Consider the following 121,927-nt stretch of genomic DNA (forward strand, 5'->3'; position numbering starts at 1 on the left):
TACCCCGGGAAACTCAACTTAAGTCAAGGTGCACTGAAATTATACTGCCTGTACAACAATTCTCGATACCGCAACTCAGCCGGCAAGGATTTCCTCCCCAGGCACGTCCCGTTCGCTATCTGCCCTAGCCTGGTCTACTGGTCGATGGCCATCACGGGTGGCGTTATAACCAGCAGGGCAGAGAAGTTCGACGAAAAATACGGCCTCTACAAACTTCGGGAGATCAGTATGAATCAGCTGACCAACGTAACAGACGGTAAGCCTACAAATATCTTCATGACCCTCGGAGGATACCCCGAAGACAGCGGGCATTTCCATCTCCTAGCCGCCAACCACACCGTAAGGCACCGTCTGGTCCGCGAAGTGTACGTGAAAAGCTTGAAATACAAGCTCAATGGTACCAACCTGCACTGGGTGAGCGGAAGCAAGTCCTGCGAGAGCGGCCTCGACGAGCAGCGATGGAGGACTCTGTATCTCTTCCTGGATGACGTCTTCGCCTTGGTGAGCCTGAATTACTTTCCAGGCGAGTTTCTCATGACTTTAATGATCGACCCGCAAGATTTTTCAAACACCGCCGCAATTCAGCGCCTGAAAAAGAAGGCAAATCTAACTTTTCTAAACACTCACCTAATAACAGCGGAGAAAAACACCCTCAAGGCTTACTGTGAAACCGCGAGCATCATCGCTGACATTGTGAAGAATATTACGGATAACCAACCAGCTGAAAACAAAGTGTGCACGAGCGCTACGGTGTCTGTGCCCGCGTGGACATCAGAGTCTGAGGCGAAGCCTGTTGCAGCGCAGTCGATCTCCAAAAGGGAAGGCAGGCTGGCAATGTACGAATTGTGCAATGGTACAGGGTGCAAAGTGGAAAATTTAGGATACCCGTACTGCCACGTTTGCAAGACGAAGCTCGGCGCTGACGACGTGCTCTGTGCTTCGGACAATAAGGACGCTGCACTAAAAAAATACCACGCTGTGGATGAACTGTGCATACTCCTGCACGACATGGACTTCGACAACTTTTTCAAGCAGTGTGTCCCCAAAATCCCGGATCTGTTCTTGAGAACGAAATCTTACATGCACTGATGAATACCGAGAATTTCAATGCGACGGATTTTTTACCTGTCTAGTATAAAGGCCCAGAGTCATTTTTTTTTCGGGGGGGGGGGGGGGGGGTATCAAATATCAAGCGCGAAAGAACTACGGTGAGCTCTTAACGCGTGTTACATGTCTGTATACGCGCGGTGCGACGCATCAGTGATAATCTCATTCCTCGTTCCGAATATGTATCTCGTTCATCGAGGAACAGACCGACTGTGCTTCCTCGGGAGCTGAGAAGTGTTAGATGCTTTTTTTTTTACCGCTCGGCGCTTACGTGTCATGTGACTGAACCTTAAAATCTAATTTGGGGCCGAAGTTACGAGCATGTGCATGTGTTCGGTGAGCTTCTATTCCAGGATTGCTACCATTTGCACAGCCCGCGCACGAATCCTAACCAGCGGGAGATGATCTTCCGGAAGCGGCATTTTAGAAAGCCTGTAAACGGATATGTTTTGGAAACGTGGGGCATCCGACGAAAGGTATGTTGGACTCGCAAAAATATTTAAAAATAAAATGACCCAGCCCGTGCCAGTGCGCGTTCTCGAGGAGCAGACGGGTGAACTTCGACGTCTTTAATCTCGTAAGGTTCTGCGATAAAACGTTTCTTCTTATTGCGCCTCCAGGCGCACTTTCTCTAAAAAAAAAAAAAAAAAACAGGAAACAGGTGAGCACGATACGCGCTGCGGGTCGCAAAAGCAGGAAAGGAGAAAAAAAGACCCCCTTTCTTACCTCTAGAAGGAATGCAACGTTACCGATAATAAAATGCAGGTTTCATTTTAAGGTAATAGTGCTACACATGCAGAAACGCAACGGTTATTCATATGGCACCACTGAACCTCGTATCATTTTGAGCGAGCGTTGTTTGTTTCTTTACTCTCACTATCGATGCCGTTCGCGTCCAATGAAACACTAACATGATAACTGAAGCGAGAGCGCAATAAGAACAATGATTGCTGCTGGAAAGAAATACACACTCTAAACACGGCTATGCCTGTACGGGAGTGGAACAGGAGCAAGCTGTCCTCTAGTGCACTGCTCTTCTAAAAGGTACGGCGCTAGAGGACAGCTCCCTTCCTTTTCACTCCTTTCTGTACAGAGTGCAGGCGGAGTGCATTACGGTTTGGTTTGGTTTATTGGGGTTTAACGTCCCAAAGCGACCAAGGCTATGAGGGACGCCGTAGTGGAGGGCTCCGGAAATTTCGACCACCAGGGGTTCTTTAACGTTCCCTGACATCGCATAGCACACGGGCCTCTAGAATTTCGCCTTCAAGAAATCCAGCCGCCGCGGCCAGGATCGAACCTGCGTCTTTCGAGTCAGCAGCCGAACGCCGTAACCACTGAGCCACTTCCAGCGTTTTTGGAGTAAGTGGCTCAGTGGCAAAAACACAACAAGCGACTACGCAAAAAGATCGCTGAAATCGAGAGGCGAATCGAGGAACATACACTTACTCTCCAAACACAACAATGGAACCAAATATGTGAAAGCGTCAATGGACAGCTCGGAAATAAGAAGACATGGCATCTTCTAAGACACCTGCTCGACCCAGAACAAACACGTCCCGTGCAACAAAGTCAACTGTACAGACTCATACATAAATATGAGGGTACAACTGAAGACCTAATCAAAGAGCTAGCAGAACGTTATCTAAACACGGATGATGGTACCACACAACCAGACTACCGGGGGACTCCTAATCCAAATTTAGACGCAGACATCACAGACGCAGAGGTCTGGTACGCAATTGGAAAATTGCGGTCAACATCTGCGGCAGGACCAGACAAAGTAACAAATAAGACTCTCAGGAACTTAGACGCAACGTCGATCGCGGCGGTTACAGACCTTATGAACAAATACTGGCATGCAGGCAACATACCACCAGAGTGGAAACACGCAAAAATCACTTTTATTCCTAAAGCGGGTAAGAAACTCAGCACTGAGAATCTCCGCCCAATTTCATTAACATCATGCCTAGGCAAACTCATGGAGCATATCATCCTCAATAGGCTCCAAAACTATGCGGAGGACATGAACCTCCTACCTGAAACAATGTTAGGATTCAGGGCCCAACTATCTACCCAGGACATACTCTTGCAGCTTAACAAGGACATAATTGAAGCTGACGAGGGAACAGGAACGAAAGCAATATTGGGTTTAGACCTTGTTAAAGCTTTCGACAACGTCACCCACAAAGCCATTTTGACAAGCTTGTCAGAAATCAACCCCGGAGAAAGGACGTACAACTACATCCGATCCTTCCTCACTAACAGAACAGCAGTGATAACGGTCGGAACAATAGAGTCTGCCCCAATCACACTAGGAAGTAAAGGAACGCCACAGGGCTCCGTCCTGTCCCCTTTCCTTTTTAACCTCTCCCTCATCAAAATTCCCCCCAAACTGGCACAAATACCAGACCTACATCACACGTTCTATGCAGATGACATCACACTTTGGGTAACCAAAGGATGCGAAGGCTACATAGAAGACACACTCCAAGCAGCAGTGGACATCATTGAGGCATGCGCATGGGAATCCGGCCTCACTTGTTCTGAGCAAAAATCTGAACTCTTCGTGATCCGTCGTAAACAAAGAGGTAGGCGTACCACGACATCCCCCCCCGCAAATAAACGTCTATGTTAATGGACGATCTGTCAAAGAGGTACAGACCATGAGAATACTGGGGTTGTATTTACAAACAAATGGAAAGAATACTGACACACTCACTAAGCTAAAACGCACGGTAGAAGCGACGGCGCGATTAATCCGCCGCATAGCTAACCGCAGACAAGGGGTGAGGGAAAGAGATTTATGCCGCCTAGTGCAGGCCTTTGCGCTAAGCAGGATACTCTATGCCGCCCCTTATCTCAAATTTTCGAAAGCAGAAAAGGACAAATTGGATAGCATGATACGGCAGGCCTATAAGGCTGCGTTAGGACTCCCACTAAATGCCTCAACCGAAAGGCTTATGAGGTTAGGAATACATAACACCTACAATGAACTGAAAGAAGCCCATTTAATGGCTCAAACAGCGCGATTAGCCAATTCCAGAACTGGCAGGAGTATTCTTACCAGGCTCGGAATTAACTTTCAACCTACGAATAACGATGCTAAAGTAGACTTACCCCGCGACTATAGGACGGCCCTACTAATCAAACCACTCCCCAAAAACATGCATCCCTTACACCATGAGGGTAGAAGACAAGCACGCGCCAAAGCCTTACATAAGAAATACAGACAGTGCGCTGCAACACTTTATGTAGATGCGGCAGAATACAAAAATACCAATGCCTTTGCAATTGTGGTTGTGAACGAGAATGGTGACCACATCGTCTCGGCGACAATCAAAACGAAATCCTCTGAAACGGCAGAAGAGGCGGCTATAGCCCTCGCCCTAGCACATACCCAAGGGAGCATCATCCTCAGCGATTCCAAAATGGGTATCAATAATTTCGCTAAAGGGCGAATTACAAACACCTCCCTTAGAATCCTTAACGCAACCAAATTCTCACCAAATTATTCCGAATTGACATGGGTCCCAGCCCATTCGGGGAATCCGGGGAACGAGGCAGCCCACAATAAAGCCCGAGGTTTCGTCGACCGGGCAGTGGATGAGTCTGGCTCCCTGAATTTCACGAAGGACTCAATGATCACATATCATGATCTCACCAATCATTTTAAATTAGAGAGGAGAATTTTCCCCCCTCCAGACAAAAGACTTACTAAAGAACAAGAGGTTACGTGGCGTCGTCTACAGACGAGATCGATACGCACCCCATCACTCCTCGCGCACATTTATCCAGATCTTTACAACCCAAACTGCAAACACTGTGGCCAACGTGCTACCTACGATCACATCCTGTGGGACTGCAAAATAGAGCCACCTCCGGGTGATCTAGTTACAGCTCCTTCTCTCGAGCGGTGGGAGACCGTGCTGGCTAGCTCTGACCCCAGAACGCAATTTTTAGCGGTGGAGTGGGCTGACAAAGTCGTCGAGGGCTATGTACTCTCGACCACTTAACGCGACCTCTTGCCAAGCTCTTCCCGGCGAATAAAATGTTTTACAATCAATCACTGAGCCACCGCGGCGGGGCAGGAGTGCATTACATTTGAAAATAAGCTGAGTTAGCTTTCAGTCACAAGGCATCATTGTTTTGCTGCTCGCGTTTCGCCTGACGCTGGTTGTGCATCATGCATGCGTGCTATGCGGTGGCCAACCGCCGAACGAAAAAATTTGAGGAGACACTTGAGCTCCGCCTTAAGGGTGTGACACGCTAGCGCAATGAGTTCCCATATATGGAGAATTGGTCATTGTCTACAGCCATCCCTTATAAAAATGGTCTATAGACTTTCTATAGACTTTTTATAGACTCTATAGCCATCCTATAGACTTTTCCTTTTGTCTATAGACAGTCTATAGAAAATCTATGGACTAAAGTCTATAGCTGCTTCAATTTCCTTTTGTCTATAGACGGTCTATAGACTCTCTATAGACTAAGGTCTATAGCCGCCTCAATTTCCTTTTGTCTATAGACTGTCTATAGACCCTCTATAGACTAAGGTCTATAGCTGCCTCAATTTCCTTTTGTCTATAGACTGTCTATAGACTCTCTATAGACTAAGGTCTATAGCTGCCTCAATTTCCTTTTGTCTATAGACTCTATAGACCCTCTATAGACTGAGGTCTATAGCTGCCTCAATTTCCTTTTGTCTATAGACTGTCTATAGACTCTCTATAGACTAAGGTCTATAGCTGCCTCACTTTCCTTTTGTCTATAGACTATCTATAGACACTCTATAGATTAAGGTCTATAGCTGGCTCAATTTCCTTTTGTCTATAGACTGTCTATATACACTTTATAGACTAAAGTCTATAGCTGGCTCAATTTCCTTTTGTCTATAGACGGTCTATAGACTCTCTCTAGCCTAAGGTCTATAGCCGCCTCAATTTCCTTTTGTCTATAGACTGTCTATAGACTACAGTCTATAATTGCTTCAATTTCCTTTCGTCTATAGATGGTCTATAGACTCGCTATAGACTAAGGTCTATAGCTGCCTTAATTTCCTTTTGCCTATAGACTCTCTATAGACTAAAGTCTATAACTGCTTCAGTTTCCTTTCGTCTATAGACGGTCTGTAGACTCGCTATAGACTAAGGTCTATAGCTGCCTCAATTTTCTTTTGTCTATAGACTCTCTAGAGACTAAAGTCTATAACTGCTTCAATTTCCTTTCGTCTACAGACGGTCTATAGGCTAAGGTCTATAGCTTCCACAATACTTTTTCGTCTATAGACGGTCTATACACTCTCTATAGACCAAGGTCTATAGCTGCCTCAATTTCTTTTCGTCTATAGACGGTCTATAGACTATCTATAGACTACGGTCTATATCTGCTTCAATTTCCTTTCGTCTATAGACGGTCTATAGACTGTCTATAGTCTACGGTCTATAGCTGCTTCAATTTCCTTTCGTCTATAGACGGTCTATAGATTGTCTATAGACTACGGTCTATAGCTGCTTCAATTTCCTTTTGTCTGTAGACGGACTATAGACTCTCTATAGACTACAGTCTACAACTACCTCAATTTCCTTTCGTCTATAGACTGTACACTATAGATAGTCTACTGCCTATAGACCAGTCTATAACAATCGTAATTTTAGCTAACAATGTTCGATACACTGACTTTCGACCAAGTCCAGAACAATGTCAATTTCTTTTTGCACTACATGTTGAGGGGACCTGCATCTAGTGACCGCAACTATGTCGGGAGTCCCCCACCTCCTTCGCTATTACGAAAATTAAAAAGTATTGCGTAAGGCCATTACAACACCCTCCTGTATATTGTTTTCAGGAGCCTTGACAAGCTCCTTTTCGTTATACCGAGACGTATATTGTCAATACAATTAGATATTTAATGCTAACAAGTAAGCCGAGGAAGTAAGGGCGCCCGCAAACTGTACTAAATCGAACGAATACGCTGTCCCTTAAAGGAATCGCTCTACACAATTCCATTCCATCTTTCGATCGTTACTGTCCAACGCGCTGAAATCAGAAACGTTTCATCAACGGTTCTACATTTCTCTTTAAAACGTCCTGGAAATAAAGGGGAAATACGGGTGTGAGAATTCAAGGAAGCGCCCATCCCTTAGAAACATCTTAGATTAATCTCAAAGAGCCTGGTCCTCTGTGCGATTAACATCTGCCATTTCTACCTTTGCAGTTTGCATTCACGTGAATAAGTGCGGCGACGCAACAATCACAAAGCCAGTATTTTTTCATTCCTACCCTTGCACCTGTTGCTTCGGAGCCGATGACACGCTGATGTGGCGCATATCAGTTTTCTAAACACAAACACACGCAAAAAAGACGTTATGCTATGCAACCTTATAATTATTATTTGAGAATTGTGCCACATACTATTCGGTGGGAGATGCGGCGCGTATACCGACAAGAAGTTAGATTTCGGTTCTGTTTTCACGAAAACAATAAGATTTTTAGAGGGTAAGCGAAGAATTTAAGCTTACAAACCTTCTGTGGTCTTGGATATCAGATCAAGCTGCACACGGCAAGAGTGCGAGCGATAAAGATACGACCGTGAAATGGGTTTCTGTTTCACGTTTACCCATTTTACTGCCAGACGGCGGAAAATCATTCGAGCTGCAAACAACCCTGTGCGTGGCTGCATCAATGGCGTTAGCGTGTTTTTCGCGGATTACGTTTTCTTCAAAATCCAGCTTCATCGTCCGCTTACGGTAAGTCTACACGTTTATATTTTATTCATTTGGTCTCCTAAACCACTCTAAGCAGAGCTGTGTGTGCAGAACAGATTATGTGCGCAGTTACAAACGTCCTATCTTCGTTTCTAAGGCGGAAGCCATCGGGTTCTCGACTAATGCCGCTTATCTCTGTCCCGCTGTCTTTACTAACGCGCGGAAAGGCAGTCTGTGCGATGCCCTTGATGATAAGCCGCTCCTCGCGAGCTGTCTACTAGATTTTTCGTGTTTCAAGAGATGCGCGGCCAGAAATGTCGTTTAGCCTTTGAATGACGGCCGAAATGGAACTGTGTGTTAGCGCCGTGTGAGCTCAATTTACTTTGCACCTCCGAAACGTACTTTCATACAGTCTCGTTCAGTGGTGGATTACATTTATTTTCTTATCTTTGTGTTATCGCCTTTCTGGACCATGGAGTGCTGTTCTTTTTGAGGTGTGCATTGCTTGCTACGTATGGACGCTCGCTCGGTGCGCGTCGTGGACGCCGACGTTTCAGCAAAAGGTGTCTTGTAACGCTATAGATTGGAGCGCGAGACGTTTGTCAAAGTTGTATTCAAGCGGCGCTGGAGGAATGCTTGTAGTGTGATGGGTGAATAACATTTGTTGCCGGCGCGAATGGCCGGCGTGCTCAGACACCGCGATGAACCCACGAGCTCCATCCCATCTCCCCTTCGTTGCACACGTATGGATTCGTCCGTGTCTGTCATCAGAGCCGTTGGCCGCCGCCGCTGGCTTGCGGGCACTTCATTTTGAAAGCTGGGTAAAGGTCGGCTCGACAAGAGGTGGCTTACATTTCGTTCCGAGTGGTTCGTTCATGAATCCCGCTCACGCGTGCACAGATTTCTAGAATACCATTTGCGCGAGAGGCAAAGTATGTGTTTCTAATTTCAGACTGCTACGTTACGAAAGCGCCGATGTGATTCGCCGCTTGTTTGCGCCTAAAATTAAATTAAGCTCTCGTGTCATTATAGCTGCGCCTGTTGAAGGTGTTAATTGTTTCATTGAAATACTTCCTACTTTGAGCACGTTCAATGCTTTCGCTGATTTTTCTAGCAGCGTTGGGTTAGGCTGCCTCCATGCAAGAAACACACCTCTTTACTGCGCTGTTGGAGCTGCACTTGAAGGAAAAACTAAGTGAATTTCAGGCGGTATTATCGTGACAGTAATTTGCTGTCTCAACCTCGCGACTGCTTTTGAAACGGCGCAGCTGCAGCCTCTGTGTGCTGTATTAGTTTTCTGAATAATGAGCGCGGCATGGAAGCGCTGCAACCCCTTGTTTCTAAGAGCGCGCGCTGATGTATGATATGCTGTTCCGTGTTTGTGCTTCAAGTTATAGGCGCAAATCTGTGGTGAACTGGTTGCTTCTGCCTGCTGGTTTTGTATAGCTTGTGCCCGTTTGAGTATCGGCTTACGTACACTCGGCCAAATCTTTAACTGGCTTAGGTGTTGCATCGCTAAATGCACCTTGTAAAAAGGTGCCTTTTGGCTACACTGCTGGCATATTCATGTTGTAATTTGACGCGTGAGATGGCATTTCATAGTTTCTTTTTGTTCATATAATGTTTGAGTGGAGTACTTGCATGTTTAGATCAAAGTTATCAGAAATGTTCATCGTCTGCCGCTACGAAGAGCCGAAACAAGCGGAATACGCAGCAATGGTTCTGGTGGCGCATTTGCACTAATCTAGGTTTGTCCGCCATGAGAGGAGTGGTACTTTACCCAGAGGATGAGGCCATGTGGACCAGATCCATTGCTGCGTATGCCGCTTGTTTAAGCTGTTCGTAGTGGCAGACGAATGTTTCTGATAACGTTGATCTAAACACGCAAGTACTGCACTCAAACATTATATGAACAAAAAGGAACCACGAAATGACATTTCACTCGCTAAATTACAGCATGAATATGCCAGCAGTGTAGCCGAAAGGCACCTTTTTTACAAGGTGCATTTAGCGATGCAACACCGGAGCCAGTTAAAAATTTGGCCGGGTGTACCAGGCTTAATTCACGCAGGGTATCCTGAAGCGCTTCTTCTATAGCGGTTATAAGAATAAATGCTGCAATATTCTCCTTTTTGGATCACTGTGTAAGGTGCACTGAATCTGTATTTTATGGAGGTGGCATTCTTAACAGCTCCAATGCAGATATGTGGCACAATTGTTCGAAGTCTTCTGTTACAAATAGTGTAAAAGGATTGCCATAAAGAGATCAGTATTGGCTGTAACAGTATTGCCATACAGAAATCAGTATCACTAGTGGATTCAGAGTAGAGTGCTCCAGGGATTAGGGGTCTTTGTTACAATGTTTTATGACGACACTTATAATCTGTCGTGTATTTACTGAAATGATTGAGCCGGCGTGATAGCTCAGTGGCTATCATGTTCGTATGGCGACCTGAAAGGTGCAGGTTCGTTTCCGGCCTAGGCGGTCGCATTTTAATAGAGGCAAAATGCTAAAGGCCTGTATACTCTGCACAGGTGACCGAAATTATTCCCCAGCCTTTCACTTCAGCGTCTCGTAGCCTGTGTCGCCTTGGGTCTTTGAACCCCATAAAACCAAACCAAAAGATCAAGATTGCCTTTCTAGAATGGCATAGCCAGGATATGCCTTGCATTGTAAAGCACATGTGTAGAGATGGAATGACATTTTTTTTTTCAGTTCCTCTTATATTATTTTTTTCCTTTGTGCTGTACAGGTGAACATGCCCGGATGATTTACTGCAGACAACAGGCCACAAGAATGCTTCTGAGGAAACTAGCCGGACTGTTACTTTCAACTTTTATGTTACTGTGGTGCATTCTTATGGTGCATGTATTGCACATTCCCAGCCTGGATAGCTTGGAAATAAAGTAAATTTGTAAGTATATTGATTGTTTCATGTGTGAACTCTGTCTGGTGACCTTTTCAATGCTTGTAGACAGTCTATAGGCAGTCTATAGATAATGGTCTACTAACAGTTTAGTAGACAGAGGTCTATAGACTGTCTATAGACAAAGGTCTATAGCACTGCCAGGCCACACACCTATGGAATGTCTATAGACAGTCTATAGACATATGTCTACTGGACCAGTAGACTTTTGTCTGTAGACTGTCTATAGACAGTAATCTACAGGAAGTCTATGGCCATAAGTCTATAGGTCGTCTATAGACGGTCTATAGACAGCTCTATAGGAAATGTATGACCATAAGTCTATAGATCGTCTATAGACTGTCTATAGACCTGTGTCTATAGACTTCCTATAGACCTATAGACTTTCAGTAGACATTTGTCTATAGACTGTCTATAGACAAAAGTCTACTAAAAGTGTATGGCCATAAATCTATAGACTGTCTATAGACCAGTCTAAAGGATTTGTCTATAGACAGTCTATAGACTTCGTGGTTCGTCGTGGTTGGGGTGTCCATCGAGAGCCGAGACAGTTATTGCGCCATTTCCTTTCCAAAAAAACCACTAGTTTCTGTCGGGACAGTTGTACCCGGGTTCGGTCCCGGCCGCGGCAGCAGCCCTTCGATCCCTTATAAAAATGGTCTATAGACTTTCTATAGACTTTTTATAGACTCTATAGCCATCCTATAGACTTTTCCTTTTGTCTATAGACAGTCTATAGAAAATCTATGGACTAAAGTCTATAGCTGCTTCTATTTACTTTTGTCTATAGACGGTCTATAGACACTCTATAGACTAAGGTCTATAGCCGCCTCAATTTCCTTTCGTCTATAGACTGTCTATAGACCCTCTATAGACTAAGGTCTATAGCTGCCTCAATTTCCTTTCGTCTATAGACTGTCTATAGACTCTCTATAGACTAAGGTCTATAGCTGCCTGATTTCCTTTTGTCTATAGACTGTCTATAGACACTTTATAGACCAAAGTCTATAGCTGGCTCAAATTGCCTTTTGACTATAGACTGTCTATAGACACTTTATAGACTAAAGTCTATAGCTGGCTCAATTTCCTTTTGTCTATAGACGGTCTATAGACTGTCTATAGTCTAAGGTCTATAGCCGCCTCAATTTCCTTTTGTCTATAGACTGTCTATAGACTGTCTATAGACTAAAGTCTATAATTGCTTCAATTTCCTTTCGTCTATAGACGGTCTATAGACTCGCTATAGACTAAAGTCTACAGCTTCCTCAATTTACTTTTGTCTATAGACTAAAGTCTATAACTGCTTCAGTTTCCTTTCGTCTATAGACGGTCTATAGACTAAGGTCTATAGCTGCCACAATATCCTTTCGTCTACAGAAGGTCTGTAGACTCTCTATAGACCAAGGTCTATAGCTGTCTCAACTATCTTTTCGTCTATAGACGATCTATAGACTCTCTATAGACTACGGTCTATAGCTGCTTCAATTTCCTTTCGTCTATAGAGGTCTATAGACTCTCTATAGACTACGGTCTATAGCTGCTTCAATTTCCTTTTGTCTATAGACGGTCTATAGACTCTCTATAGACTACAGTCTACAACTACCTCAATTTCCTTTCGTCTATAGACTGTACACTATAGATAGTCTACTGCCTATAGACCAGTCTATAACAATCGTAATTTTATCTAACAATGTTCGATACACTGACTTTCGACTAAGTCCAGAACAATGTCAATTTCTTTTTGCACTACATGTTGAGGGGACCTGCATTTAGTGACCGCAACTATGTCGGGAGTCCCCCACCTCCTTCGCTATTACGGAAATTAAAAAGTATTGCGTAAGGCCATTACACACCCTCCTGTATAATGTTTTCAGGAGCCTTGACAAGCTCCTTTTCGTTATACCGTGACGTATATTGTCAATACAACTAGATATTTAATGCTAACAAGTAAGCCGAGGAAAGGCAGCCGTTCTTGAAGGGCGCCCGCAAACTGTAGTACATCGAACGAATACGCTGCCCCTTAAAGGAATCGCTCTACACAATTCCATTCCATCTTTCGATCGTTACTGTCCAACGCGCTGAAATCAGAAACATTTCATCAACGGTTCTACATTTCTCTTTAAAACGTCCTGAAAATAAAGGGGGAAATACGGGTGTGAGAATGCAAGGAAGCGCCCATCCCTTAGAAACATCTTAGATTAATCTCAAAGAGCCTGGTCCTCTCTGCGATTAACATCTGCCATTTCTACGTTTGCAGTTTGCATTCACGTGAATAAGTGCGGGGACGCAACGATCACAAAGCCAGTATTTTTTCGTTCCTACCCTTGCACCTGTTGCTTCGGAGCCGATGACACGCTGATGTGGCACATATCAGTTTTCTAAACACGAACACACGCAAAAAAGACGTTATGCTATGCAACCTTATAATTATTATTTGAGAATTGTTCCACATACTATTCGGTGGGAGATGCGGCGCGTATACCGACAAGAAGTTAGATTTCGGTTCTGTTTTCACGAAAACAATAAGATTATTAGAGGGTAAGCGAAGAATTTAAGCTCATAAACCAATTGCCTTCTGTGGTCTTGGATATCAGATCAAGCTGCACACGGCAAGAGTGCGAGCGATAAAGATACGACCGTGAAATGGGTTTCTGTTTCACGTTTTACCCATTTTACTGCGAGACGGCGGAAAATCATTCGGGCTGCAAACAACCCTGTGCGTGGCTGCATGAATGGCGTTGGCGTGTTTCTCGCGGATTATGTTTTCTTCAAAATCCAGCTTCATCGTCCGCTTACGGTAAGTCTACACGTTTATATTTTATTCATTTGGTCTCCTAAACCACTCTAAGCAGCTGTGTGTGCAGAACAGATTATGTGCGCAGTTACAAACGTACTATCTTCGTTTCTAAGGCGGAAGCCATCGGGTTCTCGACTAATGCCGCTTATCTGTCCCGCTGTCTTTACTAACGCGCGGAAAGGCAGTCTGTGCGATGCCCTTGATGATAAGCCGCTCCTCGCAAGCTGTCTACTAGATTTTTCGTGTTTCAAGGCAGATGCGCGGCCAGAAATGTCGTTTAGCCTGTGAATGACGGCCGAAATGGAACTGTGTGTTAGTTATCGCCGTGTGAGCTCAATTTACTTTGCACCTCCGAAACGTACTTACATACAGTCTCGTTCAGTGGTGGATTGCATTTATTTTCATATCTTCGTGTTATCGCCTGTCTGGACCATGGAGTGCCGTTCTTTTTGAGGTGTGCATTGCTTGCTACGTATGGACGCTCGCTCGGTGCGCGTCGTGGACGCCGACGTTTCAGCAAAGGTGTCTTGTAACGCGCTATAGACTGAAGCGCGAGACATTTGTCAAAGTTGTATTCAAGCGGCGCTGGAGGAATGCTTGTAGTGTGATGGGTGAATAACATTCGTTTCCGGCGCGAATGGCCGGCGTGCTCAAACACCGCGAAGAACCCACGAGCTCCATCCCTTCGCCCCTTCGTTGCACACGTATGGATTCGTCCGTGTCTGTCATCAGAGCCGTTGGCCGCCGCCGCTGGCTTGCGGGCACTTCATTTTGAAAGCTGGGTAAAGGTCGGCTCGGCAAGAGGTGGCTTACATTTCATTCCGAGTGGTTCGTTCATGAATCCCGCTCACGCGTGCACAGATTTCTAGAATACCATTTGCGCGAGAGGCAAAGTATGTGTTTCTGATTTCAGACTGCTACGTTACGAAAGCGCCGATGTGACTCGCCGTTTATTTGCGCCTAAAATTAAATTAAGCTCTCGTGTTATTATAGCTGCGCCTGTTGAAGGCATTAATTGTTGCATTGAAATACCTCCTACTTTGAGCACGTTCAATGCTTTCGCTGATTTTTCTAGCCGCGTTGGGTTAGGCTGCCTCCATGCAAGAAACACACCTCTTTACTGCGCTGTTGGAGCTGCACTTGAAGGAAAAACTAAGTGAATTTCAGACGGTATTTTATCGTGACAGTAATTTGCTGTCTCAACCTCGCGACTGCTTTTGAAACGGCGCAGCTGCAGCCTCTGTGTGCTGTATTGGTTTTCTGAATAATGAGCTCGGCATGGAAGCGCTGCAACCCGCTTGTTTCTAAGAGCGCGCGCAGATGTATGAGTATGCTGTTCCGTCTTTGTGCTTCAAGTTATAGGCGCAAATCTGTGGTTAACTGGTTGCTTCTGCCTGCTGGTTTTGTATAGCTTGTGCCCGTTTGAGTATCAGCTTACGTACACTCGGCCAAATCTTTAACTGGCTTAGGTGTTGCATCGCTAAATGCACCTTGTAAAAAGGTGCCTTTTGGCTACACTGCTGGCATATTCATGTTGTAATTTGACGCGTGAGATGGCATTTCATAGTTTCTTTTTGTTAATATAATGTTTGAGTGGAGTACTTGCATGTTTAGATCAAAGTTATCAGCAATATTCATCGTCTGCCGCTACGAAGAGCCGAAACAAGCGGAATACGCAGCAATGGTTCTGGTGGCGCATTTTCACTAATATGGGTAAACGACTTGTCCGCCATGAAAGGTGTGGTACTTTACCCAGAGCATGAGGCCATATGGACCAGATCCATTGCTGCGTATGCCGCTTGTTTCAGCTGTTCGTAGTGGCAGACGAATGTTTCTGATAACGTTGATCTAAACACGCAAGTACTGCACTCAAACATTATATGAACAAAAAGGAACCACGAAATGACATTTCAATCGTTAAATTACAGCATGAATATGCCAGCAGTGTAGCCGAAAGGCACCTTTTTTACAAGGTGCATTTAGCGATGCAACACCGGAGCCAGTTAAAAATTTGGCCGGGTGTACCAGGCTTAATTCACGCAGGGTATTCTGAAGCGCTTCTTCTGTAGCGGTTATAAGAATAAATGCTGCAATATTCTTATTTTTGGATCCCTGTGTAAGGTGCACTGAATCTGTATTTTATGGAGGTGGCATTCTTAACAGCTCCTTGCGAGTCAATGCAGATATGTGCCACAATTGTTCGAAGTCTTCTGTTACAAATAGTGTAAAAGGATTGCCATAAAGAGATCAGTATTGGCTGTAACAGTATTTCCATACAGAAATCAGTATTTGACTAACATGGAAAATTGGGCGTGTTGGTACATGTCTTGAACAAATAAATAGCAGCGCAAGGAGACGAGGACTAGACGAGACAACAAGGACGGCGCTGTAATCAGTATCAGTACTGGATTCAGAGTAGAGTGCTCCAGGGATTAGGGGTCTTTGTTACAATGTTTTATGACGACACTTATAATCTGTCGTGTATTTACTGAAATGATTGAGCCGGCGTGATAGCTCAGTGGCTATCATGTTCGTATGGCGACCTGAAAGATGCAGGTTCGATTCCGGCCTAGGCGGTCGCATTAGAGGCAAAATGCTAAAGGCCTGTGTACACTGCACAGGTGACCGTAATTATTCCCTAGCCTTTCACTTCAGCGTCTCGTAGCCTGTGTCGCCTTATGGGTGTTTGAACCCCCAAAAAACCAAACCAAAAGATCAAGATTGCCTTTCTAGAATGGCATAGCCAGGATATGCCTTGCATTGTAAATAGAGATGTGAAGGCCTGAAAAAAACACTGCAATTTTGGAAAAAACCGGTTTTTTTCGTTTTTTTCAGAGAGGAAAAAATGGAAAGAAACATCGAAAATTTCAATTTTCAATTTCAAAATGCAATTTGAAGGTTTTATGGTAGCTTGCTTTCAGTTTACGTTTTTGTTTTTGCTTTGAAAACCATTACAGCATGCATCGTTAAAAGATTGGAGAGCAGTCGTCATCGCCGGTGCCAGCTAGTGCTTTTAAAACGTTCGTGCTGCGTGTACGCGGGTTGAAGGCCAGGCCACATATAAGCTCCAGGCTTGACTTAAAGACACACTAATAGTTTGAAAAAAATGGCTGCAAATTCTACAGCGCTACACACACGGCATAAATAACATACGCTGCTGTGCACGTAAGCGATTTTAGCCAAATACAAGCCTAGCTTCTTGATTTCCAATGTAGCAGACTACAGGCCATCACAGGAATTAGGTCCAAGACAGGGGTCTTCAGCGAAGCACGTGGCCCCATCTACCTGGTGGCAAGACCATCTACCTGGTGGCAAGACCAGCCGCTAACTCGTCTGGCTTGCCGACTGCTGCAGATACCACCATCATCCGCCAGCTGCGAACTAAACAGGTCCCGTTTCGGAAACGTCCATACAAGGATTCGCAACAGGCTTTCAGGGGAACGCGTTCGAAAGCTTGTGTATGTGCAGTCGAACCTAGCTGTGGACACAGCTTCAATCAATGCTGCTGCGCGTAGTGCCGCATCCAGCGACAGTGACTCTGAGTCTGATATGGAGTGACTTATAGATCAGTTTTCATCAAGTTTTCATATTTGTGGAACAAGAAGTTCCTTCCACAAATATGATATTTATATTTCCATATTCGCCTGAAGTGCAAATCATTATTTATCTTCTCGGTGCAATAGAACAAGAAGTTTGTTTTACAATATGGCATCTATAACTACATATTCGACTGAACTTCGGAGCATTATTATTGATCGTCGTGCTGTTGCAAATAAATCTGTTTTTGTCATGTTTTGCAAAATTTCCAATTTTTCATGAAAAAAACCCTGAAAAAAACACGGTTTTTTTCATGCCATTCAAAATTTCTTGAAATTTTACATCTCTAATTGTAAAGCACATGTGTAGAGATGGAATGGGAATTTTTCAGTTCCTCTTATATTATTTTTTTCCTTTGTGCTGTACAGGTGATCATGCCCGGATGATTTACTGCAGACAACGGGCCACAAGAATGCTTCTGAGGAAACTAGCCGGACTGTTACTTTCAACTTTTATGTAACTGTGGTGCATTCTTATGGTGCATGTATTGCATATTCCCAGCCTGGACAGCTTGGAAATAAACTAAATTTGTAAGTATATTGATTGTTTCATGTGTGAACTCTGTCTGGTGACCTTTTTCAGTGATCGTAGACAGTCTATAGGCAGTCTATAGATAATGGTCTACTAATAGTTTAGTTGACAGAGGTCTATAGACTGTCTATAGACAAAGGTCTATAGCACTGCTATGCCACACACCTATGGAATGTCTATAGAGAGTCTATAGACATATGTCTACTGGACCAGTAGACTTGTCTGTAGACTGTCTATAGACTAATCTACAGGAAGTCTATGGCCATAAGTCTATAGGTCGTCTATAGTCCGTCTATAGACAAGTGTCTATAGACGGTCTATAGACAGCTCTATAGGAAATGTATGACCATAAGTCTATAGATCGTCTATAGCCTGTCTATAGACCTGTGTCTATAGACTTCCTATAGACCTATAGACTTTCAGTAGACATTTGTCTATAGACTGTCTATAGACAAAAGTCTACTAAAAGTGTATGGCCATAAATCTATAGACTGTCTATAGACCAGTCTAAAGGATTTGTCTATAGACAGTTTATAGACTTCATAGACTGAAGTCTATAGACAGTCTATGGACTATCTATAGAAATTTTTATAAGGGATGGAGGAGAAATACAAAAGGCGCCCGTGTGCTGTGTGATGTCTGTCAGTGCTGGAGAGTGGGCGAAAAAAATGTGAATGAAAATTGCTTCTTGAGGAAAGGAAATGTTGCAGTAACTGTCTCACATATCTCGGTGCAGACCCGAACTGCGCCATGAGAGAAGGGATAAAGGAGGGAGCGGAGGCCTCCGTCATAATGTAGGGGATCTTTAACGTGTACCGACATCGCACAGAACTCGGGCGCCTTTTGCGTTTCGCCTCCATCGAAACACAGCCGCCGCGGTCGGGTAGTGGTCGAAGTTGATGATGATGTCCTCAGGCATAACGGTCGAAGTTATTCCGGAGCTTGACCCGAAAGACGCGGGTTCGATCCCGGCCGCGGCGGCTGAATTTCGATGAAGGCGAAATTCTAGAGGCCCGTGTGCTGTGCGATGCCAGTGCACGTTAAAGAACCCCAGGTGGTCGAAATTTCCGGAGCCCTTCACTACGGCGTCCCTCATAGCCTGAGTTGCTTCGGGACGTTAAACCCCAATAAACCAATAAACCAGTTATTCCGGAGCTACTGCACTTCTTTCTTCCTTTTTTTTCTTTCACCCCCTCCTCCAACCTTTCTACCACGGAGCTGATGTGTCCACAGAGTATTGAGATAGTTACTGCGTCTTTCCTTTCCTCAAAATCAATTTTTCATTTCCATTTCTATTAGCCCACGATTATCGTCACCTCTGTGGCGTCCTTCCCTTCTTCCATTTTCCTGTTTTAATCAAAGCCAGCCCAGCCGCGTCCGACTGGCCGAAGCCGCCGCCGAAAGTCAAGACCTTTCGGCCGTCGTCTAGGCGGGTAGCCCTCTGGCTACCCTCTTTCTGTTGGACAATAAAAGTTTTCCTATCCTATCCTATCCTATCCTATCCTATCCTATCCTATCCTATCCTATCCTATCCTATCCGCGTTCGAGATCGAGGAAGTAAAGAACGCCCTGCACGGCCAGCACGCTCCACGAGAGACCGGTCAGAAGAACAGCTCGTGACCGCACTGCCAGAACGTTGCACACGATGGCCGAAGACCACGACGAAGACGAGCGACCTGGCCAGGCGGCGACGGAGGAGCAGGGCGCCAACGAAGCTCCCGACGAAGAGCACGCCAAACGGGACGGCTCTGACAGCGACGAGACGGCGGAACAGGAGCCAGAGCCTCCGTACTACAGCCCGGGCTGCCCGTCCACCACCGAAGAAGAGGAGGCAGCAGCCGCCGCCGCCGCCGCTGGGCCGGAAGAGGAAGGCGACACGTGGGCCAACCGCGTCTTCCTAGCATGGGTCCTCTGCGGCGTCGGCGCGGCCATCATTGTCATACCACTGGCGTTCATTCTGCTGCCGCTGCTCTTCCCCATCGAGGAGGGCAAAGCCGCCGACCGTGCCGTCCCGCCATCTTCGGACGAGAACAACGGTGGTGGTGGGCCGCCTGGGGGCCCGATTATTATTAATCCTTCCTGCACGAAGACCAGCCCCAAAATTTCCGGAGACGTCTCGGGTCTCAAGGACGTTGACTACCCCGGGAAACTCAACTTAAGTCAAGGTGCACTGAAATTATACTGCCTGTACAACAATTCTCGATACCGCAACTCAGCCGGCAAGGATTTCCTCCCCAGGCACGTCCCGTTCGCTATCTGCCCTAGCCTGGTCTACTGGTCGATGGCCATCACGGGTGGCGTTATAACCAGCAGGGCAGAGAAGTTCGACGAAAAATACGGCCTCTACAAACTTCGGGAGATCAGTATGAATCAGCTGACCAACGTAACAGACGGTAAGCCTACAAATATCTTCATGACCCTCGGAGGATACCCCGAAGACAGCGGGCATTTCCATCTCCTAGCCGCCAACCACACCGTAAGGCACCGTCTGGTCCGCGAAGTGTACGTGAAAAGCTTGAAATACAAGCTCAATGGTACCAACCTGCACTGGGTGAGCGGAAGCAAGTCCTGCGAGAGCGGCCTCGACGAGCAGCGATGGAGGACTCTGTATCTCTTCCTGGATGACGTCTTCGCCTTGGTGAGCCTGAATTACTTTCCAGACGAGTTTCTCATGACTTTAATGATCGACCCGCAAGATTTTTCAAACACCGCCGCAATTCAGCGCCTGAAAAAGAAGGTGTTGTGTCCCCTTATTGCTTTTGTGTGTGTGCGCCCCCTCCTAACCCCCCCCACGGTGCGCCCCCGCACCCTCCTCCTGTTCTGGGAAGCCACTCCCTTCCGTGGACGCTTCTCAGCGACCCTCCTTTCTTCGGGCGGCCAGTTCGGCTCCTGCCTCGGTCGACGCTGGTCGCACCCTCATCGGCTTTAAATAAACGAAGTCTAAAAGTACCGTGTGCGTCTTTCGCTGCATTCAACACAGCGACCGGACACGACAGAAGGCAAATCTAACTTTTCTAAACACTCACCTAATAACAGCGGAGAAAAACACCCTCAAGGCTTACTGTGAAACCGCGAGCATCATCGCTGACATTGTGAAGAATATTACGGATAACCAACCAGCTGAAAACAAAGTGTGCACGAGCGCTACGGTGTCTGTGCCCGCGTGGACATCAGAGTCTGAGGCGAAGCCTGTTGCAGCGCAGTCGATCTCCAAAAGGGAAGGCAGGCTGGCAATGTACGAATTGTGCAATGGTACAGGGTGCAAAGTGGAAAATTTAGGATACCCGTACTGCCACGTTTGCAAGACGAAGCTCGGCGCTGACGACGTGCTCTGTGCTTCGGACAATAAGGACGCTGCACTAAAAAAATACCACGCTGTGGATGAACTGTGCATACTCCTGCACGACATGGACTTCGACAACTTTTTCAAGCAGTGTGTCCCCAAAATCCCGGATCTGTTCTTGAGAACGAAATCTTACATGCACTGATGAATACCGAGAATTTCAATGCGACGGATTTTTTACCTGTCTAGTATAAAGGCCCAGAGTCATTTTTTTTTCGGGGGGGGGGGGGGGGGGTATCAAATATCAAGCGCGAAAGAACTACGGTGAGCTCTTAACGCGTGTTACATGTCTGTATACGCGCGGTGCGACGCATCAGTGATAATCTCATTCCTCGTTCCGAATATGTATCTCGTTCATCGAGGAACAGACCGACTGTGCTTCCTCGGGAGCTGAGAAGTGTTAGATGCTTTTTTTTTTACCGCTCGGCGCTTACGTGTCATGTGACTGAACCTTAAAATCTAATTTGGGGCCGAAGTTACGAGCATGTGCATGTGTTCGGTGAGCTTCTATTCCAGGATTGCTACCATTTGCACAGCCCGCGCACGAATCCTAACCAGCGGGAGATGATCTTCCGGAAGCGGCATTTTAGAAAGCCTGTAAACGGATATGTTTTGGAAACGTGGGGCATCCGACGAAAGGTATGTTGGACTCGCAAAAATATTTAAAAATAAAATGACCCAGCCCGTGCCAGTGCGCGTTCTCGAGGAGCAGACGGGTGAACTTCGACGTCTTTAATCTCGTAAGGTTCTGCGATAAAACGTTTCTTCTTATTGCGCCTCCAGGCGCACTTTCTCTAAAAAAAAAAAAAAAAAACAGGAAACAGGTGAGCACGATACGCGCTGCGGGTCGCAAAAGCAGGAAAGGAGAAAAAAAGACCCCCTTTCTTACCTCTAGAAGGAATGCAACGTTACCGATAATAAAATGCAGGTTTCATTTTAAGGTAATAGTGCTACACATGCAGAAACGCAACGGTTATTCATATGGCACCACTGAACCTCGTATCATTTTGAGCGAGCGTTGTTTGTTTCTTTACTCTCACTATCGATGCCGTTCGCGTCCAATGAAACACTAACATGATAACTGAAGCGAGAGCGCAATAAGAACAATGATTGCTGCTGGAAAGAAATACACACTCTAAACACGGCTATGCCTGTACGGGAGTGGAACAGGAGCAAGCTGTCCTCTAGTGCACTGCTCTTCTAAAAGGTACGGCGCTAGAGGACAGCTCCCTTCCTTTTCACTCCTTTCTGTACAGAGTGCAGGCGGAGTGCATTACGGTTTGGTTTGGTTTATTGGGGTTTAACGTCCCAAAGCGACCAAGGCTATGAGGGACGCCGTAGTGGAGGGCTCCGGAAATTTCGACCACCAGGGGTTCTTTAACGTTCCCTGACATCGCATAGCACACGGGCCTCTAGAATTTCGCCTTCAAGAAATCCAGCCGCCGCGGCCAGGATCGAACCTGCGTCTTTCGAGTCAGCAGCCGAACGCCGTAACCACTGAGCCACTTCCAGCGTTTTTGGAGTAAGTGGCTCAGTGGCAAAAACACAACAAGCGACTACGCAAAAAGATCGCTGAAATCGAGAGGCGAATCGAGGAACATACACTTACTCTCCAAACACAACAATGGAACCAAATATGTGAAAGCGTCAATGGACAGCTCGGAAATAAGAAGACATGGCATCTTCTAAGACACCTGCTCGACCCAGAACAAACACGTCCCGTGCAACAAAGTCAACTGTACAGACTCATACATAAATATGAGGGTACAACTGAAGACCTAATCAAAGAGCTAGCAGAACGTTATCTAAACACGGATGATGGTACCACACAACCAGACTACCGGGGGACTCCTAATCCAAATTTAGACGCAGACATCACAGACGCAGAGGTCTGGTACGCAATTGGAAAATTGCGGTCAACATCTGCGGCAGGACCAGACAAAGTAACAAATAAGACTCTCAGGAACTTAGACGCAACGTCGATCGCGGCGGTTACAGACCTTATGAACAAATACTGGCATGCAGGCAACATACCACCAGAGTGGAAACACGCAAAAATCACTTTTATTCCTAAAGCGGGTAAGAAACTCAGCACTGAGAATCTCCGCCCAATTTCATTAACATCATGCCTAGGCAAACTCATGGAGCATATCATCCTCAATAGGCTCCAAAACTATGCGGAGGACATGAACCTCCTACCTGAAACAATGTTAGGATTCAGGGCCCAACTATCTACCCAGGACATACTCTTGCAGCTTAACAAGGACATAATTGAAGCTGACGAGGGAACAGGAACGAAAGCAATATTGGGTTTAGACCTTGTTAAAGCTTTCGACAACGTCACCCACAAAGCCATTTTGACAAGCTTGTCAGAAATCAACCCCGGAGAAAGGACGTACAACTACATCCGATCCTTCCTCACTAACAGAACAGCAGTGATAACGGTCGGAACAATAGAGTCTGCCCCAATCACACTAGGAAGTAAAGGAACGCCACAGGGCTCCGTCCTGTCCCCTTTCCTTTTTAACCTCTCCCTCATCAAAATTCCCCCCAAACTGGCACAAATACCAGACCTACATCACACGTTCTATGCAGATGACATCACACTTTGGGTAACCAAAGGATGCGAAGGCTACATAGAAGACACACTCCAAGCAGCAGTGGACATCATTGAGGCATGCGCATGGGAATCCGGCCTCACTTGTTCTGAGCAAAAATCTGAACTCTTCGTGATCCGTCGTAAACAAAGAGGTAGGCGTACCACGACATCCCCCCCCGCAAATAAACGTCTATGTTAATGGACGATCTGTCAAAGAGGTACAGACCATGAGAATACTGGGGTTGTATTTACAAACAAATGGAAAGAATACTGACACACTCACTAAGCTAAAACGCACGGTAGAAGCGACGGCGCGATTAATCCGCCGCATAGCTAACCGCAGACAAGGGGTGAGGGAAAGAGATTTATGCCGCCTAGTGCAGGCCTTTGCGCTAAGCAGGATACTCTATGCCGCCCCTTATCTCAAATTTTCGAAAGCAGAAAAGGACAAATTGGATAGCATGATACGGCAGGCCTATAAGGCTGCGTTAGGACTCCCACTAAATGCCTCAACCGAAAGGCTTATGAGGTTAGGAATACATAACACCTACAATGAACTGAAAGAAGCCCATTTAATGGCTCAAACAGCGCGATTAGCCAATTCCAGAACTGGCAGGAGTATTCTTACCAGGCTCGGAATTAACTTTCAACCTACGAATAACGATGCTAAAGTAGACTTACCCCGCGACTATAGGACGGCCCTACTAATCAAACCACTCCCCAAAAACATGCATCCCTTACACCATGAGGGTAGAAGACAAGCACGCGCCAAAGCCTTACATAAGAAATACAGACAGTGCGCTGCAACACTTTATGTAGATGCGGCAGAATACAAAAATACCAATGCCTTTGCAATTGTGGTTGTGAACGAGAATGGTGACCACATCGTCTCGGCGACAATCAAAACGAAATCCTCTGAAACGGCAGAAGAGGCGGCTATAGCCCTCGCCCTAGCACATACCCAAGGGAGCATCATCCTCAGCGATTCCAAAATGGGTATCAATAATTTCGCTAAAGGGCGAATTACAAACACCTCCCTTAGAATCCTTAACGCAACCAAATTCTCACCAAATTATTCCGAATTGACATGGGTCCCAGCCCATTCGGGGAATCCGGGGAACGAGGCAGCCCACAATAAAGCCCGAGGTTTCGTCGACCGGGCAGTGGATGAGTCTGGCTCCCTGAATTTCACGAAGGACTCAATGATCACATATCATGATCTCACCAATCATTTTAAATTAGAGAGGAGAATTTTCCCCCCTCCAGACAAAAGACTTACTAAAGAACAAGAGGTTACGTGGCGTCGTCTACAGACGAGATCGATACGCACCCCATCACTCCTCGCGCACATTTATCCAGATCTTTACAACCCAAACTGCAAACACTGTGGCCAACGTGCTACCTACGATCACATCCTGTGGGACTGCAAAATAGAGCCACCTCCGGGTGATCTAGTTACAGCTCCTTCTCTCGAGCGGTGGGAGACCGTGCTGGCTAGCTCTGACCCCAGAACGCAATTTTTAGCGGTGGAGTGGGCTGACAAAGTCGTCGAGGGCTATGTACTCTCGACCACTTAACGCGACCTCTTGCCAAGCTCTTCCCGGCGAATAAAATGTTTTACAATCAATCACTGAGCCACCGCGGCGGGGCAGGAGTGCATTACATTTGAAAATAAGCTGAGTTAGCTTTCAGTCACAAGGCATCATTGTTTTGCTGCTCGCGTTTCGCCTGACGCTGGTTGTGCATCATGCATGCGTGCTATGCGGTGGCCAACCGCCGAACGAAAAAATTTGAGGAGACACTTGAGCTCCGCCTTAAGGGTGTGACACGCTAGCGCAATGAGTTCCCATATATGCAGAATTGGTCATTGTCTACAGCCATAGATCCTTCGAAGCCCTCACACCACTCCTGGCGCAATGGTGCAGCGATTAAGCGGTGCGCCAGTGCCCTGCAATGGCAGGTGCTGTCAACGTTGGGCCTTGTGCGACCCAGGTTGCTCTACCAGAGATAGCAATCATTAATTGTCACCTGTCACGGCGGGTAGTTTGCTCACAATCCGGTGAGCAGGTCGCAATCACGCCGCGAAGTCACGTGACCTATAGGTGGCCCACCTGCCTCCGCGGTTGCTTCTCGGGATAGGATAGGATAGGATAGGATAACTTTATTCGGCTCTAGCACAAGTTTTTTTTATGTGGTCAGATGAGTCCATCCGCAACGGTCGGTTGCCCCTATTACAGGGCTCCGCTGGATGCTGCCGTCAGCTGAGCTCGCCGTATCAAACCGATCTGGTCATCGCGGTAGTCGCTGGAGAGCAGACCCTCCCATTGCTCCACACTTGGGTTTTGTATAACTGGGACGATGTCGACTTTTTGACATGCCCATGTGATGTGATACAGTGTAGGTTTTTCATGGCACCACGGACAATTGTGTGCGTAAAGTGGGGTGAATTTTACTTAGTGTGTTTAGATTTGGATATGACCCCGTTTGAAGTTGTCTCCATGTGACAGCCTCTTCTTTGTTTAAGGATTTGTGCGGTGGTGGGTACCGCATCGTGCTGCCTTTGTAGTTGTTGAGTATGGCCGAGTATTCCTGAGGTACTGGCAGGGATTCCTCAAGGTCGTTGACGTTGGATGCTCGGTAGTTAGTATATCCTCGAGCTATCCTGTCTGCCTCTTGGTTTCCTGCCACCCCCGTGTGCCCCGGTACCCAGATGATCTTATTCTCGGGTGATTTTTCGTGGATTTTTCGCTCACGGTCGACGACGCCGACGGCGGATTTTCTGCGGCACGAGTTCTTTGACGCGATCGTGTTACAATTCGCTACCCAACGTGGCCCCGTCAGATAACTACTGAATTCATTTTAAAGAAATGAAAGCCACATGCCGCGGTGGCTGCTCGTCTACCGAACCGGAGTGCCCGGGCTCGAACCCGACCGCGGCGGCCGCGTTTCGATGGAGGCGGAACGCGAAAGGCGCCCGTGCGCTGTGCGATGTCAGTGCACGTTAAAGAACCCCGGGTGGTGGAAATTATTCCGGAGACCGCCACTGCGGCACCTCTTTCTCTTTTTTCTTCTTCCACTACCACCTTCCTTCCTTCCCACACTGCGCGGTTCACGTGTCCACGGAGATATGAGACAGATACTGCGCTATTTCCTTTCCTCAAAAACCAATTTACCAGTTTATTTAGCAAAAAGCCGCCCGTGCGCTGTGCGATTTCAGTGCACGTTAAAGATACCAGGTGGCCGAAATTAATTTATGGAGACCTCTATTACGGCGTCTCATTTTTGTTTTAGAGCGCAGCTCTTTGGCGTCCGTTCCTGGGTTTCGCGTCGTCGTCGTCGTCGGCGTTGTCGTCGGCCTCGTAACCAGCTCCGCCCCCCTTTCATCCGCAGCTGGGGTTGACTCACTATCGGCGTCAGCGGCATCAGTCAGTCGCTGCTATCTCTTCCCTCCTCCCTTTATCGTGTTGTCCGCTTGCTGCGCGCGCTTCGGCCCCCATCGTTTGCCGCTGGGTGTACACGCCGCCCCCCTCCCCCCTCTTCCTGCGAGTCTCCGGTTGTCAAAGCGGCGGCTCGAACTTAATTCCTTTCTTCGCTCCTCCTCCAATGCAACCCCTGTGCGGTGGCAATCAGAGAGCCAGATCGGTGGCGGCGGATCTGTATATGTGCACCGCCCGAGCCGAAATTGCCGCTGCCGTTCGCCCTGTGCGGTGGCAATCAGAGAGCCAGATCGGTGGCGGCGGATCTGTATATGTGCACCGCCCGAGTCGAAATTGCCGCTGCCGTTCGCCACTGCGAAATTATCTGCCAGTTCTTTCTGAGCCATGAGCGAGACGACCGATGGAAGTACTCCGTCTGCTAAAAAAAACATTCTGTGATAGCGCATACATGTGTTGCTCGATTTCTTTGCCTCAATCTATCGAAAAGGTGAAACAGCTTATTTGCTGCGCTCAAATTTCGCATTAGGAAGTAACGTAATCGTCGGTAATTTTTTTTTCTTTCATTCTCTCCTTTATCCCTTCCCTTACGCCGTGATTCGACTGTCAACCGAGATATGTGAGTTACCGGGTCATTTCTTTACCTCAAAAACCAAATTTTAATTTCAGTGAAAGCCGCAATAAGTGCCTCACTTCTCTGTGGACACCTGAGCCGCGCTGTAAGGGAACGGATGAAGGTGGGAATGAAAGAAGAAAGAGAGAAAAAATGGCTGAGGCTTAGCTAATGTCAGTAGCTAGTCTATAGTTAGTCAGATGCGAAGCATATTGATGGCTAGGCTTGGTAATACATGGGTTTCGTTGGTTGACGTTCATCACGCTCTTCATCGGTCTCTGTGGCACGCTGAAGCTTTCGCTTCTCGTTCAAATAAGCCCTGCTTCTAGGCGGCATCCCAACACCTGGCCGCCTCGTAAGTGCCCGGGGGGCGCTGTGAGCGCGCGGAGCGAGAGGACGTCAGTGCATCGGCTCCGCCAAGTTTTGGCTAGAGCCACGGATCTTCGACCGCAACCCCGTCAACACAGCCGCGGCTGGCTTCCCGAAGACGACAGCTACCTGTGCCTACCTCTCGCACACAGGTGGGGCAAAATTTAGGCCATTTAGGGCCGATCTTCACTTGGGTATCGTGGCGGCGGCGCTAGGCCTAACGTCTACGCCGGCGCCCGGCCGTGAGTGAGTCGCCCACCCGCGGCAAGATGGCTTCGCCAAGCTTACAACGTGGCTACGACCCGGACGCCATGGCCTGGTCCGAGGTTCCAGCAAATCCAGCGCCTGATAGCCCGGACTCTGCGCCCATCGAGAACTTGAAGTTATTCAAGCTAGTGGAACGCCGCTCCCGCAAGCGGAACGCTAACTCCAAGAAAGCGGACGCCACGTCGCCAGGCCGCTCAACACGGCACAGCGCTGCTGCGCGCGCTGCAGCGCTTCACGGTGGGCCCCAGGGACCTGCTTGGAAACCAAAGCGGCTTCCGCGGCTTCATCCCGAAGACATCGTTATCATCCTGAAGCCCCGGGTGACCGTCGCTCTGAAGGATGTCTTTCAACATGGTGAGCTGGGAGCAGCGTTCGCGGCCTACCTGGGCGCCAAGGCCGCAGCATCGCTCAGCCTGCTCCCCACATGGGAGCAAAACCTGATCGTGGCAGGCACCCGAGAGCCGCACGTCGCAGACAAGCTATTGCGGGACTTCGAACTAACAACACCGACAGGCCAGCTCTCTATGTACGGCCAGTTGAAGCTCACTGGTGACGTGTGCCGCGGCGTCATCACCGTGGCCAAGCACGAGACCAGTGAGTCTCTGCAAAACAAGATCCAGTGGCGTGCTGGAGAGCTTGCCGATATCCGCAAGCTTGGAAAATCAGACGTCGCGGCGCTCACCTTTGTGGGCAAAGTGGTGCCGCGATACGTTCATTACAACTCAGAAGTCACCCTTGTGCGTGCCTATAAGAAAACAGTCCCGGCCTGCGTGCGGTGCGGTACCGTGGGACACCGAGCGGACACATGCCCCTGCCCGGATCAAAAGTGTGGCCTTTGTGGCAGTGCGGTGTCGACCGTCGACGGGGTGGAGACACCGCATGAGTGCACTCCGTCCTGTGCAGTCTGTGGGCAAGCCCACGCCACCAACTCCCGGGAATGCACGGGGAAATTCAGGCAGCTCAAGGTGCCCGGCCGCAAGGCTAGGCGCTCCGAGTTCCCTGGAAAACAGCGACCTGGCCGGCAGCCCAGTCATCCCAATTCAGGTGCCGGTGGCGGAACGCCGCGTGGCGCTGACGGCATCGACAACAAAACGTCATCATCATCATCCTCGGTGAAGTCACCGCCCGGGAACAAGACTACGCCCCCACCGCCACCGTCCAGCGGCAGGGACGCTGGCCACTTCCCTGCGCTCAAGACAAATGGCGCTGCCGGCGCCCGGGCATCAGCGTCTCAACACGGCAAACAACAGGTGAGCAGCTGGGCTGAGATCGCCTCCTCCTCCTCCCATTCCCCCGCCTCCCCAGTTACCGTCTCCGCACTCGACGCGGAATACAAAAAACAGATCGACGTGCTCCGGGCACAGAATGAGCTTTTGCTCAACAAAATTCAAAATTTAGAATCAAAATTGGCGTCCGCCGCTCCGAGCCCGCAGAACTCGGACGCAATGGAGAGCGACGCGGAGATCTCGCCTGCCCTCGTGACAGCCATCTCCGCGATGGAGGAGCGCTTAACCTCTAAATTACGATCTATGATCGAGACCGCCATGGACCAAATCTTGACCAAGGTCAAATCTGCCGTCCCCGCGGTAGTATCAAAACACATCTTGGACAACCCCCGCCTCCTCCGTCGGACGGGGCCCATTAGGGACGTATCCCGTCCTTCAAAATTCAACCGTCTGATTATTGATTCGGACAATGAGGACAGCTGCCCCGCTCCTTCCATCATCACCCCCTTGATGGCGCAAGTAGCTGGCTCTGAGGCAGCCAATCCCTCCTCCTCCCCCCCAAGAATTTTAAATCATGGCGAGACACCTTAATCAAAGGAGTTCCGCCATCTCCAATTCGGCCATGTCAACTTCAATAACACAGTGGAACTGTAGAGGCTTTAAGGACCGCACTAAGCGGGCCAATTTCCGCCTCTACCTTGAAACTTTCGGGTCCTTACCAGCCGTGGTTGCCCTCCAAGAGCCAGGCCTGGGCGCCACAATTTCAAATTACACGACGTTCCAACAGGACCCCGCGTCTTGTCTTCTCGTTCACAAAGACTACACAGCCAACCTAGTGGATCTCGACCTCAAACTCGAGTATTCCTATGTAATGGTGACTATCCTACCACTCCGCCGCAGGGACCCGCCGTTGCATATACTCAATGTGTACTGCGCTCCCAAACTCAAGCGAGTGACTTTTGCGGACCTCTTTAGCCGCGCGCTAAGAGTAGCGGGCCGCGATCCCCTGCTGATTGTGGGCGACTTTAATGCTCCCAGTCAGCTGTGGGGGTATCGCAAGGAGGAGTCGCGCGGACGTAGGCTGGCGGAGCTTGCGTCCACGTTGGGCCTCACCCTCCACACGGACCCCGTCCACCCAACACGGCTAGGAAACTCCGTGACACGGGATACGTGCCCGGACTTAACCTTCACTCGCAACATACAACACGCAGACTGGCTCAACACCGAGGAGACCCTCGGTAGCGACCACTGCATCATTAACACTACACTACGCACACGCCCTCTCAAGCGTCCTAGAACACAAGCCCGTATCCCAGATTGGACGAAATTCAGGCAAAATTTTAACTCACTTGATAATACACCCATTTCCGCGCAAGGCTACACAGCATGGTCCCAACAGCTGCTGACACACCTTTCCTAGTACGAAACACACATCCAGCTCTCAGAGGCGGTCACGGACGTGGATAACCACCTTCTACACCTCTGGGAAGCCCGTCGCTGCCTCGTCCGCCGTTGGCGACGCCAGAAACACAATAGAAAGCTTAAAGCTCGAATTGCCGAGCTTACCCAGAAAGCGGCAGAGTACGCGGCCCAACTCGCCGACTCCAACTGGGTAGATAGATGCAACACGGCCGCGCGACAAATGTCCAGCCGAAACACGTGGCGTCTCTTTCGAGCCCTAATCGACCCAACCCAAACACGAACCGAAACACAAAAACATTTGCAGCGAGCCATGCACGCTTTTCCTGGCAACACGACTCAACTGGCACAGAAACTTCGGGACCAGTATCTGTGTACAGCCCAAGACCCCCGTGGATCTGCGTACTCTTATGCAGGCAGAGAGAACACGGAGCTGGATCAACCTTTCCAGCTCCATGATCTGCGGGCGGCTCTCGCCAAAATGAAACGGGGCACTGCGCCAGGACGGGATAAGGTCACCGTCAAGCTTTTGACGAACCTGCCCGACTTGGCATACCAGTCCCTCCTGGAATACGTCAATGCGATTTGGCGCGGGGACACCCCCCTGCCAATCGAATGGAAAACGGCTTTGGTCACTTTTATTCCTAAAGCTGGCAAACCAATTGACACAGATAACCTCCGCCCCATCTCTCTCACCTCATGTGTGGGCAAACTAATGGAGACGATGGTGCGGGATCGGTTATCTACATATCTTGAATACAAACATGTCTTTGCGAGCACCATGTTCGGATTCCGCCCACACAGATCCGCACAGGATGTCCTCCTGCAACTCAATCGGGAAGTCCTTGACCCCCTCGAATGCCCCCATAATGACCGGGTCGTACTCGCCTTGGATCTTAAAGGGGCATTTGACAATGTAACACATGAGATCATACTCACTAACCTAAGTCACACCGACTGTGGCCTCAACACATTTCGATACATAAGCCAATTTTTAATGGATCGTCAATCCTACATTCGAATTCAAGATAGAGACCATGGTCCTTACCTACTCGGCACGCGGGGAACCCCTCAAGGCGCGGTACTTTCCCCGCTGCTCTTCAATCTGGCCATGATGCACCTGCCGGCCCAGCTGAGTGGTGTCGCCGGCGTGCAGCACGCCCTGTACGCCGATGACATCACTCTGTGGGCCACGCAGGGCAGCACAGGGGATATTGAAACCAGCCTGCAAACAGCGGCGACGATAGTAGACCGCTACGCCCGCCGCTGCGGTCTTCAATGTTCCCCTCAAAAATCGGAATTTGTGCACCTCCGCCCCTCACAGAAGTGCACAACTAAAATATCTCTTTCTCTCGAGAGTGGTCCCATACGCGAAAGTGATGAGATACGGGTACTCGGACTCTACATCCACAAACACAGGCGGCCAGACACTACATTGGCCAAACTCCGTAAGGTGGGGGACCAGGTGGGCCGCATGGTCCGCCGGGTTTCCAACAAACGCGGAGGGTTACGAAGTAAGGATGCCTTGCGGCTGGCAAACGCCTTCGTAACTAGTCGAATTCTCTATTCGACTCCTTATCTCCACCTACGGAAACAAGAGGAGGATGCCCTTGAGGTCATCCTTCGCAAAATTGTTAAACGTGCCCTTGACCTCCCCATCACTACTTCGAACAGCCGGCTTATGGCCCTTGGGGTGGTGAATACTTTCCGGGAGCTCCGGGAGGCGCACCTTACAAACCAGTACACGCGTTTGTCGCTAACGGAGTCGGGTCGCCGCCTTCTTGCTCGACTCCATATACAACACACCCCTCAAATGGAAGACAGGTTTCGCATCCCGGAACTGTGGAGACGTGCCCTCCACGTGCGGCCTCTTCCAGCAAACATGTCACATGAAGACCATAATGGTCGGCGCCTGGCACGAGCGGAAGCGCTAGCCCGATATTATGGCAACAAAACAGGTGTATACTACGTGGACGCCTCCGGCCCTCACCACGGGGGATGGTACACGGCCGCGGTAGTTCACAACAGCAACACAGTTAACGGCCTCACTTTCAGAGCCCGCAGTGCAACACAAGCAGAAGAGGTCGCGATTGCTCTCGCGGCCTCACATTCCAATTCAAAATACATAATTACCGACTCGCGAGGGGCCTGTCGGAACGTCGAACAAGGCAGCACTCCCTTCCTAGCCTATCGAATATACCAAAATTGCATACGGGATACGGACCCCGAACACCGTCACCTCATATGGGCCCCTGCTCATCAGGGGTTGGCAGGAAACGAGGCAGCAGACGCAGCCGCCCGCGCGCTCTCTCACCGGGCTGTTTTCTCCTCCCCACCTGATCAGGAACCCGATTTTAATCCGGTTTATACGTTCAAAAATATCGCAACCTACTTTCAAGATAGCCATCGCCTTTACCCTAGCCCATGTAAAGGCCTCAAGAAGGCGGATGAGCGGCTTCTTCTCCGCCTCTTCACCAATACATTGCTGTGCCCGGCAGCACTAAAACATTTTGACCCCTCCTTTAGCGGCAACTGCCCGCACTGTGGTGCGGTGTCTTCGGACACCTATCACATGGTGTGGGCCTGCCCCTCCAACCCGGCCATTCCCCCTATCCCCAACCCAACCCGGGAGGACTGGGAGGCGACCCTGCTCGGCTGCCACGACTTACAGGCCCAACAAGCCTTAGTCGGGCGCGCCCGGGCGGCGGCTACCGCCACTGGGGTCCCAAACTAGGGACCTCCACCTAGTGTTTGTAAGGATCGGTCCCTTACGGGCCGATCCAAACACCTCCTGTTCTGAATAAATGTTTTCACCACCACCCCGTAAGTGCCCGGAGAGTTGTTGTTGTTGTTATGATTGAGAGAATGATGAAAAGGAAATTGCACGGGCCTGCCTACTGGCTCGATCTGAGCCACCACCGCTGCCACGTGCAGACAGAGGAGAGGTAAGAGATCAGAGGAAAGAGAAAAAGGAAGACGCGCGTCGCAGCAACAACTGCGTCCGCCGGAGCGGACGCTGCTCAAAAAACGGATAAGCGGCCGAAGCCGCTGTGCCGCGCGCGCGATTAGTCCGAGACAGGACGCTACGTGCGCGCGGCTATGTACATACAGTTTACTTCTTGTGTAAGTAATTGTGCGCAGTGGCCGCTCGCGCGCACTTATTTTCGGACAATGCTTGGACATTAGCGCGCGAGCGGCGCGAACTTGATTACTTTTGTATTTTGTAAATAGTGTACAAAGCTCTACCCTGTCCTTTCTTGCTGTCGCTCCCCTCTATACTTCTCCTCACTATCCTCTCCCTTTCGTTTCCGCCGGCTGCAGCTCGGGTGCTTAAGATATTAGACAGCAATTGCCGCGGCCGGCAACACTCTTTTGCTTCACTTTTTTATTTATTTTTTTAAATAAACCACTACCACCACCACCGAAGCCGCCCTCGCCGAAGCGAGAACAGACTCATGTGCCCGGAGAGCGAGGCAAGCTCAGCTTTATAGACCAGATTTTTGAGCCTCTCCTGGGCGCGGCCATTTTGCACCGACTGGCGCGCCGCTGTGCGGGCGTTTCTTTGGGGACTGCGGGGCTGCGGCAGTTCCGCGGCCGCGCCTGCATATAGCCGCGCTTCGGGCGCTAAAAAAACATTGTCGAGCATACTTCCGCTGCGTGGCTGTGTTGCAGGAAGTATTTACGTTATCAAAGCGATAACATTGACGCGTTTTAATGACATTTAGTTTGACATTCAGGTTAATTGTGCCGGCGCTTAGAACGCGCTCGTGCTTATATCGAATTCCATCTTGGTGTTCCACCGCAAAGAAACTTTTTATTCAATATCAAGAATTAGGTGTGCGGCTAGTATGCAGTTCCAATTCCCATGCACTCTTATTCCTTCCTGCCGGCCATAAAGCCCCCCCCCCCCCCCCCTTCCACAAACGGCTTTCTTGTCGCCGCGCTAGTTTATCAACAAATTACCGCTGTGAGCTCAACTGAGTCGCAGCGCCAACAGAAAACAAATTTTGTCATGGTTTATGCAACCTGGTGCATAAAAACGTACTTTCGCTTAATTTATAAAAACTTGAATAGATATGAGCAGCTAATCCAGCTTTCACTAATTCTGAGGTCCGAAGTCGCGTTATGTTACTCAGGAGCTCTCGCCGCGTGTGAGAGCGTTGCGTAGGCGTTTGGCTAAGTGTGGAAAATGTAATGAAATCGCGCATATTTTCCTATGAATAATGTAGATACCGCACCGCTGCGGTGGCTCAGTGGTTACAGCTCTCTGCTCTGGCCCAAAAGACGCGAGTTCGATCCCGGCCGCGGCGGCCGAATTTCGAAGGAGGCGATATTCTAGAGGCCCGTGTACTGTGCGATGTCAGTGCACGTTAAAGAACCCCAGGTGGTCGAAATTTCCGGAGCCCTTCACTACGGCGTCCCTCATAGCCTGAGTCGCTTTGGAACGTAAAACCTTAATAAACCAAACCAAGCTAAGGTAGATACCAACAGCAGAAAGATACTATAGATAAACCTTTACCCCCCAGATACCTCTGACATGTGTGCGGAAAAAGCAGCTGAAATCGGTAGCGGTCGTGCTTACAATCCTGTGCATGAAATGTTCTGAATGGGAACAAGAGCAAGCTCAGCGCAAGGATGCTGAACACGTACTGGTGATCGAAAACACGCGCTCCGTCGGGACAACCTTCAGTCTGCAGCTCGCCTATCCAGTTACTACTCCACTGAGTCAAGTCAATAGATCTACATTCTAATGCATAATATTATCATAGATGATATCGCACGTAAAAGGCGACAACAAACGACACGACAGCGCAGAAATCTGCTTCGAAGTGCCGGTTTCCAGTCCGTACACTACCTGGTCGACTACCCTCGGATGTCACGTTAACGAGTAACTGCGCACAAGATAACCGCAGCACTGTCGGGAAGAGGGCAAATGTGAGTAGTGACGCACAGCACACACCCTCATACGTTAGCTGATGGAGCACAAAACGGCAGAAGCGAACACATAAACATGCGTTCTATGCGCGGCGCCGGCGCGACCCGCAGTCCCTCGGGCCGCGCGCGCCGACAGATGGCGACTGGCGTCGAGAGTAGGCGCGCGTCCGCAGCCTGCGTGCGAGGGTGAAAAAATCTGGTCGTAGCGTCACGTGGTCAGCTGCAGCGCCTCTGATGTGGAGCCTCCACCGCCGCGGCCGACCGCGCGAGCCGGCAGCCCATCTCTCCTCTGCTGTGACGTCATGTTGTCACGTGGTCAGCCGCCGCGCCTCTGATGTGGAGTCTCCACCGCCGCGGCCGACCGCGCGAGCCGGCAGCCCATCTCTCCTCTGCTATAGTGCCTAGAATATACTGGCCAGTATTCTAGGCAGTATACCTCTGCTGTGACGTCATGTTGTCACGTGGTGTCACGTGGTCACGCTAAAGGTCAATGGTAGCTCCACCGCCGCGCTCGACGGGCTGTAGTGTAGCTCTAGTAATATGCTTCGCATAATAAGGGCTGCAGTGGAGGGGTCCGGAATAATTTCGACCACCTGGGGATCTTTAACGTGAACAGACATTACAAAGCAGACGGGCACCTTTGCATCTGAAAATGAAAATTAGTTTTGAGGAAAGGAAATGACGGAGTAACTGTCTCGGATATCGCGGTGGACACAACGCCGTACGGCAAGGGGTAAAAGAGGGAGTGGAATAATTGCCGACGATTACGTTACTTTTTGTTCCGACTAAAAGGAAAGTGCACGGGGCTGCCGACTGGGACCTCCACCTAGTGTTTGTAAGGATCAGTCCCTTAAGGGCCGATCCAAACATACCTACCGTCCCTTTTTAAATAAATGCTTTCACCACCACCACTACCTCTTTTTCAGGTGTCCACCGAGATGTGTGAGACAGATGATGCGCCATTTTTTTATGCATAGCATATTGCAATCACTCAGTTCAGCCCTTGGGCGCGGCCGGGCAGCCACCAAACCACGTGACGTGACACGTGACGTCACGTGGTTTGGTGACGTCACGTCGTCACCAAACCACGTGAAAAAAAAAGAAGAAAAAACAAAAAAGACGGCTTACCTTGGAGGCGGTTGCCACCGCCCCGTTTCAAAGGGGGAGCTCCTATCCATCCATCCATACGTCACGGAGGAAAAGCTGCTGAGAAAATCGAGTGCCGCCAAGCAAATACCTCGCGCAAAAAGACCGCGCAATATGCAACGCATTCTTGGCTTAACCAAGCTAAGCCTGGGCATCTTTTTCCTCAATAACCAAATAAAAAATACTCCGAGGAGCGCCGCATGATGGCGAACAACGTATCGTTGGTTTCAGCGGGCTGCGATTTACCGCTTTTTTAAAATCCTTGGTTCAGGTTACGTGAAACACCCTGTATATAATCACCACTGGCCGACCTCAGTATGGCTTCAGCTTTCCCGACAGCATTCGTAACAAAATTGTGACGCAACCGTTTGTCGTACAGCGTTTCGGGTGGTGTCGCACGATTTCTCGTCGCATATGCTAGTCTTGTTGTAGGTTAGTTTGCGACAGGGATTCGAACCGACGACTTATGACCCTTCCAAGACTCTTTACATGGCTTTTAAGACTCTCTATATTTTCCCTTAAGGCGCGATTGAGGCGTCCACCGAGATATGAGACAGTTAGTGCGCCGTTTAGTTTCCTCAACAACCAATTTTCTTATCAAAATTGTGATGCAACCTTTCGTCCTACAGCGTCATACGCGCGCATGTTTGTGCGTGGGTGAGTCTTGGGTGTGTTGGTGTTAATGCACCCCTAGCAAGTAATGCTTTCTACTTCCCACGGTGGGATGAAGACGAAGATCTAGTGGGTGGATACGTGTCTGCTTCTTGCTCTGAGTCTTCACCTTGTTTCGCCTGCTTTCTCGTGTGCAGCTTGGGTGGAACAGTGCCCTCTGTTTATTTTTTTTTCTAGCAGGGATTGCGCATGGTTGTATAATTTCAGATGTTTGCCCACGATTACACCAATAAATTCAGTTCTAAAGGAAACGGGTATGGCATGACGGTTAAGTAACAATGATGAAGAAGCAGTGGTTGCAATTTGAGGCGAATGAAATATAAATGTTTTCTCAGGATTGATACGCAGTAGGTTTTTCGAACACAAAGCATGTACTTTGCTTAAATCAGTGTTAAATTTTTGCTGAAGAGCTATAGTGGTTTTATCAGAAGTAAAAATTGTAGCGTCATCCACGTACAAAATACTTTTAGAATAATGAAGCACACTGGATAAGTCGTTTATATATAACAAGAATAATAAAGGTCCTAAAATTGATCCCTGAGGAACTCCCATGTTAGTAGTGTTTGCGAATGAAAAACTGTCATTTATTTGTACAAGCTGAAGACGGTTAATAAGATAGCTTTTAATGAACTGCAAGGGTGGACCCATGATTCCAAACGCTTCAAGTTTATGTAGGAGAATGCGGTGGGTAAAGGATTCGAATGCTTAGATAAGATTAATGAATATGGCGGCAACAAGTAATCCCTGGTCAATTAAATCTTCAGTTATTTCAGTGGAGTCCTAGTCTGAAGCCAAATTGATGTCAAGAAATGAGGTTAAATTAATTCAAATGGTTCAGAAATCGTGTATGTATCAGCTTTTCTATAACTTTGCTAAAAACGGGAGGAAACAAATGAGACGATAGTTACTCAGACATGCACGATCGCTTTTCCTAAAGGTGCACTGAAGAGGAATCTGAACTCGCATTTTTAGCGCTGGAACTCGATTTACACGTTCCGAGCGTTCTTGGAAACTGCGAATTATTGCCCTGTGCAGCCGATTTCCCTAATTTAAATCGCATTAACGTCAGGCTCCCGCCTTTTTTTTTTTAAATTCCCCGCAAATGGTGGGAGGAGTCGACCAACCTTTCAGCCAGTCCCATGGCAGCTTGCCGCTCTGCCGTCGGAGGAGTGATACGTAGTGATCGGCGAAAGCAAATAGTCCACGCGTATTTTTATTTCCGTGGGTGTAATCTGCAGCTATGTAGTCTCCAACTAGACCTATTTATTCACGGAAACCTAAAATAAACAAAATAAAAGCGAAATAAAACGAATGGAAAAATGCAACAATATGCACACACCTGGTTCGCTGAAAACACATTCGGGAAAATGCACTTCACACTGAGGTTAAGAAAAACACACAAACAAAACAAAATGAACGAGGGTGGAGGACAAAACTCAGTCCGCTTGCCAACGTTTCTAGAACACTTGTCTCGACTGGGTTTGCCTTTCTGTTGTCAAGAGTCCCACCTTCCTGCCTTCTCTCTACCTTGAGTGTAGAGAAAGTTGGCCTCGAAATAAAGAGCTAGTGAAAGGGCGCGAACAACACAGAGATTAGAAACAAGACCGACTAGAACCGACTGCCCAGCGGTGCCGTCTCGGGCCTTGCTCGTCTTTTTGCTGCCTCTATTTTCTTGTTCCCCCGTCCATTCGGGCGATCCCTCTTTCCATGCTGGGGTGTCTCCCTCGTCCCACTCTCAGCGCTGGCGCCTGCGGCTTTCCCGGTCTGCCCGGGACCTCCCGTCGGCTTCGGTCACGTGCTCATGTCCACAGCGTCGCGAACGAGGGTTGCTTAGTCCGAAGGAAGTGGCGAACGGAAGGAACTGCGTTTTTTTCCCCTGCCGGCTCTCCAAATGGTCCCGTTCACTTCAAACAGATCACCGCCAGCCCTCTTGACCAGTTGAATGCTGGCCGGCGTGCGAATAATGATAATAATAAAAATTAATTATTTGAAAAATGACATTGTACAAATACGAGCCTGCCCAAGCCAACAACGGGCTTGTGGGGCAGTGCTCGGCAGAATGGAGCAAGCCAGAGAACGGCACAGTCAATAAATACTGCACAAGAATCAGTCTAAAACTAAGGAAGGGCAGTAAGAAAGGACGGGGAAAAAAGCGGGAAAAAAAAGAAAAGAAACAAAATTACACATACAAATCAAAGATAGCAGATTTCACTTCTTTCCGAGTGCTGAAAGATAAAACATTATCTCGCAGGTCGTCCAACACATCTGGTACATAAAAGGCACGGACACGTTTACCATATCTTGTCCGTACTCTGGGCAAAGGTAAAGCGGTCGCGTGGACGTAATACTCTGGCGGGGACATACGGGAGGCAGAACTCATTGTTCCATATATACATAAGGATTACAGTTTCTTTCAATAATAGCCTGAACGAAGGCATGTGGGAACATGAAAAAAAACTGGAATTGTTAGTAATGTGCACACCATACATCACAGCCCGAATTACAGATGATGGCCAGGCTGTCGGCATTCAAACCCCTAATGAGCATTGACCTCCGACACCCGACGATTTCTGGTGCCATACAGTCTCTTGCTCAAGCGCCTCCGGGGTCCCACATAGGGAAGATGTCGCCGGAGTAGCAGCCCTCCGGAGATGCGCAGCGCACTGTCAGAATGCAGTGCGGTTCAGGACTTGCTTTGGGACGGCTGTATTCCATCCTTCGGACAGGTTCGAAGCGCGTTGCCAATTTAGAATGCTAGGGCACTACACGCGACCAATTAGTCAGAGTCCCGAAGCTATAAATGTGAGCCACATGTATTTCGTTTTTTTTTCCCTTTTTATTCGTCCTCCCAAAAGATAAAGGAATATAATAATAAAAACAACCACCACCGCCATATGCCACCACCGCCATGATCGTCATCCTCATCACCACTACCATTACCACGATCTCCATCTTGAGTCGAGTTTAGTATTCACTAGAAAGTATACATATTCACCTGCCTTTAAATATCAAAATAGTGAAGTGAATTTTGTGTCAATCTGTGACCTTGTGTCAATCTGTGACACGAAGGCTAAAAGACAAGTTCTGTCTCTTGCATCAGGTCAGAGAGAGAGCTCAAGTCACACCTTCGGTGGTGTACTACTCGTCCCGAAACTTGGTCTGTTCTTCAGCAGGGGTAAAAGTAGTCTTCTTCACCAACCATAAAGAAAGTTTACATCTTCATATTCATCTCCATAATAATCATCAAACACAAATTCTGGCATGCAGCGCGTGTAGCAGGTGTCGACGTTCAGGAGGAGGTCACCCCGGATCCACGGGGTCTTGGGATGAGGTAAGCCATAACCGGGAACGCACAGGTTGTTTCCCCTGAAGGCGATGTCGCCCTTTTGCACAAATATGGGCTGTGATGTCAGCGACGGCACCATGACGCCATCGTACAACAGCTGTAACAAAAGAAAGTAAAAAAAAAATGTGTTTCCAACCGTTCTCGAGCAGCTAGCCTACTGCACCTTTCAGCAAATTTTTATTTTTATGCATTTATTCATTTATTACTATGCCTACAGTGCACGTACTTGGCCATTATTGTGGGAAAGGAAAGTAAACCGCGAGAGAAAGTTAGGTCGGGTGTCAAGTGGCGCTGTGAGGCAGTGCCCGCTCGAGTAGGGGAGCCAGGAGTATTAAGAAGGGTGAGGTGGCGTTCCTGGGCCAGACAATGGAGGAGGCAGCCTGGTTTGAGCGATTGGGGGTAGCCCCAGGGTGTGTGAGGGGCATTAAAGTCACCACCAAAGAGGAGATGGAAGGTAGAAGGAAGAGAGTGAAGGAACTTTCCCAGAGCAGAGAATAAAGATGAAGTGACAGGGGGGTTGTAGAAAGACAAAAGGGCGAGTGAGATACGGGAAGAAGGGTGGTAATAGACCACACCAACTAAATATTTCAGGAGGGTGGAGGAGATGTGAAGTGGCTTGACGAGCATATCGCTGCTTACATAAATACTCAAGTGGTGTGGCCGTAGTGGCATGGTAGGCGCGGTAGCCTGGGATAGTGCGGGTCGTCAGAGTCTCTTGGAGATGGAGAAAATGGGACAGGGAGGGGCGGGTGAGTAGATACTGGTGGAGGGGGTCTTATTATGGCAAAGATTCCGACAGTTCCACTGTACACTCTCGAGGTTCTCGCCAAACGCCATTATGATGGTGCAGAGGTAGAGGCGCGTGAGGGTACGCACGTTCCTTCTTTTTGGCCGGGGGCAGTGACTCATGCACGGACAAGAGCATAGAAGTGAAGGATTCCTACTGCTTGGATTGTGCTTGGAGGGTGGTAAGAATCTGGAGAACCGAAGTCTCTGGCTGGACCAAGTTAGTGTGGTGTGCCTGTGTGGTGGTTCCGACAATTAAGATCAGCCTACAGGGCGACCTGGGCGGTGGAGGAGGGAGTGGTAAACGTCACAAGGTGCTCATTTAGCTTGGTAAGTTGGGAGGTAAGAGAGGAGGTGGTTGCCTGGAGGGTTTGAGTCAAGACATGGATCTGCTGTTGTAGATCGTGGTAAATGCGCTGCTGCTCTCGCTGGCGAGAGCTGAAGTCCGTTTACAGCAGCGGACGCTGTGAAAACAGTTGTCGGTAGCACCAAGCCAGGAAGCTAGGTGTCGGAGGTATGCAGCTTTGGCACATTCGGGTTGTTTAGCGAGGAGGAAGGGGCGAGTGGGGTCGAGGGAGGGGTGGGTGTTTACATGGCAATGAACGCACCAGGGCTGGGCACATACATGCGCGGAAGGGTCGGCGGGTAGAGGAGCAGCACAGCGACGGCACTTGGCCGGAACGCTGTCCTGGGGCACTGGTGGGCGCGGTGTCCCAGAGTGAGACAACGGGTGCAGGTGGGAGGCTTAGGTTTATGAGGACGGCCTCGACGACATTGTCGTGTTTTCGCCTGACTTTGACACTCACCTCTACCTCCTGAAGCACGTTTTGACCTGCCTCTCTGACGCCGGCCTCCAGCTCAACTTAAAGAAGTGCCATTTTGCCGCTCGCCAACTTAACATTTTAGGCCACGTTGTTTCCAAGGGGGGTGTCCGTCCGGACCCGGCTAAACTTCGTGCTGTGGCTGCGTTCCCTCGACCTACTTCTATTAAAGAACTGCGCAGCTTCCTAGGTCTGTGCTCCTACTTCTGTAGATTTACACGCAACTTTTCCTCAATCGCTGCACCTTTGACACAACTTCTGTCCGGCAGTTCCGATCTTTCGCAGTGGTCCCAAGTGTGTGACGACGCCTTCGATTCCTTGCGTTGCATCCTCTCCGCCCCGCCGATACTGCGCCATTTCGACCCGACCGCACCTACCGAGGTCCATACTGACGCCAGTAGGGCAGGCCTCGGCGTCGTACTCGCACAATGCAAATCTGGCTTCGCCGAATACGTCGTTGCCTATGCCAGCCGCACGATCATACAGGCTGAATCTAAGTACTCGGTCAGTGAAAAAGAGTGTCTGGCAATAGTTTGGGCCCTTACAAGTTCCGCCCTTACCTCTACGGCCGCCCGTGAAGTCGTGACCGACCACCACGCGCTATGCTGGCTTTACTCTCTGAAAGACCCATCCGGTCGCCTTGCGAGGTGGGCCCTTCGCCTACAGGAATACGGTATCCACGTCGTGTATCGTACTGGCCGCAAACATCAAGATGCCGATGCTCTATCGCGCTGGCCACTTCCAACCAATATTTCCAGCCTTTCCACCTTCGACGCCTCCTCACTGATGCTTCACATCAGCGCCATGCCTTCGGCACAGCTTCCGACCCATCGACGCCTCCTCACTGATGCTTCACATCAGCGCCATGCCTTCGGCACAGCGTTCCGACCCATGGATCACTTCTCTTCAAACCAGTCTAACTGGGATCTTGTGCTTCCGTATGTAACCTATGCGTACAATACCGCAACGCAGTCCACTACTGGGTTCTCTCCTTTCTTTCTCCTTTACGGCCGTCACCCTTCTGCTACCATCGACAGCATTCTGCCGTACCAACCATACGCGTCCGAGTATACACCACTATCTGAAGTCGCCCGGCACGCCGAAGAGTGTCGCCGCATCGCCCGTGCTCTCACAACTGACACCCAGTGCAGATAGAAATCCCGCCACGACCTGAGTCAAACAATGCCACACTTCCCTGATGGCTTCCTTGTGTGGCTCTGGATTCCTACAAATACTCCGGGCCTGTCGTCAAAATTTCTTGCCAAATACCATGGCCCATACCGTGTCCTGGAGCGTACATCTCCAGTTAATTACACAGTCGAACCTCTCGTCCCGTCTTCTGATCGCCGCCGCTGTGGCCGCGAGACTGTTCATGTCCTCCGCCTCAAGCCATTCTACGACCCAGCCATCCTGCCTGCTCCCTAAGTCACCAGGCTGGCTCCTCTTTTCCCCGGGGGTAATTGTAAACCCCCCGTTCTGCGACCGTTCTGCTTAGCGGCGGCATTGCCATCGCTGCGCGTGCTGTGCTCGCCTTCGCTGACCACGGACTGTTGCCGCCCTGCTCCTGAGGTCCCAGTGCCTGCAATAAACCCCCATCCTACAAAACACATATCCAAGTCTTCACATTTTACACAAGATCAGACACACCCAAGTTACTGTCCCTGGTGCGGAGCCAGCCCCACGCTCTACCATACATCTTGGGAGTGCCTGGACAAAGCGAACAAAACGTAAACAGTGCCGCACCCGACACACGAGCAGTGGGAGGAGGCCCTGACCAGCGACAGCCTGGACCAGCCAGCCTGGATCATCCAGCTTGGCCGCAAGTCAGCTGCCGCCAGCGGAGCCCCGGACTAGGGGCCACGACCACCCGGCTCCTGCGAATTAATCTATGCTAATTAAAAGTTTTTTTCTCTCTCTCTCTGTGCAAAAAGTTAATACGTGACTACTTCATACTGTGCAAATATCAGCAATGTTTTAATAGAGCTACTTAAACAACAATGTATTTCAGTTTAGTTCATAGTCACTTCTCTGTGTTGAATCCTGAGGCCATACTCATCCAACCTATCTGGAATCTTTATTCATAAATCGAAAGTGAGCAATGAAGTTCATTACACCTGCTAGTGACAAATGCTCATAACTAAATGAAATATTTCCCACCTGAGTAAATCTTTGCGCGATGCAGAATTTCTTTAGTGTTGTTGCTTCTCCTCGGATGTGGAAGTATCCTTTTATAATTAACTAGACGCATTAGTTAGGATTCTTTAAATAGTCTTGAACTGTCCATGGGGTTTATTACGATGTGAAATAAGGCGTTTCTGACCAAAAGAAACATTTCATATTGAAATACTTAAGTTTATGAAATATTTGCGAAACATTCAAACTCGGCTATCATAGCTTGAGTCGTTTTTGGACGTTAAACTCCATAAACCAACCATCGACAGTTATTTGAGAAAACAGCGGACATACGTCTGTATAGTGAATAAGGAATAAAATTTTAAGAAAATAAAAATAAACGTGGCAGGAAAGGCATGGGTACGAAACCTGAGGGGTACGTATAATGGTGTGGCGTTTCCATCTGCTGAGTAGTTTGTATAGTCTGGGACAAAAGTCTCCGGACCACGTGTTCCTCAAACGAAGCTTATGGCTCTACTATCAGACAGCAACTGGAGACCGCACTTGTGGAGATGAAAGAACAAAAAATTAACTTTTACCGCCACAAGTGTGGTCTCGAGCCGCCGACTAATAGCAGAGCTATCGGCTACGTTACAGGGACACGTGGTCCGGAGACTTTTGTCCCTGACTGTACCTCAGGACTGCGCTTAGAACGCTATTTTGATATTTGTAAATGTACGGAGAACTGATACGCTCGCCTTGGATTTTTTGAAACATGCCAAAAGGCTTTTTAGAAGCGAATAGCGATTAGTGCCCCAGCAGAGGACGCATGAGTTAAGATTGTTAAGCCTGTTAAGCCATAAGCCGGTTAAGCTTGTGACTCGCGCTCTTTGCCTCAGTTTCCTTTGCGCTAAAAACACCACTGTAGATGTAAGCAACAAACATTGTACATTTTGCAGTGCCTTTTTTGCTCTATAAGTTCTCTCTGCCCATCACAGGGTACTCACTTCATAAAGCGGGATGCTTTTTTTATAGCGGATGTTCGCCCCTTCCCTCTCGAAGAGCGGGTGTGGCTTGTCGCGTATGATGAACACGATGTCCGCCGGGATGGTGCCGGGAATCCGGTCCCCTTCACGGTGGAATGTTACCCTGGTGCCCGCTTTCCAACCAGGCTTCACGTTGAACGCTAAAATCTCCTCTCTCGTGGTAGTCCGGCCATCCGGTGACATTACCGTTCTTGAGATCTTCATTTTCTTGGTGCATCCATTGGCAACCTCAAGCAGTGTCACGTACACGTCATGTTCGATGGCAGGGCCCTGTTTCATGTGGCTCTTCTCTGTGCTGTTCGATGTTCCAGAATTTTCTGAGAACTTTTCGAAAGGGTTGGCACTGGGATTGTGCGGGGCGCTAAAGCCTGGCCCGTACTGGTATTTGGTCGACTGCCTTGCGGAGTTCGTGCCGAACCCGAATCTTTCGCTTTGTGCTCTCCCCGATGGTCCAGCAGAAGGCTTGTTAGCGCTGCCAGGCCCAAAGCATCCGCCACCAAACCCGAAGTTCCAGTCTGCATTTGCCTGTCCTTTGGACCTCGCAGAACTGTCGTTTGTCGCTTGACTGCCGTCGGTGCCTCTCAGCGTATTGTACGCTTGCATTACTTGTCTGAACTTACTCGCAGCTGTGGCACTATTGTTCTTGTCCGGGTGGTACTTCAAGACGAGCTTCCGGTAGGCCGCCTTTATTTCAGCCTGGCTGGCATTTCTGCTGACGCCGAGGATCTCGTGACTGTCTTCACTCATGGTACCTAGTATAATGAAGCAAGACTGCAGTACGCATGTTAGGCCTTTGGGTACAGGTCAATTCTATTGTGCTTGTATTTTGTAAGGTACACTTGACTGTTCTCCGGACCTAAATAATCCAACTGGGGTCTTGGTTAAGCCCTGAAACATTTTACAGGGCAGCGGTATTTAATACATGCCCAGCTTTCCTGAATGGTCGAATGGATGTGGATGGACGTTAGCAGTGTCGCCTTTGAAACGGGGTGGTGGTGGGTGCTAGCATGCTAGGCATTTTTCGTAAAATTTTTCTAAACATTCAGTCGAACTTGGAACCGCTGTCTCAAATTTCTGCATTTTTAAATCACAAATTGGGTGGGCTTCTGTGCTATACTAATCTTGAATCCTTAACTGCCTTATAGAAATGGTCTATGGACAGTCTATAGACTTCTTATTTACTCTATGAACTTCCTGTAGATATTTATTTTTGTCTATTAACAGTCTATAGATTGTCTATAGACAAAAGTCTACTAAAAGTGTATGGCCATAAATCTATAGATTGTAGACTGCTAATGGCATTTGCAGTGCCTATAGACTGCTCCCTAGGATTTGTCTACAGACAGTCTGTAGACTTTATAGACAGAAGTCTATAGACACTCTATAGACTGTCTAAAACTTTTTTTGTAAGGGCTTGCACCCTTAAGACATTGTCCTTGCATCGAAACCACCAATCCTTCAACCATGTTTTACAAATGTGTGTCCGCAGTTAGGTTCAGATTACATTCGTTATCTCGAACCCATAGGGCATCGGGGATACCGAATGCGCCTTCCTCGCGATCTTGGTTAATACTGCCATATTCTAGAAGAAAATATGCTCTTTTGTTCTTACCGATTTACCAGACACTGCACATGTGTCATCGCATTGGTTAAAATTCCTTTTGTAGCGCAGTGGTTAAAGTTTATCTTGTAGCTTCTTGTTCTAAGACTATCTGATTTCATATAGAACAGCAGGGCATTGGTTTTTGAAATAAAAAGAATGACTACTTTCTGATATCGCTAATATTTCTTTAGAAATTTTATTACATCTTGACCCATACCTTCATGCTTGCATGTGCTCCTGAAGAGCTACTTATTTGTGTTTCCAGGCTGGCTAAATAAAGGGGAAGGTTTAAAAGTGGAGGCCGAAGGGAGAGGTCGGCCCTTTCCCTTTCTCCAAGCGGGAAATTTTACATACGCGAACTTTAATGAACACCATTTGTTCGACGAAAAATATCCACGAAATACATGATTGAAATGGGACCGCACCTTGAAAGGTGACCCATAAATCAGCTCCACGCTGATTTATTCACGCAAAATGAAATATATAAAAAAAAGCATTCACAGTTTATTTTACCTTTTTTTTGAACAGTGTTTTAAAAAATATTATTTGTTACGGAAGAAGCCAAACAACACAATAAAGAAACGAGATCAGATGCGCCTCTGACGTGCTCGGCAAGCCGCCGCTTTGTTTTTGTCCGGAATGTCGATAGTCTAGTCTAATAATAATAATAATAATAATAATAATTTTTATTAGTCCTCATAGTATACACATGATAACTTGCCGGGCCTGCCGAAGCCTCTGCATGGCTTGTATGGCAGAGCCCGGCAGCGGGGCAGAATCTGAATTCACAAAGAAATGGTATGCGCTTGTTCAGATTAACAGACAGCCAAATATGCTATTGGCGTACACACTGAAAACTCATAATTGTGTCATATAAATACGTTAAAGAAATATTTTTTTTTTAAGTTCAATACACTTTCAATGTATTAGCATAAATCAGTCAGACAAAATAAAAGGAAAGAGGACCACACTGAGCAATGCCATTGTGCACATACACAGAAAGGAACAAAACTATATCGGATGCTCCGAAACATCATAAAATACGTACCAAAAGCACTATGCACCACCTATTTTTGAAGTTTTATTAAAGCTCTTTTGATTCCGGATCGTGTAGTTTGTTGTAATACTGTCCCAGGAAGGTCATTAAAGGTCAGGGGAATGTAGTATTTTCGAAGGCTTTTACCGTAACGTGTTCTTATTGGAGGTATCGCAAAACCTGTATCGGCACGTAAAACTTTACCGATGCTGCGTCGCTGACGAAAGTCTGTATTCCAAAAGTACTTGGGAACAATGGTGGAGAGAAAAAGGGTGTCAAAGTCTGGAAGTCTTAGATATTTAAACAATGTAATACCAGGTGCAGGGGGGTTGGTGTTATAAGCAATACTTTTAAGAATGTTCTTGAGTAGCCCATTAATTTTGTTTTTCCAAAACAATGAACAATTGAAAAAACAGGCTATACCATATCGTATGACAGAATATGCTAAGGAGTGTAAGATCATTTTTTTTACACGTAAAGGAACAAGTGATTGCAATCGGTACAACATGCAAGCAATCTGCCGAAGTCTAGTACAGATAAAGGACATGTGTCCTTTATCTGTAATAATAATAATAATAATAATAATAATAATAATAATAATAATAATAATAATAATAATAATAATAATAATAATGTTTATTGCCACTTTGTAGATGATACAGCATGGTTCAGGCCCGTCAATGCAAACAAGAAACTTGACTGGGCCCGGCAGTTACGGCCAGGAGTACAAAAAGGCAATAAATATAGCAACACTTCTCGTTACACCCAAGCGAGAGCAAACAAAAAAATATTGGAAAACACAAGTTAACAGCATAAGTAGTCGGAAATTCAGCTCTAAACCCAGAGTATATTTCAAAATAAAAATAAAAAATGAATAAATTAAATGAAATAACGCATATTTTAAGCGTAACTTCACTTGGAACAGAAGAATGCAAAGATCAACACAGGGCTTTCAGATGCATCTCTAGGTCACGTATAGAAGTTACAGCAAAAATTTCATCCGGTAATTCATTAAAGATTTCAGGTACGTAAGCACAGCGCCTTGCTTTCCTGTATCTAGTTACACTCCGTGGTACATAATAACGAAATGTTTTCCTTAACTTCCGTTTAGGAGTATTAATAATTAAAAAGTCTGAATTCCAAAATGCCGAAATAATAATAATAATAATAATAATAATAATAATAATAATAATAATAATAATAATAATAATAATAATAATAATAATAAAAATGCAGGCGGCACTTTGTTGACCTAAAGTGCGGTGAGGCGAAAGCCTTAAGCGCAGTGTTGCTGCTTGTGTCACTGGTGTGTTGTTACGATGTTAAGCTTCGCCTCTAAGAGTGGAACGCGACAGTGTCTTGCAACGCTGCCAGGGAGTCCACAGAACGCCATCGCCCGTTCGGCTCTGCGCCTTGCTCGTCGGTAAATTGGTTTTTGAGGAAAGGAAATGTATCTGTCTCGCATACCTCGGTGGACACCTGAACATCGCCTTAACGGGAACGGAGCAAGATGGGAGTGAACGAAGACGCCGTATTCAGTAGGCGCGCCTTTGTTCATTCGAAACCATCGAGCTGGCATGGCGGAGTGGTTAGCATGCTCGTCTCGCACTCCGGAGAGCGGGCTTCGATTCCCGAACTCGACCAATTTCCTACTCAGTTTTATTTATTTATCTGGCCTGATAAGAAAGGTTAATTGGGTAATTAAGCAAATAACTAAACTCATTCCCACTTACTTGGAGCATCACTAACGATCTCTTTAATTGGTTGCATGGTTACTAGCCAAAGTTCAATTGGCCCCTTTTGAAATTCGCGGACTGTGACGTCATGACCGTTTCGACCAACTGAAAAGCGTGACATTTCTGTCAACAACTCCTGCTTTCAACGATGAGGCATTAAAGGCGTCCACCTTAATAATAATAATCTATTTACATCCAAGCGCCGTAGTCGGAGACGCGCAAGGCAAAGACAGGCAGTTGCCCATACGATAGTGCGTGTCGTGTGCGGCCTCTCATGGACAGAGGGAAAGGAGTTAAAAGTATCACAAAAAATTCAGGGGGGCACTTTGTTGACCTAAAGTGCTGTGAGGCGGAAGCCTTAAGCGCGGTGTTGCTGCTTCTGTCCCTGATGTGTGGTTAAGATGTTAAGCTTCGCCTCTAAGGGTGAAACGCGACAGCGTCTTGCAACGCTGCCAGGGAGTCCACAGAACGCCATCGCCCGTTCGGTTCCGCGCCTTGCTCGCCGGTAAATTGTCTCGCATACCTCGGTGGACACTTCAACCTCGCCGTAACAAGAGCGAGGAAGATGGAGGAAGAAGCTTTCGCCTTAAAGGGAGACTGAAGCACTTTTTTTGAAAATCGGGCTGGCAGCGGCGTCCTATAGTTTTTCATGCTGTATACTGGAATATCGCATCCAAATAAGTCAAAAACAAGCACAAATTGTCTTTTTTAGCCGAAATATGCGGCCTGTGCCGCGGGGCACGCCGCGCGGCGCGCCGCCGCCCGTGATTGGTCAAGAGAGGTCGTGACGCCACTTTGAGGACTGGAGAAGCTGCCGATGCGGATCCGGCGCTGCGTTGAGTGCAGATCGCAGCTTTCCGGGTCGTTGTAAAAGTGAATACGGCGACTATATTTTTAATGACCTCCGAAGAAAAGGATACTACAGTTTGTTCATTCCACGTATCGCCTGAAACCAAAAAAGACACAAGCAAAAAATTCTACGCCTAGCACAAGCATACGCCAGCGTCAAAGACGTGATGCAGACCATGCGTAAAAGGTGCCAGCACAACCTCGGCTCGTATTCTCGGAAAGGAAGGGGTGCGAACAATACTCAAGTCAATTACCACCACCGGACGCCTCCTGGCTCGCCCGGAAGAGCGTCATCCTAAGGAAAAGGCCCAAAGCACTGTGTACGAACAATCCTGTTCTCAGTACCCGGCGTTGCAGTTTGGGGCAAGAAAGTATTTCAAGGAAACGATGAAGGAGCACAAAGTTGATGTCAAAATTAGCGAAGCACAGTGGCCAAGCACTGCGAGGCATGTGACCACAAGATAGTGACGCAATCATTGCGCTGGAAACCAAGCCAAATACGCGCACAAGGCTGCTGCTTCACTCGTGGCGCGTTCAGCAGATGCCAGAAAATATTAATCGCTGCCTCGGAAACGTTCGCCCTTCCTAGATTTGCAGTTTAAGTTCAGTGAAGTAGTTGCCAACTATATGTGTGTTTAAAAGCCAAGCTAGCTGCAACTCGCCCGCTGCCACAACTTCATGAAGAAACCTATTAAGGTTGCAGTGTTTTTTTGCAAAAACTCGGTTAGCATTCATTTCTCTCATAAATTTGCATCAGAAATCAACGTCGAACGCTTTCATTTTAATCGCTTAGCTACGATTAAACGAGATGCCGCATATGAAGAGCTTTGATGCTTGCTTGCTTTGCTTTATTGTGCTTTGCTCTGCTTGCTTGCTTGCTTGCTTGCTTGGGCACGTCGAACCAAGTATAAGATCACTAACCGAGCCTTGCTGAGCACGTCTCAGGTGGTCTGGCCCCACCTAAGCTGAGGAGAGCGACACATGCTTAAGCGTCTATAAGGTTTCTTCAGGGGCTAAGTGAGCATGTTTCTACTTTTAAAAGAGGCGCTTCTTCGGAATGGTGACACGCCTCTCATGCGCGAGAAAATCGAAGGAACTGTCATGGTTCAGCCGCGCCTTTTCAACAGAAATCTCCAGAGGTCACATTAGGGACAAGCTCTGCATGTAGCCGCTCTTACGAAAGTGCTTCGAGCAGAGTAGGCTTGCTTTGGTCAGCTTGAATTCTTCGTCACAGCAGCGAGCGCTTGCGCTGCGAGCTTATGGCGGAAAACATTGGAAGACGACACAGTCTCGGCCGTATTTGTTCATGGACACAAACGCAGAGTAGTACGTCGTGTTGAATCTGATTCTCAAGGTCAGCTGACACGCTTTGTACGTCACAACGCATGCAGCACGAGAAACAACACGCGCTGAAAGCTCGCTCGGGTGCGCCGAAGTATCCCCGGCTCCTCAACGTGACGTCACGTTGGCCGACATGGATGAGGTTTCCCTCTCCGCTGTTCTCCTCTCCTACGCTCGCGCGGGGCGCGGGAGATTTGAACATCGCGTTTTTAATTGGTGATTGCGCCACTGTTTTAGCCAAAATCGAAAAAATAATTTCACAGACGGGCTCAGCAATGACACTATTTAAAAACCCTAAAAAATTAGCTGATTCGATAACCGCCTCAGTATCCCTTTAATATACAGCACAAGGAATGCTGGGTATTTTCTCTGGTGGATGGACGGACGGATGGAGCGTCCCATTTCAAACGGTGTGGCGGCAGTTGCCACTATGTTCGATATTTTTCTTTGTATTTCTCTTAACAATCGATCAAACTTAATTGTGATACCTCTAAATTGGCCATTTTTCTTTAAATACAAATTCTGTTCACTGAGTCTGAAAAATTTTTAATGCTGAACATGTATCCTTACTTTACAATCTTGTCTTTGAGCCATCAGTCTTCATATGGCTTCTTGCTAACACATGTGAGGCAGATTCATTGACATTGCGTTCGCTCGTCTCTAAAATATAGGACCGCAGGGAAAGTGACTGTGCCTTTACCGAAATCTCGATGAATACTGCCACATTATGACAAAAAAAATAATCAATGGTTTCTATCGATTTACCACACAATGTACATGTGTGCGCAAGACTCGCTTGAGCGCCCCCGGCTTGCTCCGCCCCGAGCATCATCATCATCATTATCAGCTTGACTACGCCCCCTGCAGGAAAAAGGCCTCTCCCATGTCTCTCCAATTAACCCTGTCCTTTGCCAGCTGCGGTCCTCGTATCCCTGCAAACTTCTTTATCTTATCCGCCTGCGGCCCTCGTATCCCTGCAAACTTCTTTATCTTATCCGCCTGGGCCCTCGTATCCCTGCAAACTTCATCTTATCCGCCCACCTAACTTTCTGCCGCCACCTGCTACACTTGTCTTCTCTTGGAATTCACTCCGTTACCCGTAAGGACCAGCGGTTATCTTGCTTTCGCATTACATGCCCTGCCCAAAGCCATTTTTTCCTCTCGATTTCGACTATGACGTCATTAACCCGCGCTTGTTCCCTCACCCACTCTGCCTGCTTCCGCTCTAACGTTACACCTATCATTTTTCTTTCCATAGCTCGCTGCGTTGTCCTTAATTTGAACACAACCGTTTCGTCAGCCTCCACGTTTCTAGCCCATAGGTGTTTAACGGTAAGATACAGCTGTTGTACACTTTTATCTTCAGAGATATTGGTAAACTGCCGATCATGATCTGAGAGAACCTGCCATATGCGCTCCATCCCATTCTTATTCATCGTTATTTCCCTTTCATGATCCGGATCAGCTGTCACTACCTGCCCTAAGTAGACGCATTCCCTTACCACTTCCAGCACCTTGCTACCAACTGTGAACTGCTGTTGCCTTGCTAGACTGTTGAACATTAGTTTGGTATTATGCATGTTAATTTTTAGACCCACCGTTCTGCTCTGCCTGTCTAACTCATGGATCATGCTTTGCAGTTAATGACCTGAGTGACTCAGTAGGGCAATGTCATCAGCGAATCGCAGATTACATAAATATTCTCCGCTAACTTTTATCCCCAACTGTTCCCAATTCAGGGCTCGAAATACCTCCTGTAAACAGGCGGTGAATAGCATTGGCGAGATCATGTCTCCCTGCCTGACAGTCTCCCTTATTGGAATTTTATGGCTGACTTTATGGAGGACTATGGTAGCTGTGCAGTCCTGATAGATATCTTCCAGTATTTTCACATTCCACACCCTGATTCCGCAGTGCCTGCATGACTGCTGAGGTTTCCACTGTGTCGAATGCTTTCTCGTAATCATTGAAGGCTATATATAGAGGCTGGTTATAATATGCGCATTTTTATCACTTGATTGATAGTGTGAGTTATTTATTTATTTATTCATTAATTTATTTACAGAATACTGCAGACCGAATCGGTCCACGCAGGAGAGGGTAAATAGATTTGTTAGTAAGTACTATGCCTTAGGATCAGCAACAATGGTGAAGTTAAAAATTACAACAAGAAAATATAATAACAAAATAAACAAGGTTACAAAGCAAATACGCTATGTGAGAGTACATGCCCCAAACACAGGCACATAGACAAAGAAGCACAATGCACTGTTAATAAATAATCATCATTTCTAACCATACAGTCAGATATATAGGCTCTCAAATGGTTGAAGGCAGGAGAGGTGAATCATACATTATGTATGTATATGTATGATGATTCACCTCTCATACATCATGCATCATCATACATATGTATGATGTATGTATATGTATATGTATATGTATATGTATATGTATATGTATATGTATATGTATATGTGTGATACTCGACAATGTGTTCTATTGTCGAGTATCCTTTACGAAAGCCTGCCTTGTGGTGATGTGGTTGATTGAAGTCTAAGATTGCCCTGACTCTATTAGCGATTACCTTAGTAAATACCTTGCATGCAACGGACAGTAAGCTGATCAGTCTTTAATTCTTCAAGTCTTTGACGTCTTCTTCCTTATCAGTTAAGATAATGCTAGCGCTCTTCCAAGCTTCTGGCACGTTCGAGGCCATAAGGCATTGCTTATACAGGGTGGCTAGATTTTATAGCACAATCTGCCCTCCGTCCTTCAACAAATCTGCTATTATTTGATCCTCACCAGCTCTTTTACCCCCTTTTCATTGCTCCTAAGGCTTTCTGTACTGGCGGGATGTCCAGTTGCTGTGCGCTATTGCCTCTCTTATTAACGTTTTGATTACATTGGCTACTGTATAGATTTGTGTTGAACTCTTCGGCTACTCTATCTTTTTTTTTTATCCCCTCACCCCCTTCCCTCCGTGCAGGGTAGCAAACCGATTATTATTTCGGTTAACCTCCCTGCCTTTCCTCTTCTATATCCTCCTCCTCCTCCTAATGGCATTGCCTTCTTTTGTCTCTTAACGCATACATCTGGTTTTTACCTAGGCCTAGTTTCCTCGTCATCACTTTTAGGCTAGATCTGGTCTTTAGAGCATGCTCGATTCTCTCGATATTGAACTTCCTTATGTCGGCTGCATTGCGCTTGTTTATTAACTTTGATAGCTCTGGCAGTTCTGTATATAGCGCAAGACGCTTTCATGCTGTGGCGTTTCTTAATTATATCTTTCGTCTTCTGAGGTAGCTTGCCGGTATCTTGTCACACTATCCTACCGCCTACTTCTACTGCGCATTCCCTAATGATAGCTGTGAGATTATCTTTTATTGCTTGAACATTACGGTCGTCGTCCTCAGTTAAAGCCAAATTCGTTCTCTGCTACAATATCCTGAATTCCTCTGCTTTCTTCCGAACCATTAACTCGTTAATGGGCTTCCTGTTCATTAGTTTCTTTCGTTCCGTTTTCACGTCCAAGGTTATTAGAGAGCTTATTATTCTGTGGTCGCTGCTCGTCCTGGGCATGAATGTTCCATTTGCAGATTCGGGGCGAGTGCTCTTCTCCAGATTTAGGTCGAGTTAATCGCGGAGCGAGCGGGTTGCTGCTGATTTGAGTCTGAAAATCGCCGTTGATTAGAGAGCATTGCTTAGGCATTCCGAAACTATACCGTAGCAGAGAAAGAAGCCTACACGTCTAAGATGATCACGCACAAGGCACCCGAAACCGTGACATCTGATCCATCCATACTCAGCACAACTCTACCTTTCTTGATCAGTAATGCCTGCTCTCTTAGGTTCTTAGCAGCCTGTAGTTACACAGCGAAAAAGCTGCTATCCCGAGGGATAGCAAGCCGGCTAGTCCCATGCATTGTAGTAATGTATTAAGGTCCCGTTTAATTTCTTGCCGAGGTAACACAGAATGGTAGGAAATGCAAAGTCCGTAGGATAAGTGCGCCAGCAATCTGGGGAAAATAAGTAAAGGGAGACAATAAACGACGGCTTACCTTATTTTTCGTTTCTATTTTAGTCAACAAGAAGCGGCGATTCAACGAGTCCAGTAAACCAGTAACGCGCCACAGGTTACAACAATTTCAGAACTATTTCTTCCGTGCCGTAACGACTTTGTGCGCGACTGCAAAATGCGGCTTCTCGCTGATATCACCAGCAGCTCAGGCGGGAAAGTTCGGCAAGATTGGACTGCGTGTACGACACGATATTCACCTTCTGTAGCGGCCCTAGCGGCGATCATGCTAACTGCGATAAGAGACGCAGCGCGCGCGCAGACGGGGCTCGAGTATGGTTGCGGAATTGGCAAAGAATGGGTCGCGTACAATGATGAGCAGGCTTATCTGGAGTACCTGAGCTTTGCTGTGTGCAAAAAGAGGTGCATGTATGGCGGCGGTCGGCTGACGATGCAGAGATATCTTTTCAGAGGTAAAGGAGCTATTGATAAGATAAAGGGGCAGCTGTTGTCTCTCCCTAGACGATCTACATCGAGCTGGTTGGCGAGGGTGAAGACGGAAATGGATCTGGTTGCACAGTGGAGAGACAGAGAGGCACGATCATGGAGAGACACGAGAGACGGAGTGCAGCTTTATTTCGCTGCATTCCTCTTTTCGCGGCATTTGCGTACTTTGGTTAGTGCATTCCCTGGGCTTCTATCGCGGCGGTGTCATGGAATGCGCATACCGTTGCAAATGAAAACACTTTATTTATTCATATATATTTTATATTTATTAGGTCCTGAAAGACCTCATTTAAGGGGTATTACATGAGGGGTGGGTGAGGAGTCCGGCAGTTATTAAAAAAATGATTTCCGATGGCAGTCTGAATCGCTAAAGATCTGCTAAGAAAGCGATGTGGCCGGGAAGGTCGTTCCAGTCCAGGGCTGTACGGAGAAAAAAAATATTTTTGGAATGTTATGGTATGGACGCGCTGGGGCTAGACGGCTTTGGGATGGCTGTGACAGGATAAAAGATCAAAGTAAACGATGGGCTGGACTGATGAACAGAGTGTTCCAGACCTTGCCTAGCGTCTTATAAAAGAAAAGTCCAGGAACGTGTTCCTGAACTTTTGGCTGTGACGGGATAAAAGATCAAGGTAAACGATTGGCTGGACGGATGAACAGAGTGTTCCAGACCTTGCCTAGCGTCTTATAACTTTTGGCTGTGACGGAATAAAAGATCAAGGTAAACGGTGGGCTGGACGTATAGCCGGCGAATGGAAGATCCGAGCCAAAAACAGGCAAATAAGGATATAGGAACAGCCCAGCACACATCGGAGCAGAGATGGCGTCGTCAGAGGTTCCCTTCCAGAGAGGAGCTCTCACTGCTTTCGCTGGTATCAGAAACTTTTCGGTGACATCAAACACACGCGCTGCCGCAAAGTTTTTTTTTTTTTTCAAATGACGCCGAGAGTCATCCCACATGCTCATAAGGCGTAACTCGCCGCAAGGATGGGGAGTGGAAGAAGTTTATTTTTTATCACAAGTATTCGGTCGACGCGGTGGTAGTGCACCCTTGTCTGCTCAAGGCTTAACGAGTGACTGGTTTCTGCCAGTCTTGATACCATAGGAATCATAACAAGGTTCTGACACAGCTGCCCGCCCTCACAGTTCGATCACACTTGTGGTGATACAGAACGTTTCATGTCCGCCGCTATGGACGAGGGTGGCGCTCGTGAACGCATTCAAGGTTAGCTTGCACGCATCATATATACCCCCGAAGGTAGAAAATTGGGCAGTCGCCGCCATAGCACAGTTGGTAGAGCACCGTATGCGACATACGAAGATCGTGGGTTCGGATCCCATTGGCGGCATGTGGTTGTTTTTTCTTCTATTTGGGTCTTTCACGCCACCTTGAGAAGAAGAAAAAAATTCAGTGGGCACTTTGCTGACCTAAAGTGCAGTGAGGCGAAAGTCTTAAGCGCGGTGTTGCTGCTTGTGTCACTGATGTGTGGTTAAGATGTTAAATTTCGCCTCTAAGAGTGGAACGCGACAGCGTCTTGCAACGCTGCCAGGGAGTCCACAGAACGCCATCGCCCGTTCGGCTGTACGCCTTGCTCGTCGGTATTTTGGTTTTTGAAGAAAGGAAATGTATCTGTCTCGCATATCTCGGTGAGCACCTGAACCTCGCCGTAACGAGAAGGGAGGAAGCTGGGAGTGAACGATGACACTGTGTTCACTAGACGCGCCTTTGTTCATTTTTGTTTTCATTGAATTTGTTTGGTTTGGTTTGGTTTATGGGGTTTAACGTCCCAAAGCGACTAAGGCTATGAGAGACACTGTAGTGGAGCGCTCCGGAAATTTCGACCACCTGGGATTCTTTAACGTGCACTGACAATTTTGTTTGCTTTCTTTTTTTATTTTATTTCTTCTTTTTTTCTTCTTTTATTTTTTTATTCATTTCATTCTATTTATGAGACCCATTCATTCACTAGATGAGCCTTTATTCATCCTCAAACCCTGAGCCTTCGTGGCGGAACCCTCGATGTTCTCGATGTTCCTCGGTGTTCTCCGCACAAAAGGTTCAGTCGGCCTCTGGCCGAGGTACTGCTCAGGCTTTTGCCGGCAGTAATGACTACCGTATCGTTCTGCCGCGACTCCCAGCCGGTAAGCTGGTGACCGACTCCGTTTTCCTGCATGCAGACCTTGCCGGGCGCCCGTACAGGGCACAAGATTTCAGAGACTCGCTGAGAAACGTCGTGGACCTCAAAAAAATTAGCTCCATCGGACAATTCCAGATGTCTCACGTCTGGATGGTGACTTGCAAATCGGCGCAATCAAAAGAAAAGCTCGTGTCGTGCGGCGACCTGTTGGTGAAGAGCCGTCGCTGTGTTGTTGTCGACCCAGAACCGAAGGAGGTGAAGCTTTTGTGGCTTCCCGAGCGCTTGGAAGATTGCTTCACCCGTGAGGCACTCCAGGCGTACGAGAAGATGACATCTATCTCGGCGGAAAACTGGAAAGTTTCTGACATGGAGCAGATGAGGACTCTAAGCCGTGATGTCGTCCTGTCTCTTGCTGAAGGAGTCGGGGTTAGTGACGTTCCACATAAGCTGACTGTGCGCGGTATTCAGAGCCTTGTTCTGATTCCTGGCAGACCACCTCTGTGTCTACGTTGCAACCGCTTTGGACACATTCGTCGGCACTGTCGCACGCCGCGGTGTGACGACTGCCGGCGTTTTGGCCACACCACGGGAGTTCGTCGTGACGTATGCCGACAAGCTGCGGCATCGCGTGCGGCCCCCTGACGACGCTCTACAGGAGCACATCATGGACGCTACAGAAGTCCTTGACGCGACTGGGGACTTGCCAGTCGCTTCTGTAGCTGAGCCTTCCAGTGTCAGTACGCCCATTGTTCCCCAAAGTGCTGCCGCGGAGCGTAAAGAACCGGCGGATGGCCATGCAGCGCCGCCTCGGTGTGAAGCGCCGAATTCTGCTGCTGGTGGAGAACCAGTCGCCGTCGTTGAAGCCCCTACGATACCACGGCGGACACTTCTTCTCCTCCTGTCATTACTGGCCAGCAGCTTCCGGAGCCGGGCCTTGTTCCGGCGGAAGATGAACCTGGTTCCGCAGACGAGCCGCTTCAGAAGCGGCGCGCGTCCTGCGCTTCCGAACCGAGCGACGATGAGGACCCGGTGCGCTGCACGCATCGCCGTCGGCGTCGAGCGTCGATGCACAAGAAGTGCCGACGTTCGCGGTCCGGGAGGCCTGGCGGTGGTTCTAAGGCGGCTTCGCCTTCTACCGACATGCACATGGATCTGTAGGCATAATTTGTTACAGTCATCATGGCTGCTTCCGCAGAGTTAGTATTCACAACAATGAATGTACGTGGCCTTAGGTCTCGCCAGAGGCAGGCGCAACTCCGCCGACCTTTCTGCAGCAGGCACCTTGATGTTATCGCCGCCCAGGAGACGAAAATTGAAAGTGAGGAGGATGCCGAGGTGGCCTTGCAGCCCTTTTTATCAGAATATAATGTTCTCGTGACGCATGCTGTGGGCTTGTCGGCGGGTTGCTGTTTGTTTCTGCGCAAGACGCTTAATTGTTCGGGCTTGACCTATAATGTCGACAATGAGGGCCGGTTGATATGCTGCGATTTTGTGCTCTATGGGAAGCCACGGCGACTAATTAATGTATATGCATTTAATACGATACCGGAGCGCATCAGTCTTTTTGGAAACATAGCCAACTTACTGGACTGTGACCGGCACGTTGTGCTAATGGGTGACTTTAATTGTGTCTGCGACCCAGTTGATAGAGCTGGTCCCGATACACCTAGGGATGGGAGCGGTGAAATTTTGTCACTTGTTACGGAAGATGCAGGGCTCACTGATACCGGAAGTTCGTCACCTGACTCCCGCTTGTTCACACGCATTCCGGGCCATTCTCACGCTCGCCTAGATCGAATTTATGCATCCTTCGCACTCGTCTCCTGAGGGTTGGTCTGTGACACTGTACCAGTTTCATTCTCTGATAACTTGTGGTTGCTCGCCTCGGAGGTAGTGTTTGTTCAAAATTTTGGCCGAAATGGGCGCTTTGGAAGCTGAACTGCTCAGTAGTCAATGATGAAGAATTTGTCATTCGTGTCCGCTCGCAACTGGAATCCTGTTTCTCGAGCAAGATGCCGCTATTCGCCGCTTGGGAAATGTTTAAGCAGGACGTGCGTGCTGCAGCTATACCGGGTGTTTTTTTAGAAGGTCCAAAATTTTTAAGGAAAGGTAAATCCCTTTAGATTTATTTTAACCCTGGGACTATACTGAGGGCTACGGCGGACGCCATGTAAGAGGCAAACTACTTTAATTAGTTCGCTGATTAACTTAATACGTTAATTAACTTTTATAATTTTTATTTTAGGGGATATGTTGTATTAGCAGAATTGGAGAGTAACGCGCTGAATTGTTTGATACCACTCCGAATACTCTGGTTTGGTTTGGTTTATGGGGTTTAACGTCCCAAAGCGACTCAGGCTATGAGAGACACCGTAGTGAAGGGCTCCGGAAATTTCGACCACCTAGGGTTCTTTAACGTGCACTGGGGATATGTTGTATTAGCAGAATTGGAGAGTAACGCGCTTAATTGTTTGATACCACTCCGAATACTCTGGTTTGGTTTGGTTTGGTTTGGTTTATGGGGTTTAACGTACCAAAGCGACTCAGGCTATGAGAGACACCGTAGTGAAGGGCTCCGGAAATTTCGACCACCTAGGGTTCTTTAACGTGCACTGGGGATATGTTGTATTAGCAGAATTGGAGAGTAACGCGCTGAATTGTTTGATACCACTCCGAATACTCTGGTTTGGTTTGGTTTATGGGGTTTAACGTCCCAAAGCGACTCAGGCTATGAGAGACACCGTAGTGAAGGGCTCCGGAAATTTCGACCACCTGGGGTTCTTTAACGTGCACTGACATCGCACAGTACACGGGCCTCTTGAATTTCGCCTCCATCGAAATTCGACCGCCGCGGCCGGGATCGAGCCCGCGTCTTTCGGGTCAGCAGCCGAGCACCACAACCAGCGAGCCACCACGGCGGCCCGAATATTCTACGCCAAATAAGCGGTGCACAATCTGTGTACCAATGGTACCATCCACTTGTCCCACTTGAAAAACCTTGTGTTTCATGTTAACGCGACCTTGAGTAATGCGAGCTAACTCTCTAAAGAAACGCACGAACCATTCCCTGGCGTGCTGAACAAAACCATGCTGAACAAATGTTCAGCATGGTTTCAGGCGCGAGATTTCTTCAAGTACTCAATTAGTTGAGAATGCGCACGACTTCGACCCCATATTCACGGATTTTCGCAAGGCCTTCGATAAGGTATCACATAACGAATGAATATATAAACTGACCTATTATATAAAAAAACGACGAGATACTTATATGGATCACAGGCTACCTTTCGACTAGAAGTCAGTTCGCCATCCTAAAGAGCCCTTCTTCTCGTGTCCAGATTGAGTCTGGCACCCACAGGGATCCGTTCTGGGGACACTTTTATTTCTATTATTTATTAATGACACTGTGGCAGGACTTTTCGTGTGCATGAAGGTTTACGCAGATGATAGTGTTTTGTACGAAGAGGTCTCTACACTTGACGATCACGTGCAACTAAAAAATGACCTCACGAAGGTCATTACTTGGTGCGACTAATGGCAAATGTCTATTAATTTTGAAAGAGCCATTTTCATGATAATTGCTCGAAGGAAAAGACCTCTTCAATTTGTGTGTGCCGCTAATATGCATACCACTATTGGAAGGAGTGGAATACAAATATTTGGGCCGGTGGAAAACTAGGCATCTTTCATGGACAAAACACATAGCTGCTGTTGTAGCGAATTCCTTCAATAAACTGTTTCTCTTGAAGTGCTCACTGGAGTCATCCACGCTTCCAGCCATCCAGCAGTGCTACCTTCCTACTAAGCGGCTGGAAAACAGACCACATGTCCCTAAGAGCTTATAGCAGTGGCATGCAAACAGAAATAACGTTAAAATTCACACCGAGCACACCGAGCCCTTACACTCTAGTCCAAGGCACAAAGCGCCACAACAAAGAAGAACCGCAGCTGTGCACTCCACAGCTCTTGTTCGCTGCTTGTGCCGTTTACAAGATTGGAGTGGCTGTTTTCATTGCTGAGAACTTTATTATAATTGGAGGCACGTCCCGTAGGACATGCCTACGACTTTTAGAACAACCGCAGGATGGGCGTTGCTGATGTGGACTGAGGAATGCACGTAACCCGAGCACCGGTATTTTGTAGGTGCGGGTGATGGGACTTAACGTAACAGCAACGTGGAGGCCTTTGCTTATATGTTGGAATGACAGATATGAAGCGCTGGTCGGAGCGGTAGCCTTGTGTGGATACGTTGAGATGGAGCAAAAAAAAGCATGGAGTCATTGAGACAGATCTTCAATGACCGGCACCGGTATACCATGAAGGCGTAGCGCATTTGAAGGATGTTGTTGGGACTGCAGTGCTTCATCAATGACTTCTACTGATTCGCGACACCACAACAGTACACCACTGCTCGAAGTCCGTAATACACGCACATATGATGTTACAGAAGACTATAGCTGCATGGGAGGATGGGAACGTGATGGACGCCCTGAAAGTGAGCAAGGCGCGCTACCCTTAGACCATTTGGGCCAGGAGGCCTCGGCGGAACGTCCTCCTCACCTCACCCCCTTTGAAATAAATCGCAATAGAGCTTGGCCACCACTACCTGTACAAGTGCAATACTGAGGCTCAATGTCCGGAAAGGTTTGGTGATTCCTGAGGCCACCATTCTTAGTCATATTATAAGCACATTATAAGCATATTATAAGTCATTATAAGCACACCGTCACCGCCACCACATTCATCATTATCATCATCAGCACCGCACTCCTACCATCACTGTGTGCCCAGTTAAATTCCGCGAAAAAGAAATGAATTCACATTCATACACCTTAAGGCGATAATGTTCTGATAGAATAAGCACTTCAATCTTGTCTCCAGGACACAAACACGGCATGTTCCGTCACTGACACTGGCTCACATTCAGCGCTCAAGTCAGGCTCAAAGACGAGCCACTCGTACCGGATCCTGTGCTGTTCTTCAGATGAGGCGAGACAGTGTGTGCCAGAATGCTCGGCTTTCGACTTCTGTCACGATGCGGGGGTACTCGATGTCGAAGCTTAGGACAAGGTCACCCCTCGTCGTTGGCTTCTTGGGGTGAGGAAGGCCTTGGCCCTGAATGCGCTTGACGGTGGTGGGCGTGATGATGTCGGTCAGCGGCACAGTTATATTACCATGGGTCACCGTGGGCACCTCTATTTTGCCACCGCGGAGTGCCTGTAAATGAAAAGAAGAAGAAAAAATGCGTCCCCATTTGTTCTAGAACAGTTCCAGAACAAAGTAGCTATGAGATAAAGACGATAGGAAGAAGCAGGTTAAAGCTTCAGGAAAAAAAGTGCATTCAGTCGAGCTCCACGGTTCCCCGTTCGACTGCGACATCCAAAACATGCATCAAGAGTAGAATAAACGCATTTCACGTCTTACTCTTGCATTCGGCAAGTCGGGCAAACCTGACTAGAGCTAGCTTTTTTTAAATACAATTGCTCTACGGTATTTATCCTTTTTGGGGTACGATACAGCTGACGACACCGTTGCGCTGCCGACCATTGATACATCTCAGGGCCCTCATGTAGGCACTTCGCTCTTCTCCCCTTACTGTGAACTAGGTGACGCTTTAAACCAACCTTCCTGAAGGCGATTTTGGCCACGTATCGGACGTCAGCTCCGTCTCTCTGAAAGTGTGGGTGCGGCTTGTCGCGAATGATGAACACGACGTCACCGGGTGCAGCTCCGTAGAGCTGTTCTCCTTCAAGGTGAAATGTGATCCTGGTGCCGGCCTTCCAGCCGGGCTTCACGTCGATCGTGAATTCTTTCTCTTCCACCCTAGGCACACGGTCGCCCGGTGTCATCACAGTTCTGGGAACCTTCACCTTCTTGGTGCAGCCGTGGTAGACTTCTTCCAGCGTCACGTGCACATCGTACTCGACGGTCGGATTCTTGTAGGTCGGCCCACCGCTGCTGGATGTCCTCGAGCTTGCTGTGGGTCTTTGTGTCTGGGATCGGTCATTGAAGTTGAGGTTGGAGAACTCGTCAGACCTGCCGCCCTGTCCTGTTTTGGCAGAAGTGTGCTTGTGTGGACGGTACCCATCATCGTCCATGTAGTCGTCAGGGCTGCAGCGGTATTTGGTGGAGGACGCGTTGGGAAAATTCGTATCGAAAGGTCCGCCGTAGCCAGATGAACCGCCGGTCCGGTATTTATCGCTGTAGAACCCGGACATTCTAGACGAGCAGCCCCTGTGTAGTGTAATCGTACTTCTGGTCGCCCCACGTATTGCCTTCACCGCCTCCGGCGTTGTCCTGGAGGACTCCTTAGAAGGAGCGATTGGTCCCGTCGCACTTGATCTTGCTGCTCAGCTTGTTGCGATGCTGCAGTTCAACTAATTGAACCTTCTGCCCGCAAATATTTTGAGTAGGTGCTTGATCTTTTCTCGCAGGTGGAATTAGGCGCCAGGCGTCCCCTGAGAAGCACAGAAACAATATGACCAATTATCTTTTCTGAATGAGACATTAGCGGACGACCGCGAAGAGCAGTGGTATCCGCGGCATTATCATAATGTTCGGATTAAGGCTAGCTTGTCGACGTTCGACTGCAGCGAATATTACGTCGAGAATTCAAAGAAAGTTTAGGACCGGAATGCCAGTCCCCAGACTGTAGGTCGCTAAAAAGATGCTTTTCAGCGCCCTCACTGCAGCTGGAAGGACTGCATGTGACGGAGCCATAGGAGTGCGGCGTTAAAGCGCGACCACTTGCTTTCCTGTGTTGTTCTTTGCGCGTTGCGTAGTTTCTTTGTTTAGCACAGCCGACGGACAGAACATAGCAACATGTGTCAAAAAAATCACAGGGACATCTAATTCTTTTATGTACTGGCAATGTGTCGTGTCCGGTCGCTGTGTTGAATGCAGCGAAAGACGCACACGGAACTTTAAGACTTCGTTTATTTAAAGCCGATGAGGGTGCGACCAGCGTCGACCGAGGCAGGAGCCGAACTGGCCGCCCGAAGAAAGGAGGGAGCGGAGAAGCGTCCACGGGAGGGAGTGGCTTCCCAAAACAGGAGGAGGATGCGGGGGCGCACCATGGGGGGGCATCTGGCGACAGCGTGCGACGAGGGGCAAGTGGTCGTTAGGAGGAGGATGCGAGTGGTCGTTAGGAGGAGGATGCGAGTGGTCGTTAGGAGGAGGATGCGGGGGCGCACACACACAAAAGCAATAAGGGGACACAACACTTCCTTCCCCCTTAGAAAGTTGCCTGGTATCGTGCAGGGGGTCGGCGCTCACGCGTGGAGGCGCGCTGGCTTTGTGCGCTCGGGGGAGAAACACTTGTAGGCTGGCTGTTGTTCGCTGTGTCTCCTAGGTCTGTCCTGGGCGAAGTCTCTTCTTCCGGGAAGAGGTGCCAGGCTATGTGGGAAGATGGTGCACGTGTTCTCTCCGCTGGCGGACAGCTCTCAGACGGCGTCGTAAATCTACGCAGCTGGTTGAGATGTCGGCGTGCTACTGTGCCATGTATGTTGACGAGCCAAGAGCGCAGGCCTATGCGTCTGACAATTGTAGCTTCCTCCCAGCGTGGCTTTTTCAGAAACTGTCGGGCGAGGACGCGCTGCCCCTCATTAAGCGTGCCGCAGCGCGGAATTGCTTTTTCTTCCCGGAACGTCTCTGCCTTTGGCTCGGGGAGGATGGCTGTGAGCTGGGTTCGCATTTCACGCTCGAACATCATTTTCGAGGGGGTCTCGCCTGTTGTGCTCTGAACCGTCGTGTGCTGCTTGAAGAGAAAGCGCGCAAGGCGGCGCTGCAGCGAGCCTGTCTGATCTCTTTCAAGGGCGCGTTTTAGCTCGGCTACGTAGCGCTCGGCTTGTCCGTTTGTCGCTGGGTGGTAGGGGGCCGATGTAACTGAGGAGATCCCGTTGTCGCGATAAAACTTGAGAATCTCCGCAGACACAAACGGTGTTCCGTTGTCCGACACTACCTTGCGCGGCAGGCCGAACGTTGCAAATAGTGATCGGAGGTTGTCAATGACTGCTGCCGAAGTCGTCTGTCCCATTTGCCTTATCTCAAGCCACTTTGTGTAGGCATCTACGACCACAAGGAAAGTGCAGCCCTCAATTGGTCCTGCAAAATCAATGTGCAGTGTGTGCCATGGTGTGTCTGGCTTTTCCCATTCTGGGACAGGAGCTTTCGGCGGGGCGCTCCGGCTGCTCTGGCAAGGCTTGCATTCTCGCACCACTGTTTCGATGTCGTTGTCAATGCCAGGCCACCACATGTAGCTTCTGGCACACTTTTTCATTGCAACGATGCCCCGATGTCCGGCGTGGATGAGAGACATAGCTTGTGCGCGTAGTTCTCTCGGCATCACAACTCGGGACCCAAATATGATGCAGCCGCGATGGGTGCTCAACTCTGTAGCTCGCCTGCGGTAAGCGTCGAAGTTGTCCCCTTTGAGTTTATGCACGTTGCCTTGTTGAACAGCTGTGTAAACTAGCCGGAGAGCTGCGCACTTCTGCGTAGATGCTGCAACTGTGCCTGCTGTAAGCGGAGGTTCTGGCAGTGCTTCGAACATCAGAACGTCTCCTGGTGGAAATGGTTCGTCAACAGTTGCGTCTAGTGGCAGACGGCTTAGCGCATCGGCGTTTTGATGTTTACTCCCATTGCGGTAGACCAGAGCGTAGTCGTACGCTGAGAGTTTGATGCACCAACGTGTCATTCGCGGAGACAAAGTTGGTGGCATAGGCCTTTGTGGTCCCAGAATGCCCAATAGCGGTCGGTGATCGGTTATAATGGTCACCTTCCGGCCGGCAATGTACTGGTGAAAATGTGTCGCCGCGTAGACGATGGCTAGCCCTTCTTTGTCAAGTTGCGCGTAGTTGCGTTCTGCTTGCGACAACGTACGTGAGGCGAAGGCGATGGGAGCTTCCCTTCCTTGCTCGTCAGTTTGCGATAGAACCGCGCCGACTCCGTACGGTGATGCGTCGCAAGCCAAAAGCAGAGGCTTCCTTTCGTCGTAGTGGCGGAGGACTGTACATCTTCGAATCAGGTCTTTCAGGGCATCGAATGACTGCTGATGGCGTGGCGACCATGTCCATGTCACATCTTTCCGAAAGAGTTGGTATAAGTCGTTGGCCACGGTAGCTCTTTGTTCCAAGAACCGGTCGTAGAACGTCAAGAGTCCGAGAAAAGCCTGTAGCTCCTGCTTGTTTGTTGGAGCTCGTGCTTCTGTGATCGCTCGCACTTTGTCCTCGGTAGGGTGAATGCCTTCCGCATCAATTCGGTGTCCCAGAAATTGCACCTCTGGCACCGCAAAACAGCACTTCGATTTGCTTATGCACAAATTAGCGTTTGCTAGCCTTTCGAGAACGAGCTCTAGGCGCACTGTATGCTCTTCAGTGGAAGTGCCACTGATGATGACATCGTCAAGGTAGACACAAACTCCTGGGATGCCCTGAAGCACTGTCTCCATGAATTTTTGAAATATGGCCGGGGCTGCAGCTACGCCAAAACGCAGTCGCTTGACTTTGTACAAGCCTTTCAGTGTGTTAATTGCCAATAATTCAGCAGTTGACTCGCTCACCTTCAGCTGCTGATACGCCTGGGTGAGGTCCAATGTGCTGAAGACTCTTGCGCCACGTAGTACACTGAATACTTCTTCAGGTGTCGGTAGCGGGTAAGAGGACGCTTTAGTCGCAAGATTGACGGTGCTCCGGTAGTCTCCGCAGAGGCGTATGGTTCCGTTCTTCTTGCGAACTACGACAAGTGGTGTGGCCCATTCTGAATGCTGCGTCGGCTCGATGACACCTTGCTGCTCCAGTTTGTCCAACTCTTTTTCAACTGAATCTCGGAGAGCAAACGGCACCGGCCTGGCCTTCAGAAATTTGGGTTGCGCGTTGTCCAACAACTCCAGTGTGACCGGGGGCCCTTCGTTTCCTGGAATCTCTTCCGAGAATACTCTTTTGTATTTCTCCTGCAGTTGCTCAACCATGTTCTGGCTCGGCGTCTGGTGTATGCCGCATATCATCACGCCTAGTGGAGAAAACCAGTTTCTCCCTAGAAGGCTTGATCCTGTGCCCTTCACAACAAGCAGAGGTAGCGTATGGGTCTGGCCGTTGTAGTTAACCTGCACGTTGGCAGAGCCCAATAGTGGCAGATTCTGTCCTGACCACGTTCGCAGGTGCGTGTCGTCTTGTTGCAGGGCTGGTGCGTCAGATGGCCATGAAGTTCGGAACGTGTCCTCACTGATCAGAGTACAGGCTGCGCCGGAGTCCACCTCGAACTTAATCAGCTGGTGATGTACGCTTACTTCTGTAAAAATCTTCGGTCGCGTGCCGAGATTCATGGTGTTCAGGTCGTACAACACAGATGGTGTTGCTGATGTTGTTCCATGGAGATCAGATAGCGGCGTATTCTCTGAGGCGTTGACGCTGTGATTAGGCTGGGAAGGTGACTTTATCTTGGCAAGTCTCCGTTTCGTAATGCATGCTCTTTCGATATGCCCTCGCTTGTGGCAAAAATTACACGTGGCTGACTGGAATCGACATCCCTGGGGGTTGTGTTGGTCGTCACACCGCCAGCAGCGTTGTGCCTTTTTGACCGATTTTACAACAACAGAAGGCTTGCGCACCTGGTTGCTTGTCTGGTGTACCGGCTCGGTGTTCCGGCGAATCCCTCTCTGCTGGTGACCGGCGCTCTCCGCTCGAACGGCGATGTCGTAAGCTTTGCTGAATGTGAGGTCCTTCTCAGCGAACAGGCGCTGCTGCAGTGACTCGTCACTCAGTCCGCACACAAATCTGTCGCGTAACATCACGTCCAAGGGAAGCATGGTGGTGTTAGCAGAAGAAGCTGCGTCTCCCTCCTGCCCGGTAGCTGTTGTCGACAGCGTTCCAAAATTGCAGTCGGCAGCGAGCTTCTTGAGCGCGGCTACGTAGGCGCTCACAGTTTCTCCTCCCAGTTGATCTCGTCGTTGGAAGCGAGCCCGGCTGTAGACCTCGGATGGCCTTGGGTCGTAGTGCTTTTGCAGCGCTTTTACGATGTCGTCGTAAGACACTGCCGCTGGTGTGCTTGGCTGAATAAGGGCGCAGACAGTATCGTAGGTCTGCTCCCCGCACAGCGTCAGCAGGTTGGCCCTCTTCAAGGCTGGGTCTGTGATGTTGTTAGCTTCAAAGTAGAACTGAAGGCGTCCAACCCACGATGACCACGATGAGCCGTTGAACTCTGGTATCTGATTGGGAAACCCTCGCGTAGCCATGGCTTGTCAATAGCGTTGCGTAGCGCGGGTCGAATCCACTTTCTCGTCGCCACTGTCGTGTCCGGTCGCTGTGTTGAATGCAGCGAAAGACGCACACGGTACTTTAAGACTTCGTTTATTTAAAGCCGATGAGGGTGCGACCAGCGTCGACCGAGGCAGGAGCCGAACTGGCCGCCCGAAGAAAGGAGGGAGCGGAGAAGCGTCCACGGGAGGGAGTGGCTTCCCAAAACAGGAGGAGGATGCGGGGGCGCACCATGGGGGGGCATCTGGCGACAGCGTGCGACGAGGGGCAAGTGGTCGTTAGGAGGAGGATGCGAGTGGTCGTTAGGAGGAGGATGCGAGTGGTCGTTAGGAGGAGGATGCGGGGGCGCACACACACAAAAGCAATAAGGGGACACAACACAATGCAATAGCATGAACAGCTCTCGAAGCTTTTGCCGGTAGTGGGGTCACTTCCGGTCTGTGGCGTCGCTTCCCTGCAGCCAATGAGCGAATTTCGTGACCGACGACGCAGTTTGGCCCCTTGGAGTTTTCAAGGCTATCACATAAAAACGTTGTACCTGAACGCATTTTTTTCTGGCCCATCACCAGCAACAACCCCCCCCCCCCCCCCCCGCTCTTCCATCGTTGTTCTGATAGCACCCAGCAATAACGAAACCCGTCATTGCACCCGCCTCTCCAGTCCCTCAGCTCGCGCACACCATAACTATGGCTTTACCTCCCGGAGAGCAACTAATATCCTTCGGTCTACGTGATGAAGCCTCGCCAAACAATGCAATTTTAAGCACCATATGAAGAAGTTGTTTTGTGTATCATATCGTATGTGAATAGATTAAAAAGAGAAACGTCGCCTTGGCACACCCAGAGCGATTTTTGTCAGCGATGACATCCGAGACGGCGCAAATGTTTCTGACGTTTTAACGGTGTGCACACACCTAAGAAGCCACTCTACACCGGACCCGACCTAGTATGGCTCCAGTGCCCACAAAACACCATTGCTGAAAGTAATGGTAGGGTGCACTCACCCTACTTTGGGGGGGGGGGGGGGGGGGGGGGGGGGGTATCCTACTATAGGTGTATCCCTCTAGCTCCCCCGTTCTCATCCTCATGCATGCTCTCAGACTGGCATTATTAAAAGGCGCTTTAGTTCACCGGCTATGAAAAGGGACGACAGTAATGATGCGCGGCGCTTGCGTGCTATGACACGGAGAGAAGTGTAGACGGCCGGAAGCCAGCTGAGTCAGGCGTGTTTTCCCGCGGCATCTCGACGACTGCTTGCGTAACACATGAGCCTTCCTCTGGCGTGTTCTATCGTCTTTCTGCTTCTTCTGAGCGCCAAGGTGAAAGAGGGATAAAAGCTGAAGTTTGGGCGAGTTGGTAAGCATTCATTGTAAGCGACAAGCGAAAGCATAGACGTGACATGGGCTGCCGCGGTGGCTGAGGGGTTACGACGCCCGGCTGCTGACCCGAAAGATGCGGGTTCGATCCCGGCCGCGGCGGCCGAATTTCGATGGAGGCGAAATGCTAGAGGACCGTGTACTGTGCGATGCCAGTGTATGTTAAAGAGCCCCAGGTGGTCGAAATTTCCTGAGCCTTTCACTACGGCGTCCCTCAAAGCCCGAGTCCCTTTGGGATGTTAAACTACCATACACCAAACCATTGATGCGACTTAGGAGAAAACATATACAGGCGCTGCATATCTAGTGAATTTACTGAAGAAACAGTGCACATATAGATACGATGGGAAACGAAGAATTAAACATGAATTTCAGAACGCATCATCCGGAGTGGTTGAAGCTATGAGAAGTGGTAGAGAAAACATCTTTCTTCATTATTAGAAAAGGTCACAGAACGATGACCAATGCATGTTACGCTCATATTTTGAATGTAGAAAGCCTCCATGACATCGCGGGTCAACTAGTATTTGTGTCAGAAAATTATCAGTACGCTAGTATATATTGGCTGATATAGTGACTGACGGAGTACGAAATAACCAAAAAAAAATTGGTCCGCCTTCCTAGAGAGATGTTCATTGTAAGAAGTGTAAAAGCGCCGGTATATACTAATACTCATTCTTTTCCGACACAAAGGTAAGTTGACTCGCGAAGTCGTGGGGTTTATGCATCCAGAAAGAGAGCCTATACATTAGTCATCCTTCTGTAACTTTATCTAACAAGGAAGTATCTTGCCTGTTAATGTGGTGTTAGTGCGAGGCGTGGGAGCCCCGCGTGCGAGGAACCTCTCAAGGCGATGGCTGAGTGGAGACTGGGGTTTATTTCTTTAGAGGGAGAGAGAGGGCGAGTGTACAAGAATGCACTTTCACTGCTGTAGGAATGCAGACGGTCACGGTAAGGGAATTGGGAATGCGTCAGTCGACGGGGCTGCGGGGACCAGATGCCGTCGGGGGAGACGCCTGCTAGCTTTTGTGGGTGCTAGCTTTTGTTGGAGCGGCCGGCCCGCGCTTGTTTCTGGGAAGCGGGCGGCGAGTATGCGCGGAGGAGGCAAGGGTTGCTGGAGCGGCCTGGCGTCGCTTGGTCGACGAACACGACATTGCCTACCACATCTCATAGCTTCAATCATTCGGGCTGCTTTTTAAAATGTTCGTTTTTTTTCGACCGTATTGGCATGTGTACCGTTTCCTCAAGAAATTCAGCAGACAGTCAGAGCTTAAGAGAGAGATAGAGTAGTGAAACGAAGGGGGGGGGGGGGGGGGGGTCGTTTAACTGCGTGCGAACTTGCAAAGAGCCCAACTAGCAGAGGCAAGTTCCGCGTATACGAAACTACACGAGGGGTACGCAGTGAAAGAAACAAGGGAGTGGATGAGCTGGAAGAAAGAAAGAGAAAAAGCGCCGTTTGATGAGCTTCTTCGATGATGCACGGAGCAAAGATAAGTTGGTCCGCGAAATTATCGAGGCAGCTTCGATAGTGAGGCTGCGCCACCATTGTATGAGTACACCGTCCGCAGCGTTAACAAAGACGGAGATAACATTTATTCGAGCGTAGAGACTCTTTGAGGGAGCGAAATGGCCGCGCATCTGCCTTCGTCAATAACCCCTCCGACGTATCCTATTCTGAGCGCCGCTGCCAGTCCTCGTCATATCCCAGTAATTTCTGTTTCATCTAGTTGCCTATAGTTTCGGAGTTGGCGGCAACGGTAGGTACACATGCAGAAATATACAAGGCGCAAACGTATGAGTTCTAAATGGTTTGGTTTGGTTTGGTTTAGGGGGTTTAACGTCCCAAAGCGACTCTGGCTATGAGAGACGCCGTAGTGAAGGGCTCCGGAAATTTCGACCACCTGGGGTTCTTTAACATGCTGAATTACCCTTTAATTCTGTCATAGTTACCAGTAGCAGCATATAACAACACAGTTTGCCATGCGGGGCAATAGGCTCCAGCCTGTAGAAAAGACAAAATAAAGTGTCAATGGTTGACAGCAGAATACCTGCGTCCTTGTTGAGCGTCAGGCCTGCGAAGGTGGGCGGTCGCCGGAGTCCAGTAATCCGGGAGAAGGCACTTCGATGCACAGAAAAGCTTTCAACGTTTTCGTTCGTGCCACGGCGAGTCTGTGAACGACGAGCACGCGCACCGCATCCGACCAGGCCCGTCAGACGGCTATCGGGCGAGTCGGGAGCCAACTGTTAAGGACCCATGACGTAGGACGAGTGTCGTCATCCGCACACCTCACTGGCCTCACAGAGATAAGTTGCGTCCTCTATTGGCAACCGCGCAGCTGCGCTGTGCGTTGCGCGAGTCGGCTGCGGGCGGCGGGATGGCGAGGGGGACATCGCGGCTCTGAATTGTTGGTTGGTTGGTTTATGGGGTTTAACGTCCCAAAGCGACTAAGGCTATGAGAGACGCCGTAGTGGAGGGCTCCGGAAATTTCGACCACCTGGGGTTCTTTAACGTGCACTGACATCGCACAGTACACGGGCCTCTAGAATTTCTCCTCCAAAGAAATTCCAGCCGCCGCTGCCGGGATCGAACCCGCGTCTTTTGGGTCAGCAGCCGAGCACCATAACCACTGAGCCACCGCGGCTAAGCAGTTGCTCGCTGGACGTGCAGCTTGTGACGACTCAGCGCGCAAAGCAACGATGCCTTTAGCTAGCGAGAAAGCCTCCGTTTTCTCGCCGCCATTTAACCAGCTGCTTATTGGCTTGTTTTGCTTTGTGTAGCATTGCGTAACGTTCTCGTAGTTGCGCTTGACTTCACTAATATTTTACTTTCTTTTTTTTATCGTATTTTTTTTTCTGACATTGTTGACATTTATAATCTGGTCGTTTCGTTCTCCGGCAGCGATTGGAAGGGACCTCGCGGCTGGTAAGCTTTGGTTAACTTTGTTATCTGTTGAATGGATACGAGGGGGTACCCAAAAGAAACCGGACTAAATTTTTTGGTCGGCACAGCTTCTGTGGTACCGCGTTTTGCCACTAGGAGCGCATAGAACGAACATTCCAGAGTCAGTAAGCCGAGTGCCGTCGCTGAAGGAGGTCAGACTAGTTTAGGCAGAGTTTTAGAGTGACGACTGTTTTGTGTGAATGCCGTTTTTGCAATGGCTGATTTTTGTGAACAGCGTGCTCAGGTGAAATTCTGATTTTTGCTCGGAAAAAGTTGAATGGAAACTCTTGAAATATTAAGAAAGACGTACAAGGACGATGCTATGGGGACAACTCAAGTGTTCCTGAATCGAATCCTGAATCAAAGCAACAATCATGCCAATGGAAAACTTCAAATTCACCTCGCCTCAAGAAAGCTCGTCAGGTGAAACCAAACCTCAAAACAATGATGATTTGTTTTTTCGACGTGAGAGGAGTCGTCCATTGAGAATTTGTTCCGCAGGGTCAGACAGTTAGCCAGGCATTCTACTTGGATGTTTTGAAAAGATTGGGCAACAGTGTGCGGTGGAAGCGGCCAGATTTGTGGCGGTCGGGTGACTGGTTTTTCCGTCATGGCAATGCCCCTGCTCACACAGCCCTGTCTCTACGACAATTTTGGACCCAAAATGGCATGACCCCTATTCCTCAACCCTCATACTCTCCCGACCTTGCCCCGTGCTACTTTCTTTGTTTCCTAGAATGAAAAAATAGGTGAATGGAAAGCGTTTCGTTGATGTTGCTGAGGTGAATAAAAAAACGACGGAGGCACTGTCAAGCATCACAAAAGATGAATTTAAACAATGTTTTGAAAAATGGAATGAAAGATTCGACAAGCGTATCATTGCAAGTGGGGAATACTTTGAAGGTGATTGAAGGTCTGTGCTTAAAATGTGAACAAATAAGTTCAAACAAAAATAAGTCCGGTTTCTTTTGGGTACCCCTTCGTATGTTGCCGTTCTTTCCCTCAACTTTCCACAGTCTTGATTCTTTGAGACAATCATCTCAAAATGCAACTTCGAAGCCAGTACAGGCACAGCTCTCGTGACAAAACTTGATGCAATTTTTTTTTCCAGGCATGTCGCTCTTTCGCATTTTCTAACTTCAGCTCGTTTCGAAATGTCTGGTGTGATAGTGTGAGCACGTGCGAGAAATCAGGCGCATTCTGACTTTAATTTTGCATTAAATCCAAAGCGGTGCCCTTCACGCACTTTCCTGTCCGTGTGCTGACCCACCCTGCCCGCAGGACCCCCAGCAAACATTATCTGCAGATTTTTCAGCTGATGTGCAAATGCCATTTAAAGTATCAAACCGGTGTCTTAATGTCTTCTTACTCGGAGCTTTCAGTTTCGGCAACATGGTCGTGACGGTCTTGTTACAACTGGCAGCATCTTGTAATTTAAAAGGGACATCAAGCGTCACAAAGTAGCGCCTTAGGAGCTTCTCTCTATGACCACAACGTCGAACTGAGATCCACACCCAGACTCAGTCACGACGCCGAAGGCTTGCCTGACAGCATCGATGCCCTCGCGGGCTTGAATCCAATTTCCTGCCAGTTTCGGGACTCTCCCAGGCACTGGGCGATAAGTTAAGCATGTTCATGAGCGTACGGCTCTCGATTCAGCTGAGCGCGTAAGGTAGTCTCCCGCAACAGCAGTCCATCGGCACCTCGACTTCGACGCAGGGAAAGGCCCGTGCAGATGCATACCTACGAGGTCTGTTAGAAAAGTATCCGACTTTATTTTTTTTTTACGAACACCTGATGGATTCGAAACAAGCACGCTTGCACCAGCCTACCCTGAACCTTCGTGTGCATGCACAAATTTTTTCTCGCCTGCCGATAGCGTCAGTCGCTGGGACGCAGCGTTTGAGTGAGGCAGTGCGCAGTGCTCTCGTCGGTTTTGTATTGCAAGGAAAATGGTGGAGCGACAGGAGCAGCGCTACTGCATCAAATTTTGCCAGAAACTAGGAGACAGCCAAGTTGAAACCATTCAGAATATTCAGACGGCTTTCGGGGACAATGCTATGAGCAGCACACAGATTAAGCAGTGGTACAATTAATTGGCTTAAAGACGGCCGCACATCGGTGCAGAGAGAGCCACGCTCCGGTCGGCCATCAACATGCCGAAATGGCCAGGTCACTGCCGAAGTGAACGCTGTGGTGATGCGGGACCATCGTATGACTATCCGAGAAATTGCGGAAGAGGTGGGCATCACCAATTTTTCTGCACATTCCATTATCATCGAAAATTTGGCCATGGAGAAAGATGCGGCAAAATTCGCGCCGAAGCTGCTCACGGTGGAGCAAAAGCAGCTTCGTGTTGAAGTCTCACAGGATATGCTGGATTCCACAAACAGTGACCCCGACTTCATCAACACCATAATCGCTGGTGACGAGTCTTGGGTGTACAGGTACGACTCGGAAACCAAATCCCAGTCGTCACAATGGCAGCATTCCACGTCACCAAGACCAAAGAAGGCCCGCCAAGTGCGCAGCAATGTCAGAGTGATGTTGACTGCTTTCTTTGACTCCCTCTGTGTGGCACACCACGCGTACGCACTCCACAAAGTAAACATTGACCAAAAGAATACTACAGGGATGACCTCCGTCGCCTGCGTGGTGCTGTGCGGCGCAAGAGGCCGAAGTTTAGGTCAACAGGAAATTGGCGCATCCATCATGACATTGCTCCTGCACATTCCTCGCACTAAATTCATTTTTTTCGCGGAAAACCAGACTGCTGTAGTTCAACAAACTCCTTACTCTCCTGATATGGCCTCCTGTGACTTCTGGTTGTTTCCAAAAATCAAGAGGCCATTGAGGCCACCGCCGTTGCCGTGTCGAGAAAATCGGGATTGGTCGGGAGGGTCCTGACGTCACAATCACATGACCTCGAGCGAGTAATTAGAAGACCCCATGACGACCACATAGTACAACAATGACGACGTCACTAGAGGATTTTTCATTGGTCTACAGGGTCGTGGCGTCATTCCACCGCCATAACCTAGGGCAACTAGTGCAACATAACCTAGTGCTTGGTGCAGCAGCATACCACCGCTGCCACCAGTTGCTGTGCTTGGTGCAGCAGCATCCCACCGCTGCCACCAGTTTATGTGCTTGGTGCAGCAGCATCCCACTGCTGCCATCAGCTGATGTGCTTGGTGCAGCAGCATCCCAGCGCTGCCACCAGTTGATCCCACCAGTTGATCCCACTGCTTGCTTGGCATCTTTCATTCCCAGGACGTCATCGGAGTGGAACCACCTACCTGCAGCCTTACTTACTACTAACAACATTGAAGAATTTAAAAAACGGTTGCGGGATCATTTTGTCGTAGATTAGATAAAATGGTCATTTTATTTATTTTCACGTTGCTATCCTGTATACAGCGATTTCGCCAATTTTAAACATGCATTTTCGTTATTTTTGCCGCTTACTGTTGCTAACTGTGTTGTCATTGCTTTGTATTATAGCTTGTGTTATGAGTATTTCTAAATGACCTTATGCCTTAACACTACTTTGTATACTTTTGTTTCTCAAACCTAAAGTTTTTTCGCGTTTCATACTTTTTTGCAATATTGTTTACTTGTATTCTCTTAACATCGAAATCTTGTGTAATGATGCTGCTAAATACGCGCGTTAGCTATTGTTTTAAATAACCCGTTGTGTATATATTCTGTACGTATTTGTAAACTGCTCACTGCCTTCTCTAATGCCCTCCAAGGGCCATGAAGGAACCTGAAATAAATAAATAAATAAATAAATAAATAAATAAATAAATAAATAAATAAATAAACTGAAGAAAAACGGCATTTGCGCTGAAAAGACAGATGGTCGAGCCGGGACTCGAACAGCAGCCCCTTCATGGAGGGAAGGATGGAAAATAGGAGCGTCTCCTTTGAAACGTAATGGTGACAGTTTCCACCGTGCTAATCTTTCTTTTTAAATTTTGCTTAACTTTTTCATGAATTTTTCTTGAAATTTCTCTAAAGGTGTTATAAATCTGTCTATAAATTCGTAAATTTCTTTAAGTAAATCTGTAATCCTGCACCTTTAACCTTATGTCACCTGTCTGCTTTTGAGACACGAATCTTCCAATCTCTTTTTGCTAGCTTCCCCCGCCGATTCATTCTAACAGTACATTTTGCTGGGCTAGTTGGTGTGACATTGTGTTAAGGAAAGTAAAAACAGCGCTAAATTTTACACAAACCACTCAGAAAGGCGGACAGGACGGGCGCCCGTCCTGTCCGTCTTTCTGAGTGGTTTTTGTAAAATTTAGCGCTGGTTTTACTTTCCTGAACACAACCGATTCATTCACATGACCGTTGTTATCTCTAAAGCCTAGGGCCTCAGGGAGAATGACTGTGCCTGCATCGACATCCGGATGGGTACCATCACATTCGAGTATAAGGTGTCCAATTGTTTCTATAGATTTACCACACACTGCACAGGCGTCGTCTTCTTGGTTATATTTCTTTTTGTAGCTGCGCATTCTAAGACACCCAGCTCTAGCTTCAAAGAGCACAGCAATACCTCTTTAATTATAATAGAACGATCCCTTCCTGATATGCCTTTTCCGATTCTTCTTTTCTATTGAATTAATCCAGTTTTGTTTCTTCTGCGTTCTTTACTTGCCGTTTAACGCTCTTCGCTTCACCGTTCTTGTGTGCTGCATATCTTACTAGTTAGTTTCCTAGTTCTTTTTCGCCATTGTGAGTCAATGCTTTCCTGTATAGGTATCTAAATACCTTAGCCGCCCACCTGTCACCGTCCAGTCCCCTCAGGCGTTCTTCATATAATATTTTACTCTGAGCCTACCGTGCTTCGAACGATGCACAGCCCGTATCCGCCTGTACTGTCTCGTTCGTGGTTTTGCCGTTGGCACCTGGTGCTTTTCGTCCAAAGTGATGACATTCCTGCACTTTTTCGTCTGTGCCCTAACCCACCCTCCACGCAAAGTCCACGACAACAGTCCGCAGCTTTTTCAGCTGATGCGCAAATGTCATTGAAAGTACACAAGCAGAGTCCTGAAGTTTTTTACTCAGAGCTTTCGGTTCTCAGTAATTTATTAGCGGGTAAAAAAAATCCTACTTGAAAGCACCATCACTTTTTATCCGAAATAACTGATTTCGTGGTGCAGATTATCAGCGTCATTATCAGGAGATTAGGAGGAGCCATTATAGATGGCATCCCTTACGTGATGTTTTCATCGGATAAGAGTTTTAGTGTATTCGGTAAGTGTTTAGCCAGTTGGTGCTTTATTTTGATGGGCTAATGAAGAATCTTTCAGCCCGGAAACTTTACTTGCTGAGAAGGATTTTTGTTCTTCGTCATCTCTGTTCATCACAGTCGTCGCTGTCACAAGCTACATACCCACAACGTTATTTAATACCTACGAGACGTCTGCAAAATACTCTACCTCCATAGTGTGTGCGACACCGAACTGAACGTGCATAAAATAAGAAACAACTACAAAATTTTAACTCCTGTAATTGACAGGAACGTTTCATTTCGCGATAACACAACAGCGTGAAGAAATGCCACACACAATTCCGGACAAAAGCCGTTTTGAGCGGGAAACCTTTTATGAACGCGCATATATATATATATATATATATATTGTAACGACGAAGAAGTTCTTGTTCAGGCAAAAACGACGACGAACTTTTGACCGTTGTGTTGAGCGGCATTGCCATCGCTTTGTGTGTGTGCTCTCGGTGCTCGACCTGTGTGTCTACGAGGCCTGTGTCTCTGTGTCTACCGCCGGCGCCCAGCTCCTCTAACCATCCCAGTGCCCATCTTACATTTGATATATATATATATATATATATATATATATATCCGCAGATTGCCCGACGGCAGTCTTGATTTTTTTCTATTACAGTTTTTGCTACCGTCAAAAGCACTCCCCATTTCTTCTCTATGGGAGCCTTAACTGTTGGGTGCGATCGATGGAAACACTTTAAAAGAAAGATTTTGCTGCATATCGGAAGAATGAACCATTGCCTTCAGTATTTCCATAAAAGTATTGTACAATTTTCCAGCTGTCAAAATGTTAGTCCGACACTGTTGGACATGAACTGGGTGTAGTGTTTGTATCACGATAAGCAAACGGCCAACTCACGGCCACGTGCCGGTATTTGGGCACCGCCCCCTTGCCTGTCTGTATCTCGATATAAGCACATGCGTGTTGGTTTTCGCGGGCAGTCGTCGACCAGCGGGACGCGCGGTCTGACGGCCGGCTGACAATAAACCCGAGTTCTTGTTGTACCTCGGCTACAGTGTCGTTTCCCTTAGCAAGACGCGACAACTTTTTGGCGACGAGGATGGGATTCTGAAGCAGAACGAGGACCGATCCCACGGGGACCGTGAAGACGGATATTCAGCCAAGCGCACGAAAAGGAAACTACCGGAGGCAAAGCTTCGGCGTGTTCGAGACCGAGGAAGACATCGAGCCACTGTTGCAAACAACGCACGAGAAACCACGTCAAGAGCCGATACGCTTTACGATGTGTATTCAGGGAATTCCGCTTGACATGGAGCTGGACACTGGAGCAGCAGTGTCAGTGATGCCGTACAGTTTATTTCGCTCACGCTTCCCACAGATGAAGTTACGCCCGGCATCGGTGTTGCTTCGTACGTACACAGGGGAGTGCGTGCGCCCGAAAGGAGTGGTAACAGTAAACGTGAAGCATCAGCACCAGTCTCTCCAGCTACCTCTGCACATTCTCTGCCAGGAAGGTCCTGCTCTCATAGGACGAGACTGGTTATATCAGCTCAGGCTGAATTGGAGTAGCGTTAATCACGTGGGTGCGCAAGACCACCGGGACTTGGAACAAGTCTTAAACCGACATCCGCAGTTGTTCAACGATGAACTCGGCGAAATTCAAGGTGAGCAAGCTCAACTTTCCGTGAAGCCAGAACAGCATCCAAAGTTTTGTAAAGCTAGAAGCATTCCGTTCGCACTGAAAGAAGCGGTGGAGAAAGAACTGGAAAAACTAGTTAGTCTGGGCGTGATCGAGCCCATTTCGAACAGTGCTTTCGCTTCACCAATTGTACCTGTGGTAAAAAAATATGGCAGCGTACGCATCTGCGGAGATTATAAGGCCTCTTTGAACCCTTGCTTAAACATTGACAACTACCCCTTGCCCAAGATCGAAGAAATCTTGGCCACACTTTCGGGAGGGCAGGTGTTCTCGAAGATTGACCTGAGTAGAGCGTATCAGCAAGTGGTAATGGACAAGGTTTCGCGCCAGTACCTCACCCTCAACACGCACAAAGGACTGTATGCAGTAAATCGCTTAGCCTTCGGGGTGGCGTGTGCGCCTGCGATTTTTCAAAAGATAATGGACAACATGTTAAAAGGATTGAAAGGTGTGATATGCTACCTAGATGATATTCTCGTCACGGGCCGGAACGAAAAGGAGCACCTAGTGAACCTGGATGCGTTACTGAACCGGTTGCACGAAAGAGGAGTGCGGATTAAGGCAGAGAAGTGTGAATTTTTAAAACCAGAATTGCAGTTTCTGGGTCACGTGGTCAGTAAACAAGGAATTGCAGCATCACCAGAGAAGGTAAAGGCCGTATTAGAAGCCCCCGTCCCAGCCGATAAAAAACAGCTGAGAACGTTTACGGGCATGGTGACATACTACGGAAAATTTTTGCCAGAGTTATCAACAGTCATCTTCCCACTGAATCAGCTGCTGTGCAAGAATGCGCCGTGGGTCTGGAGTGAACAGTGCGACATAGCATTCAAAAAGATAAAAAGGCTGCTAATAAAAGCGCCAATGCTGGCACATTACGATCCGGAAGCTAAGCTTCAGGTAGTGTGCGATGCCTCATCTTATGGGCTGGGTGCAGTCTTATCGAAAGTGGAACAAGATGGTTCCAGGCGGCCGATCGTGTTTGCATCACGCACATTATCGCCGAGTGAACGGAACTACAGCCAGTTAGAGCGAGAAGCGCTCGCCTTAGTCTTCGGAATTAAGAAGTTCCATTACTATATTTACGGTAGAGAGTTCAGCTTGGTAACTGATCACAAGCCTTTACAGACGATACTCGGTCCCAAAACAGGAATACCTAGCATTGCCGCGGCTCGTTTGCAGAGGTGGGCAATTACGCTGTCGGCCTACCGTTACGATATAGTATATCGTTCAGGGGAAAGCAACGTAGAGGCAGACTGTCTGTCGCGTCTACCGCTGCCCGGGAGTGGCGAGAAGGAAGAGGACGACGAAGTAACCGCCTGCTACGCACTTCGGTGGGAGACTTTCCCGATAACAAGCTCGGATATTGCGCGGGAAACATCACGTGACCATACCTTACGGCAGGTTCTTCACGCGGTAACGGGTCAATGGCCCGAGCGAGTGGCTGATGAGATGAAACCATTCGTTTCAAAAAGACTGGAGTTGTCGGTTAACCAAGGATGTTTATTTTGGGGAATGCGCATTGTGGTTCCCCCTTATTTACAGAAGACAATCCTGGACGAGCTGCACGAGGGGCATCCTGGGGTAGTGCGGATGAAGGAAGTTGCCCGGAGCTACGTCTGGTGGCCAGGAATTGACGCCGACTTGGAGAACACCGTGAAAACGTGTGCGGCCTGCCAGCAGCAACGAGCGCTGCCTACCCAAGCTCCCCTTCATCCGTGGGCTTGGCCTACGAGGCCATGGGCCCGACTCCACTTGGATTTTGCTGGCCCGTTTCTTCAGCGCAACTTTTTGGTGGCGGTAGACGCTCATTCGAAGTGGCCGGAGGTTTTCCTGATGCCGTCGACCTCGGCAGAAGCTACCATCGGTAAGCTGCGTGACCTCTTCAGCCGTTTTGGATTGCCCGAGGTCATCGTGTCAGACAACGGGCCGCAGTTTTGCAGCGAAGAATTTCAGTTATTCCTCAAGATGAACGGAATAAAACATGTACGGTCCGCGCCATATCACCCGTCAAGTAACGGTTTGGCTGAAAGATTTGTACGAACAGTTAAAGAAGCCCTGCGAAAGGACAACAGAGCCCGGCCCATTGAAGAACGACTAGCCAGTTTCCTTCTAGCGTACCGGAATACACCTCACGCAACCACCCAGCAATCTCCGGCTTCGCTTTTGATCGGGCGACCTCTCAGAACTCGACTCGATTTACTTAAGCCTAGTACTCGTTCAGTGGTCGAGCAAAAGCAATTTCGACAAACTGGCAGTCGAAGAGAACTTCAGAGAAGTTTTTGCGTTGGGGACAAAGTGTTTGTGAGGAACTCTAGAGTAGGTCCAAGATGGTTAGAGGCAACGGTGACGTCACGCTCGGGGCCAGTGTCTTATGTGCTACAGGTGACAACACCACGTGGGGTCATGGAGTGGAAGAGGCATCAAGACCACATACGCACAAGGCAGGCAGACCCGGAGGCAACGTCTGCAGACCACGGTTGTGGCGCCCATGGTGAGGACTCCAGGCAGCCGTGGCAACCATCTGGGTCATCGACGGGCACTGATGAACAGAGTGCCATGCAGCCGCCGAAACAAGCAGCGGGCACAGCTGAGGAAGATCCAGGGGCGTTTGCCGCAGGAGGCGGAGTATCGACGGAAGCCCTCGGTTCCGAAGACATCGATCACGACTCGGGGTCTTCTCCTGGCGACAGGGGCCACGAAGCCTCAACACGACATCGGTATCCGACAAGGGAAAGACGTCCGCCGGATCGGTACACATCAGTGCCGTGATTGTGTCAACCAATTTTTGGAACTAGAGTTTGAACCGTTCACTTTTTTTGTTATTTCTGTATAAAAACTAACCGTTCGTCATAAATGTCAACCATGTGTAATGAGAGCATGCATCGTCTAGGGAAGGGGGAATGTAGTGTTTGTATCACGATAAGCAAACGGCCAACTCACGGCCACGTGCCGGTATTTGGGCACCGCCCCCTTGCCTGTCTGTATCTCGATATAAGCACATGCGTGTTGGTTTTCGCGGGCAGTCGTCGACCAGCGGGACGCGCGGTCTGACGGCCGGCTGACAATAAACCCGAGTTCTTGCTGTACCTCGGCTACAGTGTCGTTTCCCTTAGCAAGACACGACACTGGGAATCGCTTAACTTTGCAGCAAAAAAAGAATAGCAGAACGACCTCACGAAAAACAGCCATCTTCTTGAGCCGGTTTAGAAGTAAGGCTGGCGTAATCGAAAGAAGAAAAGGGCCTCAAGTTATTAGGATTGCAAAAAAAAAAAAATACAGGAAACCAGCCACTCGAATCTGGGTAATTTATTTCCGGTTGGAACAAACATTTAATATATCCTCGAGATGTGCCAAACATGTTAACAAATTCTGTAACAAAATCATTATGCCTCGTGTCGCAAGCCGACCATGCAGAAATGTTCTCAGATTTACTAAGCCGTAGTATCCAGGTTATATCCAGGCCCTGGCGGCCTTATTTCGATAGAGGCGAAACGCAAAAAAGTGCCCGTCTGAGGTGTGTTGTTGTGCAGTAATTGTTGATTTCTTGCCTCTCTATAAAAGTTGTTGGCGGTAAAAATGTTGATGATTGTTAGTAGTATGCTAGACGTCGTGAAGGTTCAACGTTGCTAAATCGCATTTCTCGTGGACAACTTCGGGAACGGTTGACTTTTATTAACAATTAATAAAATAGAACAAAATATACAAGCAAAGAGAGATCATTTGAAGCTTACTCACTCTTAGAGTAAGCTGATAAAACCAATCCTATGGAATGTGTATAGTTAAAACTGCAGTATTTCATCACTGACGTCTACGGATTCGCGACACCAGAGCAAGACTCCACTGCTCGACGTCCATAATACATGCACGTACGATGTTTCAGATTACTAACTCCATGGGATAATGGTAACGTTGTGGCTGCTGTACAAGTATGAGTCGAGCGTGCTACCCTCAGTCACTGAGGCCAGGAGGCGACGGCTCAACGTCCTACTCATCCCACCTTCTTTGAGGTGAATCTCATACAAGTTGTACACCACCACCTGTACAAGTGTAATAAGGAGACTGACTGTATGAAAAAGTTCGCCGAGTCCTGAGGCTACCATTCCTAATCATATTAACCATTATGAGCTATAACGTCACCAATCGTTATCATCGTCAGCGTCATCACCCCACAGTCATAAGAAAAGAACAGTAGCGGAACCAAGACGAACACAAGAGAGGACCACACAGGACTAGCGCTAAACTTCATCTAACTTTATTCACTAACAGCGCAGCAAATATAAGGAAAACCAGGACACGTGCAGAGAGATACCACTGGCAAGATGCAAGTACTGCAGAAAGTGTCAACCACGGTTTCATGAGATAAAGATTTTAGGTAAAAGCAATGACACAAGGGCAAGGGAACTATTGGAAGCATATCATATAAAGAAGAGAGGTGTATCTTGTGTTAGCGATACGTCGGTGAACCTCTTCAAATCGGAGATGGCGTATCTTGAACGGTTCTGTAGATAGTGTTGTGTGGAAACCGGTATCTCTCTGCACGTGTCCTGGTTTGCCTTATATTTGCTGCGCTGTTAGCGAATAAAGTTAGATGAAGTTTAGCGCTAGTCCTGTGTGGTCCTCTCTTGTGTTCGTCTTGGTTGTGCTACTGTTCTTTTCTTACAACATGCACCATCTAGCCCAACAAAAAGTTCTTCTAAACCCCACAGTCAGTATGTGGGAAGTTCAGTTTGCTGAAAACGAAAAGAAAAACATTAATTCCCCTTCGGGTGACATTGTTCTGAACGCGAATTTGTTTCAGTCTTGTCTCCAGTACACGGACACACGTCATGTTTCGCCTCTTGAAATGGCCCACTGTCAGCGCTCAAGTCATTCCTAAAGATGAGCTACTCGTTCCGGAGCCTGTTGTTCTTCAGATGAGGTCAGACAGTGCATCCCAAAACGCTCGGCTTTTGGTTTCTGTCACGAGGCGGGGGTACTCAATGTCGAAGCTCAGGAGAAGGTCACCCCTCGTCTTTGGGTCCTTGGGATGAGGCAGGCCCTGACCCGGGATGCGCTTGACGGTGGTGGGCGTGATGATGTCGGTCACCTTCACAGTTACCTTACCATGGGTCACCGTGGGGACCTCTATTTTGCCCCCGCGCAAAGCCTGCAGAAAATACAAGGAACACAGGCATTGCACTCCCAATCGTTCTACAGTAGTTGGAAAACTTGAACTTTGACTCTAAAGACAGCCAGTCACATCTGTAGTACTTAAGGTGTTCTGCTTTTGCGCGCATCAAGTGAGGGTTTTACTTCTCAGCTCAAAGCAAACGGAACGGAGAGCGAAAAGACACAGGACAAGCATAACCTAAAAGCTACAGGCTTCGTTGTCACAGTGAGGTAAATTTCATTTAAAAATTAAGTCCAACAAAGGACAGAAAAGTTGGACACATAGTATGAGCCACATGGCAATGTTTGGCACTGAGCTGATCTCTGGAGGTGGCAAGCTGCCTTGCGAAGCAGCCTTAGTTAAGAGCACCATACACTCTAAATCTCTCTCTCTACGAGGAAAGTACGCAGTTCCAATATTCTCTCGTCAACTTTATAACGATACCACTCGTGCAGCGTGCTACCTGACCTGAGTCTAGAACGGAGATTGAAGAAATCTGTGTGAAAGTTTTATTTTTAGTAAAATTCGGTAGTTTGGCTTCTTGTGGCACTGTTTACATTTGCACAGCGGCAAAATATGCATTAAACGCTGATACATTTCGAGTTCAATTGTAAATGTTTTTTTCTTCACTTGAATCAAGCTCCTCACACTCCATTTGCGTCAGGTTCATCAGGAACTCCATTACCACCGACAAGAAGGGGCCGAGGGTGAGGCTTAGCCTCCGAGGTATGCAAAAAAAGAAAAAGAAACACGCTGCACTGTAAGTCATAACAGTCAGTTTCTTTTGTCGATCGAAGTCGAGGATGCTGACCTACACCACCTTGAACGCCTCAATCGCTATTGGTATACTATGCGTCCTTAAAGCGGCTCGTCTGCAGAAAGTGTCTCGGTCAGGAGCACATGATCGCAATGGAGAGCTTAAAAAGCGGCCTGATAAGTCTGTTTTGAAGAAACAGGCATCCACAACCGATTGTTTAAGTAAATGAACGCCACTTTTTTCTGTATTTGTATTTCTTTTTTACGGTGACAGGGCAAGTCCACTTAGATCGAACTTCAGATACAACGAGCCGAATCCGCGTGACCGTCTGGTTCGTTACAAGTGGGCTTGACTGTGATTCCATTTGGGGCTTCTTGTAGCTTTCATCACCTGCATTTAACTGAAAGCCGCCTTTTTATGATTATAACACAGAAATAAATTAATACAGTGCAACTTACGGTCATCCTCAGCATCCATTGAATAGATCGGAACATTTTAAGCATCAGTGGATTCAAAACTGACACCCGATTGGTTCCCACTTCTAAGCGGGAAGGGTCTGGAGACACGCTGATTCGGAAAGTCCGAAACGACTGCGAGTAAGAAGGTATAGCACCAATCACAGCGGAATTTAGAAGCGTAGTATTACGGGCATGGGCTGACGTTGAAGACAACGGGAGGATACCAAAGAAAACAAATTCGATATCAGTTAAAGACGAGAGGAAGACGAAGGCTAAGGGTTCAAGTGAAGACCTCCCGATTCTTGGGTGCCATTCTGTTAAAGGCTACAACAACAACAACAACAACAACAACAACAACAACAACAACAACGTGCATTCAGCCGTGCACCAGTCTCCCTTGCTTCTTTTTACAAAGGTTCTGCGCCATTTATCGGTTCTGCCGCCCGATACAGCTGACGTCAGCGTAGTATACCAGCCCATATATGCATCCCAGGACCGCCATGTAAGCGCATCATCACACTGCTCTCCTTACTGCGAACTAGACGACGCTTTAAACCAACCTTCCTGAAGGCGACTTTGGCCACGTATCGGATGTCTGCTCCGTCTCTCTCAAAGTGTGGGTGTGGCTTGTCGCGGATGATGAACACGACGTCACCGGGTGCAGTTTCGTAGAGTTGTTCCCCTTCGTGTTGAAAGGTGATCCTGGTGCCGGCCTTCCAGCCGGGCTTCACGTCGATCGTGAATTCTTTCTCTTCCACCCTAGGCACATGGTCGCCCGGGGTTATCACAGTTCTGGGAACCTTCACCTTCTTGGTGCAGCCGTGGTAGACTTCTTCCAGCGTCACGTGCACATCGTACTCGACGGTCGGATTCTTGTGGGTCGGCCCACCGCTGCTGGATGTCCTCGAGCTTGCTGTGGGTCTTTGTGTCTGGGACCGGTCATTGAAGTTGAGGTTGGAGAAATCGTCAGACCTGCCGCCCTGTCCTGTAAAGGGCGTTTTGACAGAAGTGTGCATGTGTGGACGGTACCCATCATCGTCCATGTAGTCGTAAGGGCTGCCGCGGTCTTTGGCGGAGGACGCTTTGGAAAAATTCGCACCGAAAGGTCCGCCGTAGCCAGATGAACCCCCGGTGCGGTATTGATCGTCGTGGGACCCAGACATTCCTGACGAGCTGACCTTGCGTAGTGTAACCGTACTTCGCCCCACGTAATGGCTTCACCACCTCCGGCGTTGTTCTGGAGTACTCCTCAGAAAGAGCGATTGGTCCCGTCGCACTTGATCTTGCTGCTCAGCTTGTTGCGATGCTGCAGGTCAACTCATTGAACCTTCTGCCCGCTAATATTTTGAGTAGCTGCTTGATTTCTTTTCAGGTGGCCTTGTAGGTGCCAGGCGTCCCCTGGGAAGAACGGGAACGATATGATCAATTAGCTGTTCCGAGTGGGAAATTAGCAGACGATCGTGAAGAGCAGTCGCATTCAATGTGTTTGGAAAGATTATCTGTGAAATGAGAAATTGCAGAGATGGAAGAGGTAGCGATTGCGCTGGCGGCCTCACCTCTTTCATCAGAATACATCATCGCAGATCCACAGACAGGCTATAGAAAGTATAAACAATGCAGGGCTTGCGCATCCAACAAACTGATTTGGGTGCCAGGCAACCACGGGGTGGAGGGGAACGAGTGTGCACACGCCGCCACATGGGCATTTCTCCATCGGGATCCCTCCTCCTCCCTTCCGGGAGATGGTGACTCATTTCAGCCTTCTATAACCTATACCGAACTTCTACAACACCTACGTCACACCAGGGAAATCTATCAAAATCCCGCTAAAGGTTCTAACAAATCAGTAGAATGGCATCTCAGACAACAGCAAACTATACCAGTCAACAATTCCGCTAAACGTCACAAGATAAATTCAGAAGCTTAACAATCAGGGTGAAAAATCTGTGGCCAATACGCAGACTTCTGTCACAAGATATGGGCCTGCCAGGCTAATAGTTTTATTGATTTAATTGAACAGCCAACGTCGGAGGGATCGGAAGCAGCCCGGTCCGGCTCAGACCTCGAGGACCAACGAGTATTCCTCGATCAGTGAAGCTCGCATTCTTCGCCGAATACAATTTAATCTCCTACATACACCAGCCAAACTTTATCTATACCGGTACTCTTCCGCACCTCAGTGCCCAAACTGTGCACACACATATGCAGACATAGAACACTGCCTTACACAGTGCCATGCAGCCTTCCAGTCTCCCGCCTATCCCCCCCCCCCCCCCCCCCCCCCGTTGGCCATCTGGCTCGCCTCCCTGGATCTGAAGCTGCAACGTGCCCTCGTCGCCTTGGCCCAGGACCTACTGAACACCTAATAGAAAGGATGTTCTAATAAAAGTGTCACACCACCACCACCTCGAAAGATCTCGGACGGCGGCCTTTGCCAACATATTCCTGGACTGAGGACGCGACCGCCTTCCCCTGATTTCCACTCCCCTTTTGTCCTCAATAAATACTTTCATCATCATCATCGTTATAATATTCTGACCAAGACTAGCCTGTCGAGGTTCGAACTGTATCAAATATTGCGCGGAGAAATTAAGGCAACCTTACAACCGGAACGCCAACCTTACAACCGGAACGACAGTTGCGTTTCGACCGGGGCTGCGGTCGCACGCGCGCTCAGAACAGACGTTACGGTTCATCTCGACAACGCGATATGGCGTGCGACAGCTAGTGCCTTTCGACTTTGGCCTCAGCAGATCACAATAGAAAGATCTGGGTTGTTGCCCGCTCTTGAACTGCGCGTACAGCGCCTTCTATCCTGTCTTCATCACTGAATGCCTGGATGGTTCTGTTCACAGTGGAAACAGGCCGCTATTTCTCTCTGGTACATTTCCTTGAGCCAATATACGAATTTTGCGACCGACGGCGGATTTGGTACCATGGGGCTTCGAAAGCCATGACATTAAAACGTTGTACCAGAACGCATGCTGTGAACCCTTCTTTCACGTGTTATCTCTCCTTCCTGCAGCTTTCGACCGTAAACAAGTGTATGTGAGAGGAGGTAAGGTGAGTGAGGAATTTAGCATAGCGAACAGGCAGGAAGTTTACGTTGTAACGTCAGCAAACTTGCAAGAAAGCGACCTAGCACAGCCTCATGCCACGAATGCGAAACTATGCGAGAATACGCGGGGATGAAAGATAGAAAGCACCGCTGTGAATTCTTTCTGCATGCGCCGACCAACGTCGCTTTGCGAGTAAGGAAAACGCCAAGGGGCGTCCGTACCGGTTCTTGGCAGCCGCTTGTGAACCGTCCGACGCGGAATCATTTACTATAGCATTGGCACGCGCGCTTGCAGTTAATTTAATTAGGACACTTAAAAAAAAAAGGGGGGGGGGAATTCAGTGCTGTAGAGGTATGTGGGCGCGTAATATTTGGGACAGTGCAAACGTTTTAAGCCGAGGATGTAATTAACATATTTGCAAAAAGGTATAAGAAAATTCAATCAAGATATTACATATTACATTCTGCGCAGCGCTATTTAATTGTAAAAAAAAATCTCGATCACGGCAACTGGAGAGGAAAGGTGGTTCCGATCGTTTGATGTTCGTGGGATGGATTAGGGAAAAATGGCAGTGGTTTAGCTCTGGTTAAATCTGGTTGTGTTGCGAAAGCAATGGCTGCCTGGCTACGCTTAGGATTTGCTTATGGTTAGGCGTTTAGGCGTTTAGGCGTTCTGGCTAAGCTCTATTGTTTATACACGAAGAAGACACATAGTTAAGCATTGGTTACAACCTTGTTTTTCACCAATGAATACGCTTCGATGGTCAGTAAAGTAGTGTGTCTTGGTTTATACTGCATTGATCGCGTAGTTTGTTTCTGCAAATCTTCTCTGCACCACCAAGTCCAAACTGCTTCCCCAATGTGTGGTGGTGGTTGGTTTTAGCTTTAGCCCTTGTTGAAAACGGTCTTCGACAGCTTAGATGAAAGCAGAGTCTCTCTTTGGATCCTTGTTGTAGTCACCAGTCATCACTACCAATTCTCGTTCAGTGCGGCTAGGCACTCCGGTAGCCATAACGACCAACGCAGTTTCGGTGCAGCTGCGTCGTTCTTTCGCCTCTTTTCAAGTCGCTCGGCACGCTCCTCGTCCGTCTCTACTACACGCTTCCTCCACTTCGTTTCGTTGCGTCTCACAAGTCTGGCTTCTCGTAAAGATGCTGAACTTGACGCTTCTTCTTCGGATGCTGCACCATCAGAGTGCAAGCGAGCTCGATTAGCTGCATCGGCGTGTCGCCGTTCCTCGAGTCTTTTAGCATGTTCTTGTACCGTTTCTTCGGCACGCCGTCTACGCTTTGTCTCGTTCCAACGCTGCCGTTCAGCTTCTCGAGAAGAAGCAGAACTTGAACCGGCCTCTTCCGCAGTTGTTGTAGAGTCGCTCTGAGAGGCTGAACGACTTCTTATAGCTGCGCCTTCGTTCCGGCGCTTCTCGAGTCGTGCAGCGCGCTCTTCTGCTGTCTCTAGAGCGCGTTGTCTCCTCCTTGATTCGTTCCATCATTTTCGCTTGTCTTCACCCAACTCCGTGCTTTCCATAACGACAAGTCTTCAATGAGACAAACCGTATATACACCCTCGAAACGACACTTCTCCCCTTCTACTACGCACAACTGGCGAAGCGAGCGCCGGCGGCGCCATCTGGCGAAGCGCGGCGACGGCAGCTGCTGCGGTTGCTAGGCGACGGCTCAAGGTGATTCGTGGAGTCGCCGCCACGGCGAAAGTGCGGCCACACTGAAGAGGCGAAACGGTGGGCGTAGTATTGCTTTCGCAACAAGAGCAGTAGGGGTGCACGAAACTATGATAACCATATTCGTATAATGGAAGTGCGATTATAGATATGACGGTGCAACGAGAAATTTGTGGCTCAGTTCGTCACGATCATAAATTTTGTGAAAGAGACACCCATGCCGTGCAACCTTGATAAGGAGTTAGATTGGCATTAGTCCTAATTTGGAGTTCTTGCTTGATACGCTGCATGAAGGGCGTTAAAAGATTATTTGATTTTGTTTTAGAAGTCTAAACGTCCCCATGTGTCTCAAACTATGAGGGACGCCGCTATGGACGGCTCCGGGCAATTTCGGCTACATGTGCTTCCTTAACGTGCACTGACATTGCACAGCAAGTGGGCCTCTTGACATTCGCTTCCATCGAAATGCGACCGTCGCGATCGAAATCGAACCCGCGTTTTTCGCGTCAGCAGCCGGTTACCATAGCCAATGAGCCACCGCGGTGGCGTAATCTTGTTTTACAGTTCTTATTTGAATATTTATTTATTTATTATTTCATAAATACTGCCGACTGCCCTTTGGCGGTCAAGGCAGGAGTGCACAAAGTTGAAAAAAAATTACAAAGTAGTAACAACAAAATAACAGCAACAAAGGGAGATTACAGTACGAGGACATAAATTCAATAAGACCAACGGGAAGCAAAAAAAGTACAGGCAAATCATCCGACGTCAAGCAGACTAAGTGCACAGAATAAAAACAAGGAAACCGAAATACACTGTGTACTAGACGCGCTACTGCGATACATGAGACGAAACAGCAGACAAGAAAGATTCTGAAGATACCAGGTTGGTGATATCGCTTGGCGGTCGGTTCCATTCGGAAATGGTGCGTGGAAAGAAGGAACAAGAATATGCTTTTGGTCGGCATCGTGGCATCAAGATAGTCATTTCGTGTTTGTTACGGGTGGGGCGTGTTGTGTTGTATTGCATGTAACTCTGAAAATTCAGTTTTGTTTTATTATGTATGATATTGAACAACATTTTTAGTCGGTGCTGCTTGCGACGGGATTCAAGCGTGGGAAGCCCAGATCTGTTGAGCAAATCAGATACCGAGACCTGCCGACCATAAGCGTGATAAATAAACAGAGTGCTTTCCTCTGGGCGCCTTCAAGAATTTTTATATCCGTTCTTGTGAGCGGATCCCATACAGCGTCGGCGTATTCGAGCACTGGACGTACAAGTGATGTGTATGCTGTCAGTTTAGTTTTGCTCGTGCAATGCTTTAGGCGGTGCTTTAATAACCGAAGTTTTTCGGACGCTGCTGAGACAATGAACTGGATGTGTACGCTCCAGTTCAGGTTGGATGTCATGGTTACCCCAAGATATTTCACCTGAGTCACTGAGTTGCTCGGAATGCCATTGATTTTGTATGTGCATTGGAGCGGTTGTTTCTTTCGTGTTACTGTCATTTTTCCGCATTTGGAACTGTTTATACTGATTTGCCAGGTGCAACACCAGCTGGAAACTGCTGTTAAGTAGTCGCTTAGGAGTGTCTGGTCTTCGACTGATGTGATACTATGGTATATAACACAGTCGTCGGCGAAGAACCGACAGCGTATGCGTGAGTTAAAGGACAGGTCGTTCAAATAAATAAAGAAGAGAAGCGGCCCAAGGACTGAGCTCTAGGGAACTCCTGAAAGTACCGGCGCTTTTGTGGAGTGAGACTCTGATATCTGAACAAACTGATGCCGCTAACATAACATATATAGCATATATAACATATATAACATATATAACATATATAACATATATAACATATATAACATATATAACATATGACAGAAGCCAACAGCAACAGAAACCAAGGGGCACAGGGGATTTTTTTGTGTTTAATTTCTTTATTTAATTTGTGGTGTTGATAAATTTAGAATATTACTGAATATGTTATCGCTTCATGCTAATTGATTAGAAAAGCAGAAGAAAAAACAACCACTGCCGCCGGTGGGATCCGAACCCACGACCTCCGAATTACGCGTCCGGTGCTCTACCTCTGAGCTACGGCGACGGCTGTCAAATCTTCTGCTTTCGGGGGTATTTATGTTTACAAGTAACCTAACCTTGAGGGTGTTCATCAGCGCCACCCACGTTCATAAGCGGCGGACGTGGAACGTCCTGAGTTACCGCAGGTGTGACGTAGAACGTCATCGAACGAAGAGGGTAGAAGCTGCGTGAGAACCCTCTTATGCTTCCTATGGCGTCAAGGCTGCCAGAACCGAGGCCCTCGCTAAGCAATTAAGCAGAGAAGGGAAGGGGTATGAGGGGCTCGTTATAAATATGACAGAAGCCAACAGCAACAGAAACCAAGGGGCACAGGGGATTTTTTTGTGTTTAATTTCTTTATTTAATTTGTGGTGTTGATAAATTTAGAATATTACTGAATATGTTATCGCTTCATGCTAATTGATTAGAAAAGCAGAAGAAAAAACAACCACTGCCGCCGGTGGGATCCGAACCCACGACCTCCGAATTACGCGTCCGGTGCTCTACCTCTGAGCTACGGCGACGGCTGTCAAATCTTCTGCTTTCGGGGGTATTTATGTTTACAAGTAACCTAACCTTGAGGGTGTTCATCAGCGCCACCCACGTTCATAAGCGGCGGACGTGGAACGTCCTGAGTTACCGCAGGTGTGACGTAGAACGTCATCGAACGAAGAGGGTAGAAGCTGCGTGAGAACCCTCTTATGCTTCCTATGGCGTCAAGGCTGCCAGAACCGAGGCCCTCGCTAAGCAATTAAGCAGAGAACGGAAGGGGTATGAGGGGCTCGTATAAATATGACAGAAGCCAACAGCAACAGAAACCAAGGGGCACAGGGGATTTTTTTGTGTTTAATTTCTTTATTTAATTTGTGGTGTTGATAAATTTAGAATATTACTGAATATGTTATCGCTTCATGCTAATTGATTAGAAAAGCAGAAGAAAAAACAACCACTGCCGCCGGTGGGATCCGAACCCACGACCTCCGAATTACGCGTCCGGTGCTCTACCTCTGAGCTACGGCGACGGCTGTCAAATCTTCTGCTTTCGGGGGACGTTCTACGTCACACCTGCGGTAACTCAGGACGTTCCACGTCCGCCGCTTATGAACGTGGGTGGCGCTGATGAACACCCTCAAGGTTAGGTTACTTGTAAACATAAATACCCCCGAAAGCAGAAGATTTGACAGCCGTCGCCGTAGCTCAGAGGTAGAGCACCGGACGCGTAATTCGGAGGTCGTGGGTTCGGATCCCACCGGCGGCAGTGATTGTTTTTTCTTCTGCTTTTCTAATCAACTAGCATGAAGCGATAACATATTCAGTAATATTCTAAATTTATCAACACCACAAATTAAATAAAGAAATTAAACACAAAAAAATCCCCTGTGCCCCTTGGTTTCTGTTGCTGTTGGCTTCTGTCATATTTATAACGAGCCCCTCATACCCCTTCCCTTCTCTGCTTAATTGCTTAGCGAGGGCCTCGGTTCTGGCAGCCTTGACGCCATAGGAAGCATAAGAGGGTTCTCACGCAGCTTCTACCCTCTTCGTTCGATGACGTTCTACGTCACACCTGCGGTAACTCAGGACGTTCCACGTCCGCCGCTTATGAACGTGGGTGGCGCTGATGAACACCCTCAAGGTTAGGTTACTTGTAAGCATAAATACCCCCGAAAGCAGAAGATTTGACAGCCGTCGCCGTAGCTCAGAGGTAGAGCACCGGACGCGTAATTCGGAGGTCGTGGGTTCGGATCCCACCGGCGGCAGTGGTTGTTTTTTCTTCTGCTTTTCTAATCAATTAGCATGAAGCGATAACATATTCAGTAATATTCTAAATTTATCAACACCACAAATTAAATAAAGAAATTAAACACAAAAAAATCCCCTGTGCCCCTTGGTTTCTGTTGCTGTTGGCTTCTGTCATATTTATAACGAGCCCCTCATACCCCTTCCCTTCTCTGCTTAATTGCTTAGCGAGGGCCTCGGTTCTGGCAGCCTTGACGCCATAGGAAGCATAAGAGGGTTCTCACGCAGCTTCTACCCTCTTCGTTCGATGACGTTCTACGTCACACCTGCGGTAACTCAGGACGTTCCACGTCCGCCGCTTATGAACGTGGGTGGCGCTGATGAACACCCTCAAGGTTAGGTTACTTGTAAACATAAATACCCCCGAAAGCAGAAGATTTGACAGCCGTCGCCGTAGCTCAGAGGTAGAGCACCGGACGCGTAATTCGGAGGTCGTGGGTTCGGATCCCACCGGCGGCAGTGGTTGTTTTTCTTCTGCTTTTCTAATCAATTAGCATGAAGCGATAACATATTCAGTAATATTCTAAATTTATCAACACCACAAATTAAATAAAGAAATTAAACACAAAAAAATCCCCTGTGCCCCTTGGTTTCTGTTGCTGTTGGCTTCTGTCATATTTATAACGAGCCCCTCATACCCCTTCCCTTCTCTGCTTAATATATAACATATATAACATATATTACATATATAACATATATAACATATATAACATATATAACATATATAACACAATATTGGAACAAAGCACTTTTTCCCCTTTTAAGAACAGGACGCCATCGCGTTCATAACTGCTAACGGTTATTTTACAGGTAGTAATAAGCATCCGATATAGATGAATCGAAAAAGCAGCGCAGTTAGTACTAGTTGGGTTAGTTGGCATCGCAAGGATGGCTCTGACTGTCGCACTAAGACACGGACTGTAGGAAGTAGAGACGGACGCTAGCGTTGTGTCTGTCTCAACTTCCTTCAGTCCGTGCCTTTGTGTGCCACCGGAAACAACAGTTAGATATGTCGGTGATCAAAACAGCCGAAAGTGTAAAACCATAAGGATGGTTATACAACACCGGAAGTTGAGCGAAGTACGCGACTTATTCAGCGCATTGCAAAGACTTACAACGAGGGTGATACTTTCCGTGCCTTTGTGTGCCACCAGAAACAACAGTTAGATATGTCAGTGATCAAAACAGCCGAAAGTGTAAAACCCTAAGGATGGTTATACAACACCGGAAGTTGAGCGAAGTATGCGACTTATTCAGCGCATTGCAAAGACTAACAACGAGGGTGATACTTTCCGTGCCTTTGTGTGCCACCAGAAACAACAGTTAGATATGTCAGTGATCAAAACAGCCGAAAGTGTAAAACCCTAAGGATGGTTATACAACACCGGAAGTTGAGCGAAGTACGCGACTTATTCAGCGCATTGCAAAGACTAACAACGAGGGTGATACTTTCCGTGCCTTTGTGTGCCACCAGAAACAACAGTTAGATATGTCAGTGATCAAAACAGCCGAAAGTGTAAAACCCTAAGGATGGTTATATAACACCGGAAGTTGAGCGAAGTACGCGACTTATTCAGCGCATTGCAAAGACTAACAACGAGGGTGATACTTTCCGTGCCTTTGTGTGCCACCAGAAACAACAGTTAGATATGTCAGTGATCAAAACAGCCGAAAGTGTAAAACCCTAAGGATGGTTATACAACACCGGAAGTTGAGCGAAGTACGCGACTTATTCAGCGCATTGCAAAGACTAACAACGAGGGTGATACTTTCCGTGCCTTTGTGTGCCACCAGAAACAACAGTTAGATATGTCAGTGATCAAAACAGCCGAAAGTGTAAAACCCTAAGGGTGGTTATACAACACCGGAAGTTGAGCGAAGTACGCGACTTATTCAGCGCATTGCAAAGACTAACAACGAGGGTGATACTTTCCGTGCCTTTGTGTGCCACCAGAAACAACAGTTAGATATGTCAGTGATCAAAACAGCCGAAAGTGTAAAACCCTAAGGGTGGTTATACAACACCGGAAGTTGAGCGAAGTACGCGACTTATTCAGCGCATTGCAAAGACTAACAACGAGGGTGATACTTTCCGTGCCTTTGTGTGCCACCAGAAACAACAGTTAGATATGTCAGTGATCAAAACAGCCGAAAGTGTAAAACCCTAAGGATGGTTATACAACACCGGAAGTTGAGCGAAGTACGCGACTTATTCAGCGCATTGCAAAGACTAACAACGAGGGTGATACTTTCCGTGCCTTTGTGTGCCACCAGAAACAACAGTTAGATATGTCAGTGATCAAAACAGCCGAAAGTGTAAAACCCTAAGGATGGTTATACAACACCGGAAGTTGAGCGAAGTACGCGACTTATTCAGCGCATTGCAAAGACTAACAACGAGGGTGATACTTGAGACCTGCAATGCACCACAAACAATACATGTAACTAACTCTCTCACCTCCGAACGGATACTGAGGCGACAAGTTTAGATAGCCACTATTGAAGGGTGTCCCATCGGTGAAAATGGTGAACGGATAATAAGTGTTGTCGGTAACGCGTTACAAGTAACGGCGTTACCGGTAACGCGTTACTTTTTTCGGTAACTTAGTAACGTATTCGTTACCATTTCGGAACTGTAACGGGTAACGTACTTACGTTAACATTTTTCGGTAACATGAGGTGTCACGTTACTAGTTACTTTTTATTTTAATTGTCCCCCTCCGCCTCTTTTTCAAAAAAAAGAACGCCGTAAATGATGTTGCAAATAAACAAAATCTACTGGTGTTCTCGACGGCAATTGTTGCGGCTCGCGTGCATGCCAAAAAACACCTGCCCTTGAAGACGCACTCAACTAAAAAAAAGCACGAACATGCAGTCACACACTTGTCGTCACCCCCAAACCACTGATTAAACACACTGATTAAAATTTATGGCCATGGAGTAACGGCAAAGTAACGTGCGATACTTTTTTTCGGTAACGGTAACGGTAATGCGTTACCTTTTTCTGTTGGTAACGTAGGGCGGTAACGCGTTCTTTTTTTTTAGTGTAAAGAGTAACGTATTTAGTTACTTTTTTTCGGTAACGCTTACAACACTGGATAATAAGCAGTTTTGGTTAGTTTGGTTTATGGGGTTTAACATTTCAAAGCGACTCAAGCTATGAGCGACGCCGTAGTGAAGGGCTTCGGAAATTTCGACCACCTGGGGTTCTTTACCGTGCACTGACATCGCACAGTACACGGGCCTCCAGAATTTCACCTCCATCGACATTCAGCCGCCGTATAACTATACAATGGGCATGTGCATGCGATCTGTGGGAGGCAAAATGTAAGAGGTTTATTGCAAGGTACTGCTCGTTGAAGAGAATCTTTACTCCAAGAACGAAACACTTAAAAATATTTTAAGTCTTAGTTTGGTTTATGGGGACTTAACGTCCCAAAGCGACTGAAGATATCAGGGACGCCATAGTGAAGGGCTCCGGAAATTTCGACTACCTGGGTTTCTTTAACGTGCACTGATATCGCCCAGTACACGGGCCTCTAGAATTTCGCCTCCATCGAAATGCGAATGCCGCGGCCGGGATCGCAAACGCGTCTTTCGGGTCAGCAATCGATTACCATAGCCGCGGCGGCTTAATCTTGTTTTCCAGTTTTTATTCAAATATCACAACATATACAACATAATATTGGAACAACACACAGATAAAACGTTAAAATAATGCTTACGATACAACTTATAACATTATACGTTCATTTTTAACGTTCTGACAATATTTAGGACAAAGCACTACACAACATTTACTTGAGAAGACTAATGTTTACGACGTTACATACAACAATGATTGCTGATTTTTAACATTCATATAACGCTCCAATGTAACATATTACGTTGCTGCAACATGCATAACAATTTCAAAACAAATTTACTGTTTGGTACCATCTGGGATAGTTTCGGTATTGCGAACGGGAAGATTTTTAGGGGAGCGAAATGACCGGCCCTCTGTTTTTTTCAGTAACCGCATCGCAGTATCATCGCATTTTAATTCTGCTTCGTCCATTAGTTATGTCGGTAGTTACGCAGCTGGCGGCAATGGGCGTTTCTAGTATGGTGTACGCAGGCATACGCAGAGCTATGGCATAAGCTAAAAAATAACGTCACGCATGCGCCAAAAGCTATTTCAAACTGAGCCTTACCGTACGCTCTCGTTACGTACGCTATTTCCTGAATTTTGCGAGCATGGCTCCTGAGTACGCTAAAGTATCGTTTCCAGCATACGCGGCGCGCTTCGAAGAAGGACCCCTGGCATCGAAGTCAATTCGTCGTTGTTACTGCGTTTTTCAGTGCGTTCACTTGCCGTAAATGGGGCATCGGGGTTTCGCTTTGTCTTACCTGGCCTATTACGAAACGTATGAGCGATAAACCTGCTGTATTTTTTGTTTAGAGTGTGGGAATCCTGGCTTTCCGCCGTCGCCTTTGCGCGGCTGTGCCGGCCGCCCGCGTTGTTTCTCCTCTTTCCCTTGCTCCCGCCTCAGGCGGTGGAGAGGCGGCTTTGTGACTAATCACTGTCATTTAGCCACAGCTCCGCCCCGGCTCCCCAAGGGCCTTTGCCATTGGCGCCTTTTGGCGGGAATTCGGGACCCCGCTTTGGGCGGCCGCGCGCCGCGCGACCGTCCGAGCGGGGCCCAGAGAGAGAGATCCCTCCGAGACAGCGTAAGGTGCGTACGCTACTGTTTGTCCGTGCCGGCTTTGCCGCTCGGACCAGTGCATACTCGAGCTCGCCCGCACGTGTCCTCTGACCTGCAGCGGCTCGAGCCTGTCCAGCGGGGTCCAGCGACCTCCGACAGGCGTACATTGCGTTGTTTGCCCACTCTCTCTCGCAACCGGCCCAACGGTCGACACGAGAGAGGGATCACAGCACTGCCGCGGGGACATTCTCCTGCAGCGGCGTGCTAGCGGCGCGCACTACTCGGGTCGCTTCGTGCGCGCAGCGGAGCCTTGCTCCTCGCGCGCCCCCGGGACGGGGTGACTATTGAGTGTTTGTGTATCTGCTAGAGGACGACGTGAATAAACGTCTCCTTTGTGAACTTGGAGGCATATTTCTTTGCAGCGAATCGCTCTCCTCCCAGCGGAGGCTGAGTGCACCGCATCGGTGTCCCAGTGTGTGTGCGGTGACGGCTGATCGGGGCCCTTGGCTCGCGCGAAGCTCGAACCCGCGGTGGGTGGTGGCCTGTGTCCACTTAGGAACACACAAGAGTGACGGTTCTGATACTCCTAGGCTTGATGAGGAGCGTCGGTTTATTGACAAAAGTGACTCCCACTTTAAAAACCAGATGGAGCCACTACGATGTAGCATCCAGTTTAATCCAATCCATACTCACCGTATTCCATAGTCAACGGTGAGTATTTCATACTCACCGTATGAAAGTGTGCCATTATTGAAGCAAACTATCAGTATTCCCGACCTTATCACTCGACGCAAGTTCTCTCGTTTATCGTTTTTTCATTCCTTGTACTACGATGGCTCCCCATTCACAGCTGATCGCATCGCCCCTGCCCATCATGTTTCATCCCGGTCTGATCATTCCCACAAAGTGCAACCCATCTTCGCACGAACACTGAAATATCAAACATCACCCTTACTATTATCTATGGCAGAGTGGAACTCGTTACCGGCTGACATAGTTTCTGAAACTGAGTTATCACATTTCCAAACAAAACTTTCATCGCACCTTGACCTACAAAATTCACCGTGATATTTTCAGTATTGTCGAAGCATTAAGTCTTATACGCTCAACCTATGTATCTTTCAGCGACTGCAGTGATGTGTACTTGCAATTTGTATATATAGTTATTCTTTGTATTTGTTAACTACTGTGTGCCAATAATCTGTATTGTGTTGTTTTCATGCCCTCCCCCCCTATGTAATGCCCACTTGGGCCTTTAGGGTATTTAAATAAAAAATAAATAAATATCGCGGCGATACGCCGAACTCAAAGTTCAGATGAGACAAACAGCGTAACGTTCCGCAAAATGCATGCGTTTAGCGTGCGTAAACGTGCATACCCTATTCTGAATCTGGCTAATAATCGTAAACGCGTAGAGATATCCATGGAGCAAACCTGCGGTTCCGAAATAAGCTTGAATTAGCCCGTTTAATAATGTCATAGCAATTACTCGAATGTAAGCAACACAGATAGCCGCGCGGGGCAATGACTGGCTCCGAAATGCAGAACAGAACAGAAGAAAAAGTCAAGGGTTCATGGAAAAATACCTGCGGCTTTTTGGCAGTCGGGCTTGAGGAGGTGTGTGCCCTCCAGAGTCCAGCAGAATGAGAGAATGCGCTTACGCGCACACACAACTTTTCAACGCTTTTGTGGGTGCCACGTTGAGTCTGCGACCACTCAATATCTGCGCCGCATCCGCCCCCGCCCGTCCGACGGATACGAGATGCATACGGCACATCACACAGACGAATGTCGTAATCCGCGCACGTCATAGAGACAAGTTGCGTCCTCCACCGGCTACTGCGTCACTCGCGATAAGGCTGCGTTGCGCTCTCTGCGAAGTAAATCTCATGCTGCCAGACGGGTGGCGAAAGGAACTGAACAGCCTTGGATATGAAACACTTGGTCGCCGCTTGCAATCATCGACGCACCATCTTAGCGAGAGAGATTCTGTTCGCCCTCTACCACTTCTCCAGCAGCTTATCTGCGTTCGGATTGTTTTGTGGAGTATTGCATAACGTTCTCGTAGTTATGCTCGACATTCTTTCTTTCTTTCTTTCTTTCTTTCTTTCTTTCTTTCTTTCTTTCTTTCTTTCTTTCTTTCTTTCTTTCTTTCTTTCTTTCTTTCTTTCCTTCCTTCCTTCTTTCTTTCTTCCTTTCTTTCTTTCTTTCTTTCTTTCTTTCCTTCCTTCCTTCCTTCCTTCTTTCTTTCTCTCTTTCTTTCTTCCTTTCTTTCTCCCTTTCTTTCTTTCTTTCTTTCTTTCTTTCTTTCTTTCTTTCTTTCTTTCTTTCTCAATTACGATCAGGTCGTTTCGCACTCCTGCAACGACTGCCGAGGACATTGCGGCTAGAAAATTTTGGTTAGCTGGATTATTCGTTTTATTTGTTTCTGTTCTCCACTCACCTCTCCGCATTCTTGCTTTGTGGAATAGAATCATCTGGAATGGAAGAACTTTAAACATTCCTTGAGAGCTGTTTCAGGTGCTGGCTCTGATGCTTTCCTCGATATTCTTGCGCGAGCACTATCCTCCGTAATACTTTTTATGCTAATGAGGAGAAATAAAATGAATTCGAATGCATATGGGCTTCTAGGGGTGCCGTATAGAGGGCCCCATAGAGTCATTGGAAAACTTTTTCAAGTCACCATAGGGCTCCAGATTAATTCGGCCTCGTTGGGTTCTTTAACGTGCTCCGAACCGCGTTAGCGTGAGGACAACGGTACAAAGGGAGGAATGTCTTAAGACGACACTGGCGCTTCAGTGTTGTGTCAGTGCACTCTTAAGAAAAATGTCACAGAACTCACTAAGCAACTACTAACGAAATGCTCGTCACACATACATTCATAGCAACTGGTGGTAATAAAAGTAGAACCAGTGAAAATTACTACCTTAAGAATGGTTTAATGACCATCACAGTAACGAACACAAAAATGGGTAGAAACCGTTTTCGCATATGTTGCTGGGTTTTAGTACGGTGTGCTGGCCTTGGTTGTTAAATATGCGTACGCATGGAGGAGCTCTTCCCAGTGCCTCTAACAACGAACAGTGTTTTATGTCCCTTACCATGCCTTAGGCAACAAAGACATGCGATTAACTGTTTGTTCTCATATCTAAAGGACATTGGGCATCTCGAAAAGCTCTAATTTCACCTTGCATGTTACCCTCACTCATTCGCCACGCATTGAAATTGGTTAGTCCGTTTTCCGGTCTATGCGCTTTATCGTTACATACGTAACATCATTTGTCGCCGATGCACCATAATACGCTTTTAATTGCCGCATTTCATCTGCTTCCTTTTTTATTTTATTTTATATTTTCTTCACTGCTCTCCTTCCTTCTTTGTCCCCCAAATCCCCTTTCCCATGCAGAGTAGCATGCCAGTGGTTTTTAAACGGCTGATAATTTATCTGCTTTTCATTTAACGGTTTCTCTCTCTGCGTGACGCTGGAAAAATAAAAATAAAGCTATATGTGCAACGGGACCAGTACCCGACAGGAATGATAAGTACCAGGATATACGTTGGTCGCAAATCATATTCTGGCTTAGAAATAAGGGCGTTGCGTGTACAAATCATGCGAGGCGACGGCACCCAACAACCCTAACGGGCACGCAAAGGTTCAGAACACTATAAAAGGATGTCAGAAAGTCACGCGAGTGCGATACACGCACTGCGCGTTGCAGGGGCATATCTTTCTCCGTCTCATATACTCCGTAGATTTGTCTCTTAATTACGGGCTAATGACTCTTATCCGTTGAGCTAAGATACAAGCCTTAATTATGTAGTTTAGATTGCAGAAGCAGGTTAGTCTACCTAACCGCAGGACGCTGCAGAAATGTTTAAGTACAAAACACTTTTATTCACAAAACAGTCTATGTGGATTGTCTCCTACTACATTGTTTTTAGAGTTAGCGGGACGGTTACTAGTCAGGTTACAAGTGACAATAGGTAGTACAAAAGTAGGAAGGGCCGACTTTTAATATCCTAAAGAGGGTAGTAAATATTTGGTAAAAAAACTAGTAAAAAAGTTCAGGGGGGCCTAAAGTGCGGTGAGGCGAAAGCCTTTAGCGCGGCGTTACTGCTTTTGCCACTGATGTGTGGTTAAGATGTTAATTAAGTACATAATTGTTTGTGAATCTTAAATGCTGGAGACACTGCAGGGCGTTTGGGAGACATACGTCTAATTCGACGCCTTTCTGCAAATACTCTCCAGCGTCCTAGACAAGGAGAACTACATATACGTTGGCAGGAAGTAGCGTAGCCATTAGCACGCTCGGCTGCAGAACGGAAGGATGGTGGTTCGAATCCCATCGTGCCCAAAGATTTATTTTCTGGTCTGCTGACAACCTTCTGTCGACAACCATGGGGCATTGAAGGCTTTCGCCTTAATACAGCAAGAGGTAGCGACTGCTAAATTTGGTGGTTTATGGGGTTTAACGTCCCAAAGCGACTCAGGCTATGAGAGGCGTCGTAGTGAAGGGCTCCGGAAATTTTGACCACCCGGGGTTCTTTAACGTGCACTGACATTGCACAGTACACGGGTCTCTAGAATTTCGCCTCCATAGAAATTCAACCGCCGCGGCCGGGATCGAACCCGCGTCTTTCGAGTCAGCAGCCGAGAACCATAACCACTGAGCCACCGTGGCAGCTGGACTGCTAAACTTACAGCCCCCCCTCCCCCCTTTTTTTAAGAGTGCATGATTGTGTAGTTTCCTTCCTCTGTCCCATTGTCTTCGCGCTAACATTTTTCAGGTATGAGCTAACTACATCGTATTTCAGTTCCTTGGTTCTTTAACATGCCCTGACCGCGCAGCACGCGGTCGTTTCTTCGTTTGTTTTTTTTTTCTTCTTCATTTTGACCCCATCGAAAAGCTGCCGCCGTGGCAGGGATCATATCCCGAGACCTTCGGATATTCTGCCCCCGTAAGTTCTCATGCAATGCATGGTACGATATGTGGGATTCAACGCTCCGAAGCTTCACGTTGGCTAAGAGGGACTCCGCTGCTCCGGATCAATTTCCACTAGGCACACTCTGTCATTCCCAAATTTCCCAGACACATTCGCGACCGCAGTTTGCAGCGCAGCTTGATCAAAATTCCGGCCCATATTGACTCATTTTGAATTTCACAAATTCAAAGCAGAGAATTTGTAGAAGCTTAACTTTATTAGGTTTATTATGGCTTAACGTCCCAAAGCGACTAAGGCTGTGAGGGACGCCGTAGTGAAGGGCTCCGGAAATTTCGACCAAATGACAGAACCGTCGAAGCATACATGTATGTCCATTTGAGACGCTCAGTTTTTCCTTCCTCGAACGGACTGCTGCAACGGCGTGTTATCTTGGAATACACCGCTAGAGGCGAATTAATTTTTCTAGCTGCTATATCGAAATCGTCTTGTTCTATAGGCTAGTGAAGAAAACAATGGAACAGTCTGCATGCACACCCTACGTTTACCATAGCCAGCTGCTGAGTTCTTGCTCTCGCTATTAACGATTGCTGTTCTGGTACGATGTCTGAAGACTGAAATCAACAAAGGACTATTAACGCATTCCAACAAACGTTGTCTCCAACCGCCAAGCCTATACCTGCATTCTGTGGGCCGCATAGCTGTCCTGTTGCCTGTGGCGCCCTCTGGATCTTTCATATGAAACTTGCGCAGCCACGTTGAGGGTGTTCTAACGTCCAGAAAAGCTAGCGGGGTGCGGGAGTGCAGGAATTCTTTAATTTCGACACAGTGGCGCAAGCCAAATCGTCTGAAATGTCTGAAGGTGAGTGGGAATGCGCATGCTTCATCAGCGAGGCAGCGCTACAATACTCTTTTTTTCCGAGAACACGCACCCCGCAAAGTTTTGTGGCCACTAGTAAACGCCGTCCACGACTTTAAGATGCACAGTCCCCTTCAGAATCATTGGATCGTGAACTTTGGAGAGGAGCTGCAAGGTCACATAGAAGGCTTTCTCTCTTGAATACCAAGGCACACTCCCAGAAAAAAAAAAAGCCACAAAGCACTGAAACCATAGTGGGCCCACATTTATCATCACCTGCATTATTAGCCGGGAAGGTTCATCACACTGCGTTAACATTCGTATCCCCTGCTGGTAAAAGAAAACAAACACAGTTGTCTGGTTTTAGGCACACGGACGCACGCCACAATGGCCACCTGCATTGGCCTGGCGACGGAGCTGAAGAGACTGATAATACAAGACGTGTTTCTGTCGGAACATGCGTATTACTCAAATGAAGGGTCGCAACGCATCCCACAGTAGCTGGCGCTCGACATCCGTCGTGTGGCGCGGGCACTCGACGTCGAAACTGAGGAGAAGGTCGCCCCGTGCTGTCGGGTCCTTGGGATGAGGCAGGCCCTGACCCGGGATGCGCTTGACAGTGTTGGGTGTCACGATATCGGTCAGTGGTACGGTTATCTTGCCATGGGTCAGCGTGGGCACCTCCACTTGGCCTCCACGCATAGCCTACAAGCACAGGAGAGGGTGAAAGTAGGAATTCAGAGTATGCTAAGGCCATCTTGTAAACAGGCGCGCTGCTAGAGCTCATGATGTTCCCGGTCTTGCGCTGGCCGGGGAGGACACGTGCCAATTGCTTGCGCGTTCTCGGAACGTTACATCTCAAGGGGTGTAAATTAATCCGCCATAACCCGACGCACTAAGCGTCACTGAGCGCTGGTGAATTTGATATCGCAATTTGATATCGCGCGGATACTGGCCACAAATGAATCGGCCTGGCGTATAGGACTGCCTTGTGAACGCTTGCGTTCAGTAGAACACGGACACCAATTGTTGTTGTAGCACCCCGGAAGCATAACACGTTTTCTAAAATCACCCTCCCAAGTTTTCAGCGACACGGCAGGAATTCCTGAAAGCACTGAATAGCGGCGGTGTAATTCGTGGATTATCCAGGCAGCATCGAATTGACTATTGTATTGCGCTTATAAAAGATACCTTGTTATGTCTGATGGTAGTTCAGTGCATGTGAAAATATTATGTATGTAAAGGTGCCTTTTATAATTTCCGCTCTTGTCCTTGCGTAGCACGAACTACCACATGCACCTGCTCGATTGATACCTTTCTTAAGATAAAAATTAACAGTGCCCATCGTACCTTCATTAGGCTAGAACACATCGGCCAGGTTTAACGCGCAAAACCACCCTAAGGTAGCGCCGGTACCTTTGTGCTCTCAGTACATTCGTCTGGACTCCTGTCTTCTCCTGCGGCACTTCATTCCTTCTTCATTACACCTCACCAATATCAATCCTCGCATTGCTAATCCTATCTCGAGATATACGCACTATATTATCCTGTTCGGCTGTTCAGCCTTGAATACGCCGCTGACTCTCCACTGTCCCTCTTAACCGTCGTCCATCTGATTGGCACTGCTGAATTCACCGACTCAGGCAGTCGGCAGAATTTATCGGCTGTCGTATTGTGGCGCACGTTCTTGTTATCGTCAGTGTTGTTTTGTGAAGCCAATCGCTTCACCAGGGATCACAGTGATAGCCATCCCTACCCGTGCCACTCGGAACACAGCCCGTCACGAACCCACCTCCTTGAAGGTGATCTTGGCCGCGTATCGGACATCCACTCCGTCCCTGCGGAAGTGAGGGTGCGGCTTGTCCCGAATAACAAACACGAGGTCGCCGGGGATGCTCCCATAGTGGAACTGGTTTCCTTCGCGGTGAAAGGTGATCCTGGTGCCGGCCTTCCAGCCGGGCTTCACCTCGATCGTGAACACCTTCTCATCGGACGTGGGCACGCGCTCTCCCGGCGCTATCACCTTCCTGCGCACCTTCACCTTCTTAGTACACCCGTTGTAGACTTCCTCCAGTGTCACATGAAGCTCTAGCTCGGAGGTTTCGTTGACCAGGGCTTCCCTTCCTGTTCCTTCTTCAGTGGAGGACTGGTTGCGAAATTTGGGCCCGAAAGGCCCACCAGAGCCGAAGAAACTGGCGAACGGATTAAATAACTCTTCGAACGCAGCCTCAGAGGAACCCTTTGGAGTATGCGTGTACTCCTTATTGCCTGACACGTTTGGCCCTCCGGCTCTGGCGTTGTCCTTGAGACCCTCCTTGCCGGTGTGCCCGCTTGTGTCGTGCTTCTTTATATTGCGGAGGGCTTCGTATGCCTCGGCCACCTCTTTGTCTTTCTGGTCCGAGAATCTCTTCAGGGCCTCTCTGATCTCGGCCTCGCTCGCGTCCTTGCTGAGGCCGAGCATCGTGTAATAGTCCTTGCCCATCGCCTCCTGGAAAGGAGAGAAGGTAGCGTTCATTTCGGATACCGGACAGAACGCGGCACTTACAGACTACAGCCGACAGTGTAGCGATCTAGTCATCCCCCACGGCTCGGGTAGGTATTCAGAATCAGAATCATGTTTATTTAACATCGTGTCGATGTGGGGTGGATGGATGGAAAACTTTATTATGCAAGCGAGTTTGGACCGTGCAAGGTCTCGGGGCCACCGCACAGCCCTCACATTACACGCACGTGTCCAGGCCACGTAGGGCCATGGCACTGGCACCCCGGTTAACACAGCTAAGTTGCGTGTCCGGGTCCTGCGACACAAGGAGGACCTCCCTTTCCTCCCATGTTCCGATGGCGGGCTGTCCCTGCGGGCGAGGATCGGCAGGGCAGCCGAAGAGGATGTGGTCCAGGGTGGCGTGCGATTCTCGGCAGAGAGTGCACTAGGGGGAAACGAGGCGGAAGTAGGATAGAAGCTGAGGGGTAGGAAGAGTTCGGCTTTGGAGTCCGTAGAAGTAAAGTTTCATACAGCTGTGATAAGCGGTTGATTCGAAGTTCATTGAAAATTGGTTCAGTGTGTCCTAGCCGAGGAGCATTCATAACATTTCGTAAGGCTTTATTTTGAAGGCGATACAAGCGGTTAATACTTGCGAAAGACGTGGTACCCCACACTAAAAAGCAATAATTTACAACAGAAGAAAACAGCGCACTATACAACATCTCCTCAATACTCTTAGGCATGAAATATTTAAATCGACACAAAATACCGACAACCTTTGACAGCTTGTTCATCACCATGTTGACATGATCATTCCAGCTCAGATTCTCATTAAAAATAACACCTAAACTTTTAACCGCTGGGATTGTTTCAAGTGATTTACCGATCCTTAAACTGAGTGGTGGCAGATTTGTCAACTTGTTACGAGGCCTGAAAAGAACAGCTTTCGTTTTCGCAGTGTTTTTGTTTAATAAATTATTTTCAGACCATTCTTGGAGTGACTGTAAACATTTTGTGGCTTGTTTCTCCAGATCTGGCAACTGTGCAGCTCTAAAGAATAAAGTGGTGTCGACAGCGTAACTGGCAAATGTTGGAAGATTACTAATACAGACGATGTCGTTAACATAAATAAGAAGTAGTAATGGCCCCAAAATACTACCTTGCGTAACTCCTGAACTATGCGCCTAATATCAGATAAATCATTACCTATTTTTACTTGTTGCGATCGAGAACTTAAATAAGACTGAATTATGTCAAGAAACTGTCCTCGAAAACCGTAGTGCTCGAGCTTAGTCAACATTATTTTGTGGTTTGTTTATGCGGTCAAACGTTTTTGAAAAATCGATGAATATACCAAGGGTAAGAAGTTTCTGCTCGAAGGACTCTAAAATTAGCTCTTTTTGTATTAGCAGCGCGGTTTCCGTCGAATAGTTCTTCCTAAAGCCATGCTGACTGGGCGTTACTATGTTATATTTGTCACAAAAACTACATATCTGCTTGAACAAAATCTTTTCAAAACACTTAAAGAAACAGGTAGAATAGATATCGGACGGTAATTTGACAAACTGTTCTTGTCTCCACCTTTATGAACAACTGTGACTGGCAAACTGCATTTTATTAGGGAACACTGCGTGTTCGATACAGCTATTGAAATAAATTCTAACACTGGACTAATTACATCAGCGACGTGTTTTACTGGTGAAATTTTGAGGTCACCAATGTCAGACGACTTGCTGTTACGTAAAACTAGGAGACATTTTTTTTTATTTCATTAGCTTCACTTGGAGACAAGAAAGTAATGGAAACAACCCGCGAGTCAAGACACTTAATATTCAAAAAATTGTAACTCGTATCTGCCTGAGAGACAAAATAATTATTGAAATCGTCTGCTAGTCGTTTCCCACTCAGTGTTTCGTTGTTGACTAATATTTCAAGCGCACTAGTAGCAGTTTTACCTCTATTTAAAATTCTGTTAACATTTTTGCACGCAAGATCGCTTCTCTTTAATAAGTCTTGGTTGAACAGCTTTTCCATGTACTCTTTTCTTGCCTAGCGAAGGAAAGATGTAACTGTGTTCCGGTATGTTTGAAATGGTTTAAGGTCATTTAGTGACCTGGTTGCGATAAAACTGTTGTAAAGGTCTGTTTTTGTTTTTATCATTTTGAGGCCTTCGGAGGTTATCCATGGTTTGCGGGCCTTGCGGGGTTTCTTGGAAGTTACAAGAGGAAAGCTTTGTTCATATATTGATTTAAATATGGTAATAAAGGCATTGTAAGCATCTTCTGGGTCCTTTTCGTTTTGCACAGCACTCCAGTCAAAATTTGATAGAGCTGCCCTAAAGTAATTCAGTGTGTCATCATTAATGCGCCGGTGTGCAATGTTTGGGAACACACCATTTTTAGGAGAGGGGGCTCTTTCAAAAATCAGGTATATTGGTAGATGGTCACTTATGTGGCCATTAATTGCTCCAGAATTCAGATGATTTGGTGGGGAGTTAGTAAAAGAGACATCAATTGCTGTCGCTTCTTGTAATCGTGTGGGGACATCTATAACGTTAATAGATCCATTGCATTGAAATATCGACTCAACTTCTAATGTATTAGCTGAAAGTGAAAGGAAATCTATGTTTATGTCAACCCCTAAAACAAGGTTTAGGTTGTTCTCTGTGATCCATTGGAGGTATTCATCAAGGAAGCTGGAAAAACTCGAGAAGTTACTTTTGAGTGGTGGGTAGAACACAGCAGAGACATTTCTACCACTTCGTAAGGAGAGTATTTCATAATCATCATGAGCTAAAGTCGGCAAGAAGGCTGCAATTAAATTTGTTTTCTATCGCTATCATCACGTCCCCACCTCGTTTGTCAATACGATTTTGAACGTACGTGTTATAGTTTGGCAACTGTAAGGCTTCACTCCTGTTTTGGTACCAAGTTTCAGTAACCATTACGACGTTAAAATGGAAGTTAAGTACAGAAAGAAAACATTCGAACTCGGAACCTTTGTTGCGCAGGGACTGCGCGTTCACGTGAAAAAAGGACATGCTGCTCTTTTTCTGAGCAGGCGCAGTGTTTACAGCAGATGGCAGGAAGAACTGAGACTTTGTCTGGCTTAAAAGGGGGAGGGGGGGGGGGGGGGGCAGGTCCATTATGGGTGTGAAGGGTGCACTTCCTAGCAAGGGCCAGCCCCTAGATCATTGCGCCACGTGTGCTTTCCTTTGAAATGACTATCGCTGGCATGCCATCAGATTTCCTCACCGACACCTTCCCATTTGTGTGCCAGAAATATTTGAAATCGTGTTGTTTCACCTATCCCTTCGTTTTTATCAGCAGTTCGAGCTTCTTTTTGGCCAGGTTCTCAAGCACGTGAAGATTGCTATCATCATTTGCTATCTTTTTCCTGTTTGCCCACCACAGAACCCGGGCTTTTTGTTTCGTGAACCGGCAAATAATAGCAGGAATCTTATCTGGTTTCGAGGGCAGTCGATGTATGGCATCCACGTCATCAGAGGACAGTTGCGGCAGCTAAACCTCAGCAGCGATGGCATTAAATTTTTCCAGTAAGTCTTCTTGTTCGGAAAACGGTATTCCATGAAACTTTAGGTTTGCTTGCCTATTGAATACCACCATTCCAGTTCGTCAAGCTGAGTTACCAGGGGTTCAGTGCATTCACTTCCTTCTAGTTTTTGAACCCTCTTCTTGATTTCTGTTATTTCTTGCTCATTTTTTGTACGCGTTCGACTAAACCAGTCAAATGATCAGACATAAATTGCACAGCTCTTTCCATATCATCAACAGAACGTTTCAGCGGCATCAACACTTCTAGTTTTTTGTCAATGGCTTGCAGCATATGCCACATGTCCTGCTTTCAGCTAGCCGGCACTGTGACGTTAGCCCGGAAAAAACGGCTGCAATAGTACAGCGAGTATTTCTTGCTTACTTTTTAAAAAGTCTGCTTTTGTTCGCCGCCGCAGGGGAACGACATTTATCACTGCTATCCGCCGCGCAGAGGGAGTTAAAGTTACGTGCGCTCGCTATAGAAACAACTGCACTGTTTCCGAAGGTTGGCGACCAAGCCGACCGATAACGACAGATATGGGGGACCATTCTCGACCACATAAGCCGTTATATGAAATGTTCGATCAGTCTATTTCAAGAGAGCGCGGCCGAGAGCATAACCGCTATTTAGATCTCGACGACCACCGTTGCATCTTATGTAGACGCAGATTTGTTCAATAAGCTTAAAGTACCTTTTAGCTTTTGCTTACATACGAGTGCAGAGAGGGGAAATGGAAGGTTACATCAGTGGCAGCGTTCGTGATCTGCCAAGCGGCGCCCGGTGGCCGCCACGTCCCGAGTTTACCCAACACCCTCTATTGAGAGGGTGTTGCCCAGCAAACCAAAAACCTCTCAGAGACGTCTAGCTAGACGTCTCTGAGAGGTTTTTGGTTTGCAGGGTGGTTTGCCCTGCCGGACATTCGTCGCGGCGACGGCGGCCGAGAAGGAGAGGTGCAAGCGTTAGGCAAACTGATTTGTCGCCATGTTTCGCTTCTTAAGCGCTGGCAAGCCGCCGCGATGGCTCAGTGGTTGTGGCGATCGGCTGCTGATCCGGATGACGCGTTTTCGATCTCGGCCGCAGTGGTCCCATTTCGATGGAGGCGAAATTCTAGAGGCGCCTTTGCCGTGAGATGGCAGTGCACGTTAAAGAACCCCAGGTGGTCGAAATTATACCGGAGCCCTTCACTACGGCATCCCTCATAGCCTGAGTAGCTTTGAGACTTTGAACCCCATAAAATCAGAACACCTTCCTTCCTTCCTTCCTTCCTTCCTTCCTTCCTTCCTTCCTTCCTTCCTTCCTTCCTTCCTTCCTTCCTTCCTTCCTTCCTTCCTTCCTTCCTTCCTTCCTTCCTTCCTTCCTTCCACCGCGGCGCAGGTGTCCACCGAGAAGTGAGGCAGTTGCTGCGCCTTTGCTTTCCGCAAAAACACTGAATTTTCAGATGCACTCGACGCGGTGTCTGAAAGGTTAAGGCACTCGGAAACTCAGCCTGGGTATCCGGGTTCGAACGCAACCGCGGCGGCCGTGTTTCGATGGAGGCGAAACGCAAAATGCGCCCGGTTGCTGTGCCATGTCAGTACACGTTAAAGATCCCCGGGTGGTTGAAATTATTCCACTATGGCACCCCCCCCCCCTCTTTCTTCTCTCACTTCTACCTTCCTTCGTTCCCTCTCGGTGCGGTTGAGGTGTCCGCCGAGAAATGTGAGATAGACACTGCGCCATTTACTTTTCTCAAAAACCATTAAATTTTCGTCCTATATGAGGAGAAGCTAGAACTGGGAAATGGAGGAGCGATCGGTGTGAATGTTGCAAAGACGAAGTTCTTGAGGAACAGCACTATAATTTCTTGGACGCAAAGCTCCCCCAGAAAGAAATGAAGTTTAACCGCAGTATGTACCATTCTGAACCGCGCCAGATACGCCAACAAGACCTCAGATGTATGAGCTGAGAAAATAATTTCGCAAAAAAACGTAGGCCCTGACCTTCCAGAATGTATCGATTACTGATATCCAAGCGCAACATACACGGCAGACAATAGCCGCCTACGACCTTAAGCAAAAATTAAACACCGAAGATATTGAAGGGCGCAGAGATTAGATAAGCGCTGTTTCCGGGCAAGAGCCCGTCTCTCAGCCCACGTGGGCCGGTACCTCTACACTGCATTCCGCTGCCTGCGTCGTGACCAAAGAGGAGCGAGAAAGCCACTGCCGGGCAATAAACGATAGGGTTGAAAAAAGCTTTTGTCTTTCTGGGATTATGCTAGAAGCTCAATGCTGCGCGGGCGCGTGCTACAGCAGCTCGCACCAGCTAACAAATTCCATGTAGAACACTATGGCAATATGACGCCGCCCACATCTATCCAATCAAGGAACTACTAAGTTTCAGTACGATTCGAGACCGCGAAAGCGGGGCCCCTCGATCCTTTTGGCTTTAAGAGTTTTAAGCAAGAGGTGTCAGAAAAGTTATCGCAGGGTAGACGAACTCTGATAGACTCGACTTCGAACGTACCTTCTAATTTTCGTTCTAATTGATTTCGTTGTCTTTTCTCACTACGGTCATAGCGGAAAGCTAGGCCAGTTGGGTGTCCAGTATATTTAACAAGATAGCGCTTAAGACGGAGACGAAAAAATAGACGATTAGGTTTACAACTTCTTTGTCTCCGTCTTAAGCGTTAGCTTTATTATAGCGTGGCGCACCGCGGTGTTTGTGTGCGTTGAACTTGTACCCAGTCACATAGAATCAGCCCAATTCGTTTGGCGCAAAACTAACTAACCCTATCACGCATTTTTTGTAGTTTCAAAAGTGGCAACTATGTCGATATGTTTAGACAATGGTTTTTGACAGCGTGAACCGTCATGGATACTGGTTCCACGCGTTATAAAATAAAAAAAAACTGCTTTTTGAACTCCGGCCTGGAGGAAATAATTTCATGCATAAAAATAACTGAACTAGTTACAGGTAAAGATGCATGTAATGCGCAAACCTGTACAGTCGGGGACAAAAGTGTCCGGACCACGTGTTTCTCAAACGAAGCTTATAGCTCTACTATCAGACAGCGGCTGGAGAGCGCACTTGTGCAGATGAAAGAGCAAAAATTTAACTTTTACCTCCACAAGTGTGGTCTGCAGCCGCCGACTAATAGCAGAGCTATCGACTTCGTTAGAGGAACATGTGGTCCGGAGACTTTTGTCCCCGACTGTACATGAAAAGTCAAAGACAAGAATGCACAACCCAGCAAACAAAAACCTCTCAGAGACGTCTAGCTAGACGTCTCTGAGAGGTTTTTGTTTGCTGGGAAGGACGGTCCGGGCCAACTGTTTTGAAATTCGGAGGTTTTTGACCAGCCCCACGGCTGATGAACTGCCATACTGGCGTCTAGACATACAGCAAGCACGTTTTCCTCCGGTATTCTGCTACGAGACCCTTTGTTTTGCTTCGCACCGATGATGAGAATCGGCCTCAACGTGACTGGAGGGAGCAACTTTGTGCGAAGCTGCATTTATGTGAGGAAGCGAGCTACGACCGAGATAGTACAGTCCGAAGACTGATGGCGTCCACGTTAATTCGCGAAGTCGCCGAAGCCGTATCGACGGACTCTGAAAGTGCTAGAACGTAAAGTCCAATGCCGATAGAAAGCAGGTGAGCTCTCAAATGGCATTGAGCGCGCCAAGTCCACCAACGTTGCCGCACATTAATGCAATACTTCCTAATCTATAGCCCGGTAGGAAGACATTGCATTCTCTTTAGGGCCGTTCGTAATGGTCGCACCCCTTTTATGCGATCACCTCTATTACGCGATAGCATAGTAGCCTCGTAGGAGAAGAAAACTCGTCCGCCGTCATCCCACATTACGGCACTGCGCTAGCTCCACCCGTCGCAGAGTGAAATAAAATAATTGAATTAGAATATCTGCTCGAGATATAGCACAGAACTGCTGGCTGCAACTTGAGTCGGCCATTAATCGAAAACCGAATGGTCGACCAGAATATGCATGGGCGTCTGTGAAACAAAATGAAATGCGTGCAGAATTTCAGTACAAAATCTGCTGTGTTGTTGTGCATTACGGCGCCAGGCTCTATGTTATCGCATTGTCACACGTAATCAGTGATCGAGTGTAAATTGGTTTTTGAGGAAAGGAAACGGCGCAGTATCTATCTCACACATCTCGGCGGACACCTGAACCGCGCCGTAAGGGAAGGGAGGAAGTGAAAGAAGAAAGAGAGAAAAGAAGAAGAGGTGCCGTAGTGGAGGTCTCCGGAATAATTTCGACCGCCTGGGGATCTTTAACGTGCACTGACATCGCACAGCACACGGGCGCCTCTTGCGTTTCGATCCCCCAGGACTTTTTAATAGCGAATAGCGGCCCCTCATGCTAGAACAATTATTATCCCTCCTCTTCTCCACCTTGTCCTATTGTGTGCAGCCAGTAACTGCGTACTTTGCCGTAATAGTAGCTAATTGCCAGTAAAGACCAAATGGCTGTCCGATGCGTCCATACTACTGGAATCTTAGGAAAGCTGTGCCCAGATGTCGCGTGCCTGAGACATTAATCCAGTAAACGAGCCACGGGTAGCCTGGACAGCAGGCGAAGTGTTTTAATAAGCAGAAACAAACAAACATGTCCTGCAAAGTAGCATAACATCAACTTACCTTCTATTCTGCACACTTTCGGGTGAGGAAAGGTCACTGCTCTTGCGAGTTTGGTGATCTGATAATACTCGTAAGCGTACAGCGAGCTTACAGCCCTTTTGCGACCGCTACCTTGCTACCTTGCAAGGCGATGGATAAGAGCGAGGCTGGACAACATGGAACTGTCACATCAGCACCCGCCCGTCTCGTCGAGCGTCAACAGCTACCCGCGCCAAAGAGGAAGCTCCGCCCTCTAGCGGGGGCCGCGAACATCACGATAAGGACTCCAGTATGCGTCCGGCGGAAAGCAGAGGCGAACTCCGTAGCGCTCTGTATTCAATAAGCGAGTTCGGTATCCGTGCAGCAACGCTTTGCATGCAGACATGCTAGACGCGTCGCATGCTACGCACGAGCGTCCAGATGGAGAGACCGAGTCGCCGCTTTCCTCGCAAAACTTGCCGCCTATCGCAATGTGCCCAGCAAACCAAAAACCTCTCAGAGATGTCTAGCTAGACGTCTCTGAGAGGTTTTTGGTTTGCTGAGTGGATGTAAAATGCCCATTTAGGAAGAGTCTGAGAGCGAATGTAAGTAACGTGAAGAGCAGTGAGCCAGGTAACAAACGCGAGTTAATGGAGGAAACAAACGATGAATCCCTTTTTACTCCGTCGTAAATAATATAGTTCTTGTAGTAAAAAAAAAACTGTGTCACATAATCCACTTTCGGAACAACTTCGGAAGAATCCTAGGCATGTAGAAGAAAGAAGGGTTTCGAAATACTGCATTTTAGATTGGAAAACCTTTATTATCGGCTTGAGGTGCAAGTGGGATAGTTACCTTGCTAGGTGTCCGTCAGTGGAGGCTGGTGGCGACCTTTTGGGCTCTTGTCACGACCTGTACTTGAAATATTCTTTATTCGTCCGAACAGCCCAAACTTAGTATGAGATGCCCAGTAACGTTGTATAGTGAAAACGTGGTGAGGAATTTATCCACCCTGCTGCTTGAATGATTGCATTAGCAGCTCAAATGTTAAGCATCTATTGTTGTGTTTCTATGGACATCACTGCATTGTATGTACAGATTGCTGGTACGGTCTCCGTACTTGCTATTAACCCGCTCTTATCTCGGTCCTGAATAGGGATCGTATTAAATTACAATATAATTAATAAAATTTTATATGAAATAAGTGAGAATGAAGGGACACAGGCATGGTATGTATGAAAGGGAGGACAATAGACGGTTCCTGGTAACAGAGTGACAGAGACACAACAGACTGTTCTTAGGCCTGGTAACAGAGTGGATTGATGAGATTCAGTGGTCACTGACCATGGTCAAACACAAATGAGGTTTCGGGAGCGCTACGGCTCCCTTGTTCACAATGAGCGACCGGCTGGACATCCTGGGCTTTTTGTAGCGGTTAGTATCGTTCTTAGAGATTTCGTGTAGATAGAGTGCAATGTGCCATCATTCTTATGTATTGTATTAGGTGTAGTCTGGATGATTAGTGACTCGAGATTTCGGCGGGCTGATACATTCTTTTCCGTTGTCACTGTATCTGCTTCATCCCAGTTAATTTCGTGGCCAGTCTCCGACCACGGCATCCCCTGGCACAGCGTCCATGTTGCACATATGTCCCAACAAGCAAGATAAGAAATGAGCTTGCAAACGTGAAAGACCAGCTCCCTCACGCCAAGTTTCCTGGAGTGGTTTACAAAATTGCCTGCGCCGACTGTTCCTCGGTTTATATAGGCGAAATGAAAGAGTTCACGAGACGCTCCTGAAAGAAAATCAGTACAATCTACGAAAAGGAAAAGTGAAAAAGAATGAAATCGCGGAGCTGCCCCATTGCATATGCTTCCTTTTCTCGTCAGTGCATTCAAGAAATCTGCATCGTCATGACATATGTAGGCATTCCGAGACTCCATTCTAGCGAAGCACCACTGATACCAGCATGCAGACATCTGCTCGCCCAGCTAAAACACCACCAATTTTTGCCTGCGCATGAACAAAATTTATCGAAAAATGTGCAGTAAATAAATTGCAATATCTGGGCCTTCACTTATCTTCATTATAAGAGTGCCACGTGGAGTAAAGACAAGTATGAAAATTCTGCAAAATAAACGGTTTTCAAACATGCGCTTAAGGCAAGCGAAGAGAAATTGCATGTCATTGGAAGGTTTGTCTACAGTGGAATTCGATACATCCCACAATGCATAATTTCTTAGTCGCAGCGGTGGCTTAGTGATTATGGTGCTTCACTGTTGGCCCGAAGGACACGTGTTCGATCCTGGCCTCGGCGGTTGCATTTCGATAGAGGCGAGCTACTAGTGACCCGTGTACTGTGCGTTGTCAGTGCACGTTACAGAACCCAAGGTGGTCGAATTTATCTGGAGCCCTCCACTACGGTGTCCCTCATAGCCTAAGTCACTTTGGGACGTTAAACGCAAAAACAACTTGATAACTTTCATGATGCTTCAAGTAAAAACGAGTAGCCAGTGTAGTATGGATACCAAGGGTACAATCCTAGAGAATCTTGGAAGTAAGAGGCCTTGCCTGTAACTTCGGGAAATTCTTAACATGGGCTTCATTGGTACCTTGCGAAGCATAAGCTTGTGAAAGTAAAATAATTAATTATATACATATCACAAGTTTTAAAGTGTGGTATGTTCAGCCAAAAAATTCACTTAGGTTTGATTACAGCTCTTTAACAAACAGAAATACAGTCCTGAACAAACATTCCCAGCGCCATTGGACAAAACAGGCAGTTGCTCTCCATTCAGCACCCCGAAGATGTATGTAAAGCCAATTGCTTGGATCAAATTACGAAATCTTTCAATGAGGTAGATTGAAACAAGAAGGAATGCAAAACTGCGTCTGCATAATGCATGAGACTAGATAAAAATACAGAGCCCCTGATTATATGGTTGAAATATCTGCATCCAAGCAGTGAGCATATACAGGGTATCCCAGCTAACCTGGACCAAGATTTTAAAAAAACCTAAGCGTTCTTCAGAACTGTAATTGCGTAGATGTTGTTAAAGTTTATCTAAAGTTACAGTACCATTTTTTTGCTAGACCTACTTAAATAATTAGTCGGGATAAATTAATTAACTTTTTAAATATAGCTTGAAACGTTCAGGCGTTAATAGGAAAGTTGTGGAGCTTCACAAATATTGTCCAACACAGGCATTTCCAACTAGATAGACTTAGCGTGGTCGTTTTTATTCGGGAAAAACGAAAGCCCGCGGAGTTTAAAAGTTACCACGTGACAGCGCACTCTATGCGCCCGAATGCTCCGCATTTACAGCGCCTCCATTCGTGCTTTGTGAAAAATATCGCTCGCTTCTCTCCTTTCGTGCTGCCCACGACAGGGCTTCGGGCGCTTCGGGTTGCGCTTGGTTCCAAGATAAGCGCCAGTGGGTTCGGGCGGCAGTTGAAAGAAAGCGTGGCTCCCGTTTCTGAAGCGATATTTATGCTCTTCCGCGACATCGCCGAGCGGCTGCTGATGAAGCGCTTTTTCGGAGCGCCGTCGCCAGCCAAGCAAAAGTTGAAGCCCTTTCTCGTAAGCGAAGAGAAGGCACGACGCGGGCGATGTTTTTACGCAGCACGGATGAGGGCGCTGTAGATGCGGCGCATTCGGACGCACGAAGCGCGCCGTCACGTGGTATTTTTTAAACTCCGCGGGCTTTCTTTTTCCTGGTTGGAAGTGCCTGGGTTAGATAATATTTCTGGAGCTTTACAACTTTCCCATTGACGCCTGAACGTTTCAAGATATATTTAAAAAGTTAATTAATTTATCTCGACTGATTATTCAAGTAGGTCGAGCAAAAAAAATTGCACTGTAACTTTAAATAAATCCTAGCAACATCCACTCAATTTCAGTTCAGAACGCTTAGATTTTTTTAAAAATCTTGGTCCTAGTTAGTTGGGACGCCCTGTATAATTGTTCTGCAATATAAAAAAAATTTCACCCTGTAAAAATCAGGAAACCAAGAGGTGCATGACAAGGTATTTCAAGTGCAATTTAGCCCCCCTCAGCAGTATACCGAGCACCATTGCAATGATGAGCTACTTATATGGACTAAATTATCCACAGAAAACATTCAATGCTCTAGAGTGAGATCTATCCACTGCCATTACCCATTGTTAGCATTTCCTGGAAGAAATATCTTGCAACAGATGGTTTGATGTTATCTTAATGGCTCAATATTGCTTGTGTGTTTGTATTTTGTGTTTGTGTGTTTGTTTGTGACCGA

General features: G+C 47.8%; 3 protein-coding genes across 5 annotated transcripts; all 3 read right to left on the minus strand.

Annotated features, from left to right (window-relative positions):
- Positions 1-38,246: 38,246 nt before the first annotated feature.
- Positions 38,247-102,941, minus strand: LOC149365742 (dnaJ homolog subfamily B member 4-like). 3 transcript variants are annotated; one of them, XM_089545627.1, is made up of 3 exons: positions 102,802-102,941; positions 45,759-46,549; positions 38,247-41,129 (listed from the first exon to the last, which is right to left on the minus strand). In XM_089545627.1, the coding sequence occupies exons 2-3, from the start codon at positions 46,542-46,544 to the stop codon at positions 40,878-40,880; spliced, it is 1,038 nt and encodes a 345-aa protein (XP_089401753.1). In that variant the 5' UTR covers positions 46,545-46,549; positions 102,802-102,941; the 3' UTR covers positions 38,247-40,877. The 3 variants fall into 3 exon arrangements, with proteins under 3 accessions (XP_089401753.1, XP_089401762.1, XP_089401769.1); XM_089545636.1 differs by having other exon boundaries at positions 102,798-102,922; XM_089545643.1 differs by lacking the exon at positions 102,802-102,941 and adding an exon at positions 56,424-62,256.
- On the minus strand, positions 62,387-73,932 carry LOC149365743 (dnaJ homolog subfamily B member 1-like). Its single transcript, XM_089545655.1, has 3 exons — positions 73,701-73,932; positions 64,650-65,483; positions 62,387-64,242 (listed from the first exon to the last, which is right to left on the minus strand). The coding sequence occupies exons 2-3, from the start codon at positions 65,241-65,243 to the stop codon at positions 64,006-64,008; spliced, it is 831 nt and encodes a 276-aa protein (XP_089401781.1). The 5' UTR covers positions 65,244-65,483; positions 73,701-73,932; the 3' UTR covers positions 62,387-64,005.
- On the minus strand, positions 84,842-117,813 carry LOC149365744 (uncharacterized). The gene is made up of 5 exons (XM_089569188.1): positions 117,696-117,813; positions 108,804-109,499; positions 107,481-107,716; positions 88,475-89,129; positions 84,842-86,696 (listed from the first exon to the last, which is right to left on the minus strand). The coding sequence occupies exons 2-5, from the start codon at positions 109,491-109,493 to the stop codon at positions 86,460-86,462; spliced, it is 1,818 nt and encodes a 605-aa protein (XP_089425314.1). The 5' UTR covers positions 109,494-109,499; positions 117,696-117,813; the 3' UTR covers positions 84,842-86,459.
- Positions 117,814-121,927: the final 4,114 nt, after the last annotated feature.

Source organism: Amblyomma mixtum, chromosome 1, assembly GCF_055824585.1.
Source record: "Amblyomma mixtum isolate Tamu chromosome 1, ASM5582458v1, whole genome shotgun sequence".
Taxonomy (NCBI): Eukaryota; Metazoa; Arthropoda; class Arachnida; order Ixodida; family Ixodidae; genus Amblyomma; species Amblyomma mixtum.

Bases quoted from the DNA above. Each gene is read 5' to 3' on its own strand.
- LOC149365743 (XM_089545655.1), bottom strand. From the start codon at position 65,243: ATGTCCGGGTTCTACAGCGATAAATACCGGACCGGCGGTTCATCTGGC. The intron at 64,243-64,649 runs GTTGGTTTAAAG...TTTCATTTACAG, and splicing joins CCAAAATCGCCTTCAGGAAG to GCACTCCGCGGTGGCAAAAT.
- LOC149365744 (XM_089569188.1), bottom strand. From the start codon at position 109,493: ATGGGCAAGGACTATTACACGATGCTCGGCCTCAGCAAGGACGCGAGC. The intron at 89,130-107,480 runs AGTAATACGCAT...GAGGTGGTGAAG, and splicing joins GCGTTGCGACCCTTCATTTG to CCATTACGTGGGGCGAAGTA. The intron at 86,697-88,474 runs GTTGGTTTAAAG...TATTTTCTGCAG, and splicing joins CCAAAGTCGCCTTCAGGAAG to GCTTTGCGCGGGGGCAAAAT.
- LOC149365742 (XM_089545627.1), bottom strand. From the start codon at position 46,544: ATGAGTGAAGACAGTCACGAGATCCTCGGCGTCAGCAGAAATGCCAGC. The intron at 41,130-45,758 runs GTGAGTACCCTG...CTTTTGTTACAG, and splicing joins AAAGCATCCCGCTTTATGAA to CTGTTGTACGATGGCGTCAT.